General features: G+C 35.8%; 6 protein-coding genes, 1 long non-coding RNA gene and 1 pseudogene across 65 annotated transcripts in view; 3 read left to right on the top strand and 5 right to left on the bottom strand.

Annotated features, from left to right (window-relative positions):
- Nucleotides 1-68: 68 nt before the first annotated feature.
- Nucleotides 69-2,983, bottom strand: kbtbd7 (kelch repeat and BTB (POZ) domain containing 7). Its single transcript, XM_087267646.1, has 2 exons — nucleotides 750-2,983; nucleotides 69-569 (listed from the first exon to the last, which is right to left on the bottom strand). Exon 1 carries the CDS (start codon nucleotides 2,674-2,676, stop codon nucleotides 811-813), a length of 1,866 nt encoding a protein of 621 aa, XP_087123772.1. The 5' UTR covers nucleotides 2,677-2,983; the 3' UTR covers nucleotides 69-569; nucleotides 750-810.
- Nucleotides 2,984-11,252: 8,269 nt separating this feature from the next.
- On the top strand, nucleotides 11,253-13,455 carry ftr53 (finTRIM family, member 53; annotated as a pseudogene). The gene is given in 2 exon segments (NR_037706.2): nucleotides 11,253-12,947; nucleotides 13,038-13,455. The product of NR_037706.2 is annotated as a finTRIM family, member 53 (transcript).
- A 5,005-nt stretch (nucleotides 13,456-18,460) lies between these two features.
- On the bottom strand, nucleotides 18,461-20,331 carry wu:fc50b12. 2 transcript variants are annotated; one of them, XM_087265875.1, is made up of 3 exons: nucleotides 20,190-20,331; nucleotides 19,947-20,080; nucleotides 18,461-19,819 (listed from the first exon to the last, which is right to left on the bottom strand). In XM_087265875.1, exons 1-3 carry the CDS (start codon nucleotides 20,208-20,210, stop codon nucleotides 19,585-19,587), a joined length of 390 nt encoding a protein of 129 aa, XP_087122001.1. In that variant the 5' UTR covers nucleotides 20,211-20,331; the 3' UTR covers nucleotides 18,461-19,584.
- Nucleotides 20,332-28,391: 8,060 nt separating this feature from the next.
- Nucleotides 28,392-28,961, bottom strand: LOC141376100 (uncharacterized). The gene is made up of 3 exons (XR_015944791.1): nucleotides 28,826-28,961; nucleotides 28,652-28,688; nucleotides 28,392-28,526 (listed from the first exon to the last, which is right to left on the bottom strand). It is a non-coding gene; the product is annotated as an uncharacterized LOC141376100 (long non-coding RNA).
- Nucleotides 28,962-40,269: 11,308 nt separating this feature from the next.
- On the bottom strand, nucleotides 40,270-69,097 carry slain1a (SLAIN family member 1a). 6 transcript variants are annotated; one of them, XM_087266674.1, is made up of 10 exons: nucleotides 68,542-69,047; nucleotides 63,065-63,201; nucleotides 57,302-57,430; nucleotides 54,029-54,112; nucleotides 53,808-53,906; nucleotides 52,968-53,117; nucleotides 49,272-49,619; nucleotides 45,939-46,115; nucleotides 44,275-44,554; nucleotides 40,270-41,058 (listed from the first exon to the last, which is right to left on the bottom strand). In XM_087266674.1, the coding sequence occupies exons 1-10, from the start codon at nucleotides 68,988-68,990 to the stop codon at nucleotides 40,983-40,985; spliced, it is 1,929 nt and encodes a 642-aa protein (XP_087122800.1). In that variant the 5' UTR covers nucleotides 68,991-69,047; the 3' UTR covers nucleotides 40,270-40,982.
- An 8,417-nt stretch (nucleotides 69,098-77,514) lies between these two features.
- scel (sciellin) lies at nucleotides 77,515-110,278 on the bottom strand. 3 transcript variants are annotated; one of them, XM_087266204.1, is made up of 32 exons: nucleotides 110,202-110,278; nucleotides 107,230-107,271; nucleotides 104,679-104,793; nucleotides 104,461-104,523; nucleotides 104,276-104,362; nucleotides 101,695-101,730; nucleotides 101,158-101,202; nucleotides 100,999-101,067; nucleotides 100,766-100,846; nucleotides 99,419-99,481; nucleotides 99,286-99,315; nucleotides 99,132-99,203; nucleotides 98,998-99,057; nucleotides 98,791-98,844; nucleotides 97,040-97,069; nucleotides 96,909-96,956; nucleotides 94,028-94,057; nucleotides 93,852-93,923; nucleotides 93,634-93,687; nucleotides 86,634-86,663; nucleotides 86,476-86,547; nucleotides 86,356-86,400; nucleotides 86,151-86,204; nucleotides 84,071-84,100; nucleotides 82,490-82,567; nucleotides 82,336-82,407; nucleotides 82,071-82,127; nucleotides 81,930-81,989; nucleotides 81,753-81,821; nucleotides 81,565-81,673; nucleotides 79,477-79,579; nucleotides 78,947-79,365 (listed from the first exon to the last, which is right to left on the bottom strand). In XM_087266204.1, the coding sequence occupies exons 2-32, from the start codon at nucleotides 107,261-107,263 to the stop codon at nucleotides 79,349-79,351; spliced, it is 1,839 nt and encodes a 612-aa protein (XP_087122330.1). In that variant the 5' UTR covers nucleotides 107,264-107,271; nucleotides 110,202-110,278; the 3' UTR covers nucleotides 78,947-79,348. The 3 variants fall into 3 exon arrangements, with proteins under 3 accessions (XP_087122331.1, XP_087122330.1, NP_001005304.1); NM_001005304.1 differs by lacking the exons at nucleotides 84,071-84,100; nucleotides 97,040-97,069; nucleotides 98,998-99,057 and having other exon boundaries at nucleotides 110,202-110,225; XM_087266205.1 differs by lacking the exons at nucleotides 86,151-86,204; nucleotides 86,356-86,400; nucleotides 86,476-86,547; nucleotides 86,634-86,663 and having other exon boundaries at nucleotides 77,515-79,365.
- Nucleotides 110,279-132,024: 21,746 nt separating this feature from the next.
- Nucleotides 132,025-138,591, top strand: part of mycbp2 (MYC binding protein 2) — a 232,201-nt gene continuing 225,634 nt past the window's right edge. For all 50 annotated transcript variants that reach the window (XM_087266144.1, XM_087266142.1, XM_087266138.1 and 47 more), the window contains 1 exon segment: nucleotides 132,025-132,698. In XM_087266144.1, the coding sequence (XP_087122270.1) occupies nucleotides 132,424-132,698 (275 nt within the window). In that variant the 5' untranslated portion in view covers nucleotides 132,025-132,423.
- LOC147842310 (uncharacterized) overlaps nucleotides 136,360-138,591 on the top strand; it is a 3,351-nt gene continuing 1,119 nt past the window's right edge. Inside the window, exons 1-2 of the mRNA XM_087267665.2 lie at nucleotides 136,360-137,714; nucleotides 137,776-138,591. The exon at nucleotides 137,776-138,591 is cut by the window's right edge and continues 1,119 nt beyond it. Of these exons, the coding sequence (XP_087123791.2) occupies nucleotide 137,714; nucleotides 137,776-138,591 (817 nt within the window). The 5' untranslated portion in view covers nucleotides 136,360-137,713. The remainder of the gene's footprint in view (nucleotides 137,715-137,775) is intronic.

The following is a 138,591-nucleotide window of genomic DNA, read 5'->3' as shown; positions in this document are numbered from 1 at the left end:
AGTATGACAGCAACATTTGCAATTTTCTCTTATGTTTACGTTTTAAAACATTATTGGTTGGGTTTAGGTCAGTGGTTCACTGGTCTAGATCAGTGGTTCCCAAAGTGGCATTCGGGACACTCTGGGTCGTAGGACTATGACAAAGGGTCGCTTTATGATTTCAAAACGCAAATACATTTTATTAAACTATTAGAATTAACATATTTTATTCATAACCCACAGAAAATAGTAAATAGTTACGTTAAAGAAACAAAAACAACATACAAATAAAAATCCATCAGCCTTTAATTTTTTTTATATTAATAATAAATTAAAAAAATAAATGACTATAAAACCTATACGGTAATTAGACTTGCATTTTTTTGTTTTTAATATACGTTTATATATGCCTAAAGTTGCGTGTGCATGTTTGTATAATTACAGTATAACCACCTTGAAAATTGAGGGTCGCGGGTCACTGACATTTTTATTTTGTGGGTAATATTTTGAAAAGTTTGGGAACCCCTGGTTTAGATGATCTGGACGACAAGCCCTGCCTTCTTGTGGGAATGTACAAAAATTATGTGTATCTGAAACATACGATGAAAAGTATGTTAGTAGCATGCATATTTTTAGCATTAAAAATATGCTAAAACATTTGCATATTTTTAGCATAAAGATATGCTAAAAGTAGCATATTTCAGATTCGCAAAAACTGTACACAGTGCCATCTAGTGGATTTGTCATCTAAAATGAGTAATGACATGTACCAACCAACATATTTTACATTTCACAAAAATATAGGCATTTCCAGTGAGCCTGGGCTGAAAACTACCAGTTCTCATCCGAAAAAGAGCTTGAGCTGCCGGAGTCCGAGTCTGCGTCAGTCAGTCCATCAAAGTCCCAGTCAGCGCTGGAGCCGCTGTCGTCATCCTCCTCCAAAACAAATTTCCGACCAGACCCCAAACATGCAGTATACAACCGGGTGGAGAGACTTATGGATCCGAAGAAAGATCCTAAGAGGGTGGAAACATTTTTCCATGAGTCGCGAGTGGGATCATATTCATGTATAACAAGCCTGTTTTTGTTGTGATGAACAACTGCTATAGTTAAAAGCAGCAGTTTGCTGCTGTGTTGCACAACTTGATAGTTGAGAGCACAGCTGTCAATAGGAATGTCTCCGATCCGCCTCCATTCTCCACGAACTGGGTTATATGCTTTGACGACAGGAATATCGCACAAACAGATAATCTGCTCTTGGAAGACACAGGCATTGTGGAGTTTACTGCGCTTCAGAGAGGCCCGCTGGAGCCAGTGGTTTTTCTTTGGCTCGTAGCACAGCATCCTCCTCTTGTTTACCACATAAAGGCGTTCATTAACTGTCACAACCTGCATCTTTCCCAAAGAATGAGGCAAAGGGGCCACAAAAACCCACTGATTCCTTTGAATGCTGTAGCATTCTACTTCCTTAAGCCTGGCATCCGATACTGGATCTCTGCCACCCAAAATATACAGGTGTCCATTGAGGTAGCCGATGTAAGACTGCATTCTTCCAAGAAGTCTTTCTGCAAGCTCCTGCCAACAATCCAACAAGGGATTGTAGACCCAAAAGTGCTTGGACAGCTGTGAGGCGAGATACAGATTGTTTTCTGGTGTGGTGCAGACCAAAAAGGTCTCCATAGGGGAACGTTTGAAGTTCTGACTGGTGAGGTTAATGACCGGGGATGCCATGGAATAGATGTCCTCCACATAGGGGTCATAGCACATGATGGGTTGATTTGGCCGTCCGAGGAATAGCACCATTTCTTTTGCACTCTTGCCGATTCTTTGCTTAGCAGCATGTACACTCAGTGAAATCGTACCGCTCTGCTCACTGCAAGCCCCATCTAAAATATTGGAAAGATATTTCTTTATAAAAGGCTTTGATTTAAGGCCATCAAGATAAACCCTGTCTTTCTCTGAAAACAAAGACCACCGCACACATTTAAGGACCTGCAGCGCATCTTCTGAATTTTCATGTAAATTACTTTCAATCCACTGTACTGCAAATGAGCACACTTTACGCTCACAGTCAACATCCAAAGAATCCAGCATGAGGATCTCTTTAATCTGCCTCTGGTCCAGCTCACAAAGCTCTTTCACGCTGGCACCAAGCTGGACAAAGTTCTTTGCGATGAATGCCTGAGCTTCTCTCTTCAACTCCAGATTGTCAAAGGTGTCCGCAAACTTCAAAATCCCTGCACAGTTAGAAAGGTCCAGCCTTCTTGTCATGAAGTTAGCACAGGCTTGCCGGATGTACTCCAGCTGCAGCATGTTTGCAGCTGCATAAAGCCTCTGCACGTTGCTTTCAGTGATTGTCACTTTGCCAGTGTAGCAGTAATCAATTATGACCGCCATCGAATCGGCGTCCACGTCGTGAATGGTGACCTTTCTCTGCGTGCTCTCGTACAGTCCTCCTGTAAACATGCTCTTAAAATAAGGGCTCGCTGCTGCCAGTATATTCCTGCTACACTGGAACACTTTTCCAGCACCAGAGGAAACACTTCGCTCTGCTGTTTCGGTGTCAGGCTCCACTTCTATGGTCACGTCCACTAACAGCTGCGAGTCGTAGAATAATTTCATCTCTTTCATCAAACTTAGAGCGTGATTCGTGTCCTCAAGTTCCTCCGGACCACCGAAGCTGTTCACTGAAGCCATGTCGAGCTTGCTTTCTCCGTCCAAACGCAACTAAATCCCGTTGACGAAGGTGACATCAAATCTCCATCAGCTTTGCTGCTGTGATGATTCAAAACGTCATGAAAACAACAAGATGCGATCTGCTGGTGCTGCGTCTGTGTTGCATGAAAGCCCGCGCATGTTTTATGAATGAAACGCAGTCATTTTCGACTTTACTAATCGGTGCAAACTACATACACTGGCGATGTCAGTCCCGTTTAATTTCATATCGTTCGGCTTTTGATCTTGAGACATCGACGTAGTACGTCTCACTCAAACTTGCTACCCCTGAGCTGCAACCAATGACTGTAAAAAATATGGACGACGCGACAGCCCCTTTTGCCATTGAACGCCTTGAGGGCAAAACGCCTGCTTGACGGGCACAAACTGTCGCAAAAGACTGCTGAAATTGGAGCCAGACATGCGCAGAAGGACTGTCTGATGGAGCCAGAGGAGGAGCCGCGATAATGAGCGGAGTCGAGCTTCCAACCAAACGCTTTATGTAAAATCAAACACGCCCCCCGAACTTCTCACTCGACTGCCGGTGTCTGCACTATAACAAACGCTCACTGATGTAAATAGAAGCACTTACATTAAAAAACACAATAATATACGGTTTAAAAACGGTGTGATGTAAGCTGTTAAACTTTAATAAAAGCAATACATGGTGGACTGCAGAAATAAACGATCTTTTATACACTCTAGCCTGAATATGAGCACAAATAATATATTCTCTTATTGTTATATTTGTTGTTGGTATTTGTTATCTTCATAGGGGTAGAAATAACACTTGTAAAATATGAACAATAACATATAAACAACACATACATTTTTATAAAGGTTTTTATTTTTAATTAGCCATCAACAGAACCCAAAATATAGCCTACACACCATAACGATTTACCATGCGGGAACAATCGTGCGTTTAGAAGATAAATACAGCAAGATTACTAAATATCAACAGGATATTTACACATCCCAACCCTGCAATTTGTCAATTTGTGCAAAAAAACTTTGCACTATTAATACAACGTCTATCTGCTGTAACATCACTAGTATATTGTTTATTCATTTTCGCTTGAATTGTTTATTTATTTAATTTTTTTTTGCCTCCGTTTTAATTTGGTTTATTCGATGCCTTCATTATATCTGGCAACGAGGAATTTACATTCTTTTTAATGTTAGCTGGAGTGTTCAAATAAAACGCCAACAGTAAATGATGTAAATAAATAATATCTAACATTTACAGCTCTATTAGGTTATATAAGATTCGATTTCAAGAACCTTATAATGATTTATAACAGCAAATTCAGTAGATCACTTAATAACATGCCAAAACTTAAAATGCAGAGACGTGCAAGTTCAAATAACCTTACAGGAGATCAACGTGGAGATTATTATTTAAACACAAAGAGAATTACTGCTAACGATCTCCTGTATACCCCGTACTTAAATGGGTTTATTTTATTGTGCAGTTTTATTGTCATTTTCGTATTTATTATTATTATTATTTAATACTTGTGCAATCGATACAGGTTTATTGTTATTTATTTTGTCCTTTATTTAAATAATTGCTATGCTGTTTGCATCTTTATTCAAAGGTTAAACTCAGTGATACACGTTGCGTTCACATAGTAGCATGCGTTTGTTGTTATATCAACAAAAATGGGTGTAATAACGTTAACAAATGTGAGGGTTTTATATAATGAAGATTCAATCGCGCCAGCTCCGGGCATCAGCGCATAACCTAGTCGCGGCGTCGCGGGCTGATTCCGGCTCGCATGCGGCAGCGCCTGCTCGCTCAGCCGCCGCATCTGGCTCAATTGACTCAGGCTGGAATCGGGCAGTGAGTCCAGGCATCCGGAGTAGGTCCAGCAGAGGTAGTCAGTCTGAGGGGTAAGTCTCCGGCAGGCAAGAACTGGCCCCAGTGTATTTTGCTATCTGGGTGGCTAGGCGTGTATTAGCAAACTAATAAAGCCCGAAAAAAGCTCTGACCTTAGCGAATAAACAGTGTTCCACCAGATCATGTATGTCAGAAACTGTAGTTTACTGCTGAACTCATTTTGTCATGGTAAAATAACACAGAAATCGAGTAATAACACTTCTGTCTTCTGCCGAAGCTCAGACGCCGCGCTTTGAGAAACTGTCAATCACAGCTGTCAATGACGATGACACGCCCAGCATTAAATTACTGCTAAAAACAAACTGTTTACAAAAATGAGGATCTGCACCTATTTCAGCACAATAACCAGTGCCTTAATCGACCAGAACCATCTTTCGGGACATTTTATTGCAAGTGTAATTAATTTTTTTATTTGAGCTCAAGTCTCCTTCATTAACACGGAGGAGGCGGGCTTTATGACTTGTACTGCAGCCAGCCCCCAGGGGGCGATCTAACGGCCGAGACCTTCACTCAAACGCAGGCTTGCGGCACACTTGGCTGCAACATAGGGCGCTGATTGGTCACATCGGCCGCGGCTCATACATGTTAAGCTGCCTACATAGACAGCATTCAAGCGTAGGCTAGTGATTAAAAAAGGCAGCCCTAGGCTGTGAGACCCAACAAAAGCCCGACAAGAAGGGAGCTCAGTAGGATTTGAGACGTAGCCATTCTCTGGACTCTGTATTATGTTTGGTTGGCTTGATAAAGCTTTGTTCATTGACCTCAATAACAAAATATGCAATTAGTTTAAAATATTTGGCATATCTGACAAATATCAGACATATCATTTAAAATAACAGAAATAAAATCGATAACATCTAACATAGTATGTTGTTGTTGTTATTATTTGATCATATTATATCATTATATTATTATTATTGTGGAAAATATATATATAAATAATATGTCCAATATTCTAATATGTCAAAAATATGTTGTGCAATGCCATGCTAAAGTACTTAAACTGGTTGTCAATTATATATATATATATATATATATATATATATATATATATATATATATATATATATATATATATATATATATATATATATATATATATATATATATATATATAATTATTATTTTGACACTTAGCATGGCACTGCACAACACAACAAATTATATCACATACACTTAATATACAAATACATTGAACATGCACACAGACATCACTTACATACATAACTGCAGGTTAGGTTGTTAACTGATAAAGTTATTAGTAATTTGTAAGAAATATAATAAATAATTACCAGAATTGGGTGTAACACGTTCCACCATAACGCATCACTGTATTCTAATTACATCTTTGAGGAACGCAGTAATGTAACAAATTACATTTTACATTTGTGTATTTTGATTACAGTTACTAAAGTCAAGGTAATTGCGTTACTTATGTTACAATTATATATTTTAGAAGATAAAAATGCTTATTTTAAACCCCTTTTTTCGTTGCAATTTAAATTACAGTTTTTCTCAGTAGCTTTGGTGCATTTCTTACAACACTATTTACATTTGCACAACAGTTTATGCATTTCTCAAAACATTTAGTCATTTGTGCACATCGAACTAGTTTCTCATTCCTTCTAACAAATTGCAAATGCTTTTGGACATGCATCAATTGCTTTCATACAACTTGTGAATGCTAAATAGTCATTCCATATAAAACTAATAGTCCTCATTTCAGTACTTGAGTCATTACATACAAAAATGTTGAACTAGTTGTCAAAATCTGTCTAGCAAATTTTCTTAAATATTTTAAATCTTTTTTTTCCTGAAAATGTCTACTATTGAACAATTTGATGAATGATTTACAGACCTGTGTATGTTGCAGGTTCAGTTCCAATGTGCACTGCAATATTGTTTACAATTGTGCACAGCTCTACCCAAAGGAAGTTTATGTTTGTTGTCAATAAGGCTGTATATATTCTTTTGCACAATGCTGTGAATAAATTAGAACTGCAAAGAGCATATGCAGTAAAAAATGTGAAGCATACATATTCAGTGTCTTGCAGATATCTCACTAAATGCAATGATGTCTAACTTTATTGTAGTTTTCAAATGGCTGTGTAAATAGTTTATAGTGCTGTCTTGAGCATTTTTCGGAAGTGTCAAAAATATCTTTTTTGCATTGGAAAAAATTAGTTTTCTCCATTGGTTTGACTCATTTCTTGAAACAGAAATTCAATTCTCAAAATTCTAAGATAATTTGGCAAAACAGTGTTACAGTTTTGCACAACACTATCTTGCTTGCAAAAGCTTATACCTTTCCCAAAACAGTTCACTCATGTATCAAAACTAAATTTCCTTCTCATTTAAACAGCAGTGCCCCCAAAATGCTTCGTCCCTTAAGCATTGTGTAAGCACTGCAAGTCAAAGTGTTTAGATTTTTTGTCATTATGGCACAGAACTACTAAAATATCCCTCATGTCCACCTTACAGTCTTAGTCCTGTCCTTCATTGACAATGGTTACTGTACTGTTTTTGCTGAGCTAACAGAATACAATTGTGTATAAAACTGAAAAAAAGAAATAGGATTTTAGGGTAAGAGGTTTGACTTTCATATATCAGAGCAAAAAGAATAAATAGCTGTAATAAATTGTAATCAAATGTTCCAAAGATTCACCTACTGTATGGTATTCATGCTGTTATGGTCTTGACTAATTTTGACAATTGAACAGATTATTGTGCATGTAGTGACATGTACAATGAAATGACACTGACACATTTTGGAGAGAACAACCATTAGACTGAGAATTACCAATCAGTTTAGATCAACAAGAGCTATTTAATTGGAAATTGTGCTAAATGTAGGCTCTCTGTACTTAATAATTTGCAAAGATGTACTTAGACATTTGCAATTTGATGAAATGAATGAGAAATTTAAGTCTCTTGTAAACAATTACCAAGTTGTTTGGAGGTTTGTCCATGTTGTTTTAAGAATGTAATTTCTGTTTCAAGAAATGAGCCAAACCAATGGAGAAAAACTGTAACAGAGTAAACTGACATAATAAAAACATGACAAAGCCATTTGACTATCTTGTTCATAAACAATGGTGTCAGGACTTTTCATCTTGATGACACTGACACTTTTATTGACATCAATGCTAGCTTTTGAAGAATAGGCTATCCATTTTGAGCAATTAAGTGACACGCTTTTGCAGATTATCAACTATGTTTTGCAGTTTGTACTAATTGTTTTAAGAAATGCATTTACTGTTGTGCAAATGTAAATAGTGTTGTGAGAAATCCACCAAAGCCACTGCCAAAAACTGTAATAAGCATGCACTTGAACAGAAAGCATTGTACATCAATACTCGTCTCCAAGGAGGACACAAAAACACGGCGGCCCAACTCAGCCTAAACAGGCTAAATTGGATTTTTGTGCAGGATCGGGAGTAAAGGTATCTTCTGAATGTGAAAAGAAGCATGCTTGGGGCAGTTCACATATCTAATCTTTTGCATCTGCACACATATTGGGAGCGCATATTGTGTTTGCTCACATTTTCCAGGCGCCCACAGATGAAAACTGCAAGTCACGTGACAAGAACTGACCAATCAGCTACATATTTTGTAGGGAATATACACATTTCAGTAGAATTACCTCAGACAAACAGAACACCAACACTGCAGTGGTTTTTGAATCTATGGATGTCAATGGTTACAGGTATCCAGCTTTCTTCATGTCTTCTTTTGTATTCAAAAAGAGACAAACAGGTTTGTTTGGAACAAGTGAATGAGAAGAAAATTTTAAGTTTTGGGTGAAATCTTATAAATATGTTAAGCTGCTGTGATCAACCATTGTACTGTTTTTCAGTGAATTTTTAATTACTGAAAGAGCTGCGGTTTATTTTGTATAGGTATATTATTTAGATGTTAACTTCAAAGTAATGTAATCAGAGTACAAATTTTCAGTAGTAATCAGTCATTTGTAATCGATTAATTTTTAAAAGTAACTTACCCAACGCTGGTAACAACCTTCACTTTTCTAATTATTATGCAATAATGTGCACTTTTTGTAAAGCTGCTTTGACACAAAAAATATTATGAAAAGTGCTATACAAATAAACTTGAATTGAATATCGCTTACTTAAATTCAGCTTTTTTCAATTCAGCTTTATTTGTATAGCGCTTTTACAATGTAGATTGTGTCAAAGCAGCTTCACATAAATAGTCATAGTAACTGGAACAGTGTGATTCAGGTTTTAGTGTTTAAGTTCAGTTTAGTTCAGTTTAGCTCAGTTCACTGTGATTTAATCATTACTGAGAGTTCAAACACTGAAGAGCAAATTCATCGATGCGTAGCTCTACCAATCCTGAACCATGCGAGGCAGTGGCGACAGCGGAGAGGGAAAAAAAACTTCACCTGATGGGAGTGAAGAAAAAAAACCTTGAGAGAACCAGACTCAGTTGGGCACGACCAATATAAATAAACAACCTGTTCCAACATATTGTGTAACCTCTGTCAAATGTCTTGTTTAATTCAAAGTCAGGAAGAAATAAAAGAATAAAATAATAATATTATTAAAATAAACAGTTGGTGGCATCACAGTGGTGCATTGGGTAGCACGATCGACTCACAGCAAGAGGGTCGCTGGTTTGAGCCCCGGCTGGGTCTGGCATTTTCTTTTTTTCTTTTCTTTTTTTTTTTTTGTTTGTATAATAAATTTTAAAAGATTTAACATAAACCAAAAAAACAAACAAATGAACAAACAAATCAAAAGGCTTTTCACTATTTTACATCAGAATACAATATCACCAACAAATCTTTTAGTAAATCATTTCCAAATCCACCACCTTTTAAAAAAAGCATAAAAGGTCATCAAACTCTATCAAAAATTATATTTATTTCTTATCATACAAGTTATTATTTCCATTGTCATGTTTGTTACCATCTCTTTCAGCCAACAGCCTATAGTTGGTCCACATATACTTTTCCAACTTAAATAAGCTTGTAGAATACATATATTCATAAATATATGCTCTGTTTTTTTTAACTGGGTCTGGCATTTCTGTGTGCACTCTTAAAAGAAATGGATCTATATAGAGCCAAAAATGGTTCTATCAAGTGCTTCATATATGGAACCCCAAAAAGGTTCTAAATAGATATATTTTAAGTGTTCATTAAATAAAAGACCAAATGTTTCTTTGAATTCAAGTTAGATGGTTCTATTTAGAACCATTAAGCGTTCTTTTTGATTTATTATTGAATTAATGTTATTTATTATTGAATAAAAAAAAATCCAAAACATTCAAATTGTTAAAATTTATATAAATTTTATTTAAATATTTATTTAAATTATCTAATAATATTTAAAATGGCACCTCTGCATACTTTGCATTAGATCTACCTCTAAACTACCTTAACAATCTAAATCTAATAATTTCACTTTTTAATAAACTTTCATAAGCTTGTTTACTTGAAAAAATACAGTACTTAACTTTCACATCTTTAAAATTAAGAAAAATATATCACAATGCAGATAGAAACAGTACTCAAACAGTTGAAACATCTATTAAATAACACTACAATTTCAACAAGATGATGGTACATAATGGTTATACATTTTTTTTAATGAAAGTCATTAAAGAAAGTGTTTAATGCTGCACAAGACATTGAAAAATAATTAGACAAAGCACAGCGAACAGCCATTCCACAACCTGTAGCATGTCCATGTCTGTCGGCCTCTTATAAGGTTAATAGTTCTGTCCATGGGTGGCACAGTGGCTCACTGGTTAGAACTGTCACTGCAAGAAGGTCACTGGTTTGAGTCCCAACTGGGTCAGTTGGCAGTTTTGTGTGGAGTTTGCAAGTTCTCCCAGTGTTCATGTGGGTTTCCCTCAGGTGCTATAAGTGAACTGAATAATCTAAATTGGCCATAGTTTGTGTGTGAGAGTGTGTATGGGTGTTTCCCAGTGTTGAGTTGTGGCTGAAAGGGCATCTGCTGCTAAAAACTGCTTCATTCCACTGTGGCAACCCCAGATTTATAAAGACACTAAGCTGAAAAGAAAATGAATGAATGATTAAATAGTAGGCTAAACCCTCGGTTCTAGTTGATGTAAATATAATAGAAACTGTTTTGCCATCAGGAAGAGTATAGCTTTAGCAGCCTCAGCCTCCTCATTGACTATAAGAGCTGAACATAGCCTATTGAACTTTGGCTTACTACATTAAGACATCAAAGTTGCTTTACAGGAATCCACCAGAAGTGAAGGCCTTCACAGCATTTTAAATCTGTCTAATTTAACATTCAGATAATTATAAAACAAACAGGGGTGCTCAACCCTGTTCCTGAAGACCACCTTCTTGTAGATTCTAGCGGCACACCTAATCAGACACACTTGAACTAATTAAATAGGATCTGAACTTGATATTAATTACAGGCAGGTGTGTTTGATCAGGGTTGGAGCTGAAATTTGAAGGAAAGTCATCTCCAGGAACAGGGTTGGTAGTGGTTTTTGAGTTTCTATCTGAGACTGACATCTAGTGGGCATTTATGGGCATGTTAATGGGCTTCTAGACAAACCGGTTTCGCACACGTCACCCATAACTAACCAGTTCGCACTTCGAGGAAACAGAAACTTCTGAAACTGTAATCTTGCTGTCTGTTTGTGTCTCCTTCTCAATTTTTATTCAGTAAAATGGCTGAAGCTCGAATTTTTCAGGATGAGTTCAATTGTCCGGTGTGTTTGGATTTACTTAACGATCCAGTGACCATTCCGTGTGGACACAGTTACTGTAAGAGCTGTATTACTGGCTGCTGGAATCAAGAGGATCAGAGGGGAGTCTACAGCTGCCCTCAGTGCAGACAGGCCTACAGTCCAAGACCTACTTTAGGTAAAAACACCATTCTGGGTGAAATGGTGGAGAAACTGAAGAAGATTAAACTTCCTGCTGACGGTTATGCTGGCCCTGGAGATGTGCAGTGTGACGTCTGTACTGGAAGAAAATACAAAGCAGTGAAGTCCTGTATGGCTTGTCTAAACTCTTACTGTCAAAGTCATCTTGAACAACATGAGGATTTATTTAGAGGAAAAAAACACAATTTGATGGATGCAACCACACAGCTACAGGAGATAGTCTGCCGTAAACATGAGAAGATCAAGGAGGTATTTTGCCGCACAGATAATAAGTGTATTTGTGTGCTGTGCACAATGGATGAACATAAAAACCACAACACTGTATCAGCGGCAGCTCAGCGGGCAGAAGAACAGGTATAAACATATGGCACTGGTGAAATAATGCACTTTTTTATTAAAAATGAAAAATACTGCATGTTCATCTTTTTTTCAGGAACACTGTTGTTTAAATTCAATTAATCTTTATTTCTATAGCACTTTTACAATGTAGATTGTGTCAAAGCAGCTTCACAAAGACGATTATAGTTAACTCAAATAGTGTCAGTCTAGTTTTCAGTGTTGAAGTTCAGTTTAGTTCAGTTCAATGTGGTGTAATATTCACTGCTGAGAGTTCAAACACTGAAGAGCAAATCCTCAGGGCACGACCATTTCTCCTAAGGCCAAACGTCCTGTGTAGAGCTGCAGTCTAGGCGCAGGCTGGAGAAAGCTGGACATCCATCATGGAGAAGCTGCAGACGAGAGAGGTCATCTGTTGGTGTACAGGATGTTCTTCAGGATCAATTGGAGGACTTGTCACTGGGGTCCTACAAGGATCAGTCTTATGCTCTCCACTCCTCCTTGACCACCACAGCAGCTGCTCAGGATACAGCCTGGTCCAGGATTATGGAAACCTTGGAAATAATAAAAAAAGACCAACATTAGGGCAGATGCCGTTTAAATTATAATGTCTTTTGGGAAGTGTTCCCAGCTCCAGTTGCCCTAAATAATGCAGACTAACAATCTTTTAGAGGATTTGGATTTCACAAGCATTTGTGTTTTATGTGTATGCTAATGCAAAGAGAGCTCCCTCAGATACTGGGATGCTGTTACTAATACTAACCACTGTTAGTGTGTTAATGATATAAGTAAATTAATAGAGCTTGTAAAATAATCACTAATTTGTTCGTTATTAAATTCCTGAATAAATTAGTATAATGATTCTTATTGAATGACACTTGAAAAATAAATAAATATATTTAAAAGTTTGTAAGGAAAAACAAAAACGTTGAGCAAAAAAGCTTAAGTACATCATGCTTTTATGATGCATTGTCTTGTCAAGTATTTCTTATGTTTGCTGTTCATTTTTATTCCAAAGAAACACTTAAAAGGCTTGAAAAGAAAGTTCCAGCAAAGAATCAAGCAGGGGGAAAAAGATCTTCAGAAGCTGAGGGATGCTGTGAAGTCTTATAAGGTGAGATGAAAACTATTTAATTATTGTCATTGTCTCTCATTGGATGTGTAGTGCAGTGATAAGACCTGATTGTGATGGGGTTTTTAACAGTGCTCTGCCCAGGCAGCAGTAAACTACAGTGAGAAGATCTTTAATGAGCTGATAAGTTCCATTATGAGAAGGCGATCTGAGGTCACACTGCTAATCAGAGGTCAGGAAAAGGCTGCAGTGGATCATGCTGAAACACTTATTTTTCAAGTGAAGGAGGATACGGAGACTCTGAGGGAAAGTGACGCTGAGCTGGAGAATCTTTCGCATGTACAAAATCACATTCATTTTCTCCAGGTAACATCTAAGAACAGAACTTCTAATGACAAGATTTTCAGCTTTTAAAATGAGCAGCTTAAAGATTATGTTGTCCTAAGCTTTGATAAGTGATGCAAATTGTTGTTTTTACAAATAATTAGTCAGATTCTCATTTAACCTCAGCCATAAAAAGAGCAAATCAATAAAACTATTTTCAGAAAAATTGTGTATTGCCATTTTTCATCTTATTAGGAAACCTAATAATAATGATAATAACAATAATAATATAATGAAATGTCAAAATAATTGTGTCAAGTGAAAAGACATTATGGTGGCGGAGTAGGTAGTTCTGTCGCCTCGCAGCAAGAAGGTCGCTGGTTTGAGCCTCAGCTGGGTCAGTTGCCGTTTCTCTGTGGAGTTTGCATGTTCTCCTTGCGTTCGCGTGGGTTTCTTCCGGGTGCTCGGTTTCCCCCACAGTCCAAAGACATGCGGTACAGGTGAATTGGGTAGGCTAAATTGTCCATAGTGTATAAGTGTGATTGAATGAGTGTGTGTGGATGTTTACCAGAGATGGGTTGCGGCTGGAAGCGCATCCACTGCGTAAAAACATGCTGGATAAGTTGGCGGTTCATACTGCTGTGGTGACCCAAGATTAATAAAGGGACTAAGCCAACAAAAAAATGAATGAATGAATGAATGAATGAATGAATGAAAGAAAGAAAAGACATTATGTAAGACCGCAGGTCTTCCCAAGCCAGGATACACACAGAAACGCCGCCTTTATTATTATTATGTAATTTGTACAGCCTATAATATGTCGTTTATTTTACTCTCACCATCACTTATTACAACGATCTACAATGTTCTAAGCCATTTGCTTATAGCATTTAGTATGTGGCTCTAAAAAGGCTGAACAAGTGGACAGTCCCAGAATCAATGAATACATGTCTTTCTGGCATTTCTAACAAACATTATTATTTGTCAGACCCATTCTATTCAGTTTAACTAGTGTCAAAAAAAAAAAAAAAAAGATATATATATATATATATATATATATATATATATATATATATATATATATATATATATATATATATATATATATACATACATACATACAGTTGAAGTCAGAATTATTAGCCCCGCTAAATTATTAGACCGCTTGTTTATTTTTTCCCCAATTTCTGTGTAACCGAGAGAAGATTTTTTTAATACATTTCTAAACTTAATAATTTTAATAACTCATTTCTAATAACCAATTTATTTTATCTTTACCATGATGTCTGTAAATAATATTTTACTAGATATTTTTCAAGACACTTCTATACAGCTTAAAGTGACATTTAAAGGTTTAACAAGGTTAATTAAGTTAACTAGGCAGGTTAGGGGAATTAGGCAAGGTATTGTATAACAGTGGTTTGTTCTGTAGATTCTCAAGAAAAAATATAGCTTAAAGGGGCTAATAATTTTGTCCTAAAAATGGTTCATAAAATATTCAAAACTGTTTTTATTCTAGCCGAAATAAAATAAATAAGACTTTCTTCAGAAGAAAAAATATTATCAGACATAGTGTGAAAATGTCCTTGCTTTGTTAAACATCATTGGTAAAATATTTAAAAAAGAAGAAAAAAAAATCAAAGGGGGCTAATAATTCTGACTTCAACTATATATATATATAAATATAAATATATACACAAGTCTAATTTTATATTGTGTAAATTGTCCTCCAGTTTCTCATATATTTACCAGTTTTTGACTTAATGATTTTCAATTTCTCATAACTGATTATAATCCTGTTGTAATTTTCCTCATATTGTCTTTAAATTTGATGCTAAGCAAATTTATTCAGTCAAAAACAGGTGCGTTTTGTTTTTAGATGAGGCAATGTTAGAAAGCTCAGGATATTGTTCCTTTTTTTTTTTTTTTTTGGTGGAAACACTTTCTTATTTCAAAATATTTCCAAAAATGAAAAGTTACAATTAATGTATTCAAAAGATTATTTTAAGACATGGATGTACCCTGTTCAAATTTTAATAACTCATTTCTAATAACTGATTTATTTTATTTTTGCCATGATGACAGTAAATAATATTTTACTAAATATTTTTCAAGATACTTCTATACAGATTAAAGTGACATTTAAAGGCTTAACTACGTTAATTAGATCAACTAGGCAGGTAAGGGTAATTAGAATAACTAGGCAAGTTAGAGTAATTAGACAAGTTATTGTATAACGATGGTTTGTTCTGTAGGCTATCGAAAAAAATTCTAGCTGAAAGGGGCTAATGATTTTGTCCTTTTAAATGGTGTTTGAAAAATTACATTTTTAATTAAATTTAATTATTTTATTCTAGCCAAAATAAAACAAATAAGACTTTCTCCAGAAGAGAAAAATATTATCAGACATACTGTGAAAATTTCCTTGCTCTGTTAAACATCATTTGGGAAATATTTTTTAAAGAAAACAAAAATTCAAAGGGAGCTAATAATTCTGACTACAACTGTATGTAATTTCACAATACAGATAGCAGCAAATACAATTATTCCATATGAAAAAGTATGGTTGTTTGCATTGTGATAATTTATGCAGTTAGTGGTTCTTCGCCGATAGTTCTTCTGTTTTATGATGGGGTAAATGGGCAATAGTGAATACAATAAAAGAATATTATTAATCTGATACTCTGAATTTGTTAATCATAAAAGTAGCCTCCACAGAGGCACACTAATAATGTGTGAGCAAGTAATAACTAAGGTCTGCAATCAATTCTTGTTCCGAAGGGAAAGTAATGAGTACCAAAAACATAATCTTAATACTGATAGAGTAAAATTCTTGGAATGTTTTTTTTTTTTTTTTTTTTTTCCTAAGTTTTCTTTTTTTGAATATTTCCCAAATGACTTTAACAGCAAGAGAATTTTCACAGTATGTGTAATAATATTTTTTTATTCTGGAGAAAGTCTTATTTGTTTTAATTCAGCTAGAATAAAAGCAGTTTTAAATTTTTTAAAAGCCATTTTAAGGTCAAAATTATTAGCCCCTTTAAGCTTTTTTTTTTTTCCAATAGTCTACAGAACAAACCATCGTTATACAATAACCTGACTAATTACCCTAACCTGCCATATCCCCTATACCATGTCATATTTAATATATAAGTATATATTTACCAGTTTTATAAGTAATTTAACAGTTTTAGCTAAAAGTTAGCAAGAGCTGTGTAAATCTAAATGTTGATTGGTTGAAGTAAAATTATGAATATTTCATTCTTTCTTTTTCTGTAGAAATTCCAGTCTGTCTCATCAGCACCCCTTGAAATTGACATACTCTACACTCCCTTAAATTCTGTCTTAAATGGCATAAGAGAATCTGTCCGAAAGCTAAGAGACAAAATGGAGAAATTCTCCAAAGAGGAGATCACAAAGATAACTAGCAGAGGTGACTGACATTCTCAGAAACAAGTCCTCCATTATCTATTATCATCATAGAATGTCTTAAGAATGAATGTTTACTCTGGACTTACACTTTTTAATGTACTTTGATTTCCACAGTTACGATACCTAACACTGTTCCCAGAAACAGCTTCTTAAAATGTAAGTTAGTAGGCTCATTTGGAAAAGTGAATGGAAATAAAGAACTGTTTAATGGTTACTTTAGAGTATGATTGACAGGATATCTGAAAACTAAATTGAACCCATTGCAGTTCCATTTAACATTTTAACTTGCTTTTAACAGTGCTTTTTTTTCCCCTTTAGATTCGCATCAGCTTACTCTCGATCAAAACACAATGAATGGATGGCTTTGTCTGTCTGAGAGGAACAGAATGATTACTGAAAGACAGTCAAGACAGGGATATCCTGAACTATATCCTGATCATCCAGACAGATTTGATGAGTTTAATAGTCAGGTGATGTGTAAAGAGATTGTGTATGGACGCTGTTACTGGGAGATTGAGTGGAGTGGGCCTTATGGTGTGTATGTATCAGTGTCATATAAGAATATTAGCAGGAAAGGAGGGAGTAAGAATTGTTTGTTTGGACACAATGATCAGTCCTGGAGTTTGTACTGCATGGGCTCGAGATTCTCATTCATACACAATAACAAACAGACTCACCTTCCTGTAGTATACAGCTCCTCTAGAATAGGAGTGTATGTTGATTACACTGCAGGAATACTGTCTTTTTACAGCGTCTCTGAACCCATGAGACTCATCCATACAGTCCAGACTACATTCACTCAGCCTCTCTATCCCGGGTTTTATGTTTGCTATGGCTCATCATTGAAACTGTTGTGAAAATGTTCTGGTAATTTGGAATGGGTAACACACAATACAAAGCAATGCATATGGTTCAAGTTAAGGGTAATACATGTGAAGGCTTAAACTATAGAAAATACCTAAATGTGGCACATTTTATATATTAACATAAAAATAATAATAATAATAATAATAAAGCTGCATGAAAATCAGAAAAATCCCTTTCACACTGAGCATAATTAACCATTAAAAATCAAAAGTCAAGGTAATAGATCCATATAAAATACTCACACAGGCCAATCAATCACAGCACAACAAAGCAAGTTGATTTTATCTAACATGTTGATTTGAGGTTAGCAGTTAGTTAACATTTCACCCTCAGTGTGAATAATTTAATGAGTTATTTCTTAATATTTTATTCTTATATTATACTTCTGTCAGATGTGTATTACATGTATAATAATTATTTCATGTTGTCTGTTTCAATATTACAATGTTATGTTTTTTTTGTATAATCCCAAATTAAACAGCTGAAAAAGGCAACACATACAAATTCCAAATTTGTGCTGTTGGACACCATTTATTGGACATTTCAAAGATGAGTAAACACCTGAATCTCTTCATAAAAGGCCCTTTCAGAAGTCAGTTATTGAAAGGAAACCTTCAATTTTTATTCCATTGATCTGTACGAGAACTCACTTCAAGGGCTCATTGTCCTTCGTAGGGAATGGATCTGTACACTTCCATTTGGAGTAAAGCCTATAAATCTGTTTAAATAAATAGCAAATATATACATTTTTTCCAGAGGATATAATTTTTTTTTCTGCTTAAATCATGTTATTATTAAGCCTGTAAACATTTTGTTTTTTGAATTATTCCAATAAAAATATACGTATTAAATATTCCCCCATGTGCTCTTGGTTAATAAAGCAGCATGACAGTTTTGCCTTAATGTATAAACTGAGAATAACACAAACAAGACATTTTTAAGAACTGTTTATTCATGAAACAACCACACAAGTAAATGCAACATGAACGTAATGCCAATTCTTTAAAATCAAATTAAAACACACAGAATAAAGTTCAAACAATTAAAATTAATATTTCCACACATGCTAAATTGCAACTTTACTGTTACAAATGTAAAAATACAAACATTTAAATACATGTCATACAATTTTAGCATACAAAAAACCCTCCTACAGTAAGGTCAACTAATTATATATATATACACACACTACCTGACAAAAGTCTTATCCTCAATGCCAGTTGTAAGAGCAACAAATTATAACTTAATTCTAGTTGATAATTTGGAAAAGTGGCAGAAGGTAGATTTTTTTTTTTTTTTTTTGATGAATCATCTGTTGAACTGCATCCCAATCATCACAAATATTGCAGAAGGCCTAATGAAACCCGCATGGACCCAAGATTCTTACAGAAATCAGTCAAGTTTGGTTAAGAAAAAAAATCATGGTTTAAGGTTACATTCAGTATGGGGGCGTGCAAGAGATCTGCCGAGTGGATGCAACATCAACAGCCTGAGATATTAAGACATTTGTGCTGCCCATTACATTACAAATCACAGGAGAGGGCAAGCTCATGGGACAATACACTATATGAATTTACTATATTCACTATATTATTTTTCCACTGCACCATGACTATATTCTATACTGTACATTATTTCTGTTAACAAGTCCTTTTTTTCTAAGTAAAGTCAGACCTTACTGTGCTATTTAAATAATTAAAAATCAAGGCATGATCATATTTTGTTTTGGTAAAATAAGCGTAAGAGGCCTGTGCCTTTCATATTAGCCACTTCTGATAGCAAATGATCAACTAGAAGTCAAGGTATTATATGTTGCTCCTAAAAGGCGACAAGACTTTTGCCAGAACATCTAAAACATCTGTATTCTTTAGAATATTTTCCAATAGTCTTTGGCCACATTGACAAGTTTGGGATCATCCAAAACTTTAAAACTAACTTATAATTTTTCATTTATTTGTTTTCCAAAAGTACCTCAAGCAGAAGAGAGACATCCTGAATTATCTTTTTTGTTTTAGACTTTTATCTCACATTATTTTCTTTGTTTCAATAAATGTTCTTAGTTATAACTGCGATTAAGCACATTAATCTTGCTCAGGGCATCTTTGTTGTCAATTGTCTTATGAACGGTAATAATGAAGGGGAAGGCAGAGGGCAGTTCGACTCTACGGCTGAGCTTCTGGTGTCCCCAGTGCAGACAGCGCAGCCTCTCAGCCAGGTCACGGCGTCCTGCTCGCTCCAGACCGTCCTGCAGCAGCTTAGTTTTGTTTGGTTTGTCCCAGGAACGCTCATACCTATCAATCAAAAGCAGAAGTCACTAAAGGTAAGCCACCAAAATGACCCTCAGCTCTCAATGGTGTGTAAAATAACTACTAATTAGCTGGTAATAATTATTAAAAGCTAGATTTGAGTATTAAATACCATGATTCCAGCATTCTCTGAGCCTGAACTCTCTTTTCTTTGGATGTGGCATTAAACTGTCTGACTTCATTTCTGGTGAATCCCAGTTCAAATGCTAGCACATTCCACTCAAAGCCCAACTGCTTAGCAATCTCCTGCACAGATTTCATATTGATCACTGCATCCTAAAGGACAAAGAGGAGCATTCATAGACATGGGAACATTTCATGGAAAAAAAACAAACAAAAAACAGAGTTTACTCACCTCTTGTGCCTTGTTTGGCATTTTGTCTGCATATAAAAGGATTAAAGTTCTTCTCTGTGCTTTTTTTGCTCAGTTTTTGTCCTTAATATTTCATGTGAAACGCTTACAAGTTGTTGCATGTAGAGGTTAATGTGACTGGAGTAGTCAGTTGGCATAGAGACTGACCAATACAAATCTGCCTGGTTAAATATTAAACATTTTTACATTAAGAATTTGCTTGTGAGAGTAAAGTAAGCAAAAAAAAAGTTTTTGAAATAAAAAATCATCTTAGTTCTGTGTTAAAGGTATAGTTCACCCAAACATGAAAGTTTTATGATCAATTTAACTGTTCTAGGTTTTTTTTAAATTCTGTTAAATACAAAAGAAGATATTCTGAAGAAAGCTGGGAACCATAGTTTTGTGATACAGATTACATAGATTTTTTGATAATTGTGGATAAATATATTTGGTTAAGACAATAGGGTTAACATAGCAGAAGTATAGAAGTTTAACATTAATCAACAGTGGACCAGTATCAGTTTCCTCATATATGTCGCAAGGGAGAATGAAAATACGCACACAAGATGTAGAGACTTTCTCATAGTGGAGTTCAAGCTCTTCCTTTTAATCTGCTTAGGTGAAAGCATTAAGTTCTGCATTAAGTGTTGTTGTCAATCACACTAAAATAATCTGTGGCAGAAGTTCACTCAAAAGTGAAGGTTCTTTTTGTCTTTAATTACTAACACTCCTGTCATTCCAAGTACTTTTAGTATATATAAGAAGATATATATATATATATATATATATATATATATATATATATATATATATATATATATATATATAAGAAGATATTTTACAATATGAAAATGCAATGAAATTATGAAAATTGTAAAATTAAAGCAATAGTGCAGAGATTTGGTCCCTGCATCAAGTCAGGGTGTGCCAGTAGCCTTTAAAACCGCATGGGAAAGAACTGAACATTTATTTAATGTTTTAGGTAACTAATTCTTTATATACAACTCCCTTGATATCTAAAGGGAAAAAATGCAAAAGAAACTTGTCGTTAAATAAATTTTAGCAGAGACGCAACTGCCTGTCATTTTCACATTCGTTTTTCAGTTAGGGACTAGGTCTAATATTAGAGTAACCTAATAAAAATATTTGTTGGACACTGCACAGTAGTCTACACTATAATTAATAATATAATTTATTATATTCATTATTATTAATAAAAGTAAGTTATACAACTGATAAAATGCAAAACCCTTTTTAATGTTTGCTTTCATTTTGACATTTCTAACAGTTGTAATAAGAAACATCCCATTGTGCAGCAACAGTCTCAAGTTAGGACACTTAAAAATGGATCAGACTCCTTCCAATCCAGAAACCCAGGTACTTAACCCTAGATGACACTTGGGCATCTGGGCTAACCCCAGATGACACTTAGCATCTTCTTTAGAATCTGGTTAAAAGACTCCACTAAGACTGTCCGTCTATAAGTGATAAACAGAGAAATGTAACTGCTTTACCTTGAGAAGGTGGTTTTCATCCCCTTGCGCTTGGGCAACACAGTACAGCAGACAATTTTTACTATAAATTATGGGAGGAGGTAAGGTGCTGGTAGCCAGACCGCTCCCTCCATTACCTGGACATGAGACCAGCAGTTCTTTAAGTGGTTGTATTCATTTACATTTACATTTAGTCATTTAGCAGACGCTTTTATCCAAAGTGACTTACAAATGAGGACAAGGAAGCAATTTACACAACTATAAGAGCAACAATGAATAAGTGCTGTAGGCAAGTTTCAGGTGTGTAAAGTCTAAGAAGGAAAGCATTACTAATTTTTTTTTTTTGTAGTTAGTTGAGGAGTCAGAGAGGTAGTTGCATACATTATAAAGTGGAGACTAAATAGTTGAGTTTTTAGTCGCTTTTTGAAGACAGCGAGTGACTCTACCGTTCTGATGCAGTTAGGGAGTTCATTCCACCAACTGGGCAGATTGAGTGCGAGCGTTCGGGAAAGCTTTTTCTTCCCTCTTTGGGATGGAACCACGAGGCGACGTTCATTCACAGAACGCAAGTTTCTGGAGGGCCTATAAATCTGCAGAAGTGAGAGCAGATAAGAAGGGGCGCAGCCAGAAATCGCTTTGTAAGCAAACATCAGTGCTTTGAATTTGATGTGAGCAGCAACTGGCAGCCAGTGCAAATGGATGAGTAGCGGAGTGACATGTGCTCTTTTAGGTTAGTTAAAGACCACTCATGCTGCTGCATTCCGAAGCATCTGATGAGGTTTGTTAAAGTTAGCTGGGAGCCCGGCTAGGAGAGTTGCAATAGTCCAGTCTGGAAAGAACAGGAGCTTGAACAAGGAGTTGAGCTGCATGTTCAGATAGGAAGGGTTGGATGTTTCTGATGTTGTAGAGTGCGAATCTGCATGATCGAGCAGTTCTAGAGATGTGGTCAGAGAAGTTTAGTTGGTCATCAATCAGTACTACAAGGCTTTTCACCATTTTGGATGCAGTAATGGTTGCCCCGTCGATCTGGATTGAAAAGTTGTGATGTGGAGTCAGGTTGGTAGAAACTTCTAGCATTCCCGTTTTCGTGAGGTTAAGCTGAAGATGATCTTTCATCCAGTGTGAAATGTCTGACAGGCAGGCTGAGATGCGAGCCAGAACCGAGGGATCATCAGGGTGAAAAGAGAGGAATAGCTGGGTATCATCAGCATAGCAGTGGTAGGAGAATCCATGTTTCTGGATGACTGATCCCAACGATGTTGTGTAGATGGAGAAAGAAGTGGTCCAATAACAGAGCCCTGTGGTACCCCAGTGTTTAGATGCTGTAGGTTGGACACCTCTCCTCTCCAAGACACCCTGAATGACCTGTTAGAGAGGTAAGATCCGAACCACTGAATAACCGTGCCTGCAACACCCAGTGACTCAAGCGTAGATAGCAGGATCTGGTGGTTTACAGTGTCAAAAGCAGCTGACAAATCCAGCAAGATGAGGATTGATGATTTAGAGTCTGCTTTAGCCAGTCTGAGATCCTCCACGACCGAGAGCAGGGCACTCTCAGTTGAGTGGCCTTTCTTAAAGCCAGATTGCTTGTTGTCCATGAGGTTGTTTTGAGTGGGAAAGTCTAGGACTTGATTGAACACGACTTTTTCCAGAATCTTAGCCATAAATGGAAGCAGGGACACTGGTCTGTAGTTTTCAAGTAGCGTTTGATCGAGGTTGGGTTTCTTTAGCAGTGGGGTTATCCTAGCATGTTTAAATGAAGTGGGGAATACACCAGAGTCAAGAGATGTGTTGATTATGTGAGTCAGTGTTGGTATGACTGCAGGAGAAATGGCTTGCAATAGAAGAGTGGGAATGGGATCAAGCGGACAGGTGGTTGCATGGCTAGATAGCATGAGTTTGGTCACCTCAGACTCAGAGAGCTGAGAAAAAGCGGTGAGCATGTGTGGTGATGGTGGTGTATCTTGCCTGTTTGTAGTAGGTGCAGTAATGCTGCTCTCAACCAAAAGAGCTAAGGTTCTTGAGCTCACTGCCAATGGAGTGGTGTAGCTCTGGTAACTGGCTGCATTGTGTTTGCGAGAAGTCAATCAAAGCCTGGCCAGTCTTTTCCAAATAGAACATGGACAGAAAAGTTTTTTACCACGCCTACTTGAAAGGAGCAAGGGCTCCGCAGGCAGTGCAGAGATGATGAAACAGCAAGCTGGTGCTTGGTGAGTATCCATGAATCCACATTATAGGTGGCTTTGCTATCAACTCAAGGTCTCACTATCTTGGCTGAACCAGAGTGATGCAGCTTCATGAATCCAGCACTGTCATCACTAATTGTCTTTTCACCTGAATGGTTCGAGTGAGAGCTCAGTGAGGCTCTGGATCATTGACAATGTAGCTGGTTAGCCAAGCCCGGGCATTTAGAGAAGGTGGTTTGGTGGGCATTGATTCATCCTTGGCGCTGGGGACTGCCGGTCCACTCACCAGGCAGGACGTACCCTCCAGTGGCCTCCCTCCAACAATAAGGGCCAGCTCTCTCTCCAGGTCACGGGCAAATGATGGCTCTGCCAATCTCTATTGCTGTCACCAATTCAGAAATGGACACAAAGTTTCTCATGCTTACAGGCCCCCTGATCTGGCAAGAATGAGCTCACAGCAGATCACCACTTTTTCAGTGACCTGGGTAGCGGTGGGACTTCGGCCACAGGTGTGTGAGGCGTATGAGCTGGGTGGCCTGTACTCTAATATGGGTATTTTCACTGCAGGACCACTGAGGTGAGAGTTCAATATGGACCAGAGGTGAAAGTTCCATATGGGCTAATTTCTCCTTCTTCACCATCTCATAATCATCATATTGTTGGGCTTGTATGGATTAAAATGCTTGTTGAGCTTCTCCCGTGAGGAAAGAAAACCTGGTTAGGCTTACCCAAAGGAGCAATGTAGGACCACACCCTTGTAGATCAACAACCTGCAGGAGGAACCATAGGGCTCTAGTGCACTGGGCAATGGTCAAAGTCCAGTGCCACAGTGACTCAAACTTTGGAAACAGAAACAGTTTTTTGGGACATGGAATTTTTAAAATTTCACGAAAAGTTTTGAGACACTGAGAGGGATGGAGCCTGAGCTTGTGTGGGAGACTCATCGATACCAACTAGATATAGTCAATCTTACCTCCATGCAAAGGCTCTGGAACTTCTTGAAAAGGGCTGTACTGTGTCCTACTCTAAAGGTTACAGACTGGTGTGGGCTTGCTTATAGTTCCCCAGCTGTTTTGTGTTGGAGTTTTCCTGGTGAATAAGAGAGTCACCTCCCTGTGCCTAAAGGCTGGAAAAGGTCTCTCACTTTAGTTTGCGCTTATAAGCCAAACAGCAGTAAAGAGTACTTAACATTTTTGAAGTCCCTGAAAGGGGTGCTAGTAGGTGCTGGAGGACTTTATCGACTATGTGGAGAAAAAGAGTAAAACTTGAAAACCTGGATGATTGAGAGAAATTGCTTCCCCAATCTGAATCTGAGTTGTGTTCTTTTTGTGATTTTTTTTTTTGTGTTAGTCACTGTTTTTAATAACATGTTTCAGTATAAGGTGCACATTGCACCAGGACACCCTAGGTTGATGATAAACTTTGTGCACATTTCATCTGATCTCCGATTGAGGGGCAGAGCTGTCAAATGATCACCACCTGGTGGTGAGTTAGATGCGTTGGTTAAGGGGTCTTCTAACATTTCAGAGAACATCCCATGGATGTGAGCAGAGATAATAAGGCCATGTTCCACTAGGTTCACCTTCTGCCCAAGCACTGTCCCCTGCTCCATTTCCTAATGTGAGACCTTATGACAGGTGAGGCACCGCAGACTTTGGAGTGGTTAGTCTTACCCTTTGGAACAACCTCCAGTTTGTGTTGTGCTATCAATGCACTCCAACTCCATATGCATCAGCACCCCTTGACAGAGAAGAGCATCCGTTTTTTTCTGGAAACCTGCTTTTACTTAGACAATTGTCTTCGAGCCTGCCTACGATTGAGGCGGCCCAGAGCTTAATTGATCATCTGCTATCCTTTCTGGTGCTTGCTTTGAGATTAGACAATGGGCCAGTAATGACCTTGCAGTGTGGAGTCATCTGAGGCTTGGGCAACTAGTATGAAGTTGTGGTTGACATAGGATAAGTCTGACATCCCTGAATCAACACTGGGTCTGAGTTGGGATGGGCAATCTGATACCTTGTCCTACAGACATAGACCGGTCACCTATCGGACATATAATCTAAGGAACACTCATAGGATCCTTGCTTCCCAATACAACCCTCTGGGACGGCTCCTTCTATACACAAAAAACAAAGAAAATTGTTAAACACCTGTGGAACAGGCAGTGAGAATGCAATGATCCTGACCTCCTTCAATCCTGAAGAGAGTGGGAAAGGAACTAAGTTGCCTTTCTGGGGTCTCTTTCCTCCCTCTTATGTTCGTCCTATGTTAAGGATAATGGGAATCATGGAATTCACATCTTTTCAGATGCCTCTGAGCAAGCCTACAGAGCAGTAGTTTACCTATGTACTGTTAACTCAGCAGGTCAGATCTATCTCTTTTCTTATCGCTCATTCCCATATTACTACCAGGAGAATACATTACATTATAAGATTGGAAATCTGTGGGAGCTTGGTTGTGAATCAACTGGTGAAATTGGTTCAGTGCAAGATAACATTGTCCATTTTAGTATACTGTGTTGTGGATCAAATCTGCTATTTTCCTTGAGTGGTTGAAATCCAAATCATGTCAGTACAAAGTATTTGTGGGCAACATGATCACTAAGATACGAGAGTTTACCGACCAGTGCCCCTGGCATTATTTTTGTTCTGTAGAAAACACAACAATCTACTGATGACCTTACAAAAGAGAGATCTCCTTCCTACCTTGCAACCTCAAACTGTTGGTCACAGGGACAATCTTTCCCTCTCTGTGACCCTGAAAAATGGCCAGTCTTTCCTCCTCCTGCACCTAGTGCAGATTCAGTTACGGAAGTCTACCTTCTCTGCAGTAATTAACTTGGTGACTTCTGGCAGTCACCTCAAGAAATGAGATTTACCTACCTGGCTAGAACAACTGGATGTCTAACAGAAGATTAACACCTGTTAGAATCAGGGAAGTCAGTCAAATCTAGCAGCCACTTAGTTGCCCTTGCCCCAGAGATGGTTCCTTCAAGTGGCTTGATTAGAGTGGATATTTGGAAATTTGCCGACCTTGCAGATGCCATTCTCCTACCTGTTGTCCTAGACCCAAAGCATTCAGTTACTCATCTGCTAATCCAGCATCATGATGGCCAATTACATCATCCTGGCTCAGAGTGGCTGTTTGCTGAGATATGAAAAACAAATTGGATCCTGCGAGGCAGAGATACTATTCGACAATTTCAATGTAAATGTCCAGTGTGTTGCTAAATGTGCAAAAATGTATTTCAGTCTTGAGTGTTTTAATGATTGAGAAATTGTATTACCCCAGGGAAGAAGCTTCTCCCCAGTCTCCACAGGAAAGCATTTTTCTGATCGCAACAGAGATAAAATTGCTGTAGATTGAGTGCAGATCAGGGAGCTCAGTGCCAGAAAATGGTGCACTTAGCTGACCACACCACTCTCTGTATGCGCTTGTCTGTCCTACATGGTGCTCTTCCAAACCAGGTTGTGATGTTTCCCATCAGCATGCTCTCTATGGTGCAGGAGTAAAAGTTCCTAAGCACCCTAAGGGGCAGTGTGAAGTTTCTCAAGTGTCTTAAGATGGTAGAGATGATGCCAGGCCTTGTTCACCACTGTGTTGATGTGACAGGACCATGACATAATAATGTGATGTGAACACTGAGGTTATAGAAGCTGTTAACTCTCTCCACTGGGCTTTTGTAGATGACGGGGGGTGTAGTAATTCCTTTCCTGCTTCCTACTGAAGTCCACTCTCACCTCCTTAAAGCTGGTTTATATTTCTGCTTTGAGTGATCGGCATGATCCACGGCGCCTGCCTTGCACATTTCCATACATTTATACTTCTGCGGGCTATTTGTGTTGCTTTAACACTTCAGAAACGCTAGTGGCATTAGGTTTTTATGTTCCTCTGTGTTGAGTTTCCGCCCTGGTGTTTAGCTTTTTTCTGTATGCTACCTTAATGTTCAGGTTGCTAAAACTCACTCATTCTGAGGTGGAAACCGGCAGACATGCAACAACTTTAATTATAAGGTAAACATGAAACACAACTTTCCATCTGGAGCTCCTTTACGGGTTCTACACTTGTAAACACTTGCTCCAACGGGTTTGTGCGGCTCTCGCCCCCGCCCTTACTCATCAGCATTACCAAGTAAACCAATTAGAGCTTGTGCTACGCATCGTTGCGATGTGCAGTTACATTTTTGAGAGGTATGTGTCAGCGTCGACCACAAAGAGGGTATGCGATAACGCGTAGGCTGTGCCGGAGCATACGTGTGCTTTTGACGCAAAAGTATAAATCAGCCTTTGGTCTTACTGATATTTATCTGGCATTATCCTCCAGATTTCCAGTCTCCTCCAGGTAGGCCATCTCATTGTTGTCAGAGATCACACCGCAAATTTGATGGTGGTGGAGCTGGTAGTAGCCACACAGTCATATGTGTACAGAGAGTACAGCAGGGGGCTCAGAATACACCCCTGAGGTTCTCCAGTCCTGCTGTTATCAGGAGCCTTAAAGCGAGCACAGAAAGTGTTCTATACCTAATAAACTGTCCTTGTTTTCCAGCACCTCTGGTATTCTGTCTGGTCTGTTACATCATCAAGTGTGTCCTGTAAGGAGGCCACTGATTGGTGCGTCCAGCATGTGACCTGCCTCTGAACAGGAGCTTCCAGCTTTAGCACCTAAGGTGGATTATAAACGGCATTTATTATGTGGTCCGGTGTCGGTTATCATAATTTTAAAAACTTTATTGCAAATTTCTCCTTTATTGATACATAACTTTAAGGTTACGAAATACTAAACTTACCGTTTTCACATCTTGTCTTTTCTTGCCACTAAAATGACTTTAACAGCAGCATGTAGATGCAGAGATTTATGCAAAGAAATAAACGGTGGTCCAGTGTCAGTAATTGTATTACAAGCTTTAATGCAATTTTCCCTCTTATTACACAACTTTAAGGTTATGGAATACTAAACTTACCGTTTTCAAATATTTCTGTTTCTTCTTTCCACGACAATGACTTTAACAGTAGCATTAGGATGGAGAGACTCATGCAAAGAAATAAACAATGGTTCAGTGTCAGTTAACATATTTTTACAAATTTTAAGGCAATTTTCTCCCTTATTAATGAATAACTTTATGGTCATGGAATACTAAACTTACCGTTTTCACATCTTGTCCTTTCTTGCCACTGCAAAGACTTTAACAGTAGCATGAAGATGGAGAGACTCATGCGAAGAAATAAATGGTGGTTCAGTGTCTAATCATATTTGTTTTTACAATTTCTAATGCAATTTTCTCTCCTACTAAGACATAACTTTAAGGTTATGGAATACTAAACTTACCGTTTTCACATATTGCTGTCTCTTCTTGCCACTACAATGACTTTAACAGCAGCATGTAGATGGAGTGACTCATGCAAAGAAATAAACGGTGGTCCAGTGTCAGTAATCGTATTACAAACTTTAATGCAATGTTCCCCTTATTAATATACATATCTTTGAGGTTATGGAACACTAAACTTACCGTTGTCACATCTTTTCTTTTCTTGTCACTGCAATGACTTTAACTGTAGCATGTAGATGCAGAGACTCATGCAAAGAAATAAATGGTGGTCCACTGTCAGTAATCGTATTTGTTTTTACATTTTTAATGCAATTTTCTTCTTTATTAATACATAACTTTAAGGTTATGGAATACTAAACTTACCATTTTCACATATTGCCGTCTCTTGCCATCACATTGACTTTAACAGCAGCATGTAGATGCAGAGACTCATGCAAAGAAATAAACGGTGGTCCAGTGTCAGTAATCGTATTACAAACTTTAATGCAATTTTCTTCTTTATTTATAAACATAACTTTAAGGTCATGAAATACTAAACTTACCGTTTTCACATCTTGTCCTTTCTTGCCATCACAATGACTTTAACAGTAGCATGAAGATGGAGAGACTCATGCAAAGAAATAAACGGTGGTCCACTGTCAGTAATCGTATTTTTACAAACTTTAGTGCAATTTTCTTCTTTATTAAAACATAACTTAAAAGTTATAGAATACTAAACTTACCATTTTCACATGTTGTCCTTCTTGGCATTGCAATGACTTTACCAGCAGCATGTAGATGCAGAGACTCATGCAAAAAAACAAACAGTGGTCCAGAGTCAGTACTTGCATTTTTACAAACTTTAATGCAATTTTCTCCTTCATTAATATATACTTTTAAGGTTATGGATTTCTAAACTTACCGTTTTCACATCTTGTCCTTTCTTGCCATCACAATGACTTTAACAGCAGCATGAAGATAGACACTCATGCAAAGAAATAAACAGTGGTCCACTGTCAGTAATCGTATTACAAACTTTATTGCAATTTCCCCCTTATTAATATACATAACTTTAAGGTTATGGAATACTAAACTTACCGTTTTCACATCTTGTCTTTTCTTGGTACTAACAATGACTTTAACAGCAGCATGTAGATGCAGAGACTCATGCAAAGAAATAAACGGTGGTCCACTGTCAGTAAACGTATTTGTTTTTACAAACTTTAATGCAATCTTTCCCTTATTAATTCATAACTTCAATGTTAAGGAATACTAAACTTACCGTTTTCACATGTTGCTGTCTCTTCTTGCCATGACAATGACTTTAAAAGTAGCATGAAGATGGAGAGACTCATGCAAAGAAATAAACAGTGGTCCACTGTCAGTAATCGTATTTTTACAAACTTTAATGCAATTTTCTTCTTTATTAATACATCATTTTAAAAGTTATAGAATACTAAACTTACCATTTTCACATTTTGTCCTTTCTTGGTACAGCAATGACTTTACCAGCAGCATGTAGATGCAGAGACTCATGCAAAAAAATAAACAGTGGTCCAGTTTCAGTACTTGCATTTTTACAAACTTTAATGCAATTTTCTCCTTCATTAATATATACTTTTAAGGTTATGGATTTCTAAACTTACCGTTTTCACATGTTGCTGTCTCTTCTTGCCATCACAATGACTTTAACAGTAGCATGAAGATGAAGAGACTCATGCAAAGAAATAAACAGTGGTTCAGTGTCAGTAATCGTATTTGTTTTTACAATTTTATTGCAATTTTCTCCTTTATTAATACATAACTTTAAGGTTATGGAATACTAAACTTACCATTTTCACATATTGCCATCTCTTGCCATCACAATGACTTTAACAGCAGCATGTAGATGCAGAGACTCATGCAAAGAAATAAACGGTGGTCCAGTGTCAGTAATCGTATTACAAACTTTAATGCAATTTCCCCCCTTATTAATACATAACTTTAAGGTTACGAAATACTAAACTTACCGTTTTCTCATATTGCTGTCTCTTCTTGCCACTACATTGACTTTAACAGTAGCATTAGGATGGAGAGACTCATGCAAAGAAATAAACAGTGGTTGAGTGTCAGTAATCATATTTTTACAAACTTCAATGCAATTTTCTTTTTTATTAATAAATAACTTTAAGGTTATGGAATACTAAACTTACCATTTTCACATATTGCCGTCTCTTGCCATTACAATGACTTTAACAGCAGCATGTAGATGCAGAGACTCATGCAAAGAAGTAAACGGTGGTCCAGTATCAGTAATCATATAACAAACTTTAGTGCAATTTCCCCCCTTATTAATACATAACTTTTAGGTTATAGAATACTAAACTTACCATTTTCACATCTTGTCCTTTCTTGCCACAACATTGATTTTAACAGCAGCATGTAGATGCAGAGACTCATGCAAAGAAATAAACAGTGGTCCAGTGTCAGTAATCGTATTACAAACTTTAATGCAATTTTCTTCTTTATTTATAAACATAACTTTAAGGTTTTGGAATACTAAACTTATCGTTTTTACATCTTGTCTTTTCTTGGTACTACAATGACTTTAACAGCAGCATGTAGATGCAGAGACTCATGCAAAGAAATAAACGGTGGTCCACTGTCAGTACTTGCATTTTTACAAACTTTAATGCAATTTTCTCCTTCATTAATATATACTTTTAAGGTTATGGATTTCTAAATTTACCGTTTTCACATGTTGCTGTCTCTTCTTGCCATCACAATGACTTTAACAGTAGTATGAAGATGAAGAGACTCATGCAAAGAAATAAACAGTGGTTCAGTGTCAGTAATTGTATTTGTTTTTACAATTTTATTGCAATTTCCCCCCTTATTAATACATAACTTTAAGGTCATGGAATACTAAACTTACCGTTTTCTCATATTGCTGTCTCTTCTTGCCACTACGTTGACTTTAACAGTAGCATTAGGATGGAGAGACTCATGCAAAGAAATAAACAGTGGTCCAGAGTCAGTAATCATATTTTTACAAACTTTAATGCAATTTTCTTCTTTATTAATAAATAACTTTAAGGTTATAGAATACTAAACTTACCATTTTCACATCTGGTCCTTTCTTGCCACAACATTGACTTTAACAGCAGCATGTAGATGCAGAGACTCATGCAAAGAAATAAACAGTGGCCCAGTGTCAGTAATTTTATTACAAACTTTAATGCAATTTTCTTCTTTATTTATAAACATAACTTTAAGGTTATGGAATACTAAACTTACCATTTTCACATATTGCCGTCTCTTGCCATCACAATGACTTTAACAGCAGCATGTAGATGCAGAGACTCATGCAAAGAAATAAACGGTGGTCCAGTGTCAATAATCGTATTACAAACTTTAATGCAATTTCCCCCCTTATTAATACATAACTTTAAGGTTACGGAATACTAAACTTACCGTTTTCTTATATTGCTGTCTCTTCTTGCCACTACATTGACTTTAACAGTAGCATTAGGATGGAGAGACTCATGCAAAGAAATAAACAGTGGTTGAGTGTCAGTAATCATATTTTTACAAACTTCAATGCAATTTTCTTCTTTATTAATAAATAACTTTAAGGTTATAGAATACTAAACTTACCATTTTCACATCTTGTCCTTTCTTGCCACTACATTGATTTTAACAGCAGCATGTAAATGCAGAGACTCATGCAAAGAAATAAACAGTGGTCCACTGTCAGTAATCGTATAACAAACTTTAATGCAATTTTCTTCTTTATTTATAAACATAACTTTAAGGTCATGGAATACTAAACTTACCGTTTTCACATCTTGTCTTTTCTTGGTAGGCCTACTACAATGACTTTAACAGCAGCATGTAGATGCAGAGACTCATGCAAAGAAATAAACGGTGGTCCACTGTCAGTAATCATATTTGTTTTTACAAACTTTAATGCAATTTTTCCCTTATTAATACAAAACTTTAAGGTCATGGAATACTAAACTTACCGTTTTGTTGCTGTCTCTTCTTGCCATCACAATGACTTTAAAAGTAGTATGAAGATGGAGAGACTCATGCAAAGAAATAAACGGTGGTACAGTGTCAGAAATCTTATTTTTACAAACTTTAATGCAATTTTCTTCTATATTAATACATAACTTTAAAGTTATAGAATACTACACTTACAATTTTCACATTTTGTCCTTTCTTGGTACAGCAATGACTTTACCAGCAGCATGTAGATGCAGAGACTCATGCAAAAAAATAAACAGTGGTCCAGAGTCAGTACTTGCATTTTTACAAACTTTAATGCAATTTTCTCCTTCATTAATATATACTTTTAAGGTTATGGATTTCTAAACTTACCGTTTTCACATGTTGCTGTCTCTTCTTGCCATCACAATGACTTTAACAGTAGTATGAAGATGAAGAGACTCATGCAAAGAAATAAACAGTGGTTCAGTGTCAGTAATCGTATTTGTTTTTACAATTTTATTGCAATTTTCGCCTTTATTAATACATAACTTTAAGGTTATGGAATACTAAACTTACCATTTTCACATATTGCCGTCTCTTGCCATCACAATGACTTTAACAGCAGCATGTAGATGCAGAGACTCATGCAAAGAAATAAACGGTGGTCCAGTGTCAGTAATCGTATTACAAACTTTAATGCAATTTCCCCCCTTATTAATACATAACTTTAAGGTTACGAAATACTAAACTTACCGTTTTCTCATATTGCTGTCTCTTCTTGCCACTACATTGACTTTAACAGTAGCATTAGGATGGAGAGACTCATGCAAAGAAATAAACAGTGGTTGAGTGTCAGTAATCATATTTTTACAAACTTTAATGCAATTTTCTTCTTTATTTATAAACATAACTTTAAGGTCATGAAATACTAAACTTACCGTTTTCACATCTTGTCCTTTCTTGCCATCACAATGACTTTAACAGCAGCATGAAGATAGAGACTCATGCAAAGAAATAAACAGTGGTCCACTGTCAGTAATCGTATTACAAACTTTATTGCAATTTCCCCCTTATTAATATACATAACTTTAAGGTTATGGAATACTAAACTTACCGTTTTCACATCTTGTCTTTTCTTGGTACTAACAATGACTTTAACAGCAGCATGTAGATGCAGAGACTCATGCAAAGAAATAAACGGTGGTCCACTGTCAGTAATCGTATTTGTTTTTACAAACTTTAATGCAATCTTTCCCTTATTAATTCATAACTTCAATGTTACGGAATACTAAACTTACCGTTTTCACATGTTGCTGTCTCTTCTTGCCATCACAATGACTTTAAAAGTAGCATGAAGATGGAGAGACTCATGCAAAGAAATAAACAGTGGTCCACTGTCAGTAATCGTATTTTTACAAACTTTAATGCAATTTTCTTCTTTATTAATACATAATTTTAAAAGTTATAGAATACTAAACTTACCATTTTCACATGTTGTCCTTCTTGGCATTGCAATGACTTTACCAGCAGCATGTAGATGCAGAGACTCATGCAAAAAAATAAACAGTGGTCCAGTTTCAGTACTTGCATTTTTACAAACTTTAATGCAATTTTCTCCTTCATTAATATATACTTTTAAGGTTATGGATTTCTAAATTTACCGTTTTCACATGTTGCTGTCTCTTCTTACCATCACAATGACTTTAACAGTAGTATGAAGATGAAGAGACTCATGCAAAGAAATAAACAGTGGTTCAGTGTCAGTAATCGTATTTGTTTTTACAATTTTATTGCAATTTTCTCCTTTATTAATACATAACTTTAAGGTTATGGAATACTAAACTTACCATTTTCACATATTGCCGTCTCTTGCCATCACAATGACTTTAACAGCAGCATGTAGATGCAGAGACTCATGCAAAGAAATAAACGGTGGTCCAGTGTCAGTAATCGTATTACAAACTTTAATGCAATTTCCCCCCTTATTAATACATAACTTTAAGGTTACGTAATACTAAACTTACCGTTTTCTCATATTGCTGTCTCTTCTTGCCACTACATTGACTTTAACAGTAGCATTAGGATGGAGAGACTCATGCAAAGAAATAAACAGTGGTCCAGTGTCAGTAATCATATTTTTACAAACTTCAATGCAATTTTCTTCTTTATTAATAAATAACTTTAAGGTTATAGAATACTAAACTTACCATTTTCACATCTTGTCCTTTCTTGCCGCTACATTGATTTTAACAGCAGCATGTAAATGCAGAGACTCATGCAAAGAAATAAACAGTGGTCCACTGTCAGTAATCGTATTACAAACTTTAATGCAATTTTCTTCTTTATTTATAAACATAACTTTAAGGTCATGGAATACTAAACTTACCGTTTTCACATCTTGTCTTTTCTTGGTAGGCCTACTACAATGACTTTAACAGCAGCATGTAGATGCAGAGACTCATGCAAAGAAATAAACGGTGGTCCACTGTCAGTAATCGTATTTGTTTTTACAAACTTTAATGCAATTTTTCCCTTATTAATACATAACTTTAAGGTCATGGAATACTAAACTTACCGTTTTGTTGCTGTCTCTTCTTGCCATCACAATGACTTTAAAAGTAGTATGAAGATGGAGAGACTCATGCAAAGAAATAAACGGTGGTACAGTGTCAGTAATCTTATTTTTACAAACTTTAATGCAATTTTCTTCTATATTAATACATAACTTTAAAGTTATAGAATATTACACTTACAATTTTCACATTTTGTCCTTTCTTGGCACTGCAATGACTTTACCAGCAGCATGTAGATGCAGAGACTCATGCAAAAAAATAAACAGTGGTCCAGTGTCAGTACTTGCATTTTTACAAACTTTAATGCAATTTTCTCCTTCATTAATATATACTTTTAAGGTTATGGATTTCTAAACTTACCGTTTTCACATCTTGTCCTTTCTTGCCACAACAATGATGACTTTAGCATGTTGATGGAGCGTAATAGGAAGCAAAGTTTGATTAAAAAATGAATCTTTTATATTAACTACAACATAAATGTCGATTATTTAATGTTTTTTTTCGATAAATATTAACTTTAATGTCGAGACAAATAGGCGTACACAACAGCTAAGCTACAAAAACCCACCGTCAAAATTCCATTGCATTCGATTTTCTCTGACGTCATAACAATAATGGAATGTTTACGTTCAAATCAATGAACACAACTGCAGTTCTGTGTATCTTTGACCCTTTCACACCAAGCACGATAGCTAGAACTAGAAGTATAAATACATTATTGAACGAGCAGCAAACCTGAAACAGATCACACACAAACTCAATAAATAAATTTGCCTCCATACTGACAAACAATATCTGTTCCTTTTGTTATGCTTTTCCTTTGGCCTTACCCGATTGTGACCAGCAGGTGTCCTCTGTGTTCAACTAGCGCATGAATCTTGCTCGTTTAATTAATCTAAAACAGTGAAATTAGCGATCATTCACAGCAGGCCCATAGTTCTTTGTTTGTTGGACTTTTTTGCAATTATTCGCCTCGTTTTTTATTTAATTATGAAATTTAAATACTGAATTTGGGTGACATTTTAGGCACTATTTTTAGCTGAATTAGCTTGTCGGATGGTCGTCATAACCACACTTTTTGATGTACCAAAATTATTTCCTGAATATTTAGAATACAACTATTTATTTTTAAAATACAAACTAATCTTATATAGTTACAAAAAAAATTTAGATTAAAACCTAGTCTACTGTAATTTTTTAGGCAAAAAACAAACTGGCCAGCACATTCAACTATTCCCAGTGAGAATTTGGCCACTTGAATAATAACAAATTTAAATAATATAATTAAATAATATAATTAATATAATAGTTATTAATTAATGATAATAATAATAATTTAGAGCTTCACAATTTTTCTAGCCTCTCTTGTAAAAGTGCTTCACACTTTTTATTGGTCATGTTTTCTTTCAAGAATAAGGTCCAATATTTATAATAAAAATTACTTGTAAAATGTTTTCTAAATGTTATTAAAAAACAATACAGCAGCAAAAGATGACTTCACTTATGTCATCATTGCATTGGCCATAACTGAATAACTAAAGTTACACCAGGAGTCTACTTGGTCTTAAAGCTTTTCATGATGGGTTATTTTTGCTATTTATAATTGACATAACAGTCGGAATATAGGACAAATGAGCTCATGTATGGGAAATATTCTGGACCTTTATTAGTGAGGAGTGGGTCTTCTGAACCACCAGAACCCCACCTGACTACGGGCCTGCACAGTCAGTGTAATAATGGATTAATAGTAAAACCACAAATTAATTTCAATTAAACACAAATTATTTTCAGCATTTTCAAAGCAGGCAACTCAAAACCACTTTGTTTATATGCTTTAGTTGCATATTATCTGGGGAAATCATTCTGAAAGTGATAATAGATAATAATTTGTGTTCTGAACTCTGCTGTTGTTTTATATTTTTAGTATGATGTCTTAATCATTATCTTAGTAGCCTTTACTTTTGTGTAGCCTATATGTTTTATAATGGATCTCAGCCTTTTAAGCAGTACACTTTAAAGTACATATGGTAATTAACAGTTGCCCACAGCTTGTTATTTAATAATTTGTAATGTTTACAAATGCGTTGTAAGAACTTAATTTCAACTTTAAAAATGTACTATGCAGTTTAGCTGACTTTAGTTTGACAAAAAGTAGATTCAGTAGTTTGATTCAAGATTCATTATAGAGTTATACATGTATGTCGGTTTCTCCAATTTCTGCTTAACAGAGAGATTTATTCAACACATTTCTAAACATAATAGTTTTAATAACTCATCTCTAATAACTAACTTGTTTTATCTTTGCCATGATGACAGTAAATAATATTTGACTAGATATTTTCCAAGACACTTTTATACAGCTTAAAGTGACATTTAAAAACTTAACTAGGTTAATTAGGTTAACTAAGTTAGGGTAGTTAGGCAAGTTATTGAGTTTGTTCTGTAGACTATCGAAAAAAATATAGCTTAAAGAGGATAATAATTTTGAACTTAAAATTGATTTTAAAAAATAAAAAAAATGCTTTTATTCTAGCTGAATTAAAACAAACAAGACTTTCTCCAGAAGAAAAATATTATCAGACATACTGTGACATTTTCCCTGCTCGGTTAAACATCGTTTGGGAAATATTTAAAAAAAGAAAGAAAAAATTCAAAGTGGGGCTAGTAATTCTTATTTTAACTGTATGTCTAGAAATAATATCACAAATGAAAACATACCTACATTGTGCTCCATTTAAGTATTATATGATTAGTTATAATTATCTAATAACAATACTAAAAGGGTGACACAGTGGCACAGTAGGTAGTGCTGTCGCCTTACAGCAAGAAGGTCGCTGAGTCGAACCTCGGCTCAGTTGGCGTTTCTGTGTGGAGTTTGCATGTTCTCCCAGCGTTCGTGTGGGTTTCCTCCAGGTGCTCCGGTTTCCCCCACAGTCCAAACACATGAATTCCAGGTGAATTGGGTAGGCTAAATTGTCCGTAGTGTGTGTGGATGTTTCCCAGAGATGTGTTGCGGCTGGAAGGGCATTCGCTGCGTAAAAACGTTCTGGATAAGTTGGCGGTTCATTCCGCTGTGGTGACCCCGGATTAATAAAGGGACTAAGCATATACATATAATTATTTACAGCTACATACAAAATGTTACACTATATACTTTAAGAGAGACAAATACTGTTTTACATTTGCGTGCTTAATCAAATGTATTTATATACATTTTAGTACATTGATATATGGATGAATTTAGAAATGGCGGTGAAATAGTAGGTAGCGCTGTCACCTCACAGCAAGGAGGTCGCTGGTTCAAGTTCCAGCTTGGCCAGTTGGCGATTCTGTGTGGAGTTTGTATGTTCTCCCTGTGTTGGCGTGGGTTTCCTCCGGGTGCTCCGGTTTCCAAACACATGCGCTATAGGTGAATTGAATAAACTAAATTGGCGAGTGTGTATGAATACGAGAGTGTTTGGGTGTTTCCCAATACTGGGCTGCAGCTGTAAGGGCATCTGCTGTGTAAAACATATGCTGGAATAGTTGGCAGTTCATTTCTGTCTCATAACTAGGCCCACACGGAATCTGAGTGCGCAGATTTCTGCAGATTTTCAGCCCATACTGATTCAGTTTATTTACTTGTTTAAATGTGTGTAAGTTTACATTTATTCAGTTTTTAAATTAATTTCAGTAATATTATTGACTAATTTGAAAATGTTCATATGATTTATTAACAGTACAGTTTGTAAAGTAATATTTTCTGTCTTTTAGTAGAGGGGTTCCCAAACCTTTTAACTCGCGCCCCCCCCAAAATAACAATCCCAGTGACTCGCAACCCTCAATATGCTCTAAAGTGGTTATAAATATATAAACCTTGCACACAATGGTGCACACATACCAATAGGCCCAAGTTCGTTGTAAAATTTTTGAGAATGCAATTTGGAGACCATCCTCCATGTTTAGGTATGGCCTGAATTTATTTTTAATATATTTGAGTGCCGTAAAAGTGTCAGAAAGCTTAAACTGATGCCATAAAATCAATCTGCTGCATCTGATGCTGTTGCTGTGTCTTTAATATAACGTAGTCACCCCAGGGGTCGCAAAAAATATTTGTTTTTTAATGTAATTATAATCTTTTTTTCTTCTGTAGGTTCATTATACTAGTTTAATGAAATGAATTTGATTTTTGGATACCACCAAGCAACCCCTGCTCATCATCCCACAACCCCTACTTTAGGAACCACTGTTTTAGTATATATAATTTATGAGAGACTTGCTTTTTTCCTAATAAAGTGGATCTAGATGGATTTACATTGTGAACGATAAATAAAAGTTATAAAGGTATTACTTTTTATTTCATATATTAAGTTTTTAGTTATGATACTCCTAAAATCATTCTGCATAAATCCGCAGATTTTTAACTAAATTCTCTGCAGAAATAGCAAAAAATGTTAGCAGATTCCGTCTGGCACTTCTCATAACTAAGGACTTAAGCTGAAAGGAAAGGAATCAAGTTTTCATATCTCTCTATTCTGTTCCAGTTACAATATGAAATGTCCAAGCAATGTTATATTTCAGTTCAAAAGCCTTTTATTCAACATTGAAAAACACACCATCCATTCCCTTCCATCATAAACCTGTTCTTTTTTTTTTTTTAAAGAAACAAATGTTAACATTTAATGTGCAAACCCTTATCCACAGTGCTCTGTTTCAGGAGCATCTTGTAAACATACAATCTGGAATGGCTGCCTGTTAATCTAGGCTGCATGTACTTCAACATTACATTACAGTATACAGAGTTTTACAGTCCATTTAGTCTGCTTTTTGAAGAATTCTCTTGCTGTATGTTGCAACATAATTGGCAACATTATAAACCAAGAACGCAAAGTGCGTAACCAATATCTGGCACTACTGGTTATCTAATACCGTTAACAATAAAAGTGCTATTTGAGAGACCGCGCTTAATAAATCATAACATCTACCAAAACCAGTACTGTCCAAATGTTCATATCTAATTCATAACATAATCTCACAATTGGTTTCAATGGTTAAAAAAAAAAATTGTGCTGCAGATTAGGCAGATTATTTGCACGTAAACACTCGTATGCATAATGCATTGGGTTTTAGCCATCGGCATATTGCAGTGGTGCTGTATTGCATCTGTTAACAGTACTTTTTGACTTCAACTCACTTGATGTTATGTTATATCGTCTTAAGGTCTACAAGCAACAGGTTCTCCCCAGCCAGCTGGGCCTGAAACATTTAAGGTCAGTGTGCAGAGCATTTTAATAGCAGCCGTCCCTCCAACTCCCATCCCGCAGAGCGCTGAGAGCAGAAACACTCTTCGGCGGAGTCAGTAAACTGCAACGAGACAGAGAAAGAGAAGTGTTAATGACAGCAAAACTTTGGTATGTACATCCTGAATGACTACTATTTATGTAGTCCATGTCTACTAGTTTAGCTCTAACAGCTCGAAAACTATAAGACACACTAAAGCCTGGCTCACACTGGAGTTTTGTAATATTTCTATACAACTGTAGCTTGTCAGACTGCATGAACATGATCCCCGTGTCACACTGTAAGAGTTCAGTTGTCATAAAATCAGACTGTATGACAGTGAACACAAGCCAAACACAGACACATGCAGGACTTGACAAACTGAATACTGTATCACATACTGTATTCAGTAACGATACCTCATAGCAAACATACAGAATCTGTAGCTTTAGTTTACTTGATAATAAAACAAAACAAAACCTGATATAGTTTAAAGTTGTAATGATTTTATCATTAGGTTCTGCGTTCCTATTGTTGCTCATCGTGAGAATCAAACATTCTGACACTGAACCATTCAATGCCGATGAACATGTCAAACCAACAATCGAAGACCACAGATTTTAGACTAGTATTATAGAATTCTTTTAGGATTTCTAAAATTTGCCTTAGACATATCTCAGAATTCTTTATATCAGGCAATTGTGATTTTATTTCTCAGAATTTTGACTTTATAACACCATTTTACCATTGTTTCTCAAAGTTCTTACTTTATATGACACCATTCTAACTTCATTTCTCAGAATTCTGACTTTATATCACACCCTTTTATCTTTATTTCTCAAAATTTTGACTTTATATCACACAATTTTAACATTATTCCTCAGAATTTTGACTATAACACACCATTTTAACATTATTTCTCAGAATTTTGACTTCATATTACACTATTTTAACTCTTTATCAGAATTCTGACTTTATAAGACTCCATTCTAATTTTATTTTTCAGAATTCTGACTTCATATCACTCCATTTTAACTTTATTTCTCAGAATTTTGACTTTATATCACACCATTTTAACATTATTTCTCAAAACTCTGACTTTATAACACACCATTTTAACTCTTTCTCATAATTCTGACTATATATCACACTATTCTAACTTTATTTCTCAGAATTCTGACTTTATATCACACCGTTTTAACTTTATTTCTCAAAATTCTGACTTTTTGTCACACTATTTTCACTTTATTTTTTTCAAAATTCTGACTTTATATCACACTATTTTTACATTATTTTTCAGAATTCTGACATTAATACACACCGTTTTAAAATTATTTCTCAGAATTCTGACTTTATATCTGTCACCGACTCGGTCCCAGTCATTCCCCTCGCTGGCCAGCAGAGGTCATCATCACCGGACTATTGACATTACGTCACCCATCTACACTGATTGCAGACACACCTGACACGCATCCAGTAATCACCAATGACTGTAAAAAAATATGGACGAAGCGACAGCCCCTTTTCCCATTGAACGCCTTGAGGGCAAAACGCCTGCTTGACGAACACAAACTGTCGCAAAAGACTGCTGAAATTGGAGCCTTGACATGCGCATAAGGACTGTCTGATGGAGCCAGAGGAGGAGCCGCGAAAATGAGCGGAGTCTAGCTTCCAACCAAACGCTTTATGTAAAATCAACCACGCCCCCCGAACTTCTCAGCATGCGTTTGCTGTCATATCAACACAGATGGATGTAATAACGTTAACAAATATGAGGGTTTTATATATTCAATCGTGCCAGCTCCGGGCCGCAGCGCATAACCTACTCGCGGCGTCGCGGGCTGATTCCGGCTCGCATGCGGCAGCGTCGGCTCGCTCGGCCACCGCATCTAGCTCGATTGACTCGGGCTGGAATCGGGCAGTGGGTCCAGGCATCTGGAGTAGGTCCAGCAGAGGTAGTCAGTCTGAGCTCTGAGGGGTAAGTCTCCGCCAGGCGAGAATCTAGCCGAACTGGTCCGAGTGTATTTTGCCATCTGGGTGGCTAGGCGTGTATCAGCAAACTAATACAGCCCGAAAAAAGCCCTGACCTTAGCGGATAAACAGTGTTCCACCAGATCATGTATGTCAGAAACTGTAGTTTACTGCTGAACTCATTTTGTCATAGTAAAATATCACAGAAATCGAATAATAACACTTCAGTCTCCTGCCGAAGCTCAGACGCGCTGCTTTAAGAAACTGTCAATCACAGCTGTCAATCACGATGACATGCCCAGCATTGAATTACTGCTAAAAACAAACTGTTTACAAAAATAAAGATCTGTACCTATTTCAGCACAATAACCAGTGCCCTAATCGACCAGAACCATCTTTCGGGACATTTTATTGCAAGTGTAATAATTTTTTTTTTTTGGGCTCAAGTCTCCTTCATTAACACGGAGGAGGCGGGTTTTATGACTTGTACTGCAGTCAGCCCCCAGGGGGCGATCTAACGGCCGAGACCTTCACTCAAACGCAGGCTTGCGGCACACTTGGTAATCACACTCCACACACTTATAAGCAGCACACACACACCACGCACGCATGCACGCACGCACACACAGCTTCATTGCGAAGTCTTGGTTTGCCCCGGCTAACACTACTGAGCGTTCTCATCCTTGTCTGCCTTTCCGTTGTGATGTTGCTTCGTTTATTGAGCCAGTCTTGCCTGCCTTATACTTCAGCCTGAATCCTGACTTTGATCCTAGCCACCTGCCTTTGAACTCTAGCCTGATTACCGACTCTGATACTAGCCGCCTGCCTCTGACCCTATTTACTGTATAGTGAGGCGTTTTACTGTAAACCAGGTAGAATTTGAACTTTTTTTACTATTAAATCTTGACCATTTTTACATTGTGGGTAATTTCAGTAAAATGATTTTTATGATATCATGTAATGATAGGTGCGTTTCAATGTTTAGTATCTGTAGTATTTTTTGGAGCTGCCTTAAAGGGATAGTTCACTTAAAGCTGAAAATTCAGTCATCATTTACTTATCCTTTTCACAATCCTTTTAAATTTTTCTGTTGAACACTAAACAAGATATTTAGAAAAATGTTGGAAACCTGTAACCATTGACTTCCATAGTATTTGTTTTTCTGATTATAAAAATCAATAGTAAGATATTTCTAACATTATTCAAAATAACTTCTTAGAAAACTTCTAAAGGTAGACTTGAGGGTGAGTAAATGAATTTCTTTTGGAGTGAACTATCCCTTTAAACAGCGAACAAAAGCCTACAATCCAATGAGCTGTAAATGATTACCTCCGTACAGGCTGGCCGATTTTACTGCGTGAGGCCCCATTTGTCCCAACAAAAGAAGCAGGTCGAGGTAGAGCACTGCGGCTGGAGGACGGGGTGCTGGGTTTGCTGGGCAGGGGAATACTGCTGCTAGAGATACAGCTGAGGCTCGCAGAGGAGGCCATTGTGTTGGAACTCTGGATCGTAGGGCTCACATATGCTGTGGCTTTTAGAGGAGGACGTGCTGCCATGGAGAAGTTGCCCACACTCTGAACTCGCTGCTGTAATTGGCCTGGAGAGGGAACTGAAATTTGAAAGAGAAGAATCAAATTTGAGATCAAATGTGATGCGATTTATCATGCAAGCACGTTAAAGTCAGGGTGAACCAGAAGATGCTTAGACTTTTAATTAAGGTTTGTTGATGTACTTTCAACTGAAATGCAGTATTGAGTTGGGGGTGGGGCTTTTTTTCACATCATTCCCTTGTAGCAAACTAAAGTCACTAGATGTTAAACACAATCTAAACATCAACTGAGAAGGACCGCTAATTCAAACGCAGAAGCAAATGGTCAGACTTTGAAGATTCCTAAAACAATCATTATTTTGGATTATTGGATTAACTTCCGCTGAATAATTGTTCACCTATAGGATAAAAATGTGAGCTACCAAAATATACAATTTTTCTTATTTCACACAGACATTAACAGTAAAGGAGGGGGGTAGTAACTGCACTTCTTCTTCATGTTGCAGTGGATCTCAAAATCACTGGGATTCGGATCCTTTTTTTACTTCAATAAAAAAAAATAGACTTGTGTCTATCTCACTTTAATATGACTGTGGACACACTATACCTACACACAGTTCTGTCCAAACACCTTACATAAGTTGATTTGTATCATAAATACCCTTTAACAAACAAAATTTTAGATTTTAAAAATGCATTAGTAAATGTTAAACAATGATTCATTAATGCTGAATAACATAATTTATACTTAGTTTATCTATATTGACTAACATTAACTAATTGACCTTTTTTTTTTAAAGTGGTACCAATAATTTCTTTCAAATGAAAATTAAAATAAAATAATAATTAAAGAACAAGGATTGCATGTTTTAATGTATATAAAATATTAAATTATATATTTTAATGAATTCATATCAATTTATATAAATGTTCTACTTGAGAGACTTGATACATAACATCATAGCATATGCCAAAGCTTACTGATTGTTCATATCTAATTCATAACATAATCTAGCTTCAGGGCAGCACAGTGGCGCAGTGGGTAGCACAATCGTCTCACAGCAAGAAGGTCCCTAGTTCAAGCCCCGGCTGGGTCAGTTGGCGTTTCTGTGTGGAGTTTGCATGTTCTCCCGGTGTTTCCCCCACAAGTCCAAAAACTTGTGGAATAGGTGAATTGGCTAAGCTAAATTGTCCATAGTGTATGAGTGTGTATGGGTGTTTTCCAATTATGGGTTGCAGCAGGAAGGGTATCCACTGCGTAAACCATATGCTGGATAAGTTGGCGGTTTATTCTGCTGTGGTGACCCTAGATTAATAAAGGGACTAAGCCAAAAAGAAAATAAATGAATGAATGATTCTAGCTTCAATGGTGCTAGAAATTATTTGCATGTAAAGACGAATTATCATCGTAGTTATTAGGATGCTTTCACAGTGTTTGACTTACTTGCAGACTGTATCTTGGCCAGTGCATTGTGGGAATCAAAACTCTGACTGTTTCGGAGTAATGACAAAGATGACGTTGTAGCGATGTGACCAGTTGGAGCAGAAACATTAGGCACATTGATGACACTGGGAATGCTGGGAGCTCGAAGTAAGTTTGGCATGCTCCTCCGTAGCTTGTCTGAAAAAAAAAGATGCGCTTAAATGTGCAATCTAGGACAAAACGGAACATATTTAGCCAGTATACAGCAGTAGTACTCAACTAGGAGAAAGAAACTCACTAGGGGGCATCAGTACACTTTCCAAGTTTAAAATACTGTCTTACGACAAGAATGTCAAAACATTTCGGTTTTATGACAGTTTTGATCAAAGGTTTCAAATTTTGACTATTATCATTATTATTGACAGTTATTATTATTTAGGGATGCACTGATCCCGATACTTGAGATCAGATATTGGTTCAATACCGCATATTTTTGCTGGATAGGGTATCGGCCAGCTGGTACCGATTCCAATCCGATCTTGTGCGTGCGCTATATTCTGTGTTTATAAGTCAACAAAAACCATGAAGTTAGCCTATTATAAGGCACTAGAAAGTTGTCATGTAGGCCTACTATATGCCAAATGTTCTGAAGCCATTCTACAGTTTAATGTTACGAACAGATGAATATTCAAGTGGTTAAATTTATGTTCAGTTCAGCACTTCCCACCGCTGCAACTGTCAATCATTCTCTATTCATACACAATTTAAACTGAGTGTCAGGTTCATGACAACATGAAAAACTTTCTCCAAGACTACTTGTTCCTGTTAAAATAAATAATCAGTGGGGAAATGCATTTAGTTTTGCATTAAATGGCTTTATTTTGACCTGCAACATGGAGTTCACTGCTGTTTCTAAATCATGTTGCACTGTGTCTGTGACCAGCAGATCGCATTCACAACACTGGAGTAGAGAGGGTTGTTACCTGCTCTTCACACACAAAGTAGGCCTACCTGAAACTTTAAATTAGAAAAGGCTCAATAATACACTGAACAGAACCGTCACGCACTTATTTCTTCCCTTTGTGCCGCTCAGTTTTGAAAGTGTCTGCAGATACCGGAGGGCTGTGCGCTGTCTCTCAGTAATGCATCAAGTGCTTCATTCACGCACCAGCTGAGCAGATGCAATGTGCACCGCTCAGTAAGATTATTCTCACATTAAGTTTCTGTCCTCTCATCCTTCCGACTGAGTTTATTCTTCTGAGGGGAATACTTTCAGTGCTGCGAATAGTTTGTAAAGCCTGGCTCATTGTGGTCAGAGTAGTTGATTGAATCAATAAAAGTGAAACTGATGGGCGCAATATGTATTGTAATTAACAGAAAAGACAATGTTTTTAAGTAAAACAGACAGTTTAGTTTAGTCTGCGTGAAACCTGCAGGAAAATTTCAGGCTTTGCTAAAAGCCTGATTATTTTATCAATGATTAGGGTCAATAGCGGTAGCCTATTACAGATTTCAAATTGAAAAAAATATATATATTAAAAAAGGAAACATAAGCTGGACCACAACAGATCATATCAATGGCATAACAAATGCTCAAATAATGTAGCCTATAGTTTGCTATAGCCTATGTTTTTAGTTGGATTGTAACATTTGTCATATACAGTACAGGTCTGTTATTTTTACTAGAGAAGATATATTATTTGAGTTTAGCATTAGAACTATAGAAACTGTAATACGCTTAAAAAAAGAAAAGGCACAGTATCGGAATCAGTTCTGCATTGGAAAAAAAACTTTACATTATTTCCTATAACATTTTTTTTTTCTGCTGGAGAAAGTCTTATTTATTTAGTTTGGCTGGATTATAAGCAGTTTAAAAATACATATTTTTAAAAGCTTGTCAGCAATTATAGCAATCATCTGATTGCTGTAATAGCTAAGAAAGGCTTTCCTTTTAATATTATTGAGAAGTGTATGAGTAATTTTGGACATGCCATTTTTTGTCCAAAGATAAGTAAAAGCTGAGTTTTTTTCCCACAATGATGCCCCTTGTACGCCATCTTTTGGCAGAAGCCTGCATCATTTCCGGTTTACAAAAACATGCTGATTGCATAAAAGTAATTTTAATTCAGAATTTGCCAGGTATTTTAATAATTTATATATATATATTATTTATATATATAGTAAAATAAGTAGGGAAAATAAGTATTGAACACGTCACCATTTTTCTCTGAGAACATATTTCTAAAAGTGCCATTAACTTGAAATTTTCAAGTGTTGGTAACAACCAAAGAAATTCATATAAGCAAAGAAAACAAATCTAATTAGTTTAAAAATTACATTTTGCAAAATAAAATGAAGTGTTGCAGGGAAAAAGTATTGAATAAATGAAGAAAGGGAACTGTAGAATGGCAGTGAAAGCCCAGGCTGGAGCTGAAATCTCTTAGTAATTCTTCAGCAACCCCCAACATCGACATTATCAGAACGATAAAGGTGATACCAGGGTGGACATTTCAGCAAGACAAAGATCCAAAACACAGCCAAGGAAACTCTCAAATGGTTTCAGAGAAAGAAAATCAAGCTGTAGAATGGCCTAGCCAATCACCTGACCCAATTTAGTGCAAATTTAGTGCAAGTGCAAATTAAAGATCAGATTTGATAGACAATACCCACAGAACCATTAACACTTTCATTACACTGTTGAAGTCTGTATAAAAACTCACACCTGAGCCATTCCTTTGACTTCATTCTCCATATGAGAGGTGTCTTTAAGCTGCTAAAAAAGCCTTTAATATAAAGTGTTAAATACCAAAATTACCAAAATCTGATTCAATTCCATGTCAAGAGCTCCTTCAGATATATTATTCCCAATAAAAAACATGACATGTTTTTCATCACTGTATATGAGCAATTTCACACTCGAAGCAGTGCAATATGGCTGTATATCGGCACTGGTAGGAGACGTGCGTTGTATTAATTGTCCCACCAGTGATGATATACAGCCATATCACACTGCTACGAGTGTGATATTGCATTTATACAACAGTCCGACAACAACATGCCAAGGCACTATATCTCCAAAATAGGCACTTTCCTTATAAATAAACTGCATCGTTGCAATCTAAACAACTACATTCTTGCCTAAAAAATCCTCAGAAGTACATTATGTTGTCCAACAGCTGCAGTATTTGTCAAACTGTATCGAGTTTATTGATCTGCTGTCACTCAATGTGGGTGGAGTAATACACAAGAGTGAAGAGGCTGTATAAGTTCTGATATTGCAGAATATCGCACGGCTATCAGCCAATCAGATTTTTTTTACATTTTACAGTTGAATTTTTAGTGTTATCAGTATACCTTGTGTTGTCTGACCTGTGTTGGCTCTGTAACTCTGTGCTTCTGCTGTAGGGGAGCTGTTATTGGCCACATGGAGTTGCTGGAAGGACAGGCTGTTGAGGTACTGAGGTGTGGAGGGACTGCGCCGGCAGTCTTTCATGCTGGAGAGGTTTTGTGTGTGGGACGTGCTGCGCTGCATGGAGGCCGTGCGGAAGAGTCGCGGCTGGGGAACAGACAGCTGGTCATACTCTTCCTCTTCCTCCAACTCAGCTTCACTCCGCATGCTTCTGCGGGCAGCTGTGTGGATAGAGAAGCTGGCACTGCGGCGTGTGGCTGTGGCAGTGGTGCTCGCATACTCCTGCCGGAGACCTACACAGAAAAACACAATACTTTTAGAAGTCCCAATCTGCACTTTTAGACTTAACAGAATCTCAAGACTGAAGATTGAAGTCACCATGAAATTGAAGTTAATATTGTCACACTTGTAATGGTCCTAAAATTAGAAAAAAACGTAGGTGCATGGTTTTCTTGGGGAATTCATTGGATCGTTGGAAATTTGGATTGCTAACAAAATGAAGAAAGATTGACAAATATTCTGCGCAGAGCAGAAACAAGATACTAATTGATAGCCCTTACCTAATGGAATTCCATGTGACCAGAAGTGCACAGTTACAGTTGAAGTCAGAATTATTAGCCCTCTTTGAATTTCTTTGTTAAACATTTCCCAAATGATGCTTAACAGAGCAAGGAAATTTTCACAGTAAGTTCGATATTATTTAACTTCTGGGGAAAGTCTTATTTGTTTTATTTTGGCAAGAATAAAAGCAGTTTTTAATTTTTTAAAAACCATTTTAGGCTCAAAATTATTAGCCCCTTTAAGCTATATATAAATTTTTGATAGTCTACAGAACAAACCATAATTATAAATCAGTTATTATATAAATGAGTAATTAAAACAATTATGTTTAGAAATGTTATAAAAAAAGTATTTTCTGTTAAACAGAAATTGGGGAAAAATAAGAAAAACAAACGAAAAAAGAAAAGAAAACAAGAAAAAAGAAAACAAAATCTCAGCTGTCCACCAGATATATAGTATAGCCCCTTAGGTTCCATTTCTAGTCTACATTCCTGGCTGTGTTATTTCTAGTTGCTTACTAGGTTTTTTTATATGTTTGGCATGTACACAGTCGAAGTGGTTTTGAAAATTCTTTCTTACTTCATAGTAGGACAAACAAAAACTATCTAAGTCAATAGCTATGTGTCCATCCAATGATGCGAATTAAATTTATGCGCAAAACTGGAAAATCGCATAAAAGACGTTTGAATAAAGCAACGTTTCCATCCAACGAGTCGAAGCGAACAAAATCGTCACATCCTGATTAAATGGCACCAAATATCAAGAGTAAAAACTTGCACCTCAAACAATGCCGTCAAGACAAAAATGTTAAACTTTAATATATAATAATAATATTAATAATAATAATTCCATAAATTTATATAACGATTTTCTGGACACTCAAATCGCTTTACACAAAGAGAGGGATCTCTTCATCCACCACCAGCGTGCAGCATCCACCTGGATGATGTGATGGCAGCCATATTGCACCAGACTGCACACCACACACTAGCTGATTGATGGAGAGAAGACATGTGACCGCGTACACTAATTCTGTACATTTCACTGATTGCTTGCATTTATTATTAACTTATTGTACGCTATACTTTTCTAATGGCCATTATTGGTTATTAAAACTGTTATTCAGCAAAAGAGACAGGGTATGTTTTATATTTTTGATGAAAATGAAAGGAGGCAGTAATGTTATAAGCTCTGTTTTGTTAAAAATGCATCCAGTGAAGATGACGGTCTTATATGTAGCTACATGACGCCTCAACATTTTTGGTGTCTGTTTAGTTGTTCATATCAATATGAAAACAGGCAGTTCCTTATATCATGTTGTGGCGAGGGGGCGTGGCCGAGAGCCATGGGAACGGAGCCCACCGGAGGCCACCGCGTAAGTGGATACACCTGCGGTGCGCACCTGCTTCGGATCCCACAGAAGGAGCTCTGGACGATAAAAAGAGGAATGATGGCAGAGGAAGCCGAGAGAGGACCGGGCCCGGACATATTTTACTTTTGCTTTCAGTTTGACGGCAGTCTCCGTGAGGAGCTGCCGTCATAGTTATTAATAAATATTTTAAACCTGCGTCGGTTCTCCGCCTCCTTCTTTCCGGCGGCCAGAGGGCCATAAACTTCATTACAGTGGTGCCGAAACCCGGGAGAAGGAGGGACGCGTTGTCCAGATGCCCTCGCCGCTGAGAGAGGGGGCGAGTGTTTGGGAGTTAACCCGAGTGGGGGAGAAACCTGTTCGTCTGCCCAGAGTGCCGGGGCGGCCTGAGGCTGGCGAGGAAAGGATCTGCCTGCTGCCGTCTCCCAGCATGGGGAGGAGTAGGGGACGTGGGGCTCACCGCCGGAGGGGAAAGTGCTGAAGGGAGCCATCCCACAGAACCCGGGGGAGTCGCCGCGATCCGCCATGATGCCAGAGCCTGCATCCATCCACCGAAGCGGGAGCGGAGCAGGAGACCAGAGATGCCGCCAGCCAGGAGAACCGCCGCCGGACGCCAGAAGACGGACGGGTGGATAGATTCCTCCACAGGGCTCCCAGCATGTCGGCGCATCTCTCAGCTGGTGGAGGACCGAGTGGCAGCGTGTCTGGAGAACCGAACCCCAATTTTTTTTTCTTTTTCCTCTCTCCCCTTTCTCGGTCTACTCCGTCTTTCCTCCTTTTTTTTTCCATCTCCTTTTCTCTCGGCCCGTCTCATATAGGTCTCGCGGGTGCTGTGACGCCAAACCCCCCCCAGCCCCAGATGGCAGAGGAAGCCGAGAGAGGACCGGGCCCAGACATATTTTACTTTTGCTTTCAGTTTGACGGCAGTCTCAGTGAGGAGCTGCCGTCCGTTTATTTTGGTTTAGACGGCAGTCTCCGTGAGGAGGCCATGATGGACAGAGGTCAGTGGGCAAATTTGTCCAGGATGCCGAGGTGAAACCCCAGGTCCCAAGGTCAGGACCTCGGTTTAACGTCTCATCCGAAAGACAGTGCTCACTGAGCAGTATAGAGTCCCCATCACTATACTGGGGCATAGGGACCCACACAGAACACAGGTTGGGCGCTCCCTGCTGGCCTCACTAACACCACTTCCGGCAACAACCTAGCTTTCCAATGTGATCTCCCATCCAGGTACTGACCGATTGCAGCTTCAGTAGACGACCATGTGAGAGTTGCAGAGAGCTAGCTGCTGGCATATCAAACTTGCGAAGTCTTAACTTACAAGAAGAAAAGCAAGACTGAACATTGTGTAGCATATTGAGAAAATATTGAGGAAAAAGCCCAGACGGCCTCTTCAGTGGTTTCAAAACGCTCCGTTTTCAGCGCTCGAAAACTCTGGCGTAATGTGGAAGGATGGTGTAAACATAGCAAAACTTATGTGTTTTAAAACTAAAACATGGTAAAAATGGTGTGAACCAGAAATCTTAAGGTTAAATGGATTAGGTTAAATGCTAAATCAATCCTTCAAATCTCTCTGCTCCCAATGCATTCCTGTGTGTTATCTTCTCTGTCCTATCATAGTAAAGGTGAAAGTAACCCTAAAAATAATAATAGAAAATAAAAAAGGCTATAAATAGCCTCCCTCAACTACATGGTGTATTAAAGTACATACTCTCCTCCTGCAGTCGAGCCATGACTTCCACATCAGTCATGTCCTGAAGCTTGTAGCTCATTGAGACCGAGTCCTCCTCCAGCTCTGACGCACTGAGCTCACTGTCTATGGAGGACTGAGGACTGAGAGGCCGCTGCCGATGACTATTACCTGAAAAAAGACAAGGAGAGTTTAATGGTACAGACATAAACACATTGCTGAATAGATTACTCACTACTTACAAATTATAATCTGTGACAGAATAGGATATATGCAGAAGGACTTTTAATTTTCAGTAACCTGGTTAAAGCACTTTCGTTGTATTGTATTTTATTACAAAATCGCTGCTTTTAACATCTGTTTTCTTTAAAAATCAATGATCTTCACTGCCTGATTGATATACGTTATAAAGTGGTTCTCAGAATGAACAAGAAGCACAGCATTAAATTTTATTTGTCTGCACCATGTCTTTAAAATATGAAAATGTATTTTACTCAAGTATTTTCAATGGAGTTTCTGCGCTAGCTTGCTGATTCTGACGGCGTGTGCATGTAAACGGCGTTTCTTCTCATTTCATCACAACATAGATGCTGTAAAAGGAACCATGGAAAATTTTTAAAAAAGTCACATTAACTGTTTACAGGAAGTTTATCAGTAGGGGAAAAACACTAGCTGTGCATATACCCTATTGCTTACATAATCTATTTGATTACAAATTTTAGATCAGTGGTTCCCAACCTGGGTCTTGCAGCCCCCCACTAGGTTAGTATATTTGATAAAACAATACGGCCTTGGTGAGCAAAAAAAAAACTTTTACAGACCCTCAACTTGTGTAAATACACACATAATACTCAAGCTTACTCTGCGTAGCCGTGTGATAGAGGAATGTGGGAGATCTTTCAGTGAGGCTCAAGCAGTTCCTTCCCGTGAGAGGCTTCTGCTGGTTTGGCGAAGGTGGATCTGGGTCAGAAGAGAGATGATAGATCTTTCAAGTTGTTGCCTACAAAGACTATGAACAAAAGTAGAGCACACTACACAAGATAAAGAGTACATGTAATTCAATTCCGTGTGCTACTTGCCACCTGCAATGTAAAATCTGTGTCCTGAAGCAAAATGAGCTGATCTAATGCACATAAATCCATATATATAGTCCATATGCAGGCCTTCTGTGACAAAGTACTAAAATCAGATCTTTGCTTGATGGAACATATGCTGCAACAGTCCTTTCCAGACACCATGTGGTCATCACTAATAAGTGATGTCTCAGATTTCACCTAAAAATGCTGAGTTGACTAAAGGAAAGGATATCTGATGCCTGAAAAACAAAAATCAATATTTTTCTCAGCTATTCTACTACTAGTTTTTGTTTCTTAACCATTTTATTTATCAGTATATTTATGAAATACTGAAAAATATTAATCTATATTTTACACATCACATTACCATTTTGAAAGAGCGCGCTTAATTACCATGAAAATTCACTTTAAAGTGTGTTCTTTAAAGTACAAATTATTTGTTAGGCTTACCCCAAATACTTTAAACTGTACAACACATCTGCAATACACTATTTAAAGAGAATAGAATTATTGAATGTTATGTCCTTAATTCTCACTTATAGTGGGGGAAATAATATTCAACACATCATGTTTTTTTTTTCTCTGAAAAATAAAAGTTGTTGGACATGTTGACATCCCAACAAACACATCTACATTGTAGCGATGTCTGTATAATGTTGCATTTTTTTCAAAGGCAACGTCGCCACTTAGATGCTCGCTAAATTGTTACAACGTAAAAATGTAAGATGTGAGAGGGCTGTAGCAACATTGTCATGTGACATTCAGCCACCACCAGATGACTTTCTTACTACATGTATTAATAGGTGCGTTCAACTCGATCGAAATCTGTCTAAAAGCGGTGCATGCTGGTTAGAAATCTTGTCCGGATTGTTGCTGCTCCGACGCCACATGACTGTCACATGTGGCATCAAAGTACCGCGACAGCGCTCCGAGATCAGACGGCCGACTCAGACCGTGCAGCATCTGAAGAGCAGCTGCAGGAGCTCTGATGACGACACAGATATTACACGATTGGCCGAGTTCACCACATGACAATAAACACGTGTGTTTCGGGTTTATTATTGGACAAATTCCGATTCAAAAGTTTCAAAACAAACAATTAACTTTTTTTATCAACTCTCTATCTTGCACACATCTTGCTTATTAAAATACTACCAATATTTTACTGCAGTAATCATCTTTTGTTAAATAATCTGGTTATAAAGGTTAGCTTGTTTGCACAGGTTTATTTTAAAAATTTTTATAAAGACTATTTACTGCATTCATCTCCATATACGATTTAAATGATATATTTTAGTGTATATTTTAGTGAATAACCTAAATATGAACTCAAATAAGTCTTACAGACTTGAAATAAAATAATCATCATCATTGATCCTGCCACCCTAAAGCTTTCTTAACAAATTAAGTTAAAGTTTTTTAAATAATTATAAAATGGTTTTATTATTATAATATAAATATATATTTTATTTCCTGTCTAGCAGTTTAAAGGCTACCTGCTCTTTCTGGGAAACTTCTACATAGCTCACTTATTTTACCTTTTGTTCTTTTCAACACAATCTTTTTGGATTAATGATGCATTCATTATCCAAAATAATCTCATTTATTAAGACCTAATCAAAACACCTTGTTTTGCTTTTTACATTGGAAATTTTTATATCTTTAAATGTACATATATGTAAACCCTTTTTTAGCATATTCAAACAAGAAGTATTAGCCTAAAGAGTGATTATTATCTCCTAGAATTTATGCTTATTGCCTTGTATTTAATAGACCTGTTCGTTTTTATGTTTATATTAACCTCTCATTTCCTCTTATTTCTCTCATGCATTTGTTATATATTTTATTCATAATTCTCCCTTATTGTTTAAAAAGGAACTATAGTTTGTAGAGACTGTATTCTGTTTTATTTGCAATTGTTTTGTTGTTATAAATAAAAATAACTAAAAAATGATGATGACGCCATGTGATCGGTCATCATGACTGCAGAAACTTTGAGCCCCGAGGTGTCCAGCTATCCGTCTTGACGGCTCCGTTTTCAACTCCGCCCCCGCCTGCGCTCGGCTAATCTCGTTGATCACCGGCTGCAGCTGTGCTTCATGTCGAACGCACCTAATGTTTTTTTTCCCTGGCAGTTTATCAATACTGCCTAGAATACAGGATAAGCAGTAATAATTTTCCAGTATTGCTGAATATTAAATATTGTTCATTCTTTTTTCCTTTTTAATTTAACAACTGCATGTGTAAGCTTCGAAGTGTAAAAATGCCACACAAATGAATATAATCAAACTTTTAATGCATACAGTACACATCTAATTATAAGCAAACAGTATAAAATAAAGCTTAAATTATATTAAATACTTAATATAATATATAAACTATATATAATGAAACTAAAAGGGTATAGACTACATTAAAATGTCAATTGAGAAGGTAAACAAACAAGAAAAGTAAACAAGCATTACAATATAAATTAATAAATAAATAAATGTTGAAATTTAAACAGATTCATTGATGATGAGTAAATGTTGTACAGTGGTCATCCACGCAGCCTAAGCACAGCTTAATGCAACGTTGAGGCAACATTGTGTGTTTGTTGTAATGGATTTGAATCAGATTTTGGTTAAAAAAAAATGCATAATTTTTTTAAAAATTTGTTTAAAAATCTGAAACACATGGATAATTTACTGAACTACTGAAATGTATTTAATGCTTTATATAAAATGCTCTTTGGTAAAGTCAGCTTAAAAAGTTCAATAGAGTGTAAAAATCTTGATGGTTCTGTTTGTCTTGTCTATCAAATCTGAGCTAAAGAATTACTGAGAGATTTTAGCTGCTGTCTGGTCTTTCACTGCCATTCTGCACCTTCCTTTCTTCATGTGTTCAATAATTTTTCCTGTGTCATTTAATAACTTAATAACTTAATTTGTAAACTAATTAATATTGTTTTCTTTGTACATATTTATTTCTTCAAGTCAGCAACATCTTTAGAAATATGTTTCCTGGAAATGTTGTGACGTGCTGAATACTCATTTCCCCCACTGTAACAATAAAGTTTAGCTAATTGCATTTGATCAAAAATAAAATGTATTTGTCTAAACAATTCACATTCAATACACACAATAATATTATTTCAAAGGATTACATGAAGCAATAAGTACTCTGTTTAATAGTATGCTAGAGAGAGTTAAGAGAAAAGTTAGAAATAGAAAGTTAAAGAGAGTTAGAGAAAGATTCTAACATATAATGAGAAGCTTTTCAATTTCTCACACACATTACCTGTTTGCTCAGTTAGTGCAGGTTTAGTAAAGGGTTTAGAGCAGCTGCTTAAAGAAGAGACCCCATCTAAAGGACTGTACAGAACGCTTGAAGACACACAGCTTGAGAGGACCCCTCGCCATCTTTTGGCTAATGGGAAAAGGGAAGTGCAATTAATACAAACATCACACACAGCAACATTAATGTAGAAACAGTACGGTTAGTGTAAAAGTTTAAGTAGGTATAATGTTAATAAATGCTTATAGCAAAGCAATATAGTAAATAAATAAAAAATTAGTAAACAAAAAAGGTTTGTTCACATTTTACACAGGTTAATGTGTTAGATGAACTAGCAGCAATAGGTGATATATCTGTTAGCATTTATTAGGGCTGCACAAAACAGAGAAAATATGCTCAATTGTGTATATATATATATATATATATATATATATATATATATATATATATATATATATATATATATATATATATATACGCGGAATGAACCGCCAACTTATCCAGCAAGTTTTTTTTATGCAGCGGATGCCCTTACAGCCGCAACCCATCTCTGGGAAACATCCACACACACTCTTTCACACACACACACTACGGACAATTTAGCCTACCCAATTCACCTGTACTGCATGTCCTTGGACTGTGGGGGAAACCGGAGCACCCGGAGGAAACCAACGCGAACGCAGAGAGAACATGCAAACTCCACACAGAAACGCCAACTGAGCCGAGGCTCGAACCAGCGACCTTTTTGCTGTGAAGCGAACATGCTACCCACTGCGCCACTGTGTCTCCCATATATATATATATGATATATACATCTCATATATATATATATATATATATATATATATATATATATATATATATATATATATATATATATATATATATATATATATATATATATATATATATATATATATATATATATATATATATATATATATATATATATATATATATATATATATATATATATATATATATATATATATATACAACAGCAGCTAATGGAGAGGTGGGAATAAAAATAGTAAAAGCCCCATCTGATTGGTCAGATTTGGATAAATACCCTATGCATGCAGCAAACAATGGTTGGCACAAAAACAAACAATAATTTGTTGAACTTCTCCGAGATATTGCATGTGCTATTTTCGCAATATGAAAATGTTTCAATATATTGTGCTGCCGGGCGGTGCAACATCCATTACCACCATTTACACCATTTACACATTTTCAGCTGATAACATGCAATTTGAACACAGCATTACTTAATACCAGCCTGGGGTTAGCCAACTAACATTGCAAGTTCCATCATTACAAACATAGTTTATTGATTTAGTGTTTCCTAAATCAATCGTTCCAACAAACATTCGCAAACTTATACGCTTGTAACTACACCTCTGGAGCTGTACTTAAGCATAGTTCCTGGTTGTGTTCTATTCCCAGTTGTCCCCCTGTGCCCTGTTAATTTATAACGTTCTAAGATTTAAACTCGTAATGATTTAAAAATTTCATATTGACACTTGCGCCCATGTCATTTATGACATTTTGAAAGCAGCCGTGGCTCATGACGAAAGCTATAGGTGACCTATATAGGAAATAGGAATTTACATTACATCTTCAAAGCTTGTGAAAACAAATATATGCTATATAGCACATGCTTATTGTATTAATTTATAGTAGGCTATTTATTAAGAAATGTGTCTGTAGCCAACTGTATATGACATGGCCCTAGTGGTTAAAACATTTCTGCAGTGGTTTGAATGTCATAGTTGTAAAAGTAGACTTTTCAAAAAATAAAAAATAAACAATATCCTACATAATAATAATATATAATAATAATGATGATAATAATAATAATAATATTTATTATTATTATTACTTTTCTTAATAAATAGCCTACTGTAAATTAAAGCCATAAACTATTTATATGATTTATATATGAGATTAGAGTAACATTGGCTAAGATTAGCTAAGTAGTTTTATGCTTTATCATAGAATATTAAATATTCTTAAAGGAGACATTGGCCCTATATGTACCGTTTACATAATTATATTTCCGCTAATATAGAAAACGAGTGCATGTTTTTACTAAAACTAATATTGGATTTTTTTTAAGTGCGTGTGTGTGTAAAACAAATAATTTTATACAAAAAATGATGTCTATTTTCAATAAAAGTTGTTACTCTGCCCCATTTAGAGCGTCATTATGGAGGTTTTACATTATAACTAACGTAGTTCAAACTATGAATCTGCGACAGAAAAACTACGGTTTCATTTCCCAAATGATGCATTGTACAAGTTCAGCCACTAGTTATGTCGTTGTTTGGGAAACACACCCCAGATTTCACAAGAAAAAGTATTTTACGTTTTGTGAGTTTAGTGGCTAATTTGTACAAATTCTGAACTCATACAAAAATTTATGTTTTTAAAAAGGGGGCGTGGCACCAAACCCCACCCCTAAACCCAACTGTCATTGGGTGATGAGCAATTCATACGAAATTGTAAGAATTAGATTGTACAAACTCATACGAATTAGCCACCAAATCAAAAAGCTCTGAATTGCCGTGAGATTGACAGATGACAGAGTGATGACAGCTGTTCTTTGTTGCTCATGTTAGCTCATTCAATAATTCAATTATTTAATAATACTAACAAATAAAGCTTTTGATATCATTTACAGTTCAATTAAAGTAAGGAATATAATTGTATGATGTAAAAAAACGTAATGCTCACCTTCGAGGCTGTGCTAAATATTAGATAGAGTATCTATTTTTATAAATCTCTTTATACACAATAAGGTTATCACTAAGGCATATTTTTTACAGTAATATAACCCAAAAATAAACTACTTTAATGAATTATTGAAAGTAATTTCTGACAATCTTAAAAAACAGTAGCTAGAAACATCCACATTTCTCTGTCTTTACAATTTATTGGTAGTCAAATGAACACCAGTACTTTTGCGTACCTCAATTAGCCTTTTCAAGATTGCATAAAAACAAGCATTCAAGGCGACCCACAAAAACAAAGGTTTTCAGAGGCCGCCTGAACAAAGATGTATTCATGACCCCATTTGCTGAGAGCCAAGCTTACTGAATCTGGCCTTTCAAAAGCCTTTCAGAGCGCCTGCAACTCCACAACACACATCTCTGTATATGCACCTCATAAATCATTTATGTATGGGCTCATCCACAGAAATAATTAATACAAAAACATTTCACAATGTCCCCGAGACAGTCTCAGATTTATACAGTTTATCTATGTCTATTCTACAGTAAAGTTATGTACATTTGTTATGATGGATACAATATCTTATGCATATTGCAACTGAAATTGTAGGGTTATATTTACCTTTTTACATCCACTGAAGATCTTATTCATTAATAATTAATAGGAATAATTGATTAATTCATTATTTTTTGCTGGGTAAACATACTCTTAAGATTTGCTTTTTCAGGTTTTTACAGCGTGTATTATCAGCATGTGTTTTGCAAGCTACATTCAAACCCTAATCAATTACAGATTACTTGCTACTGTCATTTAAAGGTAATCCCTTACCTTACTATAGTACTATCTCAAAAGTGTAATACATTAAAGGATCATTATTAATTATAAATAATAAAAATAACTACAGATGTTGAACTTACAGTGCTCTGCATAAATGAGTACACCCCTCACAAACCTCTCATTTGAATTAATATTTCTAGAATACCAAAGGCAAAACTGTAACTGATCTTACAAAAAGAAGAGAAGACAGTCCAAAAATTTTTACAAGCAAATTAATACGTTGGGGAGAATATTGAATAATTGTTTATTAAACAGGAAAAATAAGGAACATAAAAAATAAAACATTCAGTTGAAATTTTGTAATTTGTATTTGCAAGAACTTGTTTGAATTTGAATGCATACATCCCAAGATGGATGCCCGCAAACGAATGATAAAATTAACCCCTTCCTGCCGGATAATTCCCACAAACTCCAACAAATCATCTATGCCCCACCCGAAAATAACTTTTCCCAACCTGGGATGTCTGTGAATGTATTATATCTTTCTATTCGTAAAGATGTAAGATGACCAAACTTTTGTTTTAATGGATATAACTGTTTAATAAAACTGTTTTCTTTAAATGCACCAAAAATTAATGGGTATATTTATTTGGATAAATATGGGGTTGTACTTATTTATGCTGAGCACTGTAAAAATGTCAGATGTTTTATTAAATTATCCACACATAAAAAAACAATAGAACAGCATTATACATTTTGCTGACTTGTGTCCTTACCTTTTGTCAGAATATTGAGTACTGAGACATTAAACCATTAAGCTTTCTTCTTTTTTTTTACATATGACAAAATAAAGGGGGAAAATAATGATAATGGCTTAATAAAAAAAAATGTTGTTGTGCTGCTATCTAAATGTCTCCTATTGGAAATGAACAACTGCCACAATACATACATCCTGAGAAGACCAGTGTTTAATGTGAACTCCCATGATTCCACACTCAGTCATTAATCTGTGCCTTTGTTTGTTTTGAACACATGACCTCTATTAGTGTTTTAACATCTCATCGTCTTGCAGTTTTTTATCTCTTCCTTTGGACAATTATATTTTGGAACAGTTTCATCACAAAAAGAGTGTTGAAATGCACATGTAAAAGTAAAATATGACTGTAATTTTTATTAGGAAGTTTGGCCAGAGGAGAAATGGTCATGCCCAACAGAGCCTTGAGAGTTTTTTTCCTTCACTTTCGTCAATTGGTGAAGTTTGTTTCTCGCTTTCTCGTTTGTTGAAGTTTGTCTGTCACCACTGGCTTGCTTGGTTCAGGACTTGTGCAGCTGCATCGATGGATTTGCTCTTCAGTGTTTAGACTTTCAGCAGTGAAATTTAAATTACACTGAACTGAACTGAACTTGAACTTTAAAACCTGACTGACTAAGTTTCAATTTACTATAATCTTCTATGTAAAGCTGCTTTGACACAGTCTACATTGCAAAAGCGCTACAGAAATAAACATGAATTGAATTGAATTAGTAAGGCTTTACACTAATGAATTACAGCAAAAAAGTAGTAAGTTACTGTAATGCATTACTATACTCCAACACTAATAAACTGCTTACGAACTGGAATAATTGGCTTTAAAACTATGATCATTATAGTAATATTAATAAGAAAATAAGAAATAATTATAAAAAAACAGCAAATAAATTAAATGTGAAATTTTGAGATAGACAAATGTAAAATAGATCTAACAATATTTTACATTGTATTAAATTAGCCTTTATTTCTGTGTTTGAACCATATTTCTTTTGTTAACAGACCATCTAAATTCCATTTTAAAACTGTAAGGCTCGAAAAGACAACTTATAAATAAATTATTATTCACAGAAAAACATAAACTGCAGTTTTGTTTCTTCCTTTTAAAAGCAGTATGGATTTTGATTGGCTGTTTTTATCACTTATTAGATGGGGGAAATAATTTGAAAGTGATTTCAATGATATTGTTTGTTTGTGTCATTATTGTTGTGATGTGCTAAAAAAAAGATTTTTAAAACTACATCATTATAATCAAGCATTATTTGTGTAAAAGACTTTCATGCAAAATATACGTTTATGTATTAAATTATATGGAACTTTTATAAAATCCATAATTCATGAAAATAAATATAAATATTACTTCCTAATCAAAGCTGGAAGAGACAAAACTGAGATACTTTATATAAATGTAATTGCTGTGTTTATTATATGTCACTTATCACTGGTACCTTGGTCCAGTTTGTAGCATAAGGAGCGTTTGGCTAACTCCACCTCAGGTTTGGGGTTGTCCAGCACATGCCTGCACCACTGAAGAGGACTGAGGAGTGCATGAGAAAACAGCTTTGCTTTGGGAGACACGTACAACCTGGTGAAATAAAAACTTGGTCAAGACATTTCAATCTGTGCTGTTGCAAACATCAATATTGCACTGTTTTCTGTATGGTTGATCAGGGTTCAATACTAAGGATTCTTACTTGTCCTAACAAAATTTTCCATGGCCCCACCAAAAAAAAAAAAAAAAGGTTAATAGGTGTTTCTTATGGCCAAATATTTAAATAATGTGTCAAAAATAACATCTGTTAATCTCGAATTTAAGTATAAAAAAGTATAATAAGCAAAATTGTTATGCAACCAAAAAGAGCAGTATTTTATTTATTTTATTGCAGTTTTAAATTATTTTACAAAAGGTGGCTGACCTGCCAAACTGACAGCAAACTGTGAAAAACATCACTTTATTTTTTCGTCATGCTGTACCTATGGAAATGTAGACGTTTTCTTTTAGTCTCCTAATTTGATGTTGCCGCTATGTTACCGTCTCTTCACTGAACTGGTTGTTACCAGGTTATATGGGGGGAAAAAAATATGCTCACAACATCCAATCAGATAAGAGAAACTGAAAAAAAGTTTGCAACATCACAGAGAGGATGGCATTTAAAGGCCTAAAAGCACAAACTCGATTTCTCAATTCTAAGAATATTTACATGCAATTGACAAATAGTCGTAGGCAAATTAAACTTTAGTAACAAGGCAGCACTGAATTGGAAGAGTAGCAATTGGGCCAGCAACGATCCCGTCTACTGTCCCAAACATCTCTCATGCTGGCCCCGGGCCATCAGGCAGTCCATATTGCTGAGCCCTGGTTTATGAATTTTATCATTAACCTCATAATTCAGCGGACTAAAATTTTATTTAATGAATAAAATAGTTTTAAAACATCACATAAAAATCTTAGATTTTATATTACATTTAATTACATCGTAGTCATTTGTTTAAAAAGGACATTAATTAATGACCCAAGGCTCTTTGTGGAGACTGTCTAAAATAGGCAAACCAACCACAGAAGCAAAAAAGATTTATATATTGATTTTTTTTTAATGTTTTATATTTTTCTAGATTTTGATTAAAGATGAATACACAATAACTATATATACTATATAACTATATATAACTAGCTATACAAATAAATAGTTTGTTTTGTCTTATCGTTTATGCTTGCAAGAGTTTTATGTTACACCAAATGTTCTTAAATTCAATTTTCTACACTACATTAGCACTGTGTGTCTCCGTGATGGTGTTTAGTATTTGTGTCTATGACGCTGTGCATGTTCAATATTTTAAAATTTACTTCAGATGGTGTAGAAGCTCTTTGTGATACACTTACAGCCTTTCTAATTACCAAGTGATTTTCATAAACAACACACATATTAGTACATCAACATGTTGGTATATAAACTATTTATATATTTTTTCTACTGTAAACTTCAATCTGTAAAACCTAAAATGTACCTAGCATTATGTTTACAGTAAAGTTATGGTAACTACTGATTTTCACTGATTTGTTTATAGTGTTTGAATTAGTTCTGCAAGACCTTGGAAAATCTGATGTGATATGTATTCTAAAATGGATTACATTAATTTCTTTTTCACAATTCTACACACAATACCCCATAATGACAATGTGAAAAAAGATGCAAATTTATTTAAAAAAAAATAATTAAAAAACTAAAAAATCACATGTACAAAAGTATTCACAGCCTTTGCTCTATACTTTGTTGATGCATCATTGGCAGCAATTACAGCCTCAATTCTTTTTGAATATGATGCCACAAGCTTGGCACACCTGTCTTTAGGAAATTTTGCCTATTTTCAGATCTCTCCAGAGATGTTCAATATAGGTCTGGGCTCTGGCTGGGCCACTCAAGGACATTCACCGAGTAGTTGTGAAGCCACTCCACTGATATTTTGGTGGTGTGCTTTGGGTCATTGTCCTGCTGCAAGATGAACTGTTGCCCCAGTCTGAGGTCAAGAGCACTGTGAAGCAGGTTTTCATTCAGGATGTCTCTGTACATTGCTGCATTCATCTTTTTCTTTATCTTGACTATTCTACCAGTTCTGGCTGCTGAAAAACATCCCCACAGTCTCATCAGACCAGAGAATTTTGTTTCAGATGCCTTTTGGCAAATTCCAGGCAGGCTGTTATGTGCCCTTTACTAAGGCGTGATTTCCATCTGACCACTCTACCATACAGGACTGATTGGTGGATTGCTGCACAGATGGTTGTCCTTCTTCAAGGTTTTCCTCTCTCTTTACAGAAGAACACCTGAGCTCAGACAGAGTAATCATCAAGTTATTGATCACCTGCTTGACTAAGGCCCTTTTCCCTGACACTCGGCTTAGCTGGACGGCCAGCTCTGGGAAGAGTCCTTGTGGTTCCAAACATCTTTCACTTACAATTGATGGAGGCCATTGTGACCACTAGAACTTTTAGAGCAGCAAACATTTTTTTGTAACCTTCCCCAGCCTTGTGCCTCGAGACAATCCTGTCTAGGAGGTCTACAGACAATTCCTTTGTCTTCATGCTTGATTTGTGCTGTGAAATGTCCTGCCAAACCTGGGACCTTATATAGACAGGTGTCAGCCTTTTCAAATCATGTCCAATCAACTGAATTTACAAAAGGTGAACTTTAATTAAGCTGATGAAACATCTCAAGAATGATCAGTGCAGAAACAGAAAGTACCTGAGCTCGATTAATAGCTTCACGCCAAAGGCCTTGAATACTTATGTACATGTGATTTTTCAGGTTTTTATTTTTAATAAATTTGCAACAATTTAAAAAAAAATTGCATGTAAAAATAGTTGCAATCGAGCAAAGAAATAAGAAGTATAAACAGTGCTTTATGGATTTCCAGAGAGTCAAACAGTATTTAGGTACAGAAATTGAATATAAACACTGTAGTCATTCATTTATTTATTTTCTTTTCGGCTTAGTCCCTTAAATCGGAGGTCACCACAGCGGAATGAACTGCAAACTTATCCGGCACGTTTTTACATGCCCTTCCAGCCGCAACCAATCTAAACATCCACACACACACTCATTTATACTAATACATTAAGGAATATTTAGACTACCCAATTCACCTGTACTGCATGTCTTTGGACTGTGGTGGAAACCGGAGCACCTGGAAGAAACCTGAACAAACGCAAGGAGAACAACATACAAACTCCACACAGAAACTTCAACTGACCCAGCCGAGGCTCGAACCAGCGACCTTTTTGCTGTGAGGCGACAGCACTACTTACTGCGCCACTGTGTTGCCCACACTGAATAGTGTTTACTGTATTGATAATTCATTCATTCATTTATTCATTTTCTTGTTGGCTTAGTCCCTTTATTAATCCAGGGTCGCCACAGCGGAATGAACCGCCAACTTATCCAGCAGGTTTTTACGCAGCGGATGCCCTTCCAGCCGCAATCTCTGGGAAACATCCACACACACATACACTCCTACACTATGGACAATTTAGCCTACCCAATTCACCTGTACCGCATGTCTTTACCGCATGTCTTTGGACTGTGGGGGAAACCGGAGCACCCGGAGGAAACCCATGCGAACGCAGGAAGAACATGCAAACTCCTCACAGAAACGCCATCTGATAATTCAGTATTGATAATTCAGTAAAATTATTCTTTATTACAGTTACAAATGTACTTTTTGTGCCCAAATGTTTTAAACTCTCTGGAAAGGCTCTCTTTAAAACACATGAAAATGATAAACTTTCAGTCTGTTATGGTAATTCTTTGCAATGACTCCACAAATCTCATGTATTCTCAACTTTTGTGCCGATTAACCATAATCTCAAATCAACATTGCATTTCCTGCCATGTGACACTGTGGTCACACACACACATTGTGATACCATTGTTGAATTTATATTGTGCAGCACTAGTTTGAATAATATTTAATCATAGAATTGCCACATATTTGTTGAAACTTCCCGGTAATTCTTATTGTTTAGTTTTCCTAAAGATCCAACTTTAAACAAGAGTTCTAAATTTTTAGCACATGAATGTGGAAGAATGTTTTATATTGTAATCTTTATCGCATTGATCATACAGTTAATACTCCTTTTTATCAATGTAATTTATAAGCAAAATATATTATATATTTATAATGTACCATATAATGTATTTTAAATGTATGAAATAATGCTAATTTAGGCATTTCTTTCACTATCATGTTCCATGCTGCTTGAAATGACTCCAGTCCACTATAACTGCCCACTGCTCTGGCTGTGTGTTCACTGCTGTGTGTGTGCACTTAGATGGGTTAAATGAAGAGCAAAAATTCTGAGTATGGACCATCATACTTGGCCACATTATGACTTTCACTTTCACTTCATTTTATAGTCACATTTTCTTCATATGCATTAATTTTTAAATTGAAATGGATAGATTACCCAAAAATGAAAATTCACTTACTATATGAGTTCATTTATTCTCTTGAACACAAAACACATTTAGAAGAAACTTGAAAACCTGTAATTACTGACTTCCAAAAAAACAAATAGGCTACCAAAGTCAGTGTTTAAACGTTTCTAACATTCTTCAAAATATATTTTGTGTTTATTAGAAGAAAGTCAAAAAGATTTAAAACAAGTAGCAATGAGTGAGTAAATGATGACAGCATTTAAATTTCTGGGTGAACATTCCATTAAATACTGTTTTTGTCATATGTTAGCCTGACATTGATCAAATTAACACTGATTATCGATTTCATATTGACCATAACTTTGTTTAACTGTGTTGGCAACACTAAAGAGGCATGAACTTCTGCTGCATGAGATGTAAAAGATCTAAAGAAGCAAGTACAAGAATGGAATGTAAGGAAAAACATTTGATCTAAGAGCTCACATGCATCTGATTTGATCAATTGTTTAAATATATTTAAAATATGGATTTAAATTGTCAATAATGAAAAACCTAAATGTCCTGCTTATTTAAATGTTTAAGATTTCCATGTTTTAAATGTGTTTCATTCTATAGTTGGCCTGATTTCCCCCCTTCTTCTTTTTTTCATCATCATATTGCAGTGGTTCAGCATATATGATTTTCACCATGATCTGGCATAAACAATTAAAACAAATCAAGTATTTCGGTCTTTGCACTTTACATGCCTTGCATTTTGTCTATGTATTACCTCAAAAGAAAAATTTTTTATTTTTTCACATCACCAGATGCAATATAACAGCAAGCCAATCTGTTAGACTAATGAAGATATTCCTCATCAGTGTCTTCAGAGATGTTTACACTCACAGACCTAACAATGGACCAGGACACATACTACAGTGACAATTCATGAGAACTGACCATAAGGGATGACAAAGAGACAATGAAAATCAAATGTTTAGCAGAAGCATCAGTACCAGCTATATTCAGACTCTCCATCGATGGGAAGAAGTGCATGAAGGTCTAGTTTTTCCACCTCATCCATGACAGTAGCATCTTCATCTTCCTCATCAGCACCAGTCACTGACTGCGGATGAAAATACGGATAGTGCTCATCCGATAAGCCAAAGGACGGGGAATATGAAGGTGAAATGCAGTAATTCCCGGTGTGAAAAGAGCCTGTGTCTGGGCCAGCCGGACCTGCGGGACAGGCCGACGCCGGAGCGGCTAACAGACGGACACTGGAGGTGCAGTTGTTCGCAGCGTTTGCTCTCGTCCGTAGCTGCTCGTTCTGCCTCTCCAGTTTTCGCACGAGCTCTTGAAGCTTTTTCACCTCCAGTTCTGCGTTCATCATCTTACTGTTGCCATTGACGTCCGCCATCATCTGCGGCTTGAACAATAGTCCGTCCATTGAAGAGAAAAGCATATAAACGGTAGCAAAATGGTGGCGGCGTTGTTTACCCTGTATGCCCAGACTCGAAGTGCTTCCAGCGGGGTTACATGCTTCATTCAGATGCTGATGTGCTGCTCATGTCTGTGTCTCCTCCCACTCGGTTCAAAACACAACACACGACCACCACATTACCAGGCAAAAACACCAGCCGCGCTACCACACACTGCTCCTTTCATTCAGGGGACGACGAGCAAAAATGGTGTCTTTTGGAGAATTAGGCTATATTCAACTTGTCATGCCCATAATGCACCACTATAGCCTACCTTCCAAAGACAATTTGATAAAAAAAAAACTAATTAAAAAAAAGTTCTTTTAGAGGACAATTATACATTAAAATACCAAAAGTAATAGAAAAGGTATTTACACGTTACAAATTACAATGCTACAAATGTTTCTATTTCCAACTAAATCCTTTCTTGATCAAAAAAACCTGAAATCGGCTAAATGCATTGCCTACAATTGAATAAAGTGATGTAAATTAAACATTGCCATCTCTGGAGAAATTGCATTTTATGTAATAACGTTTATGTTATCAACATTGACAAATTAATCTCTATTGACATTTATAGTAAACAATACAATATTTTTTAACCATACTGTAGTGAAGTAGGCTTGAATTAATCCATTGTGAAAGTGGAGAGCGGTGTCGAATGTAACATTTTTCATAAAAACCTACTTTTAAAAGATAATGTTTTAGCAGAAATGTATTTTCTCAGAAAAATCAGGTGTTGTATCAATGTAGAACAACTCCACTATAAGTGAAGTTTATTTTAAACTTATTTCGAGAGGAGCATGTGCACATGATTGACTCAGCTGGCCCACATTAGCTAATCTTGATCAAAGGATCCCAAGTCACTAAATATATCCTCATTTCATTTCTTGTCAACTATCTTCATCTGGAAGAAACACCCCTCCTCCCCTTCTTTCACCTTTATGCAGGATGGGCGGCACGGTGGCCCAGTGACTAGCACTGTCGCCTGACAGCAAAAATATCAATGGCCATGGGTCCTCACTTGGCCATCTGGTATTTCTGTGCAGAGTTTGCATGTTCTCCCCGGGTCCACATGGGTTTCAAACAGCTTCCCAGGGTTTCTCCCATCGTCCAAATTTGCTCTGTATTATAGAAAAAATAAGCCTTAGGCTGCATCCGAAACAGCATACTTTTACACTATATAGTACGCTAAAATCTGTTTGCGAGCCGAGTAGTATGTTTGAATTCAATTCGAAAATCAATATGCGAGAAGTACCTGGATGCTCTATCCTGTGATGCTCCGCAAGAAAGTTCATGAAAAAGAGTTTAGCGACGAAGGTCACGTGACCATGACAAAATGGGGGATGTAGTAGCCTATGTCTGAATTCCATTCATGCTGCTCACATTCATACTGTATAGGATGTACTTTTGAGGTATGATGGCTGAGTGGTACATTTAAATTCAAATGCAGTCACTTCTGAGTATTATGTAGTTTTGGACGCAGAATAAGTCTTTTTCTAAACGTCTTATTCTCTGGAAACTCACCTTAGCATTAGCAGTGGGGGAGTTTTGAGATCGACCTAAGCTCAATCTCTCCTCGCCCTGCAAAAAGATGGAGCCCTGGGCCTGGGGATCCCTTGAGCTCAGGGCTCTTTCTCGGGACAGCATGCCAAACAGGCTATGTATAAATCATGAGCTAAGTGTGAATTTTTGAACTTCACTTTAAAGAAAAGTTCCACATTGTTACTTTTTACAGGGATGAACGTAACGCTCGGGTGGGTCAAAAGTAACAGCAATATTTGCCAGATTTACTGGCTTAATCTTGTTTATTTTAAATATAGCTGACTATGACCTTGTTAATGTTAACTAAAAACATATTTTGTCATTTATTTTTGCAATAAAATATCAAACTGCATTTTCATTTAAAATTTCAGTTCCATTAAATGTTTCAAAAGCAATCCAACAATGCAAAATTTTAACATTTTCTACAATTTTTGAATATTTTTATTATTATTGGCAATATGCATTAATCTCATAGAGCATGAGTTAAAACACTGAAAACTAGCGAGGAATCAAAAAAATAAGCCATGGCTATTAGCAGTGGGACATAAATAACAGTGTTACTTTCGCACCCACAGGAACTCTTGTCATTGAAACCTGATTTACTTTTAAAGTGAAAAACTCAAAGATGTGTTATTGCAATAAACAACCTGTAGATTGATTATAGTGTGACACATGAAAAGAGAAACACAACTTGCAATAAAAAAGAACCACTACAATAATTTACTTTTTGCACTTGAAAACTGAAATTTGGAGCTAACGGAAATTTTGGTAGCCAAAAACGGTTGCGTGCTAAATGTGCTGTTATAGCCTGGGAAGCAAATGTTGTCAGGGCTTTAAAAAATCACTTTTATCCCCACTCTCCCCTAATAATACACAACAACTATAGTAATACAAACAAATACCCCATCAAAACTAAGGTATGTTACATTACAATACACCACAGTTTACTGTAATAAATCTACATAATTTATTTGTTTATCAGTTCACTAGTTATTACTATGCTTTAGTGTTCATTATGTGTTGTAAATAATATAATATTCATTCATTCATTTTGGCGTAGTCTTTAATAATCAGGGTTTGCCAGAAAAGAATGAACCACCAACTTATCCAGCATATGTTTTACCCAGCGGATACCCTTCCAGTCACAGACCAACACTGGGAAACACCCATACACACTCATTCACATTTATACAATACATCCAATTTAGCTTATTTAATTAACCCATAGCGCATGTCTTTGGACAGTGGGGGAAACTGGAGGACCCGGAGGAAACCCACACTAACACGGCGGGGAGAACATGCAAACTCCACACAGAAATACTAACTGACCCGGCTGGGGCTTAAACCAGTGACCTTCTTGCTGTGAGGCGATCATGCTACCCACTGCGCCACAGTGACGACATACTATAATTTATGTTATAATAATTGTGGGAATAAATGTGGTTTCAGTGAGCATGAGTAATCTTTTTAAAAATCCTACTAAACTAACAGATATGACTTGTGTTTTGTCGAAATTACAAGAAAATTTAGTCGTGATCACGACTTAACAGCTTTTTGTTCGGTCGAGATCATGATTTAATTTTCACATGATCTCAACATAATTTTATTTTCTCTTAATCTCGACATGACAAAAAGGTTGTTATGCCGTGATCACAACTTAATTTTCTCGTGATCTCCTCATACCAGAAAGACGTAGCCTAAATGTATCCTGACAAAACCTTGCATGCTATTTTTTGTGTTTTAAGTCATTAAGTTTTAAATCATACATCAAGATGGACTTTATCTCTGCACAAAGAGAGAGGGGTGTACCTGAGGAGAACCTGACTAAAATAGAGGAAGATAAGTAGGTCTAAGCCCAGCTGGCAAAATTCATGTGGCTCAAATCCAGCTCACACAAGACACTTGCATCCGGCCCACATACTGAATGCAATGATGGCTCTAGTGCGGTCCACTTCTGTTTGCCAGATCTGGGCCACAAAGAAGCCAAAGCAATACCACATATTAGCCAGAATTCAACCAAATGAACCAGAACTAACCCTATTCTGGGTCACAATTTGCTTTTAGGTCTGGCCAGATCTAAGGCCCAGATCTGGCCTATATCTTACACTTGCTGGGTGTGTCAAAGTACAAATTCCCAACATGCATTGTAGTATGACTACATTAAATAGCTTATTGATGCTCCAGTTTTCATTATTTGATTTTGATTCGGCTGTTTATGTTGACATTGTTGATTTTGTCACTTTTAGTCTCCTGTTTGTGATGTTTGTGAGTTTGGTCATTTTGTTAATTATCACCGTCGTTGAGGTTCATATGCTGATTATTGATGTCTCTATGAGCAGGAGTTGAACCATAGAATTTTTTTAGGTTATAAACCTTCATAGTAAAGTGGCATGTGCAAGCATGTCATTATGTTACTTTTAATAATGGATGAAACATTGGTGAACATTAGTGAAATATATTATTTCATAACAGGTTGTGCCTTATTTAATTTTATTGTTTGTTTTTTTTTACTTGGCTTGTTTGCTGTAATGAATAAACTTTTCAAGCAAATTTCAAAAAAGTTACAACAGCCCAAATTAAAATTTATAATAAGAGGTTTAGGGCTATGAGCCCAACTAAAGCAAACACTTTTCTCCATGATGGTGACTTTAGTCTATGTCAGTGGTCACCAAACTTGTTCCTGGAGGGCCGGTGTCCTGCAGATTTTAGCTCCAACCCTAATCAAACACACCTGAACAAGCTAATCAAGCTCTTACTTGGTATACTTGAAACATCCAGGCAGGTGTGTTAAGGCAAGTTGGAGCAAAACCCTGTAGGGACACCGGCCCTCCAGGACCAGGATTGGTGACCCCTGGTCTATGTGGTCCAATTAGTTTTAAGATAACTGGGCCTCATTTGCCATATCTTCTCTGAGCCACTTTAGGCTCACAGCCACATTAGCTAGAGCTAACCCTGCCGAATATTTGCCAAAGGTGGCCCACATTTGTTTTAGGATAACTGGGCCACATTTGCCATATCTTCACTGGGCCACTATAGACTAACGGCTGCATTAGCCAGAGTTTACTGTGCTGAATATTTGCCAAAAGTGGCCCATATATGTTTTAAAAACTTGGCCACATTTGCCATGTTTTCTCTGGCCCACATTAGGCTCACAGCTGCAATAGCCAGAGCTTACTGTGCCAAATATTTGCCAAAAGTGGCACACATATGTCTTAAGATAACTGGGCCACATTTTCACTTACACGTGTGAGCCAGTTTAGGTTTAGACCCAGATTACCTTTAAATGACTATGTCACATTTTTACCAACTGTGGCTCATATTTGTCCTCCATCATTTGGGACAAATTTATCATTTCCCACATGGGCCACATTAGGCTCACATTCAGATTACATTTTGCCATAAGTGCCAGATCTTTGCCTTAAATGGTCCATATTTGACTGAATCTTTGGCCCCCCCTTTGCCATTGCACAGGTGAGCCACTTCAGGTTCACATTCATTTTGTCTGGGCCGAAGGAATACCACCAGTGCTGCATAACTGCCTAAAGTGGCCAACACAATCTCACGGCAATTCGTAACTTTTTGATTTAGTGGCTAATTCATATGAATTCATACGATCTATTTCGTACAATTTAGTACAATTTGCTTATCGCCCAATGACGGTTGGGGTTAGGGGTGGTATTAGGTGCCACGCCTACTTTTTTAAATCATACATTTTCGTACGACTGAACTTTAGTCACTAAACTGGCAAAACGTAAAATACTTAAGTTTCCTCGAGAGATCAGGCTGAAAGTGGCCCACATTCGTATGCTATCTGGGAAGTTATCTTGCCTACATACTTTTGCAAGTCTGGTTTTATTGTTATTTAAATTGTCACGTTTAATAATCTCTGATATGAAAACTGATACAGGCCTAAGCATATGAATAAACAGAACGCAAAATTATTCATCTCTGTTTTTTCAGCCTCTGCATCAAATACAATATTGTTTCAAAATAACAGTGGACACACATAAATATGTGATTATGTAATGCTCTTTCTTTCAGTAGCTTCAATGCTTATTTTGTTTATCCAACATTTTTATTAGATATATATAGAGCCTACTAGAAGTACGAATTCATGTTATCTAGCACTTTTTGCAATTTTGACTTCAGCTATTTCAAAGTCCAACTAATTACAACAACATATTACACTTTTCTAAAACCCTAAGATGTTTTCTTAGTAGATGTAGATATTATACATTCATTTAAACAACCAATTATCCAAACCAATTATCCAATCAATTAACCAACAAACAATTATCAGACTTTCACAATCAAATGGTTGTTTCCTGGAACTTCATTTATAAACACAATTTCTCACCCAATAGATGTTTCATTTGGAATAATAAGCATATTTTATTTAAATCCAAAACATTGTTTTTTGAAAGTTGGTTCAATAATACAGTTTTTCTCAGTGGCTTTGGTGCATTTCTCACAACACTATTATCATTTGCACAACAGTTTATGCATTTCTAAAAACCCTTAGTCATCTGTGCACATCATAGTAGCAGTTTCTCATTCTTTCCAACAAATTGCAAATGCTTTTGGACATACATCAATTGCTTTCATACAATTCTCTGCTGTTTTACAACATTATTATTTGCTTATGTCATGTCAGTCAAAATGAACTAAACTTGTGAATGCTGAATAGTCATTCCATATAAAACTAATACTCTTCATTTCAGTACTTGAGTCTTTACATACAAAAATATTTGTAAAAACTAGTTGTCAAAATCTGTCAAGCAAATTTTATAAACATGTTTTGATCTTAGTTTTTTTTTGAAAATGTCTTCTAAACTGACCTATTTCATGAGTGATTTACAGGCCTGTGTATGTTGTAGGTTCAGTTTCACTATGTGCTGCAATATTGTTTACAGTTGTGCACAGTTCTACCCAAAAGAAGTATATGTTTGTTGTAAATAATGGTGTGTTTATTCTTTTGAACAATGCTGTGAATAAATTAGAATTGTAAAGAGCAAATGCAGCAAAAATGTGAAACATACATATTCAGTGTGTTGTACTCAGATACCTCACTAAATGCAGTGATGTCTAACTTTACTGTAGTTTTCAAATGGCTGTGCAAATAGTATACAGTGCTGTCTTGAGCTTATTCAGGAAGTGTCACCAAAATCACTTTTTTACATTGGAAAAAACTGTAAACTGTCATAATGAAAACATGACTAAGCCATTTGACTATCTTGTTCATAAACAATAATGTCAGGACTTTTTATCTTGATGACACTGACACTGACATCAATACTTGCTTTTGAGGAATGGTCTATCCATTTTGAGCTAGTGACACGCTTTTGCATGTTATCAACTAGGTTTTGCACTTTGTACTAATTGTTTTGAGAAATGCATTTACTGTTGTGCAAATGTAAATAGTGTTGGGAGAAATGCACCAAAGCCACTGAGAAAAACAGTAAATGCTTTGTAAAAACACATGTTTTCCTTCTCCTTTGCTGTTCCTGGATCCTCGTGATACTGCTGTTGGTCGAATCTGCTTTTCCTCTTCTATTAAAAATAATAATCAACAAATTTGAAATCTTTTTTCAAATGGATGTTGTCTCTAGACCTCATGTAATGACTTTCTGGAACAGCTATGTTAATGGTTTGTTATGGCCCAAAATTTGGAAATTACTTCATAAATACTTATAGTTTTTCTTGATTGCTTTGATGCAGCCGTCAACTGAAACTCCACATTTTCAAAACAGTTAACACACAGCCCTAAACAGCGGCACTCATGGTCAAAATGACACATTTTGCTTACAAAAGGCACATATCGTGTCAAAACATTTAAAATATGAAACAAAAGCTAGTTTAACCTTCAAAAAACACAACTTGCAAACAAGTATATGAGCTCTTTCAATTAATCTTTATACAATGGACAACAAAATACAAAATATAGAACTCAGTGCACCACCATTGCTTGCCACTGTAGCTTATTGCCACTAGCATTTGTTGTCTTTCTATTTGGGCTGTCAAATTTGCCTTTTTTGCAAAGAATTGGATCCAGAATAAGATATGCTTTGATTAAATATATATTGAATTCATAAAATTTTTCAAACTGTGACTGAAAACTGAAATACTGTATTAAAAAAAACAGACAAAAGTAATAAAATACTGTAAATATTAGAGAAAACACGTTTAAACCAATATACAGTCAAATCTATTGGGAGTATAGGACATAGCCATACTGACCTCCTCCATCAATGCTGGCACAAAACAACACAGACCTTCCATCGTTTTTATAAGGTTTACAGACTGATTGCTAATTGAAGATTTGTGTGAAGGAGTGTCAAACCGGTGCTTCTGTGATTTCATACTGAGGTTGGTAGCTTTTAATAGTTAGGAATAGATGGTTTCTGTTTGGTTACCATAACTAAAACAATGGAGTTTGGACTGCTTGAATGACATCAGTGTTAACTGTTTTGAAAAATAGTGGGGAAAATGCGTCAACCCAATGAGAAAGCGTTTACACATTTGCAAGACCGGTCTTCTGCTCTGCTGGGATAGTGATAATGAAAATGAAGAGGAACCTAGTTTCTTTAACCAGGTCAAAGCAAACAAGAAAAACTGTAAAAACAAATAAAGTAAAATAAATTTCTTTCAAGCATATTTATAAATATTTCCCAGTAATTACTTTCTTGCAAGCAGGTTTAATTTTAAAAGTGATACATGCTGTACGTTTTGTGGTCTACATTTCGAAACATATTATCATTTGTTTTGGATAGATAGATAGATAGATAGATAGATAGATAGATAGATAGATAGATAGATAGATAGATAGATAGATAGATAGATAGATAGATAGATAGATAGATAGATAGATAGATAGATAGATAGATAGATAGATAGATAGATAGATAGATAGATAGATAGATATTTAATATAAAAAAATCATATTTATACATTTTCAAAAACCTGTTCATTGGCCATATTTAATTCAATTCAATTCAAGTTTACTTTTATAGCATCATTACAATAATGATCATTTCAAAGCAGCTTTACAAAAGGTGCACATCATTATAATAGTCAAAATCAAAAAAGGTAAGGAGTTGTGTATAGGGTGGACAGTATATAAAGTTTTTCTCAGTCGCTTTGGTGCATTTCTCACAACACCAGTGAATTCTGCACAACAGTTAATGCATTTCTCAAAACAATTAGTGCAAACTGCAAAACCTAGCTGATAACCTGCAAAAGCGTGTCACATGCTCAAAATGGATAGTTCATTCCTCAAAAGCAAGTATTCAAGTCAGTGTCAGTGCCATCAAAATGAATGTTTATGAACAAAATGACTGTTTATGAACAAGATAGTCAAATGGCTTAGTCATGTTTTTATTATGAGTTTATTCTGGACATTTTTTCAATGCAAAAAAGTCAGATTTTGGTGACACTTCCTGAAAATTCTCAAGACAGCACTAAATAATATTTGCACAGCCATTTGAAAACTACAGTAAAGTTGGACATCACTGCATTTAGTAAGGTATCTGAGTACAAGACACTGAATATGTATGTTTCACATTTTTACTCTGCATTTGCTCTTTACAATCCTAATTTATTCACAGCATTGTGCAAAAGAATAAACACACCCTTATTTACAACAAACATAAACTCCCTTTGGGTAGAACTGTGCACAGCTGTAAACAATATTTCAGTACATATTGGACCTGAACCTGCAACATACACAGGTCTGTAAATCATTCATCAAATTGTTCAATTTTAAAGACATTTTCAGGAAAATAAAGTTTAAAAAAAATTATAAAGTTTTCTTAACTGATTTTGACATCAAGTTCAACATTTTTGTATGTAATGACTCAAGTAATGAAATGAGCACTGTTAGTTTTATATGGAATGACTATTCAGCATTTACAAGTTGAGTTCATTTTGACTGACATGACATAAGCAAATGATAATGTTATAAACAGCAGAGAGTTGAATGAAAGCAATTGATGCATGTCCAAAAGCATTTGAAATTTGTTGAAAGGAATGAGAAACTGCTACTATGATGTGCACAAATGACTAATTGTTTTGAGAAATGCATGACCTGTTGTGCAAATGTAAATAGTGTTGTGAGAAATGCACCAAAGCCACTGAGAAAAACTGTAAACAGTTAACCTGCAGTTATACAGTATAGAGTGTCCGTTCAAAAAGGGTGAGGTCTAAGTGTATGATTCATATTCAATGAAGTGTATTTGAGTATCAAGGGTTTGTTGTTCTAGTAGTTGTCATATAGTTGAAATCATATTTTTAGGTCCAAAACCCTATTATATAAGCAAAGTCTCTCAGGTTCAAGCTAACTTTAGCTCTTTATTTGTATCCCCATAGGAATCCTGTCATAAGACATAAGATGCCTTGATCAGAGCATGTTCAGTTCTCTTTAATAGAAATACTTCCTTAAATACATCAAGCACAAGCACATGCAAATTGCACAGTAGAGACAGGCTAACTGGAATGATGCTTAACCAGATCTGACTGATAAAAATCATTCAGATGTAAACAAATGTGTTTCTGCATTTAATACAGTCATAAAATATATGAAAATAATGTTATTTTTCCTTTAAAATAGTCCTATTAGTATTGGTAATTGTATAAGTATATAAATATCTATTAATACAATGAATAAACCCCAAACTCTATCTGATAGAAGTCCACCACCATAAATCGAATGACCCGTGTCCATGTCTAATCAGTGTATAGGCAGTTTTATCACATTTGCCATCATCTCCTTCATTAGCTCACTTCTTCAGTGGGAACTGTTTCAGCGCATCCATTTGTCTGTAAAAAAAACATATGCTTTTGTTTAAAATACATTTTGGTTTATTAGCCAAGCATACTGACTATTTGTTTCAGAATACTGAAAAATGTAGTTGTATAGAGTTTTCTTACTCTTAGTGACACCAAAGCAGCTTGCACAGTGAATCGCACACTGGTAAACCCACAGGCTGTCCCCAGCCCTCAGGTTTCCCAGTGAAGTATTGCACACCCCACACTAACAATAAAGATCATACATGAGTATGTTTATATTATACATATTATATACATACATACATACAAAAAAAAAAGAAATATTAATAAAATATTTATGAAATATTTATTATAGATAAAACGTTAAAAAAAAGAAGAAGAAAAAGTTTTACTTAAAAGTAACATTAAAGAAAATAAAATGATATACATGTAATACTTTAGATTAACCTTCGGGATTATAATAAACTGAAAAAGATATACATATAAGATATATATCTTTCAGTTTATATTAATCCTGAAGGTTAAAACTAAATAAACAATTTTATATAAACTATTAAAATGATGAAAAATAAAACAAACATTCAGCTAAAGAACCAAAAACAAAACAAACACAAAAAAAATCATTCATACATATCAACTGATTCTGAAATATTTAACACATAATTTTATTTTAAAACTAAACTAAAACATTTAAATGTTTTTTTTATTATTATTCCTATTGTATTCATAATGTTTTCATAAACAGTGAATACCTAAATTCAATTTTGTAATTTGGCAAAATGTATAATTAGTTAAGTAATAATAATAATAATAAATATACAAATATTTTATTAGAAAATACAAATATTCATAACAAATATTTATGAAAATCATTATAGTTGATAGCTTATCTTATAACTTATTATAACTTATAAATTATAAACTTATATATATATACTTTGTACATGAAACTAAAACCATGTCAGTTGAAAATAGCATTAAAGTTAGAGCAAATAAAATGATATACATACATTGTTTGAGATTTTAGATTGGAAAAAATAAACAAAGAAATGAATAAATGAAATGTTAAAACGTAACAAATAACTAAAATGATGAAAACCCCAAAACAAAACTTTCAAATGAAAATAAAAAGCAAAAAAAAAAAAACGCCTTCAAACCTCTTTTGAATCCTGTCATTGATGCTAAAATATTTTTGACAACACATAATTATATACTCATTAATTATAATAATAATAATAATAATAATAATAATAATAATAATAATAATAATTCATTCCTTTTCCATAGGTTTAGTCCCTTTTTCACCACAGTGGAATGAACCGCCAACATATCCTGCATATGTTTTCCCAGTACTGGGACTAATAATAATAATAATAATAATAATAATAATAATAATAATAATAATAATAATAATAATAATACCGATAATAATAATAACAATAATAATAAAAATAATAACAATAAATACGACTAGTTAGAAAACACAAATAAACATTTAAATATATATTTAAAACAATTATAGTTTATAAGTAGCATATTTAAAACTCATTTATACATATTTATCAACATAACTCTAAAACCATATTTTGAAATTAACATTCTGTAATTAAATAAAAAATAAATAAACAAATAAAAAACAACAAAACATAAACAATATTTTTAACAAAAGAAAACAAACAAAGGAAATAAAAGCCTTCAAACTTCTAATGAAACCTATGTTAGAGATGGTAAAATATTTTGGACAACAAATATTTAAATATTCATCATCATTAATAATAATAATAATAATAATAATAATAATAATAATTACCAATATTTTGTTAGAAAATACAAATATATATTAAAAATATTTATGAAAACCATTATAGTTTATAACATATTTGAAACTCATGTATACATTTTTTTTCTCTAAAACCATGACACTTGAAAATATATGAGATGCAAATACATATATTATTTTAATTGATCTTTTGTGATTAAATAAACAAAACAAAAATAATGAATAAAATAACAAACATCAAAAAAAAATCTTTATAGATATTTTTTAAAAATAAAATTTCAGAAAACCACAAAAGAAAACTTTCAAAATAAAATTAATATGGAAAACAAAGCCTTTAAACTTCTAATGAACCCTATGTGATTGATAATAAATTATGTATATTTTCATTAATAATAATAATAATAATAATAATAATAATAATAATAATAATAATAATAATAATAACTAACCTTGAAACATCTTGCATGACAGTTTATGTTCATGTCATCCAAGATAAACTTTTCATCTGTGTACATGCTTTGATTGCAATATGTGCAGATGTCCTTCGCATTTACTTTCCTGCAACAAAACAACATGCATTTCAAATGTGCACTATACGCATAACTTAATTAAATGAAAACTATTTCCGCCTCCATACCTTTCCGGTGATGAGTATACAGTCGTAGTAGTTTTTGATGTGAGAGAATCCGACATGTATTCAAAAGGCCTGTGTGGGGATAAAAAACAATCCCAAATCAACAAACCTGGTCTCATTAAATCAACATTGTTTAAATGCGGTGTGTGATGTTTTTAAATGCCAAAAATGCATCATAACCTGCTTTCTGTGTATGACGTTCTGGTGTAAGAAGGACTTAAGTCTGTACTCCACTCATTTCTATTTATTCAAAAAAAGATATATAAGAGTACAATAAATTACTTTTAGCAAAAGAAGCTTGAATAATAAACATTTTCCTACCTGTCAATTGTTGAGTACACGGTTCTGACAGTTTTGGAGGATGACAAATCCTCACGACTGTAAGAACCATAAAAATCCATATTACAAACACTGCTGTGCTGAGAGGGAAGCTCTAATGGAAAGTCATGAAAGAGCTTAAATACAACTGTATGCCTGCTTTAAGCCAGTCAGCCGTAAGACTGGTTAAACTACTTAAAAGCCAAAGCAAATGTCAAACTCATCACAAAAGGGGTTCACACCTTATAAATGTGCAAATGCAACATACCTGCTGTCAGGTTTGCTGTTAGTTGATTTGATTGACAGCGGTATGAGAGTATCGTACAGAAGATCCTCCGAGCTGTGGAGAGACATTTAGTGATGCTCTTTGTTTTACAGTGACTGAAAATATTTTAGGGAGTGTAGTTGGAATTTTACGTCACCTCTTTGTGGATCGGATGGAATCCGATGTTGTTTTAGTTGGCGAAACATCCTCCTTAGTGTAGCTTTTGATGCTATAGCTGGAATTAACAAGATGTTAAAGGAATAGTTCACCCAAAAATGAAAATGTTGTCACGATTTACACTTCCTTAATTGATTCAAAAGAAGATATTTTGAAGAAAGCTCTTAGTTTAGTTTATTTGTACAAGGACAATACACAACAATACAGTTAAACCTATTTCAATTATAGTGCTATTTTGTGTGCTACTTGTGTGATATTGCTCATATAAATATATATATATATATATATATATATATATATATATATATATATATATATATATGTAGTTTTTGAATGACTCTTTAGCGTAATGTCTAAAGTGATGACAAAACAGGTGATTTTGCTCACATTTTAAGATTATAAGGCTGAACAGAATGAAATGCCATCTCATTGTACAGAGATTCCCCAGTATTTCTCTGCTGCAATCGGGAGATCATAATATTACTATGGTATAAATACAGCACTACAGCATACATAAGAGAGAGATTGACTTAGAAAATCATTTATCTGTTTAATAATGATTTGATCAGCTGTAGTTTGAAATTACACAGTTTTTCTCTTAGGGCTTATCGATGAACTTCGTTAACCATCGTTGCTCAAAGACAAAAGATTTCCTTGCTGCAGCCCGCAGCTTGATGACATAGTCGATCGTCAACTACGTAGCGGACCTTGTACTGTCCACTAAGGTAGCTCCAATGCTACTGTGACGGTTGGGTTTAGGGTAGGGGGAGGTGTAGGTAATCATCAACTACATAGCAGACCTTGTACCGCCCACTAAAGTAGCGGCCATGCTACTGTGACGGTTGGGTTCAGGGTTGTGGAGGTGTAATCCATTGTCAACTACGTCATTAAGCTGCGGGCTGAAGCAAGGACTGTCTCCAAAGACAGGCTAATGGCCGCTGACGCGCTGTCTCTCAAATATTATGAATAATTGAAAATAGGCACTATCCTTATGAATAATCTGCATAGTTGCAATTTAAACAACTACATTCTCAACAACAACAAAAAATCCTTAAAAGTACATTATGTTGCCCAACAGCAGCAATATTTGGCAAACTGTAGAGTGTCCTCTGCTTGTTGCTGTATGTAGGGGGAGTAATACACAAGGGTGAAGGTTGCAGAGGCTGGACAAGTGCTGTTACTGGCAGAATATCACACGGCTATCACCCAATCAGATTCAAGAACCATATATACACACACACACACACACACACACACACACACACACACACACACACACATACACACAAACGTCAGATCAGTATTCTACCAATCAATCAAGCTGAAAACTGGTTATGATTGAATTCCATAGTTGGAAAAAATAAATGCTATAGAATTCAAAGGTTAAAGGTTTTCAGCTTTCTTCATATTATCATCTTTTGTGTTTGACAGAAGAAAGAAACTCAAACAGGTTTGTGAAAAGTGAAAGGTGAGCCGACGATGATTTTTCAGTTTTGCCCTTTAAAAGAGCAGTCTGAGTAATTGATGGTGGTCATGAATCTGAAATCAAGAATTACTGTACCTTGTGGTGGTCTTGACAGGGGAAGTTGGTCTAAACATAAAGAAGTAAAGTATTGGGTTTAAAAAACAGTAAACCAATTTAACAGTGACAGAATTTTGAGACAGTTTAGGGTAGGGTGGATTTGAAACATTGTGAGAGATGTATTTTAGGATTAAAATATTTAAAACTATCTAAAAAATATGCAAACATTAGTAGTAGTACTGTTGTGAAAAAATTCATTTAATGGAATGTTGACATGTAATGTACAGTTAAACACAGAGTTATTAAACTTTTATTCTAGCCAAAATAAAACAAATGAAACTTTCTCTAGAAGAAAAAAATATTATGTTCAGCTCTGCTAAACATTTTAAATATTTAAATAAGAAAAAGGGGGTTTAATAATTGTGATTTCAACAGTATTTTAAATCTCAAATCAAAATGTACATTCTAAAATACTATACTCAATAAAAATATATATATATATATTATACTAAATTTAATAATAATAAATAATAAATTTAATCCCAACCTAAAAGATTAGTTAACCCAAAAATGTCTTTCTTCTTTTGAACAAGATTAAAAGATTATATTTTGAAAAAGGTTGAAAAACCAAAACCATCGAGTTAAATAATATTTGACTTTCTTACTATAGAAAATGGTTACAGGTTTTTAGCTTTCTTCAAAATATCTTCATTTGTTCAAACAGAAAAGGAAACTCTTAAAGGTCTGGAACCACTTGAGTTGAGATTTTAGGGTGAACTTTACCTCCAAGGAACAGAGAGTTAAACATTTTAAACATTTTTTATAAAGATAAAAGTATGTATTCAACAAATTTGTTTTAATAATCTTTAATTCGATGTGTTTTTACTTACATACAAGTCCACTTGATTATAATTTGATTACATAATTTACTTTATTATATTATGGAAACTTACATTTAGTATGAAATGTATTTAATAAAATTAAATTGTTAAAATCTTTCAAATATATCATTATATAAACGTAGTTAGGTAAATAACAAGCTAGTTTAAATTTAAATTGCAAACAAGAAACTAAATATGACTAAAAATAATGGTTTTGGTACATTTAGTAGTTTCTTTGATCATATTTCAAAGACACAAGACAAAATTTAAAAAAAATATGTAATTAATTCCTTAAGCAGGACAACAATACTTATAAAGTTCATTTAATACATTTTCATTAATTGTAACTTTAATATAATTAACTGTCTGAAAACATTACATTCAGTTTCAACTTAACAATACTTAATTAATTCATAATAATTACTAACAATATTACTTCCATAAATAGAGCTCTTTTTGAAAGTACTGTACAGTATGCAGAAGTGCACTTTTTTCATAAAAGTTACATATACAATTTATTTATTTTCCAACAAATGTCTATGTTTTTATACAGGACTTTATTTTGCTATTATATGTCTATTGATGTATTTTTATCTATGTAAGTTATCATTTGTGCCCATATAAATCCACAGAATTTTGAGCCCATAATTCAATCTATGTATTTACTTATGCAAATGTATTAACTTAACAGTATGTCTGATAATATTTTTTCTTCTAGAGAAAGTCTTATTTGTTTTATTTCAGCCAGAATAAAAGCAGTTACTAATTTTAACTCATTTTTTAAGGTCAATATTATTAGCCTTTTAAGCTTTTTTTTCAGATAATCTACAGAACAAGCCATCAGAACAAGCCATACAATAACTTGCCTAATTACCCTAAACTGCCTAGTTAACCTAAGTAACCTAGTTAATAATTAGAGGGGAAGGGGCTAATAACTTCACCTGTGTATATTTACAGCATTTTTTATGTTCATTTCAGCAGGACTACTGAATGTGTAAATGTTCATTTGATTTGCATGGAATTACATTTGTAAAATAATATTTTCTTAACCTTTTAGTGGATGTATTAAATGAGAGATCTACTGTATCTTTATTTACAAGTGATTCTAATTGGATTTGCATTGTAAACCATATATTATTAAGGATCTTAGTTAAGAAGTTTATTTTATTTTTTTCTTATGAAATTCTGTGCAGAAACAGCAAAAAAAAAAAAAAAAAAAGATTATATATGACACTCACATGTCAACGATGTCCTTTGATGAGTTTACAGTAACCACTTCAGTCTTGTAGTCACTTTGGGAAAAAAAATACATTTTTTTTTTTTTTAAATAAATGCTTTACATATTCAGTGGCGGAACTACACAATCCTGTGGCCTGCTGAGAATGTGATGAAAAATAATACCGCTTCTTAGAATGTTGACTGAGTCATTTAGATACCGCATACCTGATTGACGTTTTAGTAGGAGTATCATACAGAAAGTCCTTAGAGCTGTGGAGAAACATTCAGTGAGGCTCTTTGTCTTGCAATGACTTGAGCATGAAGTTTTCTTTAAGGATCTCTCACCTCTTTGTGGAGCGCACAGAATATGGTGTTGTTTTAGGGGATGTAACATCCTCCTTGGTGTAGGTTTTGATGCTAACATTGAGATTAATAAGAGGTTAATAGAGAATGGTCTGATTATTTCAGGCTTGTTGGAAATCTGTAATTAAGAACCACTGTACCTTGTTGTGGTCTTCACAGGTGAAGCTGGTCTAAAACAAAAACAAAAAAAAGATAGGTTTAAGTTTAAAAAACAACAACAAACTAAAAGCATCTTCCAACAGAATTAAGGGACTATTTTGAGTATATTGAATTTTGAAATTTTACTACAGCGTTTTAGGTGTATTTTAGGATTACAATATACTGAAATATCCCAAAATATGCGAAATGTCCCTTAATCTTATGGTAATTGTAATGTATTTTAAATCTCATTTTAAAAGTACATTTAAAAACAGGGCTTACAAAAAGTGTATTGCAACTTAAGTTTGCTTAATGAAAGTTAATTATTTAATTTAAATTTTTATTTTAACGCGTACATTAAACCATTTTTGTGTTCTAACATGCACTTATTTTGGTGATTTTATATTACATGCACTCTCAGAAATAAAGGTACAGGGGCTGTCAGTTAAAATTAAATAGCAATCCAGTATGTACTGTATGTGCTTTAATATTTGTATGTTTTAGTACACTCTCAGAAATAATGTATAGGGGCTGTCACTTGGGCAATACCTTTTTAAAAGATACATATTTTTACCTGAAAGGTCCATAATGGAACCTCAAAGGTACTTTTTAGGTACATTTCGGCACTAATATGCACCATTGAGGTACTACTGTGGACTCTTTGGGTACAAATATGTATATTTTGAAAACGTACTGCCCCAGTGACAGCTCGTGTACCTTTATTTCTGAGAGTGTGCTAAAACATACAAATACTACAGCACATACAGTACATACTGGATTGTAATTTAATTTGGATTTACATTTAAAGTTACTGTACATTACTCATTCACTCATTCGTTTTCCTTCAGTTTAGTCAGATTTATCAAGGGTCACTACTGCGGAATGAACCGCCAACTACTCTGGCATATGTTTTATGCAGTATACCCTTCCAGCCACAACCCAGTACTAGAAAACTATCAATTTTTTTTTATTTTTTTTTTAAGTAAATTAAATCCTCATTATTTAAAATGTGTCATTACACTTTTAGCTCTCCTGTTTATTTTTCCCCCTATTTCTGTTTAATGGAAAATAAAAATTTAAACACATTTTTAAACATTTTAATAACTCATTTCTGAGTTAATAAACTGATTTATTTTATCTTTGCCTTGATGACAGTAAACAATATTTGACTAGATATTTTTCAGGACACTTCTATACTTCTTAAAGTGACATTTAAAGGTTTAACTGGGTTAATTCGGTTAACTAGGTAGGTTAGGGTAATTAGGCAAGTTATTTCATGATGATGGTTTGTTTTGTAGACTATTAAAAAATATACAGTTTAAAGGGTGTAATAAATTTAAAATAGTAAAAAAATAAAATAAAATTTAAAAGTTTAAACTTTTATTCTGGCCAAAATAAAACAAATAAGACTTTTTCCAGAAAAAAAATATTATCAGACATACTGTGAAAATGTCCTTGCTCTGTTAAACACCATTTAGGAAATAGTTAAAAATCAAAGGCATCTAATAATTATGACTTCAACTGTATGTATTAAATGAAAAGTCTGTTTTTTCCCCTGTTATTTACACAAAGAGCATACATTGAAGAACGTTGTAAACCTATAACCATTAACTTCCACAGTATTTGTATTTCCTACTATGGAAGTTAGTGGTTCCTGGATTCAAACATTCTTTAAAGTATCTTCTTTTGTCTTTTAAACACAATGTACGTTTTCAGAATGAGCCTATGTTGATTATGTGCATCAAATAACTTATAGAAAACAATGTAAAGAAGTGACTGTTTTCAAAAAGGACATATATGTTTATATAAGCTTAGATAAACTTAGAAATAAGGGGGCAAATGTCATTGTTATAATATGAATTATATTCTTCAGTATGAAATGTGGCCAATCAAATGCAGCCTTGGCCATGCATATTAATCATAGATATATACATTAGATGTCGCCTGGCCTATTGTTGTCTATTGGACGGAATGCGTCAATAGCGCCGCCATCTTGCTACAGGGTAGCGCTCCTTTGAAATGAATGCGAGACCAAGGTACAGTGAAGGACTGTGGCCATCCAAAGCCAGAGATATACACATATACACATATATCTATGATCGGGAGTTTTCCTGGATGTTAGGATGTAATTTTTTTTCTAATTACGAAAATTATAATTTTACATCACTTTTCTACATTGATTTCTGACAAAAAGCTTGTGTTTGTGTGTACAGAAATGTACTATCCACCCTCCCTGTTAAATTTGATCTAATCCGTGTCCTGAAACACACCTCCTCTTCTCCTGCTTTCACTTCTCATACTGACGGAGGGAGCAATTCGTTTGTGATTGAATCCCCCGAACGACTCTTTCACTAACGTTAGCTGACAATAATACAAGTTTCTGGCACCGCAGCATCTCGTTGTCATATTTCTTTTGCATTGGTTGCTGATTTTATTCAACAAAACTAGCATAAGCTGAGTGTTCAGTGTGAGTTGGAGCTGCTTTGCCGTATGGTGAATGCAGTAAGTGACTGTTATCATCAATAACATTACCTGTTTAGCACAAAAGTTCAGAACATACAAAAACAGAAAAAAACTTAATCTTACCTATGAAATGTTCTGCCTTTGTGCTTTGTTTTCTTTGTTTGCTCGTTACTACACCCGTAGACAGCGCTAAAGTCCCGCATCTTCATGTAATACACTGTTAACCCTTACTGTAGATTATGCAGTAAATAACTGTAAAATAGCCAGTGTTTTGCTGTATTAAAAGGAAACAGTATTTTACCGTAAAAGGAGCAGGATTTGTATGAAATTTTGTAGTGCAAAGAATAAATTACAGTAATTTACTTTATGTACCCATTACAGATAGTTACTGTGATAATAAATGGTAAATTACTGCTCAACCATTATTACCCCATGTACTGCTTTATGTTGCTATATATATATATATATATATATATATATATATATATATATATATATATATATATATATATATATATATATATATATATATATATATATATATATATATATATATATATATACTGTTCAGTTTTGGTATGTGTATGGTCAGTATTGAGGAGAAAGTGAGACAATGCATTGATGATAAGCTAAATTTCTCTGCAGCCATCTCTGTGTTTTCTTTGGTTCCTTTTATGTTTTTAACATTGAGTATCAGGAGTCAACCAATGTCAAAGTCACAAAGCTAATTAAAAGGTAAAGATATCGACGAGATGCATTTAAAGGCAAAAATATTCACACAGAGCAACCAAATTATCACAATCATTTTATAACTTTGTTTACTTTTCTATAATTAATTTAATTTGCCTAGTTTAGCCAATAGTTAAGCTTTTAAATTGCACTTTAAGCTGAATATTAGTATTTTGCTAATTAACTAGTAAAAATGTGTTATTTAAAAAATATGTTAAACAGCACGTACATACATTTTCGCAGAGACTCAATGAATTTGTTTGGAAAACTTCAAATAAAGTTGGTAAAAATGGCATTAACAGTATAGTATAAAGACTTTCCTAAATAAATGTATTAATCAGGTTATTTGTTTTTTATTATTTTTATTACTACAGGTTTGGAACAACATGAGGATCAGATTATTTATTTATTTTTTATTTTTTTGCTTTGGATGACGTTTGTATATTGTTTGTATATTATTGTTTTTATTCAATGATATGTGCATGATTGTGATAAATGTAGGCAATTCCTTTGAAAATATGCTATGTACCAAGGATGTCAAACTCCTGGAGGGCCGCAGCCCAGCAGAATTTAGTTCCAGCCCTGCTTCAACACATTACCTTTAGATTTAGTTTGATCAGGTGTGTTTAATTAGTATAACTGCACTGTTACTCTGTAGATTGTGCAGTAAATAACTGCAAAATAGCCAGTGTTTTGCTGTAATAAAAGAAAACATTTATTATTTATTAACACATTATTTTACTGTGAAAGGAGTAGACTTTGTATGAAATTGTGTAGTGCAAAGAATTAATTCCAATAAATTATCTGATGGTTTATGTTGCTATTTATAGAGACGTGCATTTTAAAGGCAGAAAATAATAATTTAGGCATCACCACACACTCCAACAGGCTGTCTGTCTTATTCTAAACACAAAGGTGTTAGAAATAGTTTTCAGAAAATGCTGGCCCTTTAAGGGAGCCAGGTGTTTGATTTGTGTACTGCTGAGTGCGCTCTATTCTCTGTCCATCAATTCAGATGTAGAGTCTGATATGTTTTAGGCTTTAAATAAGTATCTACAATGAGTAAGTAAAATGTGTTAAAATGTTTTTGAGGGTTTCTAAAATAAGGCTGTGTTTTAAGTTATATTGTTGTTATCTTGAACTGTGTACTTGAAAGCTACATTGTTAGCTAGTTAGCCTCTCCTCATATAACTTCTTACATTACTTTTGTTTAAGTATTTATTGGATATTGCATACTGCCATAATGTACAGATGCTAACAGTTGTATGTATCTTTCTGGCAACTAAGCCAAAATTAAATTCCTTCATCTCAGTAAGGTAACTTGTGCACATCGTCACAGGGAATCACAAAAACATGATACACATAGCCATCCACACACAAAAGCTCCACTGTCCGGTCCCAGGGGTCCGTTCTTCGTACGTGGATTACTCACTTAGCTGGATTTGAATATTGACGATTTGACACGATCCAGGATCGTTTCGTTCTTCAAAGCTGATCTGAGAGTTGTTGTCATAGCAACAGTTCTGCTAGCTCAAACCTGATCGGAAGCAGGTTCAATTCATATAAACAGGATTAGATCAGCTCAGTTCAAGCAAAGATAATAGAGAAAGTATCGAATTATGACATTTTCTTACAGTAGTAGTTATATACACGTGGGAAAATAGTTAAAAAAAATTAACTATATATATAAAAAGTTATAGTTATTAATCAAATAAATAAAGTTATATTAACAAAACTTATGCAATCTGCACCCTCGAAATGAAAGTACAAAGAGAAAATTTATTGATATGAACTTTTTAGATCACAACATATGTGGAAGATTATTGCGTATCGCATTTAACAAACCGTCGATTGCTAATTTGATGTAATTTTGCTCACATAGATAATTGAATATTAATCAGATGATGTCATTACGCTGCTGTTTCGTCAGCCAATAGTTGCATTGCTGATCCTGATTTCGAGGATCGATAGATCTGTCCTTCACAACACACGCAGCGATCTCAGATCAGTTCATGCAGATATTCTAATCTGATTCACGAACTTGTTTGAAGAACCAAATTAGCGAGAGATCAGTTATCAAGATTAAAAGATCCAGGATCTGCCAAATCATCTTAGATCATTTAAGCGAGGTACGAAGAACGGACCCCAGGTTGTGAGTTTGTTGCTAAATATTTTTCAGAGCAGTGTTTCCACCTATGAATTTATATTAGAAACAATAATAAAGTTTGTTGTCATGAGATAATTATAACAATAAAAGATTGGATCCTTTGGTTTTTCGGTGTTGCCAACTTTATTTTTTATAATTACTTTAAACTTTTTATTGAGATTTAACACAGTTTTTAATTATTTAAAACTTTAAACTTTAAAATAATTATGTTGTGTTTTTTGCTGTTCATTTGCTGATCTACCTTCCTGCAGATTTTAGTTGCTATTCATTTCAAACACACCTAAACCAGTTAATTAGGACCTGAACACCACTTGATAATTACAGGCAGGTGTGTTTGATATGGGTAGCAACTGAAATCTGCAGGAAGGTAGATATCCAGGAACAGGATTGAGCACCACTGCTGTATACCATGGGGTCAAACTCCAAGTTCCTGGAGAACTGCAGCGCAGCAGAGTTTAGTACCCACCCTGCTTCAACATTACCTGTAGATTTCTAACAAGCCTTAATTAGTTTGATCAGGTGTGTTTAATTAGAGTTACAGCTTAAAGTCCCGGTCACACTGCACTTTTCTCCCTGTAGACTTCCATTCATACGCATGTGAGTACTGCAGACCTGGAATGATAGCTCATGCGACAAATTTCATAATTCGCAGCATTGGAAAGTTCAAGCTTGGAGAACGCTGACATGCGAAATCACATCATGTGATTGCTTGATACCAATCAAAGATCAGAACATGACCTCTCTGGCTTGCTTTTTCAATCTCTAATTATTTTGTTTAATTCCACTACTCGCTTTGTTTAATTCCACTTCGCAGTGCAGTATGACAGAATTTTGCTTGCTCAAATGTTAGTGTGACTGCAGCCTTACTGTGCAGACCTGTAATATGCAAGACAATATTTATATCTGCTGATTTCTTAATTTTGTTATACTTTTTGTTATTTATTTTTTTCGTGCCAAAACAATAAAATAAATTTGTCTGAAAAATTTTATGCCTTCTATTTTTAAATAACAGCTAAGAATACTGATTAATTTTAGTAACACTACAATAACTATATATGACATACTATTAATGTGTATGCAGTATAATGCTGTGATTTGTAACACTACAATACAGTAATTAACTGTACACAGTTTCCAGTTAGTTACCACTGCTGCTCTATTACAGTAATTAACTGGCAACACTGTTGCCAGCTACTCCCTGTATCGGTTCAGTTACAGTAAATAACTGGCAACACTGTTGCTAGCCACTCACTGTAATGGTTCAGTTACAGTAAATAACTGGCAACACTGTTGCCAGCCACTCACTGTAATGGTTCAGTTACAGTAATTAACTGGCAACACTGTTGCCAGTTACTTACTGTAACCAAACTTTTACAGTGAGTGGCTGGCAACAGTGTTGCCAGTGTTCTACTGTAAAAAACCCCGGTAAGGTCTAACAGTGTAACACTGTCTTGACTAGTGTGGTTGAATGACATTTGTCCTGGGAACACTGTACTAATGTGGCGGCGCTATTGACACATGCTCAGGGACCCTATGCGAGATCTAGTGTATATATCTATGCATATTAATGTCCCATATTAATATTTACCCCAATTTTCAATCCATGAGTCATCAGTTGTGAAGCAGTGATTTATGATACTCACATATCAATGATGTCCTTTGATGACTTCACAGTAGCCACTTCAGTCTTGTAGTCACTTTAGACACACAAAAATATATAGGGATCAACATTTTAGTCTCAAGGTTCAAGTTCATGAGTAATGAAAATGAGTAAATGGTGACAGAATTTTCCTTTTTGCGTGAGCTATTCCTTTAATTATATTGTAAATACTGAAAGTGTGAAATGACTTCAAGCTCCCACCTCTTTGTGGTGTAGGTTGTTGTTGTTGTTGATTTAGCTGGTGAAACATCCTCCTTGGTGAAGGTTTTGATGCTGTAATTAAAATAGTTTAAATGTTCTAAGAGTAGACAACTTTTTATAGACCAGGAATCTGTTGACATATTATTTTTATCAGGATTTGTTAGCTGTAACTGTACCTAGTGGTGGTCTTGACAGGTGAAGTTGGCCTAAACAAAAAGAATGATAGGTTGAATTTTAATATACAAATGCAGAAAAACAAAGCAAAAAAACTTACCAAGTGTCACTTTTCTATATTAACATGTTGTTCCTGGAACAACATTCCAATCATCCATTCAGAGCTGATCTGTTTATTGTATACTAAAGTACACAAGTACTCAGAACTAACCATACTGATTTTGTAAGCTCACATTGCTAGTTTGGTGAACAATTCTTCTGTGTATGTCATGAAGAAAAAATAATTTGTTTTCCCTTGTAATCTAAAATTGAAATCTGAAAATGCACTTCTTGTTTGTTAAATTCTCATATTATTATTTGAGGTATAGGAGTGGTTAACATACTTAACCATGCCCCTTCAAATGGCAGTTTTGACAGCGCTAAGACAACAAATTGAAATGGTTAGAAGGAGGTGTTTGTTAGGTTGTAATAACTCTCCTGAATCCCTTTTCTCGATCTTTCTGATCATGCAATATGTATTTTAAAGATATATCTGCTGTGTTCAAAGATCTAATAAACATCATTATCAGGGGTTCTCAACTGGTTTGGCCAATAGACTCACATTTTTACATGGTCATCAACCCGCGACCCAAATTTTTAGGAGCTATAATACAATTTTAGCAATTATAATTAATTTGTATTTATTTGTTAACATGAACAAGTAAACAGATAAATCATAAGAAATTCACCAAGACTCACAAATAAACAATATTTTATTGCTGTTGTTTAACAAAATGTATCAAATTATAGAAAAATTATAAAGTAAAAACCACAAATACTGGAAACAGTGGTTAGGGTAAGGAAAGGTTCAGTTACCATGAACTAAACTGAACTGTTAATAAAAATATTTGTCTAGTTTCTAAATGTCGTTTTAATTTAGAAGGTTTCATGCTCTATTAAGAGAGCACCTCACTACATACGACACTGAGGCTTTAGGTCTTTACATATTCGGGGTCGTACTTGCCCTTTGACATATTTATTGCCATAATTAAATGAAATTTCACATGTCAAATTGTAGGGTTGTCGCGCACACATTTCAAAATAAAAGTCTAGTATAAGCAAAATAAGAAAAAAAAAAACTTTTGTTGTTTTTTTGACCACACACTCCAAGACCCACTGAAAATGTTCCCGCGACCCTTGAGAAACACGGATCTATATAATGTCTGCTGAATAAACATTATAAATTTAAACATTTTAAAGATTTTATAAACATCTATTTAGCATCTGAAAATTGACATCTGTTCTAATAATTGTTTTGCAGACGAACAATCACTCTGATAAAAATTTTTGGTAAACACAAAAATTAAATAGATGTCTCAGTGATGTATGTGTGTTACAGTACATACAGCACACAATCAGGACCTGAGGTTATCATTGTCATAGTAGTTTTCACTGTTGTTCAGCCGTGACATCACAGCAGTGGTGTAAAGTAACTAATTACAAATACTCAAATTACTGTAATTAAATAGTTTTTCTCAGGAATTGTAATTTACTAAGTCGTTTTAAAAATGTGTACTCCCTTGAGTACATTTTTAGTGCAGTATATCGGTACTTTTACTCCACTCTACAACCTGCAGTCACACTACTTTATTATTTCCTGTCTATGGGGATTAGAAAAGTCAGTCCTGTCCAATCAAATCGCACATAGAAGGTAAATCACATCATAATGAACTACCTCAAGGAAAGGGCGTTTTATAATTGCAGCAAACTGTTTGGAAGCATTAAAAGTGTCCAAGAGGATGTCCAAAATCTTTACACACAATGACCCAGAGACCATGTTTAGATGCATGTCACTGATGAGAAGATGACGGATGTTTAATGTATGATGACCAAAATGGCCTTAAACACCCAGCAGGCACGAGACATCAACAACATGACGTCAGATTGACATTGTACCCTGACGTCATGGGTGTGTTGCATTTTGTTTGGAAACGAAAATCAGTTTAGCCTCAGAACTCAACATCAGGCCAACGTCAATGTCCAACCTAAAACCAACCAAATATCAACATCTAATGATTTTACAGCTTGATGTTGTGTGTGCGTTACCACTATGACGTCTATCAGACATTGGATTTTGGTTGCCATACCTGATGAATAAATGTCAGTATTTAAAATCAATATGACGTTGGTATGACGTTTTAGTCTTTCAGACAATCTGAAATAGATCCAAATATCGTCATTTGATGTTGTTATTGAACATCAAAATAATGTTGTCCTTAGACGATGTCTAGACATTGAATTTTGGTCACCTGAAAACCTAAATCTAACCTTATATTAACGTCTTACGATGTTGTGTGCCTGCTGGGCAATAATTCAATGCACTACAGAATGTTACGTTTACACACGTCCATAAATGTTAATGCATCGACTTTTCAAAGTGCAATACTCACTACTCTTGAGTACTTTTAAAAAGCTACTTTTTACTCAAACTTTGGTTAATATTTACAACAGATACTTTTACTTTATTTGCTCTACATTTTCAGGCAAGTAATGGTACTTTTACTTGAGTATGATTTTTCCAGACTCTTCCACCACTGCATCACAGAAATAGTAATTTCTGAAATAGAAACTTCAAGCGTCGTCATCAATTTTAACATGAGATTTTTTTTTTCTAACCACATCATGTGTAGTAAAGTTTAGGGTTAAGAATTAGATGTGGATTTAATTTTAAGATAGGATTGATGTTTAAAAAACAAGTAAATATGTGGGTCATGACTTAGGGCTCATCTTGGAGTCACTTTAGGAACAAACAACAAGCGTAATTTTTAACAACGAACACTCTTCTTAAAGTCTTGTTTAGTTGGACTGAAATTGGATGCATGGAGTTTTCTTTAAGGTTCTCACCTCTTTGTGTTTGTGGATGTAACATCCTCCTTGGTATAAGTCTTGATGCTAAAGTTGCAATTAACAAAGGTTAATAGAGTAGTTTGATTATTTCAAGTTGGTCATGAATCTGTAATCAAGAACTACTATACCTTGTGGTGGTCTTTACAGGTGAAGCTGGTCTAAACAACAAGAATAGTAGGTTCAGTGTTAATACACAAAGACAGAAATTATGACAATATATCAGATTACACAGAATTTACATAGCATATTTTGAGTGTTTACATGACAGTATATGAAATAAAAAAATCAAATTTTTAGCATATTTAAGTGTGTTATTAAACATTTTATAAAACAGTTACTGTATGAAACTATACAGTTGGTCACCTAAAAATCTTCTCTGCTTGTTCAAACTATTTATTTAAAATATTTTTTTAATAAAATGATATTTATTTTTGGGGAGGGTTGGGGGGCAACTTAATTGTTTTATGTCCAATCCACTTAAATTTGTAAAAAAAAAAAATAAAAAAATAAAAAAATAAATGACTAAAATAGCTTAATTCCTTATATTGTCCCAACAAAAAAAGATATTGTATGAAACCTATCTGTTATGATCTCTAGTAGTTGCAGATAGCTACAGATTAAAAATCCACCAGTTTATGGATTACAGATCCAGTCATGCACCACACACACTCACACCGGTTCCTGATCCTGGCTGATTGCAAACACACAGCCGGAGGATTGTCAAAGACAATTAAATGGACTTTTTAAACCACACACACACACACACTCATGGCTGAGTCTTCTTCATCTGTCAAATTAACATTATGGCGGGTTTTCCTTGCCTTGTTCTGCAGTGTTTTTGACCTTAGCCTTGTTTATTTGTTTTTTTATGTTGCCTGCTGCCTGCCTGTATTCGACTACGACTATGGATTCCCTGTATACAACCATTTGCTCCTGATTGTGACATTGCCTGTCTGACCATTCTCTGTTTAATAAACCTGCATTTGAATCCACATTTCCCTTGTCAGGGTCTCCCGTGTGACACCAGCATTTATTATAGTATAAAAAGTTAACCATATTTTATTAAGTACACTCATGTGTCTTTTTCTCCCTCATTCACTTACTTTCCCTTGGCTTATTCCCTTCTTTAACAGGGCTTGCCAAACTAAGAACTGTTATGGAGACACTTCATATATACCATGGGGCACATTCCCTTATTTCACACACACACACAAAATACATTTATATAGACTTTTATTGTGATGTCACCATTTGTCACTATTTGTACTGTAAATTCACAAATGTTAATGAGTGTGAAACTAAAATATACAGCCATTGTGTATTTTCTGTAGTTTTATGTGAAATTGTGTACTATAAAGGGATTTTTTTTGTCCCTTGCAAAAAAAAAAAAAAAATGAAAATATTTATTTCATAACTTGTGCCTAAACTGTGGAACAGTTTTTCTAACACAGTTTGGGAGGCAGACACACTCTTTCCTTCTAAATCTACTAAAGACACATCCCTTTGCACTAGCATGCAAATAAAACACAAACATGCACTTGCACACTACAGCCAATTTAGTTATCCAATTCACCTATATCACATGTCTTGGACTGTGTGTAAAACCCTAACACATGGAGCAAACTAACACGATCATGAGGAGAACATGCCAACAAAAAGACATCCTGGCTCAGCCAGGACTCATACCAGGGACCTTCCTGCTGTGAGCGACCATTCAACCACATACAGTAGGTTGTTTTATTCTTTGCATATTTTTGAGATTTAAAGTAAACAACAAATGCATACTACTTAAAGACTAATTCTAATAGAAGAATATATGATAAGACACGTTTGATTTCTTTGTATTTAGCATGTTCTCTCCATCAGATGAGGCACTTACGTATCAATGACAGTCTTTGATGACTTTACAGTAACCACTTCAGTCTTGGAGTCACTTTAGGAACAAACAACAAGTTCATTTAGCAATAAATACTAGATTTTCAGTTCAGATTCAGATCAGCAGTGGAACTACAGAATCATGTAGAAGGCTGAGGTTTAAATTCTTATTAAAATACGTTATTGATTGAGTCATTTAGATACCACTTACCTGATTTCAGGTTTTGTGTTAGTTGTCATGATTGATGATGTTGGTGTGAGATTCTCAGAGCTGTGGAAAAACATTCAGTGACCCTTTTTGTCATAAAGTAACTGAAATCAAAGCATGCTCTGTAAGGTTCTCACCTCTTTGTGGATTGGACAGAATAGGGTGTTGTTTTAGCTGGTAAAACGTCCTCCTTGGTGTAGCTTTTGATGCTTGAATTCAAAACATTAAGATGTTTAGAAAGTCAAAGAAATCACAGTCAGATATTTAAAAAAAAGGCTATGCTTACTCTACCTTGTAGTGGTCTTGACAGGTGAAGACGGTCTACACAAACAGAATTAAAGGTTTATTTTTTTAAATACACATTTAAAAAAGTACAAATGCAACTAACAATAATTGAATTATGAGCTTCTGCTTTAACACTCACCCATCAACAGTGTCCTTTGATGACTTCACAGTGATGTCCTCTTGTCTTGTTGTTTTGTAGTCACTTTAGGAACAGATAACATGTGCAATGAGACATACAGAGACCCTCAATGCTATATGAAAAGTTCCTAACACAGATTACTGAGCGTGCTTTACCAACATGGCAGAGCAAACTGAAGATGACCTGTACTTGAAAGCTTGCATTAGAAAACGGTCAGTTTACTGTTAGGAAATCCACATCAGGCAAGTTTGATGTATGGTAGTCCTTGTCATGCGTTATAGAAGCAAATAAAACAAATCCTTATGCAATGCAATAATACAAAGTTTTACTCTTTAGCAGTCACAATACTACAACCTCAGGTTCAAGGTGGCACTCATTTCTCATCACGAAGGGGCAAACAAAACTGACATTTAGCCTACAGTCTTTGCACAACCTACAGTTTTATCTGTTTTCTCTTTCTTTGGTAGTACCCAATTTAAACTTGAGATTTTGAAAACCAGATCTAAATTTATTGACCTCTATAGACTTTTGCCGCCATGTTTGATCTCTCACAGGTTGCTGCCTGCATTTCACTTAACAGCCACTGGTGTCACTAATAACAGTTTATAAATTCTACATAAAGGCCATTTAGTTTTGAATAGTGTATCTACGTTTGTCACACAGCCACTTAAAATGTATAAAATGCATTTTTAAAAGTGCCAATTTCAATTAAATTGCTCTAAAGAAGATAATTTTAAAAATCTGTCATCCTTTACCCACACTTCACTTGTCACAAACATGTTTGAGTTTCTAGTCACACTTTATTTTGATGGTCTGTTTGTTGAATTAAGGTTAAATTGCATCTACTTGCCAGCTAATTTTCATTAGATTAAGTAGACTGTTACGTTGGGGTTGGGATAGTGTAAGTTGACATATACTTGCAAAGTTTCTTATTATCAGTTAAATATCGGTTGAAGGAGCAGTATTAACAGATATTAAGCAGACAGTCTACTAATACTCAAATGGACCATCAAAATAAAGTGTTACCGAGTTTCTTTCTTTAAAGATATTTTAAAAACCTTGGAAATATGTAACCATTGACTTCCACAGTGTTTTTTTTTCCCACTATGGATATCAGTGGTTACCAGTTCTAAACATTCCTCAAAATATCTTATTTTGTGTTCAACAACAACACAAAATAAACTTGTAAATGTTTGTGACTACTTGAGGGTGAGAAAATGGTGAGGTGTTATTACTTTTGGGTGAACTATGCATTTAATATTCATTATAATGCAACGACACACACCTTTAAGTGTAGAGCTCAATTAAAATCTATGATCAAATGCTTGTTAGAGTGAACTGATTTACCCTGTTCTCCTGGTACTTGAATCTGCCGGGTTTCTATCAATGACTGTCTCGAGTTTGGTAGATGATTTCACCACATCCTGTCTAGTGGAAAAATGATTAAAAAAACAGTTAAAATAGCAAAAACTGCTTTAGAATAACAGAAACTGTTTGGATTGATCTTGTCATTCTTTACATTTCCTCTGACTGTAAACTGAATAGCACAACACATATAACATATTCTCTCAGTATCTTACTTGGTAGTGGTCACAGTCGTCTCAGTTGTCTTTGTACCATTTTTGACTGTTGTTGTCGTGCTGGTAGTGCTGAAAGAGTGATCATTATTTTTGTAAGAAGCCAGTTATCATTCATCTGACATTTAAACGGGTGTGTCTCGGAGACTTTCGAAGCATTACCTTGTCCTGGGCAGCGATTTCACGGATGGTTTATTTAATGGGGTTCTGTAGGGTTGGGTTGGAAAGACAAAAGAGCTCTTAAAATGTTTTAAATTCCCATCATTGTTGAATTCTCATCACTCTTCCGAACAGTAGTGACTAGTTTAAAATAGTTCACCCAAAGAGGAAAATTATCAATCACTCACACTTATTACTTGTATTTCTTCTGATGAACACAATAGAACATAATTAGAAAAAAAAATTTGATTGCTGGCACCCATTGACTTTAATAGTATTTTTTTCCCAACTGTAAAAGTCAATGGGTGCCAGCTATTATCATTCTTTAAGTTATCTGCTTTTGTGTTCAGCAAAAAAGAGGCAGTAAAAAATAATTCATTTTTGTCTGAACTATCTCTTTAAATGTACAATCATGTTGTTTGTTAGATTATTGTATTGTATTAGTGTGTTAAACATATTGTACTAGTTCATAGATTTACAACTGTCTGATTTACAACTTCTGGATGGATGAGATGGTGCAGTGATAAGCGTTTGTTTTACCTGGTTTCATTCAGCTTGTCTTGGCTCCCACCAAATCTACAAAAGGAAAACAATCATATAAGACCATAGCACCATATCAGAAGCCACGTCTCACAATTAAATCATAAACGTGATATAAACAACCAATTAAAAAAAAATTAAGTTCAATATTATCAGCCCTGCCTTAAGATGTTTTTACAAATTGATTACAAAAAACATTCACTCCCTTTCCTTTAGCTAATTCTAATAGTCAATGACTGAGAGGTTTGTATGTTTGATTGAAGGTCTGTTATGGTCACTTGAAAAACAATTACGACCGAATAACATTTAAAGAATCTGCGCAAAGTGCTCATTACTGTCTCTACACTTATGATTTTTAAAGCTGAGTGTGAATGAGGTTTCAGTGCAATGAACCATTCTCACTGATGGATGAAACAGAACAAATGTCTTAATGCTGAACAGCCTGCTGTTCAATTCAGTAAATGGCTCAGAGGTTGCCTCATTCCCTGTGCAAAGATTTGCAGAGATATGGGTGAAAGAGTTGCAACATGCTGCAGATGATCCTTGTATCGAAAATCTGTTAAAAGACTGTTATGGCAATTCTATGGGTTCTACGCAGTTTTGGCGCCCCTAGAGATGTTATTAAGGGCCCAAACGAAATACTGCAGAAGACCTATTGGAACCCACATGGACCCAAGATTCTCACCAAAATCAGTCAAGTTTGGTGAAGGAAAAATCATGGTTTGTGGTTACTTTCAGTGTGGGGGCGTGTGCGAGATAGATTGCAACATCAACAACCTGAGGTATCAAGACATTTGTGGTACTCATTGCATTGCAAACCACAGGAGAGGGCAAATTCTTTAGCAGGATAGCGCTCCTTCTCATACTTCAGCCTCCACATCAAAGTTTCTGAAAGCAAAGAAGGTCAAGGTGATCCAGGATTAGCCAGTCCAGTCACTAGACATGAACATTATTGAGCATGTTTGGGGTAGGATGGAGGAGGGGGCATTGACGAGAATCCAAAGAATCCTGATGAACTCTGGGAGTCCTGTAAGGACGCTTTCTTTGCCATTCCAGATGATTTTATTAATAAGTTATTTGAGTCATTGCAGAGATGTATGGACGCAGTCCTCCAAGCTCATGGGAGTCATACACAATATTCATTCTTTTTCCACTGCACTATGGCTTTATATTCTATACTGTACATAATTTCTGTTAAGTGACAGACTAAAAAATAATAATAATAATAACCTTTTATGGCAAATTACAGTAAAAAAAAAGAAGAAAAAACTAAATTATGTTTACAAATATATATAGGTAGCATCAACTTAATCACAAACAATAAGAAAAAAAAACAAGCAAACAAAATAAAAAATAAAAAAAGCATACCAACAAATAAAAAGGTAAATAATAATGTGGCTCAACAAAAACTACAATTGTACAATCTGAAGCACACAATACACTCTACTTTGCACTTAGGAATGAAAAAAATTCATTTGTTGGAACAAGGACTTGGTCTGCGGTTGACAATAAAACATGTTATTGGGTATATTTCCTAAATGGGTCCTAAATTTTCTTAAACTGGTTAGATGAACCTCTAGACAGTCTAATTTTTTCCAACTTTACAAAGATGAGGACATCACGGATCCACTGTGTTGGGGTTGGATGTTTCTGATCCTTCCACCTAAGCAATATTAGTTGTTTGGCGTAGAGCACAATAAAAGCTATGCAATCAGATTGTACTTTTGTAAGATATAGTGACAGATTTTTGTCTAAGCAAAGTCAGACTTTACTGTGCTAATTAAATAATTAAAAATCAAGGCATGGTCATATTTCATTTGGTAAAATAAATGTAATCTAGGGGCCTTTGCCTTTCATATAAGCCACTTCTGATACCAAATGATCAACTAGAAGTCAAGTTATTATTTGTTGTTTCTAAAACTTGGATAGGCGACAAGACTTTTTCCAGGTAATGTATGGCTCTATGTAAATAGCCTCTTCATATAAATGCAGTGTCAAAAAAAATGTAGAGTTGAAAAACAATTCTTACAAAATATCAAAATTACTGAAAAATAGCTGCATTATGCTTTGTGATCTGTTCATAAATAAAATAATTATGATCCCCCCCCCCCTACAAATCACACCTTATATCTTGATCTGAACTAATTATTTAGAATTTATGCCATATGATTTGTGATAATTTAAGCTTTAAATGACTTTGCATTTCAGTTTATCCTTTTCATTTCCAGTTTTGTTATGATTTCCATTGTCATAATAATAACTTGTATGTGTTCTGACATTTTGTTTGATAATTGTGATTTTTTTAAACTAATCATTTGACATCATTGACTTTTCATGTAACAGTTATATCCTCTAATATCATAATTTCAACCTTGTATATCTCAAATTTCCAGCTTATATCTCACTTAAATAAGTTTTCTTATGAGAAAAAGGCTGCTAGAGAGAAGTTATATAATGTGTTATTTGAATCAAATTTGTAAACCAGAGTGTTGAGTTCTTTGCATGTTGTTATTATTAAGCTGAAGATATGTATATGACAAAACTTAACAATTTTACTGTGTGAAAGTGCTGAATGTGTTACCTTTTACTGAGAGCTTGAACAGAAGAGCCAGGTGAAGTAGTGACAGTAGTGGTTTTAGTCTCAGTTTTGCTAGTTTTATCTTGAGGGCTTTGTTAAAAAAAATTAAAAGAAGAACATAATGTCATATTCAGTATAAAATGGCAATGTGAGATCAACAACTATGGCATTTAAATAAGATTTAAAACCTTGTGAGGCTTTCATTGGACTTGTAACGGCTCAGAACAGTTTTCCCAAAGTTCGTCTCTTGTCTGTTGAGAAATGAGAAACACAAGTTCTGTTTATCACTGGTTTAGTCTGCCAGAGACATATACGTCATTTGAAACATTTACAGTATAAGTCTATTACAGAGGTGATATGTTAAACAAGATGTTCTGTCTGGATAATGAATTTGCTAAAAACTTACTCCACTTTCTGGTCTTCGTTCACATTTGACTTGATCCAGCTATTGTCTTTTAGCAGGGATGTTTTCTTTTTGCTTTCATTCACTGGATTAATGGATCCTGTGCTTGAAGTTGTGCCTGTTTTGATCAAAAATAATATTAATAACTTGATTATGGATGTACTTACACCTTGCAAAATCTACAAAATGTGATTTTTTTTGTGTGTCCACTTTTGTTGTTGTTGTTTGTTTTGCTATTGTAGTTGGAGCTTCAATGATGGTCTTTGGATGTGTCTGTATGTTTCCATCCAAATATGCTTATTAGATATGCAAAACAATTATATATGAATTTTGCATAAAATGTATTTTTTTTTAAAGAGAAAAAAATCTTCACTCCCTGGTGCCAAATATTAAAAAGTACAATGGTTTTTCTGCGGTAGGAGAAGCATCTGGGTTTTATTTTTGTAACTCTTTTATTTATTTTATAATAAATGTGCTGTGGCTTTTGAAGGCCTGCATGGGACCGCTCTTTGGGAGCACATTTGTTTCTGGAAGGTACAAATACTAAACCACTTTGATGATGGATTTTGGTTAAGGGATTTTAGACTGACCAAAACAACATTTCAGATGTATTACAAAGTGGTCGGTCCACTGGGTTTTTTTTTTTATTAAAGTTCACGCTTATTTTTATTACATGTTCTGTTAAAATGAAACAATATAACTTTTGTTGAATGGTCATGCTTGAATTTATTTGGTAAATGTGTCTTCATCATAGGCTTTGTGTTGTTGTTTTGGAGGGGGGGGGTAATTATCATGTCTTTTGTTGAAATTTGTCTTATTTGTTTTAAAGAATTATTATTTGTGACACAACTAGACTCTGTGAACCATTTTTATGTTATATTGTGCATAAATTTTGACTTTGACTTAAAACATGAACTTGGGGGCTCGTCCGGGATTTTCTACATATTGATTTGTGAAACTTTTGCATTTTTGCTGTATAATTTAGCGTTTTGTTTAAAAGATAAAAACTAAACAATACTGTAAAAAATGCTGTCTCAACACAAATCAGTTAACTTAAATGTTTTAATAAATTTAAGTGGATGGGACATAAAACAATTAAGTTGTCCCAAAAAAACTTAAGAATTGTGTTTTCTCAGCTCATTTTAGTTTGAAGCAGCAAAAATAATATTTTGAGTGAAACACAACAGACTAAAGAGGGATCATTTAGGATTTACTGACTCGAATAAGATGTTTATTTAACTTAAAGTAAAAAAAAAATATATATATATATATATATATATATATATATATATATATATATATATATATATATATTTATCATATTTCATATCATATCATATCATATTTAGATTTTATACATACATTTTTTACAGCCTTTCAGAGAAGATTATCCTACTCAGCTTTTTTATGTACATATTCAAAATGTATGCACATCTTGTCATTTCCATTGAGTATTTTCATGTGATGTTCCAAAATGTGATATGATATTCCATAGCTTGTGTTAATTAAGGTTAGCCATCTTGTATAAATACCACCCCAATAGCCACACTCTCTCGCCTTCGGTTCCCAGATGTTTGGAACACCACACCTTACATTAGTTTTTGTTCAGTTAATTTAAAAAAATCCAACACTTTTATAGTTTAAGTTTAGTATTTTTTTAGTTATATGAGACTCAACTCTTTTTGTTTTTTGGGAGCATGATAGAACTTTTTAACATTCAAGATTGAAAGTGTGAGGCTTTCTTTTTTTCCTTTGGAGGGGTTGTCATGTCTTTTGTTGAATTTATTCTTATTTGTATTAAAGTATCATCATTCGTGACACCATTAGACTCTGTGAACCATATTTATGTTATATTGTCCATAAATTTTGACTTTGACTTGTAACATGAACTTGGGGGCTCGTCCAGGATTTTCTACATATTGATTTGTGAAACTTTAGCATTTTTTTTTGTATCATTAAGCTTTTTGTTTTGAAGATAAAAACTAAACAATACTGTAAAAAAGGATGGGTTCAACATAATTCCACAAAATCAATTAAGTTCATTTCATTGTTTTAACAAATTAAATTGAGCATAATTGGATTGAACTTAAAACAATTAGGTTGTCCCAAAAAAAACTTATAGATTATATTGTTTCAGCTCATTTTAGTGTCATCAAACAGCAAAAATAAGTTTTTGAATGAAAAAACAAAAAACTAAAGAAGCATCATTTAAGATGTATTACTGACTACTATAATATGTTTATTTATCTGATATTAAAATGTATATATTTTAAATTTCTATTTTTTTCACAAAAGGTTTTCACAGACTATAAGCTCTAAATGCATCTCGCTACTTTCTGGAGTGAGTATCATCTGAATTTACAACTATCATTTTCTCTTGTAGACTAAATGTCTCTTCTTTAAATTATCTTATTCAGTTTATTACTATATAAAAAATCTATAATAATAATAATAATAATAGTCAACATTTTGTAGATTCTGTAAGGTATATGTACACTTTTGACTTCAACTGTATTTTTTATTTTGAGAACAATATATTTAGTCATTTTCTCACCTGATTGGCTGTTTGATTTTCCGGTGAAAGACATGGTTTACGCTGTAAAATGGAATGCACATTATTATGTTTAGTGTGTCATGCTAGACTATCCACAAGGTGCCAATAGCTAAAACACTATGATTTTACAAATCACGGTTAATACATTCCATTCTAATAATACATTTGTCTATCCCACGGTGATGTTTGATTTTGCACTGCCCTTTAACTCTCCTGGTTACACCCAAAACTAGTCTGTCCTGATGCCTGTAAAGACACACCCTGTTTAAACACCTGCCAACAACCTGTAACCATGGCAGCATTCTCATGCTTGGAAAGAAGCTTCACATACAATAGACATCACATGCACTAACATCAGCTGACAGGTTTCACTGGATTTTATGTGGGAAAGTTTGTAACTGCAATAATGATATTAACTATCATTTGGTGCTTTTCATTTTTAGTGGCTGAAGATCAGACATCCTATTTTGCAGTGTGTGCATTAAAAATACAAACATGATTTCATATACACAGACAGCATATTGAATGTAAGTGAACAGCACTTCATGCGTGATTCACATGTGTTCCACGTGTTATTTTAATGTTAAACTCATGTGATATTTATGTGTATGTGTGTAACATTTGTTTTTATAATAAAAGGTCTTAAAATGCAAACAACTTATAAAAATACATCCCATAATGTAAATAAGTTGTCATTTAATAAGAATATGTCAATAACTCAATTTTGACAAAAATGTCAGATAGAACCTTATAATTCTAAGGTGACGATATGGAAAGTCTGTTTCTGATGTTTCAAATAGTTTTGTGAAAATAAAAATTATGGGCAAAATAATTATTCCTTCAACGTAATGTTCTTTTATGTTCCTTTAAACATTCCTATTCTGACCTACTTATTAAAATTTATTTAAAAAGTAAACATAGTAAAATATACATAATTAACAATTATATAACAATTTCCTGTAGAATTTACAGTAACTTACTGTCAGACGTTTACTGTGAATCAAACTTGCAGTAAAATTACTGTATTAATATTTTTGTAAATATACAGTATTTTGTAAATATGAAAATTGAAAATAACTTAGATAAGAGACTTCTTAACTGCAACGTGTGTTCATACAATAAAGAAATTTACTTGTTATTCATTGTCTATTTATCTATTTACTGTAAAATAGTACAAATGGTAATTTACTGTATTTTTTATGATTGGTCAGGTTTTATGCTCGTTTTTGTTTTTTACTGTAATTCAGTTTAATGTAATATAATATAATGTAAACATTTATATTAAATTGATATTACAGTTAAATCTGCTGTAATTTACAAAAAAAAAATAGTTAAAACTATTTTGGAGCTGCAGTTTGAGTAATGTCTAGATAGGATACACCTGTGGATACACACATCAATATTGCATTATTTTTGTAACACTGTATTACAATAATTAATATTTTTACAGTACTGTGACGGTTGGGTTTAGGGTTGGGGTGTGGGTAGGTGTTAATAAAATACAATTTAATGGGTAATTTAACAAATAACATAAATAATTATCTGTACAACTACTGTTTTTACATTGCTGTTACAGTCGGGTTTAGGGTTGGGGGGTAGACGTTAATAAAATACAATAAATGTGAAATTTAATAAATAATACAAATCATTCTCGTTAACTTCCAGCTGCAACTGTATCTGAATTCAAAAACCATATATGCCATCAAATTGTTCGAAATATTAATTCATCCATTCATGCGTTTTCTTTTTGGCTTAGTCCCTTTATTAATCTGGGGTCGCCACAGCGGAATGAACCGCCAACTCATCCAACATATGTTTTACGCAGCGGATGCCCTTTCAGCTGAAACCCATCACTGGGAAAAATCCATACACACTCATTCACATACATACACTACAGACTGTCTTTGGACTTGTGGGGAAAACCGGAGCACCCAAAGCAAACCCACTTGAACACGGGGAGAACATGCAAACTCCACACAGAAATGCCAACTGACCCAGCCGAGGGTTGAATCAGACCTTCTTGCTGTGAGGTGATCGTGCTACCCACTGTGCCACTGTGCTGCCTTGTTCGAAATATGCATGATCAAACACCAAGTGTTTCTGGTGCAGTGTTACACTGAATGACAATTTAGTAAGTGTATTTGTAACTCATATCACAGCAAAAATGTATGATAAATGTTCTTCCAAATTTCAAATAAAATTTTGTCATTTAGAGCAATTAGTTTTTCAAAAAAATGTTTTTTTTTTGTTGTGATCGAAAATGCTGGCTCATTCCTCCAAATATTGATTTCTTAACTCTTAACTTAAAACATTAATATTTTGACTAAAATGTCAACAAATATTTCCAAAAATAAATACAAATATGTCTGAACGCATGTAAATATTTTTGTTATTTTATGCCTAAAAGAAATTGTAAATAGAAACCTTTTTATTTTAAACTTGGAAAACATATCAACAGTTTAGAAAATTAAATAAAATGTATTTCTAACTCAAACACAATTATATGTATTACGCATTCATTATTAAAATCTTGAGGTTTTTTTAAAAACTCAGACTATTTATAAATATCTTTGCTAATTACAATTATGTCTCCTTAAATAACAAATAACTTTCAAATCAGTTAAAAACATCATTCAGGAAACTGTACTAATACTGGTGATGAAGATTTGTCTTTTAATACGAGAAGAAACCCACTGTCAAAGTTTTATCTGAAATTTTGTCAAATCCAATGTTGTGTCCTTCAGCCTCACCTTGACAATCAAATACTCAAAATCTGATTTTCATACAACAGATACAAATCAGTATAATACATTTTAATAAAGAAACAAAAACATTTTTAGACACAATCGCATACTGTTAACCCAAAATCCCTTTCATTTTATAAAAAAGGAGACAATTTTAACCATGAAAAAAGCTGAAGAGAATTCAGACACATATAAAGCATACAGATATGATATAAAGAACAGTCCTACCTTGGTATTTCAGGTGTGCGCAGGATGTGATTGAAGTTGGATGAGAATAACAAACAGTTTACTGCTCTTCCCGTCTTACATTTTTGACCTGGGCAGGGGAAAAAATAGTGTGGTGAAAGGTGTGGCTTGAATACGTATGACACACCGACTAGAGCAACAGAACCTGAACTGTCAGCAATGTGGTTTACTGTAGAGGCGTGTCTTTACGAGGTCTTTTCCTTCAGCCGGGAAAGATGAAAAGACAGTAACTAATGAATGTCATTTGGAGAACAGCAGACGATTGTTTGACATAGGGAACTATTTGAACGCAGCCAAAACAACCTTCGGGCAGATACTGATCGAGATAAGGCGGAAGAAAAGTTGTTCAGGTCTCATTCTCAAGGTTTAAAAGTTCACCATTCTAATTGTTTATTGCTTATATTTTTTTAATAGTTATTCACTCACAGTTAAATTCATTCACATGTCTATCTGTTGAGGCAATTGTGCAAAACATTATTGATATACTTGAGGAATTTTTATTTCAGCTTTTGAAACCGTCAACGTCCTTTTATAGAACAAGGGTGTCCATACTCAGTCCTGGAAGGCCGGCGTCCTTCAGATTTTAGCTCCAACTTGCCTCAACACACCTACGAAGATGTTTCTAGAAAGCCTATTGAGAGCTTGATTAGCTAGCCCAGGTGTGTCTAATTAAGGTTGAAACTAATTTTCGCAAGACAATGGTCCTCTAGTTCGGACACCCATATGTTTGCATGCATTCCTAATAGAAGACAAATCTTGTTTAAATTATTAAAATGTTTTGTAAAATGTTTATTTTACTCATTTATTAATTCTTTAAAAGTTTAAACAATACAGATTATCTCAAAGTACACTACACTGTATTTAGTGATGACTTACACTCAATTTTATTTTTGCTGCTTGTTCAATACTTATTACAAATTAGTTGAATCAACACAGTTCTTAAATAGTTTTTTTGTTCAATTTACTTAAATTTGGAAAAACACTAAAAATTAGGAGAGCCCAGGGCACAAAGTAACAAGAGGTAAAACTGTAAAAAAAAAAATTAAAAAAAAATCTGCTATTTTACTTTTTTTTTTTTTTTTTTAAGTGCCAGAAATAAAATGGAAATTAATGGCCATTAAATTACAGAAAATTCTGTAATTTAACATCCTTTGCTTTACAGTAAATTTCTGTAATCTAACGGCCGTTATTTTACAGTAAATTTCTGTAATATAACATCCGTTGTTTTATGGTAAATTTCTGTAATCTAACGGGCGTTATTTTATGGTAAATTTCTGTAATTTAACGTTTGTTGTTTTACGGTAAATTTTGGTAATCTAACGGTACAGTAAATTTCTGTAAGTTAACGCCCTTTGTTTTACGGTAAATTTCTGCAATCTAACGGCCCTTATTGGTAAATTTGTAATTTATCAGCCATTATTTTTCTTTTTTTCTGGCAACCCATCTGCTGCAAATAACAGCCGTTAAATTACGGAAATTTGCCATTAAATAACAGACGTCAAATTAAAGAAATTTACTGCCAATGTAAATTTAAGGAAATTTCTGTAATTTAACGTCTGTTGTTCCATGGCAAATTTCTGTAATTTAACGGTCGTTATTTAATGGTAAATTTCTGTAATTTAATGACTGTTATTTTACTTTTTTTCAGCACTCCGGAAAAAACAGTAAGGTATTTGCTCAGGGGTAACCATGGCATGCTTCCCAGGTTTTTACCACAGTATCGGCAGACGTCTTCCTAACAATTATTTAAAAAATGTAGAAAATTTGGATGAGAAAAGTACTTTTATTTTGCTCTATTTTTTTTTTATCTGTGAAAGTATGTACGTAAAATCTTATACTGTTGTGATTACCATCTTTTAGGTTAAAAGATGTCAAAAAAACACATACTGCTAGCCAGCCTTGGGGGAGGACACGACACAGCGGGGTAACAGGGTCTTACAAAAAACACACACTGTTAAACACCAATCAAACTAACAAAATACTTTTAGCATTTTGAGTGGGAACTTTTGAATGTTGGGAACTTTTTAAATAAAAAAAAATTTTTTTTTAAAGGGTAACTCAAAACGAATACCACAATTTTCAGGTTGATGTCACTCGAGTGTCTGGGAGAGTTCACATTGAACATCAATAAACTTGTTTTGTATTGAAAAAAAAAACATTGTTAAGTACGCTTCACATTGAATAATTACTCCAGGTTTCATCATGTTTCATTGATTAAATACAGATTTTCAAAGTTGTGGTGTTCTTTTTACATCACCCTGTATAATAATAGACAATAATGCAAATAAATCCAAATGTGTTTATCCAATAGATAAATGAATAAACATGCTGTGCTATGTAGAATAAAAAAAATTATTAAGTACTGAGGAAATATACTATTTAACTGTTTTACTATTAAAACTAATACATTTAAATGAATTGTGTAAAATCTGACTTTTTAATATGTTACAACTAACCCTCTGTCTGTTACAAGTTGTCCCGCAGGTGGGGTCAATAGTAGATAGTAATATTTACTCCTGGCACTTTTGCCAATACTGCACATAAATCATAGGTCTGGCGATCATACTTTCAGTGCTCATGTGTAGGGGAGGCTTGTGTGTTGTTAGTGTAAAAAATATGGCTTGTCTAACCCCATTTATTATTTGGCCAAAACCAAAAAGTGTTTCTATGTGCCCCGCTTAAGTTAACTTAATTGATTTGTGTTGGGGCAACATGAAGGAACATCGTGGAACCTAGCATTTTTTACAGCGTACTTTACTTTTAAAAAGTAAGTAAACTAGTTGACAACAAAATTTTTATAATTATGTGCATAGTTTTTTAATTTTAAATTAACCAAAAAAAGTTATTCTGTTAGTATTTACTCACACTCATGTAGTTTAAAAACCCTGACACCTTCATTTTTGTAACACAAATTAAGATGTTTTAGATTAAATCTGAGCACACCCTCGTCCTCCATAGACAGCAAGATTCAGTCAGAAAAATAAGACAAAACATCATCCAGCACTGTTGCTTCACAGCAAAAAGGTCGCTGGTTCGAGTCCTGGCTGGAGGAGTTTGCATGTTCTAATTTAGCCCTATTGTATGTGTGTGAATTAGTGTGTATGGAAGTTTCCCAGTATTGGGTTGCTGTTGGGGCATTCACTGTGTAAAACATATGCTGGATAAGTTGGCGGTTCATTCTGCTGTGGCGACCCCTGATGGATGAATGAAAGGACTAGGAAAATGAATGAATGAGTGAATGAATGAGTGAATGAATGAATGCTACAGGAGTTCAATCAAAATATTATCAAGCTATGACAATATCTTTGTGTGCACATGAGAGAGCTCTCAAATTTCCCCTGATATATCATAATCTGTATTCTGAAGATTAACAAACATCTCAGGGGATTAAAACACCATGAGGGAGAGTAATTAGTAATTCCCCTTATCCATCTTATCCATCTTTCGGATGAGACATTAAAACCTGAGGTCCTGACTCTCTGCGGTCATTAAAAATGCCATGGCACATTTCATAAAGATCAAGGCAACGCTAGGCAATTTTATTCATATGGCACATTTCATACACAATGGTAATTCAAAGTGCTTCACATAAACAATAATAAAAGAAACAAGTATAAGAAATAAAAAAAACAAATAAAAATGATTAAAATGAGATTAAAATGTGTAAAACAAAGAGAAAAAAAAATCACAATTGTTCTGTTCTGCTGTTACTGTTTTGGTCCCTCATTCAGTGTATATATATATATATATAAATACACTCCTTGTTTTGTTCAGCTTGTGGTCTGTCCTGTTTACGCGTAAGCATTGCATTTCATATGTACTGGTCTTTTTTCTTGGGTTATTAAAGTTCTTCCTGGATTTGTTGTATCTGTCAAGAGTTATGCAGTGTCATTTAAGAAATAGTTCACCCAAAACTTAAAATTATGTAATTGTTAACTCATCCTTTACTTTTTCCAAACCTGTTTGAGTTTTTTATTTCTTCTTCTGTTGAACATAAAAAAGATATTTTGAAGAATGTTAGAAACGGATATTTTTTGTTCTTACTAAGGATATAAATGGTTGCTGTTTTCCAACATTCGTCAGATAGAGGAAATAAACTTATTAAAGGGATAGTTCAGATATATATCCTTCAGGTTCCAAGCAGAAAAAAATAACCCTTCGATTTGTCATGTTTCCTGCTCATTTGTTTTAAAAAATACTGTATTTTAATGGTGCCAAGAGGATATTTTCCACAATGCAACTTTAAAATACAGTAACATACTGTAAAACTGTCCTACAGTAAAATACATTTCATTTTACAATTAAATACTGTGCAATTTACTGAAATATTTAAAAGTGTACAAAACTGAAAATTCTGTCATCATTCACTCACTTTTTACTTGTTTCAAACCATCATGAGTTTCTTTCTTCTGTTGAACACAAATATACTTTGAAAAGATAAGATACTTTGAAGAAAGCTGGAAACATGTAACCATTGACTTTCATGGCATTTGTTTTTTCTTCTGGAAGTCGATGGTTGCAGGTTTTCAGCTTTCTTCAAAATATCTTCTTTTGTGTTATAAAGAAGAAAGAAACTCATCAAGGTTTGGAACCGCTTGAGGGTGAATATGTAGTGAGTACATTTTTACTTTTGGTTGATCTCTTTAATGTTTGACCCCTGGTGTTGACAAATGCTCCTCCAAGGAACAGGAAACAGATGCTCAGCCACCCCAGCTGACTTCTCTCGATGTGGAGGAACAGTTGATCAACTCTGAGCTCCTCTGGGTGACAGAGCTTCTCACCCCATCCATAAGGGTGCGCACTGCCACCCTGCGAGGGAAACTCATTTTGGCCGCTTGTATATGAGATCTTGTCCTTTCGGTCATGACCCAAAGCTCATGACCATAGGTGAAAGTATGAACGTAGATTGACCGTTAAATCGAGAGCTTTGCCTTTCAGCTCAGCTCCTTCTTTACCACTATGGACTGCATTACTGCTGCCACTGCACCAATCCGCCGGTCAATCTTACGTTCCATCCTTCCCTCACTTGTGAACAAAACCCCAAGATATTTGAACTCCTACACCTGGGGTAAGGACTTTCCTCCAACCTGGAGATGGCAAACGACCATTTTCAGTGGAGCACCATGTTGGACAATTCATTCATTGAATTTCTTGTCGGCTTAGTCCCTTTATTAATCCAGGGTCGCCATGGCAGAATGAACCGCTAACTTTTCCAGCATGTTTTTACGCAGCAGATGCCCGTCCAGCTGCATCCCATCTCTGGGAAACATCCACACACACTCATTCACACACTCATACACTACGGACAATTCACCTGTACCTCATGTCTTTGGACTGTGGGGTAAACCAACGCGAACGCAAGGAGAACATGCAAACTCCACACAGAAACGCCAACTGAGCTGGGGCTCGAACCAGCGACATTCTTGCTGTTCCTACTGCGCCACTGCGTTGCCATGTTGGACCATAAATGGCTAAATTTCCTTTTGGGAAAGGCACCTCATATGGTTCTCAAAGGGTTGTCAAATAAACCTAAAAAAGATTGTTTGCTGTGAAACCTTAGTTGGATGTTTATTTATGATTCTTCCCAAAAATGACCCAAACATGAGAATTTTTTTCTTAAAAATTACTAGTAAATTGGTGTGAATAGATCATTTGTTAGCATTTGTTAAAAAAACTTTCTGGAAACATCAACAATAGACTGCAGGAATTCCTCTGTTTTTAAATTCACTGTAAGGTCATACTAGGAATTTTACAGCAATTTCCAGTATTACTGCACTGTAAAAAAAAATGCTGGGTTCCACACAAATTAAGTTGATTAAGTTGACTTATTTGTTTTTACAAATTTAAGTGGACTGAACATAAAACAATTAAGTTGTTCGAAACAGGAATTGTGTTGATTCAGCTAATTTTTAACAAATAGTTTGAACAATCATTTATTTAAGTCTCTGTGAAATGAGCTATAGAAGTTTAGAAAAACATTCCATGTTTGCTGACATATTCTTAACCAGGGGTAGCAAAGAATTCTGGCCAAAATTTGGCATAAAGCTGGCACAGCAGGCATTCGCCTGGCACTGGCATACAGCATATGGGCCAAACATGGCCCAGGTTTCGCAGAGGTGGCACCAGGTGGCACACAAGACTTGGACTCAATATCAAATGTAGTACTTGGTCCAAATGTTAAAAATGTATAAGACTGGCCAATCTTGACCCACTTTTAAAAGACATTTATATTATTTTTAAGTAAAGAAAAAAATCTACCAATCAGGTTGCTTCGAGAAAAAGCATGGCCATAAAGTGAAATGCTTAATGGGTTTATCAAAGTCATTGCAGTTGTGACACACCAACATATCTGGCCCCGTACAGGCCCAGTTATAGGTTACTAACTTGGCTGAAACTTGACCCAGATATGGTCCATGTTTGGCCCTTGTATGGAAGCCAGATTTGGTCAAATCATATACTGTAATTCACTACAGCATGTGGGCCAAGCAAAAGCTGATTGTATGGGCCAGATCTGAGCCGTTTTGCTATGTGGTTAGGCTAGCCTTAAAAAATAACTTTTAAATAATACAATTTTAATTGTTCCTAAATTAAGTAGATGTGTTGTTGCTAAAGCATGTGGCTTGTTTAGTTTGCCATTTGTTTTGGGTGGGTCAAGTAAAACTCTCTCTCTGTGCGTAAAGCTAAGTACAGTACGTCTGACAGCAAATATGAGGAGTATGTCTGTTGGGTGTGACACCGGTCTTTCACACCCCTTTTGAGTAGTTTAGAAGTGTGTAATATGCAGAAAACAATAAAAAAAAACCCTGCTGCTTAGGTTTCACAAAGCATGCCTTGTATATGCAAATATTAATATTTGAAAATATGAGGTTTGAAGGAGTGCTGAAACAATAGTCGTGTTTATTTAAGAAAATGTTGTGCTAATAAGATTTAGAATAAGAAACAAATATTATCTCAACTCACCCACATTGGTGTCTTTACTGTGTACTTGTAAAATGTCAAATATTCATTCATTCTTTTTCCTTCGGCTTGGGTTAATCTGGGGTCGCCACAGTGAAATAAATCGCCAACTTATCCAGCATGTTTTAGCAGCAGATGCCCTTCCAGTCATAACCCAGTACTGGGGAACCCATACACTCTCACATTCACGCTATGGACAATTTAGCTTATTTAATTCACCTATGGCGCATGTCTTTGGACTGTGGGGGAAAACGGAGCACCCAAAGGAAACCCACGCCAGCACAAGGAGAACATGCAAACTCCACACAGAAACACCAACTGATCCAGTCGGGGCTTGAACCTGCGACCTTCTTGCTGTGAGGCGCTAACTACTGAGCTACTATGCCAGCCTAAATGTCAAAAACTGTATATAGGGCAATGGGTGAGGTTTTTCATAGTTTCGAGGACTGGATTTAGAGGTAAGACGATACAAGCAATGCAGATTTATTAAGGACCAATGCAATTACTAGCATTCATTATATATACTGATATACATTTTAAAAGTTTAAGATCAGTTTAAAAACATGTATGTACACACAATGATAGCACTGAAATAACTGAATTATGATGCATCCTGTATGGAGCAGTTTGACCACTGAATCATTTTGCATTGTGTAACATTTTAACATTGTGTGTGTGTGTGTGTGTGTGTGTGTGTGTGTGTGTGTGTGTGTGTGTGTACGTGTTTTTGTGACATATCAGGACACAAATCTGTATAATGACATGGGTATGACACAGGTATTACAAAAAGGAGGTGAAATATGAGGACATTGGTGACGTCCTCATTTCTCAAAATGCTTATAAATCACACTGAATGAGTTTAATCAGAGAGTAAAGCTGCACACAGTCTCCTGTGATGGTTGGGTTTAGGGGTGGGGTGGGGTGAGGGCAATACAATATACAGTTTGGACAGTATAAAATGAATGGAAACCTATGTAATGTCCCCACTTTTCACAAAAACAAACATGTGTGTGTGTGTGTGTGTGTGTGTGTTTGTGTGTGTGTGTTTGTGTGTGTGCGTGTGTGTGCGTGCGTGCGTGCGTGCGTGCGTGCGTGCGTGCGTGTGTGTGTGTGTGTGTGTGTGTGTGTGTGTGTGTGTGTGTGTGTGTGTGTGTGTGTGTGTGTAAAGAGGCTTTAGTGCTGTAAGCCATATCTGAACAAACAGATCCAAGGTCACCTTTTCTGAATAGAAAATCAAACAGAGACAATACATTTAATGTGTTTTTGTTTTAGGGTTGCACAGAGGCGGAGTGGGTAGCACGTTCACCTCACAGCAAGAAGGTCGCTCACCCCTTGGCTGGGTCAGTTGGCGTTTCTGTGTGGAGTTTACATGTTCCATGTTCGCGTGGGTTTCCTCCAGGTGCTCTGGTTTCCAGTGGTGTAAAGTAATAATTACAAATACTCAAATTATTGTAATTGAGTAGTTTTTTCTCAGGAATTGTAATTTAGTAAGTAGTAAGTAATTTTACAAATGTGTACTTTCACTTTCCTTTAAGTACATTTTTAGTGCAGTATCGGTACTTTTACTCCACTACTTTCCTTCAACCTTCAGTCACTACTTTATTTTTTCTTGTCTATGGGGATTAGAAAAATCAGTCCTGTGATTCCTTTCAAATTAAATCTCACATAGAAGGTAAATCGCATCATAATAAACTACCTCAAAATAGGGTTGATCAAAAGAAATATATTAATGCAATTCAAATATATAATATATGAATTGATGTTAACTTTAAACTTATTATAAATCTATATTTATACTGTTCAATTATAATGATTAAAATATTTTTTGTCAAATGATTTTGTGGCTAAAAAGTATCGATTCAGGTACCGTTTTGGCACCTGTACCGTTTTAAAAGTATCGCACCGGTATTGAAATAGCCCCAAACGATACCCAACCCTATCTCAAAACATGTGCACTTTTTAATTGCAGCAAGCTGTTTGGAAGCATTAAAAGTGTACACAATGTCCAAATTCTTTATATGCATTGACCCAGAAACTGTTAAGATGCATGTCACTGATAAGAAGATGACGGATGTTTACTGTATGATGATCGAAATGGCCTTAAACACCCAGCAGGCACAAGACGCCAACATGTCGTCAGAATATAGTTGTACCCCAGTGTCATGCGGATGTTGCATTTTGTTTTTCCATGAAAATCATTGAAGTGTCAGATTTGATGCCAAAATGATGTTGGTTTAAGATGTTGGCTCAACATTGGATTTTGGTCACTTTCCAACACAACCTAAAGTCAATCAAATATCTACGTCATTTGATGTTGTTATTTAACAAATAATGTTGTCCTTAGACACTGGCTAGACATTGATTTTTGGTCACCTGACATCACAACCTAAATCTAACCTAATGTTAATGTCTTATGATGTTGTGTGTCTGCTGGGCAATAACTCGATGCACTACAGAATGTTACGTTTACACACGCATGCACAAATTACATGTAAATGTATCAGCTTTTAAAAGCGTAATACTCAATACTCACTACTCTTGAACACTTTTGAAAGGGCTACTCATACTTTTAATAATAAATATATTTTAATATAGAGTAATATTTACAACAGATACTTTTACTCTACTTACACTACATTTTTAGGCAAGTAATGGTACTTTTATTTGAGTATGATTTCTCAATACTCTTTCCTACTGGTTTCCTCCACAAGTTCAAAGACATGTGGTACAGGTGAATTGGGTAAGCTAAACTGTCCGTAGTGTACTTGTGTGAATGAGTGTGTAAGGATGTTTCCCAGTATTGGGTTGCAGCTGGAAGGGCATCTGCTGAGTAAAACATATGTTGGATAAGTTGGCGATTCATTCCGCTGTGGCGACCCCTGTTATTTGTGTGGTTCAAAAGACCCACCCCTCACTGATAAAATCCAGAATTTAGCCTCTATATGAGCTCAAATGTGTCCTATTTTTGACAGCATGCCATCATAAATTGTGAACATAATCGATAGAAAAAGGCTTTAAGACAGTTTTAACTTTTAATTCTTCAAATTTTAATTGAGCTGGCCAGTTTGTTATTTATCTATAGACTACGGTTTTAATATGCTTTAGTTGGTTTTTACAAAGCTTTAACAGATTCCTAATTGTTTTTTAATGATGCATGATGCATAAAAACAAGTATTTTATTCTTTAATAAATTTTTAATTAAGGGTTCTAATCACACAACATTATTTATAAAACTGTAATAGCTTACTTTTTAAATGCCCATTTTTAAATAAACATTTTGTTGTAATATAGAATGGTAAGCACTTGGACAAAATTGTAGGAAATATTTTTGTTATATTATCAAAAACCAATTTGACAAGCTAATGCAGCAAAGATTGGTGCTTAAAATGTCATAAATGCTGTAGTTGAACCAAGTAATTAAATAGAAATTGAGGAGAAAAACTGCAAAAATACCCTTTTAATAGGCAGGTTATGGGCAAGTTTCATATGCTATTTTATATAATAACAAATATGTTATTTGTATGTCAAACTGATCTAAACTCAGTATAAATGACACTACGAAAAACAGTAGGCTTACAGATCGACGCAGATCAAAAGGGTTATATTTAAATACGCTATTAAAATAAATGTGACTTTAAAAACCACGAAATATATTTTTTAGAATTAATCAGATGTTGTAATAATACTTTTTGCTTTTTGTATTTACCCATAAATTAAACTTTTCTATACCTACTATTCTTAATTTTACCTTATTAGGCTAACAATGAGGGGGAAAAGTGTGTGCTTTATGTAAATAGCCTATAATTTTAGGAAGTTAAATTGTTTAGGTAAATAGTTTATTTTATTTATTTTTTGTTATACCCTATTTAAGAACCATGACATTGTACATACAATAGATCTACTTAGCACGAACAATTAGTGTGTGATTATTACCTTGAAAAAGGTGTTACTGCGTGATTAATTCTTGTCCGAATTTCAACTGATCGATAAAACTTACAGCGCCTTCTATCGGGGAAAATGATCACTGCACGATTGTTCTGGGAATAATTTGCATTAATACATCCCACAAACTTTTTAAGACACACAATCCTCCAAGTCGGTAAGCTAGGTTTCGAAGTGGAAGGGACTTTTGCATGTTGACCTTAATCTTAAAGGGACTTTTCACCCAAAAATTAAAATGTGCTCACTATTTACTCACCCTCAAGTGGTTCCAAACCTAGTTTTTTTCTTAGTTGAACATAAAAATAAATATTTTGCAAAAAGCAGAAAACCTGTAACCCTTGAACTTCATAGTAGAAACATACAATGAAAGTCTATGGGTACAGGTTTTTAGCATTCTTCAAAATATCTCCATATGTGTTTAAAAGAGCAAAGATCTCATAAATGTTTAAGTAAGTAAAAGGTGCGACAGAATTGTAATTTTTGACTGAACTATACCTTTATTTATTAAATTGTTTATTGTGTTACATTCCTGTACATTTCTGTGTTGCGTAATTATTATTTATAGATATATTTTTCTCGCTAGTCTCTTTCTTTCTCTCTTTCTCTCTCTCTCTCTCTCCGTGCTCGCTTGCTCTCTACCTCTCTCCCGCTTCCACCTATACAGTGGCTCCGATTGGCTACCGCTGCCCAGCTGTTTGCCGTGCCCCCCTTGACGTCATCCAAGGTCTCCAATCCAGCCGCTGCCACCGTGGCATAAAAGTGGTGACAGGACGCTACACTGGAGGCCCTGAATTTCTGTGTTGTGCTGTGTGTCTGTGGTTTTTTGATATATGTCTACTGTGTGTAACAATTTGGTATCTGTCCGTTATTTGTTCTCCATTTGTCTACCGTCGATGTCATGCGCATCTGAGGTTGGAGAGTGGGACAGGTAAGAATGTCGTGCGACATACATTGTGCACAAGTAGCTTGAATATCTTTGTATTAGACACACTAGGTAAGGGGCGTGCTCCACCCACTGTACTTTTGGTTTTTCCATCAAAGATCAGCGTAGGTTAGGTAGTGCGTATTAGACGCGAAGATTCTTTTCAATAACTTCTGCATTTTTATTTTGGATAGATAGGGTAGAGATTGGGCCAAATAGATTGTTTTTGTTTTATTTATTTTTATTGTTTGGATGCCGCCCGCGTCTCATTTCTCCAACTCTCCCATATCTGGTCAAACGTCTTATGCATTTGTTATCTGTGAAATTTAATGTCTCTTTGTAAATATTCAAGAATCTTTCTATATACATTTTTTTTGGCATTCATTATTATCACTATTTTTGTAAATAAAATCACGTATTGCATTTAGCTGGTCTTGGTTTTTGTCCCTCATTTATTGATGTTGTGTGGTTGCTTATGTGTTTCACCCAAAAGTTAATGTTACTCCTCTTCCCCTTTATTTAACATCATTTAAATCGTAACATTAAATGGGGGCTCGTCCGGGATAAAGAAAGATTCCCAAAAAAATTGGAAGTGAAACTATTTGCATCCACACATATATCTTAAGTGTTGGGTGGTGTTGTGTGAGATAGCTGACGCTGTGTGCAGGCATTATGGTCGTATTTGATTTACAGGCTTTTATTCTCAAACCGAGTTGGGAACAAATTGATAAGTGTAGAAAAGATGACTTATTGATTATTGCAAGCCATTATGACATTTCTGTTGAAAAACAGGCTTTAAAGAAGGAGATCAAACGTTTGGTTGAGACACGCTTGGTTGAGCTGAAAATACTGCAGGGGAGTGATGAAGGCGGTGAGGGCATGCGACATTCCAGCATGGAGGCGCGGCCTGCTGATTCCTTGAATGAGCTGGGTGAAGGTTTGGGTGAAGGTTTGGATGAAGTAGATGCCGAGGCGGAGGCTGATGGTAAGCCTGCTCTTCCTCCCTTTTATCCTTTTTCCCCTGTTTCCACTGGGTCTAGAGAAGACGTACGTTTAAAGGTACGTCTGGCCCGAATGCAAATGGAGACGCAGGAAAAGATGCAGGCTCGCCAAGCTGAATTAGACATGCGTGTACAAATACGTAAGCTGGAGATCGAGGCTGATACGCAAGTAAGGCTGCGACAGCTTGAGCTGGATGCTGCGAAGGCTGCTGCCAGCCCAGCTGCGCAGTCAAGCACTGCGCACAGTCCTGTGTCCCCCCCGCCGTCTGATCCATCCTCGCTTGCCTTTGATGTCAGCCGTTATATAGCTCTTGTTCCCCAGTTTAGAGAAAGCGAAGTTGATACATATTTTAACGCTTTCGAGCGCATTGCGTCTGCTCTGCGTTGCCCAAAAGATGTCTGGTCTCTTCTCCTCCAGTGTAAGTTGATAGGGAAGGCTCAGGAAGTCTGCTCGACTCTTTCATTAGAAGATAGTTTGCAGTATGACACTGTCAAGTCAGCAGTCCTTCGTGCTTATGAGCTGGTACCAGAAGCTTATCGGCAAAGATTTAGAAACCATAAGAAAAATAGCCATCAGACATTTGTGGAGTTTTCACGGGAGAAATCAGTCCTGTTTGATAAGTGGTGTGCTGCATGTCAGGTAACTGATTTTGCAAAGTTACGAGAATTGCTGTTAATTGAGGAGTTTAAGTCGTGTTTACCAGAAAAGGTAGTAGTTTATTTAAATGAACAGAAAGTGTCCACTGTGTCTCAAGCAGCTGTGCTTGCAGATGAGTTTGTGCTAACGCATAAAAATGTGTTTACTTCAGTGCGTCCCGAAAAGAGCTCATCTGGCTCGCATGTGCAGTCACAACCATCTAGTTCGAATTCCAGTCCACAAACTACTAAAAATGACCTTGAGTGTTACTACTGCCACAAGAAAGGGCACAAATTATCTGACTGTATTATTTTAAAAAGAAAACAGCAACAGCCAAAAAGTGTTGGATTTGTGAATTCGGTTACTGTGTTACCGAGTGATGCTTGCAATAGCAGTTTTGCGCCTTTTCTAATGAAAGGTTGGATTTCTTTATCTGGAGAGCCGCATGATCAGAAAGAAGTTCAGATCTTGCGTGACACTGGCGCCGCTCAGAGCTTTATTCTTTCTGATTGTTTACCGCTGTCAGATAAATCGTACTGCTGTGCCAGCGTTTTAGTTCAAGGATTTGAGATGGGTATTGTAAATGTGCCTTTACACCGTGTACATTTGCAATGCGATCTAATTACAGGATTTGTGAAAGTTGGTGTGCGTTCTTCTTTGCCTGTAAATGGAGTTGACATCATTTTAGGAAATGATTTAGCAGGAGGGAAAGTGATGCCTGTTGTGGAAGTGTTAGACAGTCCGACTGTGTCCTCTTCACCTGACATTTTTACAAAAAACTATCCTGAAGTGTTTTCTGCGTGTGCTGTCACACGAGCGCAGATGCGCAGAGCTGGCGAGGACGCCGCGTTGGATGACACTTTTATGGCTTCAGTTTTTGCAGACCAGTTACCTTCTCCTCCCTCTGATTCAGAGTCAAGTTCAAAGGCTCACTCAAGTTCAGTGTCGGTAAGAACGCATGCGCCACTAAATTCTAATGCTTTACCATTAAATATCACTAGAGATCAAATGTGTGCTGCACAACGAAAAGATCCTAATTTGAGTAAATGCTTTGATTCGGCTCTGGATCCTGAGGTTGCTAAAAAGAGTCAGGTTGCTTATTTTGTTGAAGATGGTCTGCTGATGAGAAAGTGGAGTCCTAATAATAGAGGAGACTTAGACTGGAGTACTGTGTATCAAATTGTCATACCTGATCAGTACAGACAGCAAATTTTGAGTTTAGCTCATGATCATCACATGTCAGGACATTTGGGGGTGACAAAAACGTATGATCGTATCATTAGACATTTTTTTTGGCCAGGCATGAAAAAGAATGTGGCTGAATATTGTCGCACCTGTCATACTTGTCAGGTCACTGGAAAGCCTAATCAGGTGATTCCCCCTGCCCCTCTTGTGCCTATTCCTGTGATTGGTGAGCCATTTGAAAATGTTATCGTTGATTGTGTCGGACCCTTGCCAAAGACTAAATCAGGAAATCAATTTCTTCTAACTATTATGTGCCGCGCAACCCGTTTTCCTGAAGCAGTGCCACTGCGTAAAATTACAGCTTCTGCCGTCTCAAAAGCACTCGTTAAATTTTTTTCTACATTCGGACTTCCTAAAGTTGTTCAAACAGATCAAGGAACTAATTTTCTCTCTAAATTGTTCTCACAAATTCTGAAAACCCTTGGCATTTCCCACCGTCATTCTAGTGCATATCACCCCGAAAGTCAGGGTGCGCTTGAGAGGTTCCATCAAACCTTGAAAAGCATGTTAAGAAAATATGCAATGGACACTGAAAAAGACTGGGACGAGGGTGTGCCACTGGTTTTGTTCGCAGTGCGTGAAACCGTTCAAGAATCGCTTGGATTTAGCCCCGCAGATCTAATTTATGCACACGGGTTTCGGGGACCTTTGAAAATTTTGAAGGAAAATATTTTAAACACTGACTCAAACGTTAAGTGTAATATTCTGGACTTTGTTAGTCGATTTCGAGAGCGTTTGCATGCTGCGTGTTCTCTCGCTCGAGAATCCCTCTCTGTTGCGCAATCAGGCATGAAGAGACGGTATGATGCAAATGCTCTCTCTCGTTGTTTTCAACCTGGTGACGAAGTTCTTGTTCTGCTGCCTATTCCTGGCTCCGCTCTTTCTGCTAGATTTTCTGGCCCGTACCGAATTTTGGAAAAGATAAGTGATACTGATTACGTTATTGACACCCCTGACAGAAGACGTCAGTCACGCGTATGTCACATCAATATGCTTAAACCATATCACTCCAGAACTTCACCTATTACATCCACAGTTCAGATCGCAGGGCCCGCGATCTCTTCTGCTGCAGTCTGTGATGTGTTATCCTCCTCCCTTCATTTGCCCAGTGCAGATGATGATGGAGTGGTTTTGCGCAAAGCATCAGTTCAGTCACCGCGCTTAAGCAATTCAGATATGCTGAAACGTTTGTCCACGCAATTAGATCACTTGTCTATCGAACAACAAAAAGATGTTGAGTGTCTCATTTATGATTTTCCACAATTATTTGGAGACATTCCTACGCAGACCACAGTATTAAAGCATGACATTAAAATCAACTGCTCTGCTCCGATAAAGCAACATGCTTATAGAGTGAATACCACAAAGAGATCCATAATGCGAACCGAAGCCGAATATTTGCTTGATAATAATTTGGCGGTTCATAGCAGTAGTCCTTGGAGTAGTCCGTGTTTGCTCGTTCCAAAGCCGGATGGAACGTATCGATTCTGTACAGACTACAGAAAAATAAATGCCGTCACTGTACCGGATTCATATCCGTTACCGCGGATGGAAGACTGTATTGATAGCCTTGGTACTGCACAGTTTGTCACAAAATTAGACTTACTTAAAGGTTATTGGCAAATTCCACTTAGTCCACAAGCTTCTGAAATTTCTGCATTCGTTACTCCGGATTATTTTCTTCAATATTCCGTTATGGCTTTCGGCATGCGAAACGCCCCCGCAACATTTCAGAGACTCGTCAATATTGTTTTAGCCGGTGTTCCAAATTGCAACGCATACCTTGACGATTTGGTGGTATATTCATCTGACTGGAAAGAACACATTGCTCTTTTAAGGACAGTGTTTGAGAGGCTAGCAAATGCATCACTGACCCTTAATTTAGCAAAATGTGAATTCGGCCAAGCTACCGTTACATATCTGGGAAAGGAAGTTGGTAAAGGTCAAGTTCGTCCAGTTGAAGCTAAGGTCACTGCCATCTCTGAGTTTCCCATCCCAAAAACCAGACGCGAACTGCGCAGGTTTCTTGGCATGTCTGGCTATTACCGTAGTTTTTGTAGAAACTTTTCAACTGTGGTTAACCCTCTTACTAACCTTCTTAGCCCGGCTGTGCCCTATGTATGGACAGAGGAATGTCAGCGTGCGTTTGACAATGTGAAAGCACTCTTGTGTAGTAAACCTGTATTAGCTGCACCAGATGTGACTAAAGCTTTCAAATTGGAAGTTGATGCCAGTGGAGTTGGTGCAGGTGCTGTCCTCATGCAGGAAGATAATTTTGGTATCGATCACCCGATTTGTTATTTCTCCAAGAAATTCAATAAACATCAGTTGAATTACTCAACTATTGAGAAAGAAGCTTTAGCCCTTCTTCTTGCAGTGCAATATTTTGAGGTTTATATCGGATCCACCTGCATTCCGGTTGCAGTCTATACAGATCATAATCCGCTTGTGTTCTTGTCAAGGATGTTCAATCAAAATCAACGCCTTATGCGGTGGTCGCTGATTTTGCAGGACTACAACCTAACCATTTTCCATAAGAAGGGAGCCGAAAACGTGGTGGCAGATGCTCTTTCTCGAGCTTAAGTTGATTGCATTTTTCTTAAAATGCTTGTGCTTATTTATTTATTTATTTATTCATTTATTTGTTGTCACGAGTTACAAACATAATATGTTTGTTCTTTAGGGTGAGGATGTTACATTCCTGTACATTTCTGTGTTGCGTAATTATTATTTATAGATATATTTTTCTCGCTAGTCTCTTTCTTTCTCTCTTTCTCTCTCTCTCTCTCTCCGTGCTCGCTTGCTCTCTACCTCTCTCCCGCTTCCACCTATACAGTGGCTCCGATTGGCTACCGCTGCCCAGCTGTTTGCCGTGCCCCCCTTGACGTCATCCAAGGTCTCCAATCCAGCCGCTGCCACCGTGGCATAAAAGTGGTGACAGGACGCTACACTGGAGGCCCTGAATTTCTGTGTTGTGCTGTGTGTCTGTGGTTTTTTGATATATGTCTACTGTGTGTAACAATTTGGTATCTGTCCGTTATTTGTTCTCCATTTGTCTACCGTCGATGTCATGCGCATCTGAGGTTGGAGAGTGGGACAGGTAAGAATGTCGTGCGACATACATTGTGCACAAGTAGCTTGAATATCTTTGTATTAGACACACTAGGTAAGGGGCGTGCTCCACCCACTGTACTTTTGGTTTTTCCATCAAAGATCAGCGTAGGTTAGGTAGTGCGTATTAGACGCGAAGATTCTTTTCAATAACTTCTGCATTTTTATTTTGGATAGATAGGGTAGAGATTGGGCCAAATAGATTGTTTTTGTTTTATTTATTTTTATTGTTTGGATGCCGCCCGCGTCTCATTTCTCCAACTCTCCCATATCTGGTCAAACGTCTTATGCATTTGTTATCTGTGAAATTTAATGTCTCTTTGTAAATATTCAAGAATCTTTCTATATACATTTTTTTTGGCATTCATTATTATCACTATTTTTGTAAATAAAATCACGTATTGCATTTAGCTGGTCTTGGTTTTTGTCCCTCATTTATTGATGTTGTGTGGTTGCTTATGTGTTTCACCCAAAAGTTAATGTTACTCCTCTTCCCCTTTATTTAACATCATTTAAATCGTAACAATTGTTACCACTAATATTTGTGAAATACACTATTGTCAGTTGTGTACACTATTTATTAACTATATGTAGGCCGCAGCCTAGACCGTGTGTCCTGAAACGTGTGTTGGTCTGCAGGTTTGCAGCTGGATATTATTGCTGTTCCATGAAAAGCTATTCTAGTGCATATAAGTTTTCCATTCGTTGTCTTTTTAGCTTAGTCCCTTCCCTTTTAATAATCAGGGGTCGCCACAGCAGAATGAACCACCAACTTATCCAGCATATGTTTTACTCAGCAGATGCCCTTCAACCGAACACTGGGAAACACCCACACACTCTTGCATTTACACACATACTTACGGCCAATTTAGCTTATTCAATTCACCTATACCTGTGGAGAAACCCACGTGTGAACAGAAAGGACCTGACCCAGCCGGGGCTCGAACAGCGACCATCTTGCTATGAGTCAATCATGCTATCCTCGGTCACATGTTTTCATATATTTAAAATGTTCTTGGAAAAAAGTTTATTTTGGAATTAGTTATAAAGGAACATATTCCTTTCAAATGATTAAATTGTTTTATTATCATAAAATTGTATGAATTTGTGATATTTATGTTCAAGGGTTGATTGCAGTAGAAACTGACAGCAGCGTAATAATGAAAAAAGACAGATCACCGCTAGATGGCGCACTATGTTTAAAAGAAAGTTTCCAGTTTGTCTCATATTTGCATACTAATTCATTGATTTACCGCTGTCCTACTTTTCAATTAAAATATAAATTGATCTATTTTCTGTCTGTATTCAAAATAATTGTAATCGGTACTTTAATTTTGCAGGTTTTATGCATACTCCTTTGTTATATTGTGCATATTGTCAAGACCCCTATCCATTTTCCATTTAAGAGATTTGTTTTGGGTAGAAATGGACTCCCTGCACAAGTGAAGGCGTCCGATGACTCTCACATCGATTACAATCACATGCTAATTGAGATTCATTGCAAAAAAAATGACTTCACTGCTGCTGACACCACTCTAACTATTGTCAGTCTCTGTGACAGTGAAGGGAGGAGGAAAAATGGCATTTCTCATTGGAGCACTGTCTAAAGCAATTTTTGTCACTTTACATTTTCTCACTCTCCCCGTTTTATGCACATACAGTATATTCACACGCTTCATTTTGTCTCACTCACTAATAGATAATATTGGTAGTGCAATATGCAAATATAATAAGAATATAATACATTTTAATATAATATAGTATGATATAATATAACACGTATACTATAATATAATACATAAAATATAATATATATATATATATATATATATATATATATATATATATATAATACATAATATATATATATAATACATATAATATAATATAGTTCATTTTCTTGTAGGCTTAGTCCCTTTATTAATCCGTGGTCGCCACAGCGTAATGAACTGCCAACTTATCCAGCACATTTTTATGCAGTGCAACCCATCTCTGGGAAACATCACACACACACCCATACACTACGGACAATTTAGCTTACCCAATTCACCTGTACCGCATGTCTTTCGACTGTGGGGGAAACCCACGCGAATGCAGGGAGAACATGCAAACTCCACACAGAAACGTCAACTGAGCCGAGGCTCGAACCAGCGACCCAGCGACCTTCTTGCTGTGAGGCGACAGCACTACCTACTGCGCCACTGCTACGCCCATATAATATAATATAATATAATATAATATAATATAATATAATATAATATAATAATGTACCATTTAATGGTATGCAAAATTCTGCATCAGATATTTATTTATTTGTTGATTTATATATACAGTGCTCAGCATATACGAGTACACCCCATTTTTAAAATTAATATTTTTATCCATTTCTCAGTGAATATGGGTAATAAAAATTGGTGCATTTGAACAAAACTGATTTATTAAACAGATATGTGTGTTGAAATACTATTTTAACCACAGAATATCTTTGGAAAGATAATACATTTAAATTCATGCAAAATATTGCAAAACAAATGTACAAATTGCTACATTTCAACAAAATTGGGTGTATTTTTGTTTGTCTTGATTTATGCTATTTTTGAAAATTAGGTTTAATATTTTTCCCTAACATAAATTTGGGCTACTAATTTTTAAACCATTATTGTAAGTTATTTGGTTGGATTAGCTCTAGATTTGGCTTCAGTACTGACTAAACTAAACTAATAAAACATGTTAAAAGTCAAATGCTTAATGCACTGACAAATATTTAAACAATATCTTTTATATGTTTTACTTTTATATGTTTTTAGTACTTTTATTATTTTTGACAAATTTACTGATCGTTCTTTAAGGATACTATATGCCTAGGAAATTTAAAATGTATTGAATGTAGTGTAGTAAATTATATTACATACATATTCATATGCAGTATTTTTATAAAATGCAAATAATATAAAGAAACATTATCATAGCTACTTTAAACTTAGAGAACTTTAATTTAGTTAATATTTTATTCTCTTCAAATATTTTTAATTTATTATAATTAAAAAAAAACATGTATTATACATTAAATATATTCAGATTTTTCTATTTTATTTTGGGGTGATAAATAATTTTTGATTTCTTCATGTTTACCTTTGCTCTCCAAGGTTACATCCTTAGTTCTATTGTAGTAAAGGTCGCTGGTAAGGGCGATTAAGTGGTAATCCTATACCAGAAACAGTAGGCCTATGCCAGATAACATGCAGAAACATAATCTGTGGAAACACTTTCTAACAACAAGTTTATAGTTTGAGCACGTTGGTTAAAATAATAGTTTTTTAGTATAGTAGTTATTTTGGGATTTCATTAATATTAGTTTATTTTCGGACAGTTCACCCAAACTGGTAATTTTATAATCTCAGTCTAATGTTTTACAAAACCCATAACCATGAACAATAACATTTTGTTATCCAATTAGGATGATAGTACACTAAATAAAAAAATTAAAAAATGATGGGTGAAGTACATGGCTAAAAATTAATTGACAACATAAGATTATCTCAGAAAAGAGCTATTAAAAAATAGGCCCATTGCTCAAATAAAATAATAACGCTTAACCAGAGCTTACAAAACAGGAGAAATATTACAATATACTCATAAATTCATATTAGCCTGTATGGCATAATAACCATACATATTTAATGTATGTAAGATTTAGCATAAAATAACCGCGCTGGTTGTGTTTACATAATCCTGCAATAAATTCGAATTCTTCAGTGAGAATAAACAAACGATAAAGCAATTAAACCGCTTCTGAAGGCGTTATACTCGGCCGCTTCGTTACTACAGCAGTCGCGTTTCAAATTCTACCGAGTCCCCTTACAAGAGAGCACTTGTATGCGCGTTCACGAACTTCGTTCAAACGGCCAAATGGTATCTAGGTAGAACGCGTGCTGCGCTTTGAAACGCAGCCCTTGTGTGCTGTGGATGGGAATGTATCCCAGCATGCTTGACAGTCAGCGACATGAACAGGGAAGGATGATGAAGCTAAGATGGCAGCGCTACTAGGGGTGCTGTCTTTACGGGGTCAAGAAAAACAGCAGGAATAAACGCAGAGCACGGACGTCAGCTCGCGCATTTGAGTTATTTCACTTCGGCCAATTGAACGTGGTTGGATCGCCTGCAATCGGGGAAATAACGGTTGATTCGGCCGATCCGGCGCAGGAAGGGACGCGTATTTCGCAGTCGCAGCAGAGCGGCTAACCGTAAACGTCGTTTCAATCGGGGATACTCGGATGTAATTCGCCGGGCGTTTTGCGGGTTTGCGGAGAGGATTTATGGAGTGCGACTGGGACTTTTAGCTCTGTTGATTGACAGTGTAATCTAATATATGCGTTGTTCCCCTAAACGATGATGTGTGCTGCTGCGGCAGCGGGTGCCGGTGGAAGCGGGATTCTGTCCTCCTCATCCCACTCCATGGGGCTGGGTGTCAGGGTCATCCCCGGAGCTGGAAACGATTTCGCACCGATCGGATCAGGGATGGGCTCCTGTCCCGTTGTAGGGGCCCGCTCGGATTGTCGGAGCCGCTACCAGCTTCTTCTCTCAGGGCGAGCACTGGCTGAGCGGTACCGGAGGATTTACACCACCGCGATCAACGACAAAGAGCAGGGGCTCAACCTCGGCAGGTGGGTCTGATTTACCGGCTCGGTTCTGGACGAGAAACAGGGTGCGATGGCGTGCAGCTGGATCTGTTTGTAAACAAAACCCATTGGGTTATACATGAGCGGCTCGTTTGAGCCCAAACAGCAGTAGTTGTTAGCATGCTGCTAACTTCCTTAGCGAGATCGCATTAGCTAGCGCAGCTTAAACATTCGTTTCATTTTATCCAGGTCAATGGAAAAGCTCAGTTTGTGTCTCTTTTCATTTGTGCACCCTTTAAAAACAGCTTCGCCGCGCTGTCATAGACAGCAATGTTATTCTAAAGCTGCTTTCAAAACCAGATCGATACCTATAGCTGTTAACCAGCTGCTTTGACTCGTAGCGAAGTTGTGCTAATAGGACGTGGCTAAATGAATTTGTGATTATAGCTACACTGGCTTTAATGTGTTCCACAAAAAGGAAGCCTAAAACCTTATAAATCAATTGTATTTACTTTAATACTCGCGTAAATATTGCCATACTACTGGCAAATTGTATATTTCAGCCGCCCTTAATAAATTGCATTGTTTTACCTGATTGATATTAATAACCAGCTACTTTATATTATGAAACTGTTACTAATTCAACGATATCATACATGTAGTATGGCATATTCAGAACAGCAGTCGTGTGTCTCATTAATGCGAAGGGCTGGGTTCTGTTTTGCCTGACGTCACCCTGCTGTAGAGAGAGACACACACACAAACTTGACGTGATTTACCTCAGGTCAGTTTGTTATTTGTGATCTTACTGTACAAATCATTACAATTTATTCTCACGTTCTTTGACAGTGTCTTAAATAGTCGTTTTCAGTTACATTTACAGAAATAAAACATTATTTTACAAAAGTCTATTTTGCATTTTATTCAGCTATATTTAGAAATTGGAGCATTTCTTTCTTATTAATTGCATATTTATCAGATTCAATAAATAAAGCAAACTCATTAGTAAGATTTAGAGATGTCAAGTTTTTTTTAATGTGCATGAAATCACCAAAACAATTCAAGTTTTTTGTTTTAAAAACAAAAAGGACTTCATGACCAGAATTTTGTTAAAATATTTTGATATTTTACATTTTTTCTAGTATTAGATTTTGCAAAAACATTCTAATTACTGTATTGTTATTTGATTTTTCTGCTATTTAATTATCAGGATTTATGTATTTGACCAAAACATTCCTGCTTGGTTATATTCAGCTGCTAATGAAATTAAACAGTAGATTAGGATTCCTAATTTACAGTTATAAAATATTTAATGCAAAAATCAAACATTGTATTTAAGGCTTTCATAGTGTACACTGATGCCATCCACTTATGATATCACCAGCGTTGATAGCATGCAAAGTGCTCTGAACCGTTCAACGCCCCTCCCAACCTTCAGGCCCTTCATCACAAACAGCCTCTGTGCTTTCACTTTTCGCTGCAAATAATCAGCTACTGTTGTTCTATTGTTTACTGCTCTACACAAGCACTTCAACACGGTTCCAACATAAGGTTCTAATATAACAGCACCTTCGCACGGCTCTTCTGCTGAAAATTAAATTAGGATCGCCCGCTGTAGGGTTTGGGCTATTTACAAATGCTCATGTTTCACAAACAGTGTCATTTTACAGTGTTTAGGCATATTTAAATAGATGTAGGAAGACCAACAATTGCTTTATTGATATTTAACATTTGCTGGTTGAGCTCAAGTCACTTTACTGTAAAATACATGCTTATTAAAAATGCATGTTGAAACCACAAGTTACAAGGATGAATACATGTTCAGCTGAGCTATTAAGATATGTGACATATGACATATATAATGCCCTATCATTCACCCGGCGCAATGTGGCGGGAGGCACGACGCTGTTGTTGTGTGCTAGTTTCAACTTGGCGCAAGAGTCGTTTTGACGTTTTGCGGCATGCTGTTTAAATAGCAAATGCATTTGCGCCCATATTTGCGCCCATAGGCGTTCTGGTCTAAAAAGGAAGACGTGTTGAGGCGCATTGCTGGCGTCTTGCTATTTTGAGAAACTATAATATACTTTTCAATAGACCAGAACAAAGCCGGTCTATTGTCCAGCACAGAGCGCTTACACACTGCTTATTACATACAAGATGTAAAGCAATATGCAAATATCTTTACATATGAAAAATAATTAAGATATTAATGATATATATGTATATACATATATATACACACACACACACACACACACACACACACACACACACACACACACACACACACACACACACACACACACACAACAGTTCTGTCTAGTTCTCAAATTTTATTGACTGATAGCCATGATATATTTAAGTAATATCAGCACCCGTACAGCCTCTTTACCCGTTGTGTATTACTCCGCCCACATACAGCCAGCAAAAAGCAGACACTACAGATCCAAAGTTTAAAAGATGCTTGCTCAGCTGTTGAACTGTCAGCTTATGTTTTGAATCCAATGCAGAAGAAAGTAGTTCCTCATACAAAAAGGTTTTTGAGACTCTTCATGTTTGATTTAGTTTTTTAATACACAATTATGCCGTCAAACTGTTGTATAAACGCAATATCACACTCGTATCAGTGCGATATGGCTTTGTATCGGCACTGGTGAGGGCACTAAGGCACTAGGCCTGCGGCCTCGAGCCAAGGCATGCCTCTCACCAGTGCCGATATATAGCCATATCGCACTGCTACTCGTGTGATATTGCTCATATATATATATATATATATATATATATATATATATATATATATATATATATATATATATATATATATATATATATATATAAAACCATTCTTTCAGGCTTTTTATATATATATTTTTTTTACTAAAGACAAGCTTAGATTTACTCAACTGTCAGGTTTCAGACCATATAGGGCATAGCATGTGTATTTGGATATAACTCCATTTTTTTGAACGCACTTCGTTTATATTGTTCATTTATTAATTTGCTGGAAATTAAAACTGAATTTAGAAATAGTTTTGAAACAAATCTTTGCGATTAACAAACAAAATTAATGATTTATTTATAGGCTAACTGATGTCTGTGTGTACAAGGTTTCCTTATCCACGAGAGTGAAAGTAGATAATGAGTGGCCTTATCGCTCATTCTCGCGCTGTAGATGCTCTGTTTAACTGTTTCTTGCTAGTGAAACGCTCAGTTTTTCCACTTGCAAAGTCGTCATGTAAATAGCTAATGCACCATGGCGTGACGCAACTGGCTCTTAAAGGGAATGGGAGATGAGACTCTTGATTGGTTTATTCTCAAAACACACCTATAACTCATTAAGAAAACTCTTAGACCATGCGCCACGGCTCAAAGCAGATTTTTTCCATCCTTATATTAGCAAAAGTGGATTCTATAATGCCCTGAATGCGTTTGCGCCCTGCGCTTTGCACTTTGCGCATTGATCATCAAAATAGAGCCCTAAGTGTATTACAGTGAAAGCCTGATAATACTGTGTCAGGGTTCTGCCACTTTGGTCTTGAAAATCCTTGTTTTGGTGGCAGAGCTCTGACACTTCTCATGTCTGGTCCTGTTTCTGTCTCTGTGTGAGCGCGCGCCGTCGTGGGTGTACGTAGAGTGTGCGTGCTCCGGCTTGACGCGGCCGTGCGCGCGCTCTGCGTCCCTCAGACGCGTGCGCTCTTGTACTCGTGTTTGTGTTTTCGTCTGTCAGCAGCATGGTGTTTCATTCCCAGCGTCTCAGTCTTGTTGGTTTCGGTTTTGGTCGGCGCTGGGATGAAGCATGCATGCTGCATATGTGAGCGCATGGTGAGTGTTTTCATTCATCGTGTGCTCGTGTCTTGCGTCTTTTGTCAAAGCACATGGCTCGGTGTTTACATTGGTCACGTGCTTTTGTCGTGTGCTTCAGTGTTGTGTTATGTGAGCGCATGGCTTGTATTGTCTCTCTGTGTCATGCGCTCTCCCGTCTATTGTCTAGTCCCACCCTCCTTGTTAACCCATTATTAGTTAATTGTGTTCACCTGTGTGTCAATTTACTTTTTGCTTTATAATCCCCCTCATGTTTTCAGTCCTTTGCCTGTTCGTCGTCGTTATTTCCATGTCGTGTGCTATCCAGTCCTGTTTGTCCTGCCAGCCCATCCAAGTTTGTTTGAGTGTTTGTTTTATAGTTATGTTTTTCCCCCTCGGGGTGGTTTTTGTTCTAATTTTGTTTTATTTTTATTATCAATAAATCATCCTGTTTGCACTTGAGTCCTCGCTCCCTCATCCTTCCTGAACCCTGACAGTACGAACAGGCCAAACAGAGGACTCAGCAACAGGATGAGCATAATTATCCTTCCACCCACCACAGCAAAGGAGAGACAGAGGCGCCTTCAGGGGCTGGTGTCGGCCCGCCAGCAAGGTCTGGAGGTAAAAAGCTTTGCCCAGTTTTTTTGGACTTATGCTAGGGGGCTTGAGTTTGATGACGCCACTCTGAAGGAAGCTTTTAATCTCTGTCTCGATGAACCCCTGCCACAGTGGGAGATGGATCAGCTTGGGGTGTTGGACTTCTGGGGCTTCTCACTTTATCTCCACCACCGCAAGGATTGGCAGATCCTCACACCACCTCCAGCTGATTGTGGCAAATACTCCACCCCTCCTTCCTCTACGAGTGCAGCTCATGACCTCCCTCTGACTCGGTCGAGTAAACGGAGGCTGCAGAGAAAGAGGGCTGCCCAAACTGCTGCATCAGCCCCAGAGCGCCCTCCAGTGTCGGCTCCAGCCCCTGAGCGCCCTCCAGTGTCGGCTCCAGCCCCTGAGCGCCCTCCAGTGTCGGCTCCAGCCCCTGAGCGCCCTCCAGTGTCGGCTCCAGCCCCTGAGCGCCCTCCAGTGTCGGCTCCAGCCCCTGAGCGCCCTCCAGTGTCGGCTCCAGCCCCTGAGCGCCCTCCAGTGTCGGCTCCAGCCCCTGAGCGCCCTCCAGTGTCGGCTCCAGCCCCTGAGCGCCCTCCAGTGTCGGCTCCAGCCCCTGAGCGCCCTCCAGTGTCGGCTCCAGCCCCTGAGCGCCCTCCAGTGTCGGCTCCAGCCCCTGAGCGCCCTCCAGTGTCGGCTCCAGCCCCTGAGCGCCCTCCAGTGTCGGCTCCAGCCCCTGAGCGCAGCTCAGTGCCGGTCCCAGTCCGGCTCCTTGCCCTGCCGGCGCCACCCAGACGTCTTGCCCTGCCGGCCCCAGTCCGGCTCCTTGCCCTGCCGGCGCCACCCAGACGTCTTGCCCTGCCGGCACCACCCAGACGTCTTGCCCTGCCGGCCCCACCCAGACGTCTTGCCCTGCCGGCACCACCCAGACGTCTTGCCCTGCCGGCACCACCCAGACGTCTTGCCCTGCCGGCCCCAGCCCGGCACCTTGCCCTGCCGGCACCTACCAGACGTCTTTCCCTGCCGGCACCTACCAGACGTCTAGCCCTGCCGGCTTCAGCCCGGCTCCTTGCCCTGCCGGCACCACCCAGACGTCTTGCCCAGCCGGCTCCAGCCCGGCACCTTGCCCTGCCGGCGCCTACCAGACGTCTTTCCCTGCCGGCGCCTACCAGACGTCTAGCCCTGCCGGTCCCAGCCCGGCTCCTTGCCCTGCCAGCACCACCCAGACATCTTGCCCAGCCGGCTCCAGCCCGGCACCTTGCCCTGCCGGCACCTACCAGACGTCTAGCCCTGCCGGCCCCAGCCCGGCTCCTTGCCCTGCCGGAACCTACCAGACGTCTAGCCCTGCCGGTCCCAGCCTGGCGCCCTGCCCTGCCGGCTCCCCTCTGGTCTCCTGCCCTGCCGGCTCCCCTCTGGTCTCCAGCCCTGCCGGCTCCCCTCTGGTCTCCAGCCCTGCCGGCTCCCCTCTGGTCTCCAGCCCTGCCGGCTCCCCACAGGCCTCCAGCCCAGCCCGCTCCCCACCGACCTCCTGCCTTGT

Source organism: Danio rerio, chromosome 9, assembly GCF_052040795.2.
Source record: "Danio rerio strain M-AB ecotype USA chromosome 9, GRCz13ab, whole genome shotgun sequence".
Taxonomy (NCBI): domain Eukaryota; kingdom Metazoa; phylum Chordata; class Actinopteri; order Cypriniformes; family Danionidae; genus Danio; species Danio rerio.
This window is presented reverse-complemented; position numbering and strand designations above follow the sequence as displayed.

Coding starts and splice junctions, on each gene's coding strand:
- kbtbd7 (XM_087267646.1), bottom strand. CDS start 2,676: ATGGCTTCAGTGAACAGCTTCGGTGGTCCGGAGGAACTTGAGGACACG.
- wu:fc50b12 (XM_087265875.1), bottom strand. CDS start 20,210: ATGCCAAACAAGGCACAAGAG. Junction 20,081..20,189: donor TGCCAAACAAGGCACAAGAG/GTGAGTAAACTC, acceptor AAATCTGTGCAG/GAGATTGCTAAGCAGTTGGG. Junction 19,820..19,946: donor CAGAGAATGCTGGAATCATG/GTATTTAATACT, acceptor TTTGATTGATAG/GTATGAGCGTTCCTGGGACA.
- slain1a (XM_087266674.1), bottom strand. CDS start 68,990: ATGCTTTTCTCTTCAATGGACGGACTATTGTTCAAGCCGCAGATGATG. Junction 44,555..45,938: donor GGCCAAGATACAGTCTGCAA/GTAAGTCAAACA, acceptor TTCAAATTTCAG/TTCCCTCTCCAGGCCAATTA. Junction 41,059..44,274: donor ATCGGCCAGCCTGTACGGAG/GTAATCATTTAC, acceptor GTCTCGTTGCAG/TTTACTGACTCCGCCGAAGA.
- scel (XM_087266204.1), bottom strand. CDS start 107,263: ATGTCTTTCACCGGAAAATCAAACAGCCAATCAG. Junction 104,524..104,678: donor AACGAAGACCAGAAAGTGGA/GTAAGTTTTTAG, acceptor ATTTCTCAACAG/ACAAGAGACGAACTTTGGGA. Junction 99,058..99,131: donor TCTGTCCAATCCACAAAGAG/GTGAGAACCTTA, acceptor GTTTTTCCACAG/CTCTGAGAATCTCACACCAA.